At 41.3% G+C, this 108207-nt stretch overlaps 2 protein-coding genes across 3 annotated transcripts; both read right to left on the bottom strand.

The window, feature by feature from the left end:
- Window positions 1–32920: 32920 nt before the first annotated feature.
- COLCA2 (colorectal cancer associated 2) lies at window positions 32921–42365 on the bottom strand. Its single transcript, XM_045839574.1, has 5 exons — window positions 42304–42365; window positions 40291–40385; window positions 36338–36392; window positions 34722–34948; window positions 32921–33531 (listed from the first exon to the last, which is right to left on the bottom strand). The coding sequence occupies exons 1-5, from the start codon at window positions 42308–42310 to the stop codon at window positions 33157–33159; spliced, it is 759 nt and encodes a 252-aa protein (XP_045695530.1). The 5' UTR covers window positions 42311–42365; the 3' UTR covers window positions 32921–33156.
- Window positions 42366–51603: 9238 nt separating this feature from the next.
- CUNH11orf53 (chromosome unknown C11orf53 homolog) lies at window positions 51604–88517 on the bottom strand. Of its 2 annotated transcripts, none has more exons than XM_045840489.1 (5): window positions 88388–88517; window positions 76476–76585; window positions 55417–55459; window positions 53015–53316; window positions 51604–52005 (listed from the first exon to the last, which is right to left on the bottom strand). In XM_045840489.1, the coding sequence occupies exons 1-5, from the start codon at window positions 88395–88397 to the stop codon at window positions 51604–51606; spliced, it is 867 nt and encodes a 288-aa protein (XP_045696445.1). In that variant the 5' UTR covers window positions 88398–88517. The 2 variants fall into 2 exon arrangements, with proteins under 2 accessions (XP_045696445.1, XP_045696452.1); XM_045840496.1 differs by having other exon boundaries at window positions 53015–53313.
- Window positions 88518–108207: the final 19690 nt, after the last annotated feature.

Here is a 108207-nt window from a genome sequence, read left to right as displayed (position 1 = left end):
CACAAAATTATTGATGTTACTCTTCACCTTTTCACCCCTCACCCCTCATATATTCTTATTTAATTTTAAGGGGTACAATGTGTTGATTTGATACTTTATATATTACAAAATGATTTACTGCCATTCCTAGCTAACACCTCCATCACATCACATAATTATCATTTATTTTTTTGTGTGTGGAGAATATTTAAGATCTACTCATTTGGCAATTATGAAGTATGTAATACAGCATTATTAACTATAATCACCATGCTGTACATTAGATTTTCCAGAACTCACTTGTTTCATAACTGGAAGTTTGTATGCTTTGTCTACCCTGCTAACCACCATTCTGGTCTCTGTTTCTATGAGTTTGGCTTTTTTTAGATTTCACACATAAATGATAGCACACAGTACTCAAACTCTTTTCATAAGGTCAAGGTGCCTTCTTCTCTCCCCCAATTCAATTAGATGAGAAACTGTAACAGCAGTTGTGAACCTTGACTCCACATTAAAACCACTTGGGGAGCTTTAAGTATCCCTGTGTCCAGATCACACTTTAGACCAATTAACAATGAATTGCTGGGAGTGGGAACCAGGCATTAGGAGCCTTTAAAGCTCTCCAGATGACTTAAAAGTGCAACCAAAGCTGAGAATCAGGGCTCATCTACCCTCTCCTCTCCAGTGGTATTGGGATTGTTGTCCCATCTGAATGCTGAAAGAGATCTCAGATGCAACTTGTTTGTGCCACATAAAATTGATGCTCTTCCATTTAATTATAGTTGTTTTCCTATCAAACCCAAGTTACAGTATTGGCATAATCTCATCATTAGAAAGTGAAAGCCCAGTGACCTTAGCAGTCACTAGAGGCAGCCTCTAAAGTGGATACCCTCAATTGAGAGATAGCAGGTAAAGTTATTTTAAATGCTCATTATCTGACAGCATGAGGATTTTCTTTTAATGTGTGCACACCCATAAGGAAATGCAAGAATAAAACATAAAGGAAATAGCAGAACGTTGGAGCTTTTCCCCCCTTATTTCATCTGAATACTTTCAAACCTTAGTAATGAACTGATGTACTCAAATATGGATCGGGTTGGGACAGCTGAAAAGATAATGGAGACAGAAGCTATGGTGGGCTCCTTTTATATCTTTGCTGTGGTCAGCTCAAGGGCCTCCATGGGCAGTGGGCTTTGTGACATTGAAGCCAAATCAAACTGTAAAGAATGAAGAACGTAGAACTGAGAAATCTGCTTATTGCAATAATAGGGATTAACAAAGTCATTACTGATATCCTTATTTGGTGTCCATATTTCAGTGGATGAAGATTTTGATGTCTGGAAGGCCTGAGAGAGCTGAAGGGCTTGGCTCCCAAGAGCCTAAGGAAGGTTGTCACCAATGTCTGGTAAATAAGACCAGAGATCCATACTTCATTTACCATGTGCAATAGCGTTCAGTGTTGGGTGCTGTCAGGGAATTCGAAGAAAAGTCAGGCAAAGCCCTGGCCAAAAGAAACTAAGAATTAGTAGGGAAAATGGAGGGTTATAATACAGTAAAATAAGTAGAGTGGTAGATATAAACACAGGTGCTTTACCTAGCTCACATTTGCTAATGAAGGTGTTACCGCTATCTCAGCTAATCCTCTCAAAAGGCAAATAAAGAATGCATCATTTAAATTCCCATTTATAAGGGGAAGACATAGTTAATAGCCATGCTGGTGTTCACATTTCATTTTCAAGTACAGTTAACATTCAATATTATATTAGTTTCAGGTGTACAGCGTAGTGGTTAGACATTTATATAACTTATGTAAGTCTAGTACCCACCTGACACCATACACAGTTATTACAATAATATTGACTGCATATCCTGTTCTGTACTATGCTGTACGGAACAGTCACTGCATCCATGACTGTTCTGTAACCGTCTAACTGCCAGTGTACTTAACCCCTTCACATTTTTCACCTTTGGCAACCATCAGTTTGTTCTCCATTATCTACGAGTTTGTCCTGTTTTGTTTGCTTGTTTACTTTGCTCTTTAGATTCCTCATATAAGTGAAATCATATGGCATTTGTCTTTCTCTGTCTGACTTATTTCACTTAGCATAATACCTTCTAGGATTATCCAAGTTTAAAATTTTACTCTTTTTTATGCCTGAAAAATATTTCACTGTATATATATACACCACATCTTCTTTATCCATTTGTGTTTTGATTGTAGCATTTAATCTATTTACATTTAATTATTGAACACCACTCTGGCCACCTCAGAATAATTTAGATTGTTCTTTTAACAAGCAAGGCTTTCTCTCTGGATTGAGTCACTTTCTGGGCTGGTGGAGCTGAGTGACGCTGAGAGCCATCTTTCATCCTGGAGGTAGAAGATGGCTGAGTTGCAACCTCTTCCATCATGTTTATAGCTGATATTGAAATTATATTAATTTTAAACATGTACAAATGTAAAACATGTAAACATGTAAAATACATGTACATGTATTTTAATTTTAAAATAGCTTCTCATTCCTTTCTTTATATTGAGTTTTCTCTTTTATTCTATTTGGGAGGAACAGCTTAGATCAAGTGCACACTCAAAATCTTTGCTGACTTTACTCCTTAGCAGTGAGCACAGAGGGTTAGTTGAGAAAAATACTTTATTCTCAGGAAAAGACTTGAATGATTACGTGACCCTATCCTGTTTCAGTGTTGTGACAGCTGTGTGATTAGGGGAGCGACAATATTGTGTCATACATAAGATGCTTGGTTTGTTTCCTGTCGTGAGAAGTAGAGACTTCCCACATATGTGTTTTAATACATACATTTCTCTAATTGAGTTGTTTAGAGGAATAACTAATGTCTCATATGATATATTTACTTATTTTAAAAAGAACAGGAGTGAGATGTCCCTGAACTGTAGTTTTCTACCATTATAGGGTGTTTAGGCATCACTACATCTGAGTTATTAACATTGTCTCAAATGTTTTTACTGTAATTTATGTTCTTATATTTATGTATATATGTTAAAACTAAAAAAATATTTACAGAATTTTCCTCAATATCTGTGCCAGATATATGTATAGCTCAAAACTACTTGTGGCCTGAGGTTTGCATGTATGAGACTAGGGTATGTAACTCATATTTTAAGTGTATAATATTTTGTGTATAATATATAAACAGTTTATTATTAAAAACAGTTTATTGCAAAAAATTAGAGTAATTACTGATAGGTATGTAGTCATTGTCATTTTATTCATTGTTTTATTTTTTCTTAAAATTCTTTTGTTTTACTTATTTTTTATGGTTGTTCAAGTACAGTTGTCTTCATTTTCTGCCACCACATTCCCCCACCTCACCCATCCTCATCTCCCACCCTCAATCCTACCCCACTTTGGCTTTATCCATGGGTCCTTTATATTATGTTCCTTGACTACCCTTTCCCTTCTTTCCTATTATCCCCCTCCTGCCTCCCCTGTGGTTACTGTCAGTTTGTTCTTTATTTCAGTGTCTCTGCTTATATTCTGCTTGCTTATTTGTTTTGTTGATTAGGTTCCACTTATAGGTGAGATCATATGGTATTTGTCTTTCACTGCCTGGCTTATTTCACTTAGCATAATGATCTCCAGATTCATCCATGCTGTCACAAAGGGTAGGGGCTCCTACTTTTTTTCCACTGAGTAGTATTCCATTGTGTAAATGTACCACAGTTTACTGATCCACTCATTTACTGATGGGCACGTAGGTTGCTTCTAGCACTTGGCTTTTATAAATTGTGCTGCTATGAGCATTGGGGTGCATAGGTTCTTTTGAATTAGAGTTTCAGGATTCTTAGGGTATAATCCCAGCAGTGGAATTGCTGGGTCAAAAGCAGTTCCATTTTTTTGCTTTCTGAGGAAATTTCATACTGTTTTCCATACTGGCTGCACCAGTCTACAGTCCCACCAACAATGTATTAGGGTTACCTTTTCTCCACAACTTCACCAGTTCTTATTGTTTGTTGATTCATTTATGATATGATGCAGACCCCGGCTCATGGGGTCCATGTCATTATGGATGAATATGAGATATTCACACGGATTACCAAATCCAGTGGAGGAAAAGGGACGGCATGGCTTTTCTCTCAAGGGGAGAAAAGCCTTGGCCCTTGCTCTAATGAGCTTTTATTGTCTTACTGGGCACATTACAAGAAGGTCCTCATTAACTATACACAGGCTCGCTTTAGGTGGTTATCTTATACAGAAAACAAAGGAGAGGATGTTGGTAATCACATCACAGAAGAGGAACATTTGCAAATGAAAAGGCAAAAGTAGTTGGATTGATTACACTCATCCTTAGAAGGTTTAGCATGGTTTTTAGGAAGTTGCTTTGCAGTAAATGTCCTCAATTCAGGGTGAGGGAGTTTTAGCAAAAAGCAAGACTCATAGCAGCAGCCTAGGTACATTGCAGGCCTGATTCCCCATGGGAAAACCTATCCGTGGGTGTGGGTCCTGTGCATTTCCCATTGGGAGCTGGGCCCACTCCACGCAGAGCAGCCTCCCTCAATGATGGCCATTCTGATCTGCGTGAAATGGTATCTCACTGTGGTTTTCATTTGTATCTCTCTGATGGCTAGTGATGCTGAGCATCCTTTTATATGTCTCTGGGCCATCTGTATGTCCTTGGAGAGTGTCTATTCAGGTCCTTTGCCCATTTTTTAATTGGGTGGTTTGTCTTCCTGGAGTGGAGTCCTGTGAGTTCTTTATATAATTTGGAGATCAAACCCTTGTCTGAGATATCATTTGCAAATGTATTTTCTCATACAGCTGGTTCCCTTTTCACCATGAGATCTAGAATCCAGATAGTGGTGTTTCTTCTCAAAATCATAATGTGTTCTCTAGTAGCCCCATGGTATCTCAAACTTTCATTTCATCTCATGGTACTGATTAGTTATGTACTAATTTCCAAACTCCGTGGTTGTTACTACTAGTTGAGGTAATATAATTTTGAACCAATAACATACACAAAAAATAGATGAATGGATGTAGATATCCACAATTAGATATATTAAATGGGGTACATAGATCGTAGCTGGAATTCTCACCATTTTGTACTTTTGTAGTGTCTATGCAGCTTTGACCTCAGGTGACCTACAGCCAATGGGTGGGTTGGGAGAGGCAGTGGCATGTGTGCTGAGGCTGTTCTTCAAGTGTGTGGATTCTGAAAGTTGCCATTAAGATTCTGAACCTGTCTCACCACCTGTGGGCTCAGATTTTTTATTTTCTCTATCAGTCAAAGGGAGTATCATTTGACCATTTTTTAGGGTAAGGCATTCTGAGGATTAGTAGATTGTGGCTGCAAAGAATTCAATGCAAGCTGGTGTGCTTTTCAAAATCAAGGGACATGATGGTGGTAGTGTAACAGGGTGCAGCCAAGAGGGGGACCCCAAATAGGGATTTGAAATGGGGTCCAGAACTCAAGGTGTTCAGGAAATATTAGGATGTCCCCACTCCGCCCCCGCCACCCCTCCCCTGCCACGGCAGGTATGGATTGGGGGAAGGGACAGATGGAAAAGGGCCTTTGAGAGCTGTTTTGTATAGCAACAGCTTTGCAGCTAACCTCTGGTGTAGTCATTTAACATATCTATAACCTTTAACTGGTTGCATAGATATGTTAAATAGCTGTGGCCATGCTCTGAGCCAGGGGAATGGAAGTAACTTGCCCCCAAGATGTAACTGGGGGGCAGGTGCCCTGAGTTATAGTGCCTGCATGGGAGCTTGGAGTTATAGTGCCTTCATGGGAGCTTGGAGAAGATTGGCTCCATGACATGGGGTCATACCTGCCTGGACTCATGATGGCAGCCCAGTAAACCTGGAAGGATATGAGTTCTGGCATGTGTAGCTGATTGTAGGAGGAGTCAGAAATGGGGCTGCAGAGGAAGATTGGTGCAGGGATTTAAACCTAGACATGGTAGTCATTGAGGGGAGAACCATGCATCTTTAGCAGAGTGGGGACTCCGCAGCCCTGCGAGAGAGAAGCACCATGTGACTTTAGCAGAAAACTTCCACTCAGCTTTGGCAGAGTGGCGACTCCCTCCTTGCAGCCATTGAGAGGGGAGAACCACACAGCTTTGGCAGAGTGGAGATTCCCACGGCCACTGTGCAGAGAGGACCTTGGCTAGGGCAGTGGAAGGAGAACCACGTGGTTTTTGCCAGAGTGGGGACTCCCTCAGTTTTAGAAGGGGGAACCACCAACTGGCTTTAGCAGAGATCCTGGCGACACAGCTGGTGGTGCCAGGAACTGAGGGAAACCTACCAGCTGAAACAGATTATTGGGAAGAACTGGGGGCTGCCTGAACTGTGGACTTCTGTTTCTTTTCCTGAGACATGGTACCCCAGACTGGGCAAAGGGGGGAAGGAAGGACTGTGTGTGTTTGTGGGTGTTTTAAGGGACTTTGGGATTTAGATGAAGAAATTAGGTCACTACTTTAAGTTTGTATAGCTTTAAATAAACATTTCCTTTCCTTTTCACAAATCTCTGGCATTGAGAGACGTCTTTCCTCTGGCAGCAGACATAACGAACCTGGGGGGTTCCTTTTGGTAATAGTATTTCATCCCAGCCCCCTCCCTTGTTGTTCTGTAACAGTGGCTTTATTTCCGTCATGCTTTTTTTGGCATTCCTTTGATATTTCATTCACCCATTTGACAAATGCTTTATGAGTTAAATTCTGCAACTCTTTCCTGACACTGTCTACCTGGTGATAGCATCAGATCCCATAGATTAAGGTTCAGTCCCAGGAGACAACCCTTACCTTCTCTTCAGATGCCAATTGCAAGTTTAGGTTGTCACCTGTGATTCTGACTGACTGGCTGTCAGTCAGTAACATCCTCCTTGGATTTAATTTGTTTGCACAGCTCACAGAACTCAGAGAAACAGTATACTTAACAGCCAGATGGAAGAGAAGGATAGGGCAAAGGTATGGGGAAAGGCATTGGAGCTTCCATGCTTTATCCTAATGATTCTGCTGCCGCTCCCCAAATCTGTGTTCACTAACCATGAAGTTCTCTGAAATGTGTCCCCACCTTCCTTTTGGGTTTTTATAGCGGCTTCATGACATCTGCACAAATGATTAAATCGTGTCCAGTGGTGATAGATTCAACTGCCAGCCCCTCCCCCCTTCCCCAGAGGTTGGGGGGTGGGGTGAGTGAAAGGTGGGACTGACAGCTCCAATCCTCTAACCACAGTTGACTCCCCTGGCAACCAGCCTCTATCTTCTGGTTACTTTGGGGCTTTCCGAAGTCACCTCATTAACATAACAAAAGATACCTTTCCACCCTCAGCTCTTCACTTGGGAAATTCCAAGGTTTTTAGGAGCTCCTTGATGGTAACTGGAGGAAGACCAAATATATATTTTTCTTATTATTAATCCCAGTAACAGAGTGGGAAGCTAGCACCAGCCCTGGTGCTGGAACACTTTCCAAATAAAGAATTTGTTGCCTTACTTATCCTGACATATTTAATACAAATCAGAATATTTGAGGGGTTAAAATGAAATACATTAAAGATTTTGGTCAATTTCAGCCCAAGATTTTGTTCTGGTAAATCACTTATTAAAGTCTCCAAATCTGTATTCTTGTTTAGAAATGCCTTTCAGAAGAAGAAAAAATGGGATCAATCTAAAGTGTTTACAGAGATAATTTGAAATAGATATTTCTCTCTATTGTGAAAGGGATTCTTTTTTGTTTTTCAAATGACTTAGACTTACATGTCCATGTTCCCCCTTTAAACAGAGATCTGAAAGCCATTTTACTAAAAAGAATCCCTTCTGCATAAGCCCATAGAGTCCAAGGGGGAAAACGTGCAAAAAAAAATGTGTAAATGCTATAGCCAACCTGGATTTCTAGAGATGTGCCTTTCTTCTGCCTTGGGAAATAAGTCAGGATTTTTCAGAGTTGCAGCATTTGGTCCTATTCATCTCTGGGGAATAGGGACTCTGGTCATATTCCTGAAGACAAGGAGGCAGACAGATGACATTTGTGATGCTGAAGGGGCTTTTGAAGGGACCAGCTCACTGCCAAGTCCCAGGGACAAGTTCAGACTGCTGTGCATTTTCTGCTGTGCTCCATGTCCAAGTGTTGACTAGATGCACGTTTGCAATGGAGTGTCACGAGCAAGGGAGCATCCCTGAAAGGAATCACTCATTCACGTTTGCTTCTTTCCATGATGCCAGGTTTATTAGGGGAGACCTCCTCAATAAACCAATAGAGTCACACACAGGTTACACAGGGGAGGGGAGCTGACACCATAGAGGCAAGTTGAGCAAACATCCTCCTGGAAGGTGGGTCACTGGTGGCATCCACAGATGGAGAGGAAGGAAATGGTCTCAAGCCAGGCGGCTGCAGTGGCAGCCCATGTCTGGTGGAGTGGAAGTCCTGCAGGGTTCTGAGCATGATCCATGGTACAGTCAAGCTTGACAGCTCCAGCATGGAACGGTCAGAGCTCTGAGTTCTTGGAGCCCACAATGGGCAGAGGTCTCACTAATATCCATGTCCAGATGCAGTCCTAATCCTGATGTCAGACTCGTGGTTTTGGGCATTCCAGGCCCCTCCCCAGGGCTTTCCCATTACAACCCATTACCTCAGTCTTGACAGAGCACTCTACATAACTGTCATGGCTGACAGTGACTCTGTATTGGATTACCAAAAGTGTTCAAAAAGTCTGCTCTGCTCTTGCTCTATATCTCAAGTAATAGGCTCTTCCACATGTCAAAATCCTTGGTACCTCATCTAAGGCCCTGAAGCATGGTGGAAAGAGGAACAGTTTGGTGCAGACAAAACTAGGTTCGAATGGGGATAATATATGTGATAATATAATTAAACTGTCCACTGTAATATTTTACATGTCTTCCATAAGTGTTAGTTCCTCTTAAGTAGACAGAAGTTCTTCTTACATGTTAAAGTTTTAAAATTTAAAAACAGCTCACTGGTATGTTACCAATACTTTATAAACAAGATTTAAAGACAAATTAGTTTTCTTATAGCCGATATTAAAATAGAATGTCCTGGCTAGAAAATAATTTACCTTCCTGTTTACAGCAGTCAGTTTTCACCAGTTTTAGGTTTGAATAAGAGTAACTTTTATATGCTAAAATAATGTAGTTGTCATAGACTTTATCATACCAGTAACCACAGTTATTAAAGTTGGAATGTACACACAGACTTACTGAAAGCACTGCATGTTCTTCTGGGAAAATTCAGTGCAATGATATGGGTTCATCAGAAGCCTGTCTGTGGTGCAAATGGGCTGGCAGGCTGGTAAACTCTATTACTTTGTTAATCTCTCTTATGTTTAGATATATTTCAAAGTGAGTTGCAGACATCAGTGTACTTACTCCTAAATACTTTAGGATGCTTATATTAAACTGATAACAATTAGGGTTCTTGTTTTTTATTGTGAGACCCAATTTACATGTAATGAAACATATAAATCCAATGAGTACACCTGTGTAACTTAAATCTCTAGTAAGATACAAAAAATTACCATCATCTCCAAAATTGCCTCATGCGGCTTATTAGTCAGTCTCCAATTGTACCTCCTTAGAGGCAATCATCAGTTTCTTCTTGTGACATAGATTAGTGTTACCTGTTGTAGAATTAACAGGAACGGAATCACACAATGTCTTGTGTAACTTTTCATTCACTCAACATAATGTTTTACATTCTTTCATGTTGTTGCATATATGTGTAATTTGTTCTTTTTATTGCTAAGTAGTATTCCACTGCATGAACATACCAGTTTGTTTATCCAATTTCTTATTGTTTTCAATTTTTGGCTATTATTAATACATTTGCTAAGAACATTCTTGCACAGATTGGTTTACTTTGTGTGTATGTATGTGTATGTACCTGTGTTTTTATTTTTCTTGTATAAATACCAAAGAATGAACTTACTGGATCATATCATAGGTATGTGTTTAGTTGCATAAGAAAGCTGCCAGATCATTTTTCAAAGTGGTTGTGCCATTGTACACTCCTACCTACAACATACGAGAGTTCTTGTTAGTCTGCATCCTTGACAGCATTTGGTTTATTTCGCTTTGGTTTTAATATGTATTTCTTTGAAGACTAATGATATTGGATACTTTGTTCTGAACTTATTTATTGTTTGTTTATGGTCCTTTGTGAAATGCCCAAATCTTTTGCTAATTTTAAAAAATAGGGTAATTTGTCTTTTTTTTGTTGTGTTATGGAAGTTCTTTATATATTCTGAAGATGATTTCTTTCTCAGGTATACATTTTGTAAATATTTTTCTCTAGGCTGGAGCTTAACTATTCATTTTTCTTTTTCTTTCCTTTTTAAAAAAAAATTTAATTTATTTATTTTTAGAGAGAGGGGAAGGGAAGGAGAAAAAGAGGGAGAGAAACATCAATGTGTGGTTGCTTCTTTTGTGCCCCCTACTGGGGACCTGGCCCCTAACCCAGGCACGTGCCCTAGACTGGGAATTGAACTGGCAACCATTTGGCTTGTAGGCAAGTGCTCAATCCACTGAGCCACACCAGCCAGAACTATTTTTCTAATAGTGTCTTTTAATGAGAATAAGCTTTTAAAGTTGATGCTGTACAATTTATTAATTTTTCTTTTATGGGTGTTATTTCAGTGTTTTATTTAAGAACTGTATCTTATTTTCTTCTAGAAGCTTGGTAGTTATTTGTTATCTTAAGAACTAAGGTCCAATTTTTTTGTTGTTGTTGAAATAAAATGACTATGTAAGTGTAATTCTGTTTCTAGACTTTCTTTCTTATTTATTAATAGATTTATTCTTATGCCAGTATCATACATATTGTGTTAATTAATGTAGCTAACTTTGTTTTCTCCTTTTCAAGATTGCTTTGAATATTTTAGGTCCTTTTTATTTTTATGCAAATTTTAGAATCAGCTCATCAATTTCCACCAAAAAACACTAGTGAGATTATGATAAGGATTGCACTAAACTTGTAGATCAATTTGTAGATAACTGATATCTTGAAACATTGCATCTTCTAATCCATGAACATGGTATTTCTCCAAACATTTGGATCTCTTAAGTTTTTTCTTAGTGAGGTTTTTTTAGTTTTCAATGTACAAATTCTACAAATATTTTTAAAATAAGAATTTTAATGTTATTATATAAGAAATTGTATTTTTAAATTTTATTTTCTAATTGCAGCTAATATATGCAAATACAATTAATATTTGTGGGTTGACTTCATATTCTGAAATCTTGCTAAACGTATTTATTGTTTCTGGTAGCTGTTTTCTTTTACATTCCTTAGGATCTTATATGCAATCATTCATATTTGAGCAGAGGTTTTACTTCTTTTTTTCCAATTTGTTTAGATTTTTTTTTCTTGTTTTATTGCATGGGTTAGAACCTTTAATAAAAAGTTGAATAGAAGCAGAGAGAGGTAACTTGCTTTACTCCCAATCTTAGAAACTGTTCAATATTTCACTATTGTGTATGATGTTAGTTGAAGGATTTCAATGGATGCCTTTTATCAGATTGAGGAAATACCCTTTTATTTCTCATTTGCTGACTTAAACAAAAGTCAGTGTTACTTAACTTGTAATATGACTTCTTTCTTGATTCATTGAGATAATCATGCAGTTTTCCACCTTCATTCTGTTAATATGGTGAATTACATTGGCAGGGTTTTTTTGAAAGTTAAGTTAACCTGTATTCTTAGGGTAAGTCTCACTTGGCTACAATGTAACTTTTGGGATAATTTTTTGTCTATATTCATGAGGGCTATTGGTCTGTAATTTTCTTTTCCTGTAATGTCTTTAGCAGGTTTTGTTATCAGATTATGCTAGCCTTACAAAATGGTTTGGGAAGTGTTCTTTCTCCATTTTATGTAATAATTCATATAAAATTGATGTTAATTTTCCTCTGAAATGTTTGATATAATTTACCAGTGAAATTATCTGGGCCTATAGTTTTTCTGTGGGAATGTTTTTAATGACATATTTAATTAGGGTCTGAATCTTCACTACTGATATTTTTGACTGGAGGATTCTTTGTTGTGGGAAGCTATCCTATGCATCGTAGAACACTTAAGATCAAACTTGGCCTCAACCCACCAGGTGCTGAATGCTCTCCCTCACGCAGCTATGACATCAAAAATATCTCTAAACCTTGTCAAAGGTCTTCTGAGGAGCAAGATCACTCCTGGTTGAGAATTACATTTGATCTATATTTAAAGATTTATCTTAAGGTCATCGATTTTTGTTTTAATACCTTTTGTAAACATATATATATAAATAGACATATATACATATATAAAGAAATATTTACATTTAATATAGATATACATTTGTATTTATACATTTATGTATACATTTATATGTATATAAAAAAAGGTCTGTCATGAAGAAGTCCAGTCATTGTTAACATAATGACAATGGTTTGCATGACATCGATGTAACCTACTAGCCAAAGAGAGTGGACTGGAATGTGCATGTGTGAACAAAAACGACTTTATTGTACTAGTCAGTGGGGGTGGTAGACTCCATTGCATGAGCATGTGTACTGTGTGGCCATCGCATTCAAAATGACTGGGTGAGTAGAGAGCAACTAATCTGCATCAAATTTTGTATTAAGCTTGAACATTCCTTTGCAGAAACTATTTGGATGATTCAGAAGACTGCAGTTGTAGGCAACTTGTGACTGGCAGCTTCATCACAACAGTGCTCCCACTCATGTATCACATCTCATGCAGAGTTTTTTTGGGAAACATCAAATCACCCATGTGCTTCAGCCCCCCTACAGCCCAGATTTGGTGCCCTGTGACTTGCAGATTTTCCCAAAACTAAAATCACATTCGAAAGGGAAGAAATTTCAGACCATGATAAAATTCAGGAAAATACAATGGGGTAGGTGATGGTGATTGGGAGAACTGTGTGAGGTCCTAAGGTATTTTGATGGAGAACAAGGTGTCATTGTCCTATGTATAATGTTTCTTGTATCTTCTATCTTCTTCAATAAATGTCTACTTTTCATAGTACATGGCTGGATATTTTCTGGACATATTACACACACACACACACACACACACACACACACACACATTCATAGACACAGTCGATATTTAGTTAGGAACATTTTTTAATTTCCCTTGTAATCTCTTTTTTGGTCCATGGGTTAGTTAGATGTGTTTTGTTTAATTTCCAAATATTTTGCTGTTTTCTAGATGTCATAATATTACAGGTTTGCCATTTAATTTCATTGTGAGACAATATACTCTATAAGATAGCAGTCCTTCTAAATGTATTAAGATTTGTTTTATGGACCAATATTTTATTTTTTAATGAGCATATGTTCTCTTTAAAAAGAGCAAATTCTTTGTTGGATAAAGTATACTGTAAGCATTAATTCAGTTAAGATTGTTGATAGTGTTGTATTTATTGATTGTTTTTGCCTACCTATTCTATTAATTACTGATAGAAGGGCGTCAAAATCTTTAATTATGATTATGAGTTTATTTCTTCATTTAATTCTGTTAACTTTGACACACATATGTTGAATTTCTCTTACTAGGTAAATACACATTTATGATTGTTAGGCCCTTCTTATAAGTAAATTCTTTTACCTTTATGCAATGTACATCTTTATCTGTGGTCATATTGTTTGTTTAGAAGTCTACTTTATTTGGTGTTAATATAGTCACTTTAGCTTCATTATGCTTACTATTTGCTCAATGGTATTGGTGTTCCTTTGTAAGTAAAATAATACCATAATATTTTATATTTATAGGTATTATTTATGAAGAGATTTAGCTTCTATGTTCTTTGATCTTCACATCAATCTATAGAAAAATGATGCTGTTATCTCCATTTTATAGAGATAAAACTGAGTCTGCAGGAATGCAGTGACTTTGCCAAGAGCATAGTGGTTAGTGAGTGCCAGCTCCTGGTTTCTGTCTTACCCTAATGTTTGGGCTTTTGGCCATTATGGTATGCTTTTCTTCACAGATTATGTGGAAGGAGAATTTGAGAAATCCAATTTGACATGTTAAATGATAAGTGGTTCATTTTGTATCATCTAAAGACATGAATGTTCACAGTTCTACTCCAGTGCTCAAGGTTAACTTTAAAGAAAAAGTTTTTTTTGTTATAAAGGTGATGAGACATTCACCAGAGGATGAATGAACTCATAAGAGCTCTATCAAAGGAAGGACTGGTCTGTGAACATCGGCACAAAATACATCTAATGAGCATCAGCAATTTATCTTCATTAGGCTGTATGTTCTATAGTTTGGCCTAGAGGTAGAGGGGATGGTAAGATGATCACTAGTGGTTGGCTGCCTTCCTTAAGATTCCATAATTCCTTCTTATGGAGGCTACAAGAAAAACTGATACCTCAAGCTGCCACTCACCTGGAGAAACTGACCTTCTTTGCTTCTTACCTGGTAGTCTAAGCCCCAGGTGACCATGCTGTTGGTCTTCCTGGGGCATGGCAGTTATAGCTGGACACAGGACCTCAACTGTGTAAATATCAATTGCAAGTTTGTATTTGTGCAGATCTTACCTTCTGGTTTTAAACCTCTGGTGCCCAGCAGAAGGGAATCTGTCTAGGGAGGTTTTTTTTCTTCTTTGTTATCCAAGTGGTGACATGAACCACTTGGATGAACTTATGATTCTATTAAATCTAGACATGAACTTATGATTTTATTAAATATTCTTAGCTTTGTTAGAGTGATTTTTCTAACAAAAAATGAACTTTGCCTTTATTTACCATCTAGTCCACTTCATTTCAATCACTTGCTGTTCCTCAGATAAGCTGTGGACTTTCCTGCCTCTGTGTCCTTGACCTGCCCTTTCTTTCCTTGACTCACCTCCCGTGCTCCAGTCCAATACCACCTTCTATGAGAAACCCTCACGACCTGGTCAGTCAGAGTAAAAGTCCGAGCCCCCAAGGCCCACTGAAGGCCCTCTTGCCTCTAGTGAGCCACAGGGTTTCCCTGGAAGGAATTTATTCTCCCTCAAGAGGTATAGGCGGGTAGGTCTGGGGCTTTAGACCCACTTTAAGGACAACCCCACCAGATGAGTTGTGTGCCTGTCACCCCAGCCTCGAGCGTCTCACACTCTGTTTATCAGGTTGTTGTGTCCTGGAAACCCCTTTGTATTGATCAGCAGTGTCTAACTTTGCTCTATAGCTGGGTAGAAAGGGTTAAGCAGTCAGGCAATTCCCCTGTGGCTTGGCAATTTCTGGAAAATCCTGGCATAAGTGCTTTGCATAATGCATGCTTATCTCCTGCAACCCCAATGCCAACAAACTACAGCTGTATTACCTCTTAGGCTTAGGGGACTGATTGGCTTCTTCCTGGGAGCCTTTGCAGAATATCAGCCTTCGTCTCTCTGGCCCTAAGGAAAGCAAAAGTACAGACAGAACTCCTTATGTCTGGGGTGAGAATTATGTGGGAGGTGACTCTCCCTGCTTTCTCACCACATGGAATGAGGAGTAAGGTCAGGAGTTTGAAAGGGACAGGGAGAGCTGAGAGACTTTTCAGGCTAACCCTACTCTACTCCTTCATTTGTAGGTGTCATCATGGACACACAGATGTTCAAGGTCATCTTCTCCTATGGTCCCACAAGGCTTTTTATTATTTAATAAACACTCACATAGTACTTACTATGTGCCAGGCACTGCTCTAAGTACTTCATAGTATTAATGTATTTCACCCTACAGGAACCTCAGCAGTTCAGCTCTGGATTCTGTGACAGGCTGAGAGCATGACCTGTGAGGTCAAACAGTAGTTTCAGATCCTGATTTTATCACTCAGTTGTCAAGTGACTAGGGGCAAGTGGCTTGGTGCCCCTCTGCTCTAGTTTCTCCATCTACTCAATATAAAACAGGTCTTCAAAGGACTGAGATGAAGATTCAATGAGATAATGCAAGTAAAGCACTTAGACTAGAGCCTGGCATTTTTAGTGATTGTGGTTGGGATGACAAGGAAGAAGAAAGCCTATCTTCTCAGAGGCTCCAGAGGGAACCTCTGAGACCCAATGCCTAAATGTCCTCACCTAAAGAAGACCATCTTCAGTGTTCTGCAGACATGTGGCCCCCTCTCCCTGAACTCTGGGACTCCATCAGGGGATGACTGGGGTCCCACCTACATGGCGATCCCCATCCCCTTAGACAATCTGCTGACAGTTGAGGGGCAGAAGGGAACAAAGGATGACATTGAATCAGAGATTCTACCAGAAAAGTCTAAGACATTGTGCAAATAGACACACATGCCTTTGTGTTGTGATCGGGTTCACTTCTCTGCCAGGGAAACAGAAATCTCTCATGGCTGCAGAGCAGGCCTCCCCTACCCTCTCCTCAAGGGAAATATAGGAGCCTCAGATCCCTACCTTCCTTATCTGCAGTGAACCCTGCCATCAGCAGCTCTCCTTGGGAGGAAGACCCTGATGGCTTCTGTCCACAAGGAGACCTAGAATGTGAGACCACCCCCTCCTCATTTCCAGGGAGATAATTGTATGCTAATCCCGACCATTTTAGCAGATGATTGTGGCTAGGACAAAACTCTTGATCAGAGACCTGGGATATCCACAAAGAAGACACTACAAGCAGCTGTGGCACATGGTCTGACGGCCAGTGTGGTGATAATTGGGCAAGCTGGGCTGAGGACAATCTTTGTCCCTTTGAAATTTCACTCCAGGCTGGCTCTTTCCTTTAGGCCAGGTACTCTTAGACTCCCTCTAGCCAGCTGTCCCCACTGACCTCTGGGTTGTAAGGATCTGAATGTGGAGAGCAGCCTCAGGCATAGGCATCAGTTCCTAGCCCTTCACTCCTTCCCAGTCCCCACTCCTCTGCACCTGCAAGGTAGAAAGTTAATGAGTGAATTATTAAGTCCCATAGGTGATATTGCTGTTCTTTGCCCCCCAAACACAGGTGGCTGAAAGAGACTCTTACTTTAGGGTTTAAGAATTCAGAAAATTTATTTTGCTGAGAAGTTTGGCTTGGATTACATGTATCTTAGAGCAGTTTCTTTGCAGTGATGGCTCATGAGGGGACTTTGGGGGCATGCACAGCTCCACAGGGAAGGCGTTTGCAGCAAATCAAGATAAGACTGGTAGAGCTCTGGTCAATATTTAATCAGGATACATGGGATTTGGGTCTATAAAGGCAGCACTCAGGAGCTGTGTTTGCAGACTCTGGCTAAGAACCAAGGGAAGTACTTGTCTCTCCCACATTTTAAGGTCAAGATTACAGAGTTATTTTCCCCAAAATTCAGCCACAGGAATTCAGATAAATACTCCATGCCACAGACCCCTCGAGACCACCAGAGCTCTACGAGTCAAGCTCGGGTTTTGTGTCTGGGCTGGGCTGAGATGGGCAGGGCCTGAGGCTTCAACTCTTGCTCTCTGTCCCCTGTCCTAACCGGACCTTGCCCCCATTTGCTCTGTCCACTTTGTCTGCTCAGCCAGGACTAAGCAGGGTCAACTGAGTGGTGGCCTTATAGAAAGGAAGAATGTTTTGTTTAAGTTCTTGTATTTGCATCTTTATATTTCTAAATGACTCTTTTTTTGGATTTGGTAAGGCGTTCTGCACACTGGGGATAAAACATTAGATGCTCTGAGGTGGAGTCCTGGGTCCTGGCCCTGCTTCCATAAACATCCTCTGAGCTCAGCAGACAAGTGCTGTCTCCCTTGCTCTCCACCCAGCTCTCCTCCTGGGTATCATGGCCCTCTCATTTCTTCTCCTACGGTATGTGTCTGTGTGTGTGTGTGTGTAGGGGTGTCAGGGCACAAGTTCTCAGTATTTTCCAGATAGAAATCCTGGAGTTGTGATGGATATTTTACATATCTGCCAGCTTCACAGATCACAGTTCCTCAGAGGTTTTCAGGAGCAATAAAAGTTGCCAACAATTACTGATTATTATTTATGCTATAGGCACAGGGTTAAGAACTTTATCCATTACCTTATATTTAATTACTCACTACACTCTCTGTGCTAAGTGTTATTATCAAGTTCATTTTATAGATGGGGCTAAAAAGACACAGAGAAATTAAGCAATTTATTTAAGGTCACACAGCTGGTGAGTGGCCAAGCTAGGATGAAAGCCAAAATCTGAGTCTACACTATATCCTTTATGACTACCTGCTACCATTTCTCTAGTGGAAATAATTAAACAACTTTATTTAAAATTCATTATGATTGTACAAGTAGTACATGGATACGTTATTCTTGTGAAAAAATCGAAACTGCTTAGACAAGACTTGAATTCCCTTTGATGAAGGTCCCCTATTTCCTGTCACTTCCCCCACTCACTGGGTAAGAGTTTAGCTAATATAATTTCAGAACTTTTCTTACATACTTACATACATGTAAATGCATGCACAGAAAACATCAGCGTCATGTGCTGTTCACTAACACACAGAACCATGCTGTCACATTATCCTGAGCTGCTGCCATCACTTCGTGATGTGTCTTGACCCCCATTCCATGTAAGCATAAGCAGATTCACTCATTCCTTTGCACTGCTGGCTAAAATTTCATATTATATGTATATACTGTAGTTTTATTTTTTCTATTTTTTTTGTCATTCCCTAACTGGTAAATATTTCAGTTGTTATCAAATTTTCATTATCATGATGTTTCAACCAAGATCTTTGAACATGGCTGCTGTGCACTTTTATGACTCTTTTCTAAGGCAGAGGGAGTGGTATCGCTGTGTGATAGAGTATGCGAATTTAAAATTTTAACAGATACTGACAAATGATCCCCGTAAGTGGCTGCACCAATAAGTATATAACTTTTTAACAATTGATCCACACATGTTGTGGAAAAGCACGCTCTCTGCAGGGAGGATGGAACCTAAGAAAGTGGGCTTACATGGCAAAAGGACACACACGCAGGCCACAGACAGCGAGCGATGTGCACTGTGGCTTCACAGCCTTCCACTTGGCCATGGGACGACTTCTCTGAGCCTCAGTGTCCACATCTGCAAAACGGAGACAAGAATATCACTAACTCAGGTCATTGTGAGGATCAATTAAGATGCTACATGAAAAGCTTACAGCATATGGCCATGTGTTTGCATACATAGCACTTGCTGACAGTTATCATCGGCTGCGTGGGAAGGCAAGGAGACAGGGGAGGTTCAGCGATGTCTGTCCTAGAAAATGTTTAGGTGCAGTAAGCCCAAACCTAGACTGGACTCAAGTGCCATCTCCTGGAGGCAGGAGACTGGATAATACTGTCATCCAGCCAGTATAAAAGTGCAGCTATAAGCCAGAAAAGCCATGACCTTGAGCTTGACAGGCCAGCCTAGGAGAGGTATGGACATCACCTTTATATGAAAATTACAAATTCACAAGAAATACTCTTGATGTTTTTGCCTTTAAAATAACCTAGCTTTTAAACCCAAACCTCTTTAACATTCTGTGTGGCAAATGTGCAGGATTCTAGACCATCAAGACAGTGTGGTGAAGTAGTAATGCTCTCATTTTGTGGGTTTAATTTTCCTATTAGCATGGCATAGTTCTCATGGCATAGTGAAGGCTCTGACCTTCACCTGGTGTGAGTAATCTTGAGAAAACTGTGGAATCCCTTCCCATCCTTTGTAAAAGCTAGATATTATTATCTGGAAGAAAAGCTAATGCTTATAAGACGCTTAAAATGTACCAGATGTTGTGCTAATTAATCACTTCATGTGTGTTATTGGGTTATTATCTCACAATAAGTAGAAGTAGGTGGTGGTCCTAAGGGGCGAATGTGGGTTCAAATCCTCTAGCAGAATGATCTTGGGTAAGCGACCTAGTGTCTCTGTGGCACAGGAAGTTTTGTTGGGAAGGATAATGGATTGATATACAAGACTCCAGAAATATCCCATGGGCTTTCAAGGAGAGAGCCCCTTCCTGACCATGATGGGGGAGAGGAGGGGAAGAGGTACAGGACTCACCAGTGTAGGATGCTGCTCACTGGGTCCACTCTGGTTGTGGGACTGAGGTGGGCTTGGAAGCCAAGAGGCCAAGGGTCTTGTGACAACCGAGGTAAATATAACCATGAAAGTGATAACTGAACCCAAATGCCAGGTTGGGCCCAGCTATCCTGAGAAGTGGCCTTCTCTTGGGCCTGGTGGGTAAGACCAGTGTTGGCAGTCCTTGGTTCAAGAGAAACAAAGGGGTCATGCATTGCAGACCTGCTTCTTGGAGACCTTCGTGGTGATCTGATACTTGGGCATGGCAGGTTGGGACTGGAACCAGAGCTCCTGAATCCTTATGAGCTTTTTAAAAACTCTCATTTCCTCCTTCTATCCTGCCCTATGCCCAACTCCATTGTGCTAAAGGATTGCCCAAAGCTTAGTCCCCCTTTGTCCAGCTTCTAAACTCCACTGAAACCTATGGTAGAAATTCCACAGGAGGAGCAGCACATTAGCATCTTAGCACCTTGGAGCTCATTAGAGCTGGCTTTCTGTCATATGGGAATGTGAGGATAGGGCAGTGAGAGAATGGGACACCACAGAGCTCAGCTTCAGTGGTGAAGTTTGGGTGCTTGCCCTGGGGCTCTGGGAGGTCAGGCCTAAGTATGGTATAAGAAGGAAAGATGGGGAGGAGGGCAGAGAGAGAGAGAGAGAGAGAGAGAGAGAGAGAGAGAGAGAGAGAGAGAGATATGGGAAGAAAGAAGGAGCTTTTGAAGAAAATCTTTATGCTTGTGAGCATCCCTGTCTCAGTGACTCCACTGTCTTCCCTTTAACCCCAGGACTATGAAGTTAGCTCTCACTTCTCCAGAAGTGACAACAGTCACACTGGGCAGCCTGGGAAGTCAGATAGGAGTTCTGCCATCTCAAGTGCCTCTTGGAAACTTCTCTTTCCTGAGAGAGCAGGAAATGGGGGCATCTGGCCCAAGGTTACCAGAGGCTTTTTATCTGTAGGAACCTGCATACCCTGGGACCTTCGACAGTCATGCTCAGCAGCACCGGCTCATCACCACCCTTAAAGGAAAAGCATTTCATGTGGGTTTGCCTGTGCCTGAGCTGCCCTCTCCAAAACCAACATAAATAGTGATCTAGCACAGGTGTGCCTGATGGAGCACAGGACTGGGAGCCCTGAGACCAGGATTAAGTGGTTGGGAGGTTTGGGGGATGTAGGAATTTGAGTGCTAACATTGGGAGAGTCTAGAGCAAACCAGGACAAGTTGATTTGTATCCCAAACTCTCTTCTTCAAGGCCTAGGGCAAGACCTAGGACAATTGGCAATCTCATCCCTATCATCCACTCTGAGAGACAGACAGTCCTGGATTTCAACCCTTGAGTGTGTTATTTCACCAGTTCTCACCTGGATAGCACAAAATGACACACACTGTCATTCTATCAGGCGCCAGGCCACATGCTAAGAACTGTATATATCTTAGTTTGTTATTTCTCACAAGAATCCAATGAGGTATTATTAGTATCTGTTTTAGTCAGAGTTCTCCAGGGAAACCAGACCAATAGGATCTATCTATCTATCTATCTATCTATCTATCTATCTATCTCTATCTGAGATGAATGTATTTTAAGGAATTGGCTTACGAGATTAAGGAAGCTGGCAAATGCAGTGTCGCAGTGCAGGACAGCAGGCCAGAAACCAGGAAAGAATGGAGAACACGTTATGTGCACCGTAACTGGCAAAAAGGAGACACTTTACACTTGTTAATTCCCTTCTCCCAGTTCTCTTCTGTCATTGAATATGACACACATGGCCACAGTCTGATTACCATTACTATTAGACGTGCACCCCCTAAGCAGTCCTGATAAATGAATTTTTAGACCGAGGAGCATGTGCTCCATATGTGTCTGTGATGTTGGATGGCTGGAGGCAGAGGAGATGCTGGGCGGGACACCTGCATTCCTCTACATGTTCCTAAATCAGATTGGGGCCAAGCCCACCTCAAGTCTGGAGCCTGGAGAAAGATAACAGGACCTGACGGAGGGGGCTGACCTGTAAAGTGTGGGGCCCTGAAGCCAGTAAGGAGATGGGAGCTCAGTGGCTTCAGGGGCTTTATGAGCCTACCCTTTGTCCTGGACTGTGGCCCTGGCATGCGCCGAGCCCCTATCTCTGCCGCCAGAGGCCAGGTACTGATGCAAGGACACAGAACCGGTTGGATGATGATCCCCGAGGCCACTTCAGCTGAGCCTCTGCCCCAGTTATCGGTCCATCTGACCTGAGGCCCAGGATGAAACAATTGAGCTGCCTGGCTGTGGTATGCTCAGGCCCCCAGGCTCCTTGTGCTGGCCCCTGTTGGCTTTTAGGGGAAAGAACCAAAGTGACCATGTGCAACAAGGTGAGCTCTGGAGACTGCAGGCCTGGGCTCAAATCCTGACTCCATTACTAACTTTACATCTCTAAACTTCAGTGTCTTCATCTATAAAATGGGGGTAATTTTACTGATCTCTGAGCTGTGGTTGTTTCAGTTAAAGGTGCTTACACATTTCAAAGGGCTTGGCATAAAGCAGGAGCTCCATTCTTCTTGTCTCCCCTTAGAATCACTCCTCATCTGATTAAGACATTGGTCCTGACAATTTGCTCTGTCTCCCATGAATCCAGAAGCATCAATAAAGGCCCACAACAACCTGGGGTAGGCCCCATACTTGCAGTAACAAGGCAAAGCCAGACCCGGCTCCCTGTGTAGCACCAGGATAGGGGAGGCCAGACTCGGCTGAGACCCAGACAGCCGGCCGTGACAGTCTCCTGGCAGGGAGAGTACCTCAAACCACTGGGGTGGATTCTTGTACATTTCAGTTATATCTCCTGGGAACGGGCCATGGCTGGCTCTGATTGACTTTTTTTTTTTTTTGGCTTTCAAGTTATAGCACATAAATTTCTAAATTTCAAAATCCGCTAGCTAATATGCAAATAGTTTTAATTTGAGTTATAACTGGCAGGTAGAATTAATACTCATCAAAAGCTAGCACTTCTTGGTATATCCTTCCATAAAGCTAATTGCTAAAAAGCAAGATTATTATTTTCTGTAGAATTGTTTGTGTCTCTTCCACCCTGGGGTCCTTTTAGGCTATGGTATTGAAGAGGAAAACATTTAAGGAGAAATATCTAAACAGAAGACATTTTTTTCCATGTCTTTGCTTATGATACATTGTTTTCTGTGTGGGTTTGGCGGGAGTGGGTTGGAGGCTGTTGTTTAGACAATGACAGTTGGGTCAATCTTGGACCAGAGAGGAAGGCACTAGCCAGTTCTGGGCACCTGCTCTCCCAGGTCTTGTTTTGGTCCTTCCTTGCCTATTTTTTCCTGTTTTCATTAAGTCCTGGTGGACTTGTATGTGTGTGAGACAGTATGGCCCAAAAGAAAATAGCCCTTAAGTAACCGGGATTAAGATAATGGTTAAATGCATGAGCCTTGAAGTTGGACAGATGTGGATACAAATCCTGACTTTCCCCACTTTCTGTCCTTGTGACTATGGACTTCTTTTAACTACTCTCAGACTGATTACTTAAGAAATGGAAATAAAACAGAACCTACTTTATTTTGCCAGGATGAAATATACAATTATATAAATTACACAGTATAGCACATGATACTTAAAGACTCTCACAGAATGTTTTATTCTGTTTAATGTATTATCAACAAACTTAGGCACCCCAATCCACCAACAACTGATGGGCCATACTGTGGTCTCAAACTGCGCCCAGCACTCCATGGGGAGACAAGAGAAAAATGGGCCTTATTCTTGGCTGTAAGGAGCTCTGAGACCAACAAGACTTACACATGACTAGAAAACTATGAGCTGAACAGATCTAAGCCAGTGTTTAATAAAATGGTAAGTTGGATGAGTAGGGTGGTAAGAATTGAAATGCAAGGATACAGAAGCCACTATGAGGAGGTGCCTAGTATTTACTGAGCACTTACCATGTGCCAGGCTTCACAGGGTTGGGTCTCTTAATTCTTGCCATAGATCTGGGAGGTGGACTTTTTACCCTCATTTTATTTACAGAAGGGCACCGAGGCTTAGAGACATGATATAACCTGTCTATGGTCATATAGCTAGTGTCGGCATTGGAGTCTGTATAATGAGGGCAGCTTGAACTGACCTTGAAAGAGGGGTAGGGCAGGGAAAGGCAGAGGTCAAAGGGGAGTTTTGTTTCTTGGTTTCTTGCCTCATGGGATTGTGGAATTGTGGCCCATCAGGAAGACATTAGGAGTGATATTTGGGGCAAGAAGAGACCCTCTGGGGGAACAGCACTGGACTTGTCATGTCTAGTAAGCTGCAGGCATCAGTACCCAGTCAGTCTTGGCAGGTGGAGACCATGTACAGTTTCTGCCTGGCAACAGCCCAACAGTGAAACTGAATCATGTCCTGGCTGCACAAGGTGGCAGGCATTTGCCTTCTTATCGGCTAAACACATTCCATGGCCAAATGGTACCTGGGTTGCTTCTGTCAGGGTAGATCCACTTCTGGCTGTGTACACATTTGCATGGTTGCCTGTTATGTGCATTTTGCACTTTTAAGTGTCTGGCCTGGCTGCAGGGGGGCAGGTGTGTTGGGTGTGCTGCTCTCACTGCCACAGAACCTTCAGCAGCGAGAGAGAGGCGGGGGGCCCTGGGACAAGCATGGTGCTGGGGGAAGAGGACCTGGATTCAATCCTGCCCACCTTTCTTGGTTGTATGGCCTAGGGCAGGTCACCTCAGCCCTCTACCCCTCAGCGTCCTTTATCATAAAGTGGGAATGGTAAAAAAAATGCTTACCTTAAGTGTCATTTTGAATATCAACTATTACCAAGACCTAGACCTACTTTGATAGTCACTGTTTAAAATTACTAATCATTATTTTAATGGTATTAACTGCTTCTGAAATATTGATAGTTCTGAGTTCTAGAATAGTGCTCAGAGGGGAGGGGGCTGGGATGAGTCAAGAATGTGTTGTGAGGCTGCCTGATATCTTGTTTATTTGGCTTCGAAGGAGTCCCAGATCCTCAGCTGCTAGAGGGAATTTGTGCTGAGTATGAGTGGGTAGAAATCCTGTGTTTCACCAGTTTGCTCAGAAAGGGATATATGATTGTGATAAAACTTCACCCCTAAGAAGTCTCTGCTGGGCTGAAACTGGACTCAAAGAAAGTTTAACTCAGCTATATCCCCAGCTGCAGTGGTCACCACGTGCAAACGCATGGAGATGTTTCTCATCCATGGCATCCAGTGCTTTGTGGAAAGAACACACTTGGGTTTAAACCATAGTTTGCCACTGTGTGAACTTGGGCAAGTTTCTTCACTTCTCTCTGTCCTTTTCTCACCTCAGGACAGCCGTATTCCTTTAACCCTTTCTTCCTGTTCGCATTTACAAGAGCCCTGAGAGGTTGACATTATTATGATTGTTATTGTGGTGAGCTGACCAAGCCTTGATCACTTAATTGACTTTCCCAAGATCACTTGCCTATGAAACCCAGAGTGAGAATGAGGTGTCGCACCAGGATGTAATGTCCCGTGTTGAAAACCTCAGCCAGGTCCTCCTGGGCCCTCTTGAAGAAGTTCTGGGCCGGTGGTCCAGTTTGGGACTGCAGTCTGGCCTCCCAGTCACTGTGTTTTTCCAAACTAAATTCTTGTTCTCTGGTGATACCAACTGGATATTTGCATAGTGTATCTCTGAGAACAATCTCAGGGCAAAACTCTGATGCTTTATGAGAAGTTGGCTAATTTTATGAGGTACCATTGGTCTGCTGCCATGGAGCAGATAGGGCACACTGACTATTTCTGGGGCTTGTAAAAATCCTCTGCACAGCCTTTGCTAAAAACACTCTAAAATGTACTGCAAGCTATTTCTACAGAGACATTATTTGGGGAAGGTAGGTCTAGCTTTATGGAGAGTCATAAAAGAATTGTCTGGATTGATGTGAGGTTTTGATTTTGATGAACTCTTCCTGAAATAAACTTTATTCTCAACAGCCTGGTTGATCAGCCTGCAACTCTGAAGCCTTGTTCAGGTGAACACAATGCAGATTTGGGTGAGAGGGTGGAGGGCAGTTCTGGTTCACTCAGGGTTCTCTGAGTTTCAAAAAAGTGGAGGGACCCCTTAGAGATGGAAGACCAGTGGATCAAACAAGAGAATTTCATTTTCCGCCAGCAAATGAAGGAGAAATTCACAGTGGCCAGAGGGGAAGCTGACTTTCTGGGGTGATCCCTGGTATGAGCTTTTTGTGATCAATAATAAAAAAAAGTAGCATTCTGCAAGTTGTTACCAGGACAAAACCAATTTTGAAGAGTTTTTTGAATGAGTAGGTTTTACGCCATTGATTTGCCCACTTTTGTCACTAAATTGTAGCCTAGAGGTTAAGGCACTTGTCCAATATCACAGGGAAGATCAGTGATAGAATCAAGAATCAAACCCAGGTCTGTCTGGCTGCAGAGCACTTACGTACAGGCAGTACCACTTTGTGTGGAAATGATGGAGTCCATATCTGGGAAGCTGGATCCCACTCTTCCTGCTGTAGGAAGAAGTATAGAAGTGAATTCACCTTGCTCCCAAAGGACTGGGAGGGAATATCAAGCCTCAGGCTCTGCATGACTAACCAGATCATAAGGCACAGCTATGTCCTCCACACATGGCCTCCTCCAGTTAATCATTGAGCTGTTTCTCTCCAGCCAGGGAGAAGCAGTGTGTCAGCACAAGGTGGGGGTCACCAAGCAGCAGGTCCCTCTGTAGCCATTCTCACAGCAGAGGACGTGAAGACTTAGGAAGGGGATGCCAAGCCCACTGTAGCTGTGATGACTCCTTACCCACTGCGGAATATTGGGGACAGATTGAAAACCTCAGCTTTTCATTTTCTTATTTACTGGCTATGAGTGAGTGCTTAAAATTCTTAAAAGAGACATTTGAAAAAGGTGCAGGGAGATTCTCCAGCATCTACATCTAGTTCTGCTTACTAAGCCCATGGCTGAGAGACTAGCTGTTCAGGAATAGTCTGGCTCCTCCAACCCCATTCAGGTTGGCTGTAGCTGGTGGACTGTTGCGCAGGTCCCAGGACTGCTGTCAGAGGACAGGCCTCAGGCTCAGGAGCTCCAGGGTTCCATCTGCCACAGTCACTTCCAGAGACCTTCAGTCCGCTGCAGCTTTCTTGGGTCCAGACTCCAGTGAGAGTGTAGATGGATGTCCTGGCTGTATTTTTCTGTTTCAGTTAAAGGGTGGTGTGCAAAAAGATTTACTAAGACAGGTGAGATGCTCAGGCTAACAAGGGCTTAGACTGGAGCCATATCACCTACACAGGGTCCATCTTCCACGCACATCCCTTGATGTGCCGTGTTTGATAAGAAGAAAGCAGTTTGAGGCTCATCATGAAGGAGCAGGCTATTGTAGAAGGAGGAAACATTTCTGTGGCATACTCAGAGTAAAATCATGAAAAATGAACACACTGAGCGCTGTAGAGTCAGTGAGCTCTCCCACCAGCCTGGCTCAATGCCTCTAGTGGAGATGGGAAGAATGTTCTGAGGAGAGCATAGCAGGAGGTCATCTTACCAAGTCTGATTGTGTGTTCCAAGCCACTGAATGGGCAGCAAGCAAAAGGAGCCACACAGAGACAGAGCCCAAGACTGTGAGGATGTCCATGTGCTGCCAGACATGTGGTCCTTGAATTCTCTGATAATAATACTGGACTTGGGGGTAGATTTATTATTGTCCAGGCCCCATGTTTTTCATGAATCTTTAAAAAATTATGTTTTGTGCTTGTCCCTTAAGATAACCTCAAAAATTAGACCTATACTCCTCTACCTCTTGCTCTAACTCTCAGATTTTTTCAATAGCACATTTTTGGCCTGTTACAACTTCATGCTCAGTAAAGAGCCCTGCACTAGGAAAGTCCACTGCCTTCCCTGCTGAAGCATGGTGGTGTCCTTGGACAAGTCACTTTGCCACTCTGAACTCAATTTCCTCACCTGTGGAATGCAGGCTGGTTGGATAGAACCATTAGTGTTAATCTCTGAGATGAGAACACCTGGATCTTCAGGAGATTAAAAAAAATCAATGTTTCTTTCATCAAAACCCACACCCACCAATAACACATAAATGCATGCATGTAAAATGGTGAAACCTGAATAAAATCTGTGATCTAGCTAATAGCATTGTACCAGTGTCAACTTCTGATTCTGATGTTGTAGTAGAGTTATTTAAGATGTCAATCACCATAGAGGGGAGTTGGATGAAGAATGCATATGACTTTATGTATTAATTTTGAAACTTCCTATAATTTCAAAACAAAGAGTTAACAAAAATTCCAATGCATAAACCCACCCCAGAGATTGTGATTCACTGGTCTGAGGCTTGAATGTCAATGTTTTAAAAAATCTCCTCAGGTGATTTTAATATGTAGCCAAAGTTGAGGACCAGTGAAATGGATGATCTCTGGGTCCCTAAAATGTTATCAGTCAAATTAATCTCAATGCCTATAAAACTATTTAAATGTTCAACTCGTATGGGTAATATGGTTTTTAAAGTTTACTACCTTATGTGTAAAAACTTTCTTCTATTTGTCTTAAAGTATTGGCATGACCTGAATTCTAGCCTCTTTCATGTTCAAGCATTGTGATTCTCTACCTGTACCTTGGAGCTGCTGCTTCTCAATCCATGTTCTTCCCCATGAGTCTCGTCTCCACCATGGCCACCACTCACTGGCCACAGACTTCTTCCTGGTTGCTCTGCACCATAGGTCCCTACAATAAATGCTACCAGCTCCACACAAGTCTCAGCATTGCAGGTTGATTTGGGCAGGCCACATAACCCTGTAAAGTTCCTTCACTTTATTCTCTGTGCTTATACCCAACTATCTACCTGGAGCCAGGCTTCCTGAACGGCAACTGCAGTTAACCAGCAGGAATTATAGTGTGGGAGGGGAGAAATTCAAACATGGTGCTGAATGGAGCTGTGATCACAGTTCAAAAGAAAAGCCCCCCAGAACTGAACCTCTCACAGGGAGCCTGTTTGAGGAGTAACCGAATTCTTAGCCTAGATCCTTTGTTCCGTTATGAGACCTCCTTTCAGAGAATGCCTTTCTCTTTGCACAGCCATGATTCTTACACTACCCCCTCTAGGGAAAGTGATCTACCCCCAAATTGGTCTTTTCCTAGGATCCACCACATCCTCCCATAAAGGCAACTTGACTACTGACAGCAGGGCTCTCCTCAAAATCTGGCTTAGTCAATGAAGAATTTCATAATGGCGGTAAGAGGTGGTGACTTTGGAGCTTTGGCATTCAGGTGCAATCCAGGTTAAAGGGCAGATGTCTCTTCTTTCTTCCTGATTATCCAGGTGGCAAAGGATGGATCACAGACAAATCCGCACACGCCTGCACTTCCACATTTGCCCAGGACCAACGGCATGTTCTCTGTCCATATTAAGGAAGACAAACTATTTTCTAAGTGGACACATATTCCTGCCCTCAATGAGTTTGATGCTTTATTACTAGGTAGAGCTGAGTCCTCTCAGATTTGTCCATCCTCCAGACCCTATATTTTACCCTGAGGCCTCTTGGAACATATGCAGTGAGGCAAATCTCCCTACCTGTGAAAGCAGAGTCCCCTAGGCCCAAATGGGCCCTCCCTGCCACACTCAAATCTAGCCTCCTCGGACAGAACCTGTTTTCCAGGCAGGACATCCTCCCCCCTTATCTGTAAAAGGAAGGGAGGTAGTGTACGGGTTCATCACTTTCCTGGGCAGCCCTGCCAGGGCTTGTACTGGGGGTTACATGGGGTTTGAGGATTTAGAAATGATGGTAAGTCATGCTTAAGTTACAGTACTCACAATTTTATTAGCTTCAATTCTCACTCTTTTTAGCCTTCATCTCTCTTGACTGAATATGACTTTTAAAGATTTTCTTTAAGCAAAAGGTAGCACCCTACCTGCACCTTCTCCTTGACCTGCCCCCCCCCCCCCCCAACACACACACACACTGCTAGGCTCCTGGTCTCAGCTATGCTTATCTAGACCTACTTCCTGCTGTCCACCTGCAGGCTCAGGAGGCTGCCAGGATGTCGCCACTCCGGGCCATTGCCGGAGGTAATAGTTTCCAAATGCTGACTACCTTCAATTTTGTCTCATCTTATCTATCTCAGGCTTGAAAGGCTGACCCCTAAGTTAAGTTTCTTAAGAATTTGAAAATCACTTCATACCCATTCTAACCTGTATAATTTTGCTTACCAGTTTCACTCCAATAAATTCAATAAGAAAGGAAAGAAATAAAATTTTTAAATTATGTCCCCTCACCTGAAAACTATATAATTTTACTAACCAATGTCACCCAAAATAAATTCAATAAAAGAGAAAAAAAATTATATACCCTTTAAACCTTTGGCTACATTTTGAAGACATCTGATCAATCCCACACATGGTAAGCATTTAATTAATATTTTATTTTATTAATCTCTAATGGTTCTGAATAATAAAATCATTTGAACTTCCATAATAATCTTATAAATGTCTCTGTGGTATGAGAAACTGGCTACAGATATACATGTGACTTTTAAGACAAAAGGTCAGATTCCTCCAAGTGTAATTAATGTTTGGAAACTTTACTGAGGCTTTTGGAAGTTCAGACCGTGGCATCAGACAACCTGATTTATAGGTTGTGTGACCTTGGGCATGTTCTTTTATCTCTCCAAACTTCAGTTTCACCATCAATAAAAATGAGGACAATAGTATCTGTCTTGTGTGGTTGTTAGAGCATTCACTAAGGTAAGGCCCACAGCACAGGCCCATAGAAAGAGCTTAGTTCTTGTAACTTATTTTTATTGTACTGAAAGGTCCTATAAGTGAACAATCAGACATTGAATATGTCAGTGTTTTTCAGGTGTAGATAGAAGACGATTTATATCAGAGTCAACTTAGGTACATTAAAAAATGCTGATGGCTGGGCCCCACCACAGACTTACCGAATCATGCTTTCTTACACTGGGCACAGGCATCCATATTTTATACAGCTTCCAAGGCCTATGTTGAGGAGGGGCATTCTAGATTGCCTCAGTGCTGCTAGCAGTGTTTGACTTGCACTGTAGTTCTGTGTGTGCTGGGGTGATTAACAGACTGGGTGAGCAGCATCCAGCCACTTCATTGTGTGCCATGTGACCTGTTATTCCAAATGTAAGGAAGATCTTAAAGATCAGTTTAAGGTGGACTTACTCATTGTGATGCATAGTAGCCATATTAGCCCTTGTCTCACATTCCTTTACGAACCTTTTCTCACACTAGATTCAGGCAAAAAGTTAGAGGCATGTGAAGAAAGAACAAGAAACAGGGAGGTAGAAATGTTATGTTAGAGCTGCAAGATAATTGACTCAGAAGGCAGAGGACACAAGTAGGGGATAAAAAAAATGAATGATGTCCAAGAAAGGGATATTTTGATGCCAGTCACTAGGCATCTTTCAGTTCTCTGCTTTCTGTCTCTTTGGGGTAGGGTGGAGGGTGTGCAGGGGCTTTGGTCTAGGTGAACAGATATTTGTTGACAACAGGCCAGTTTCAATTTAGTTTGAAGCTATTAAAAATTTAGTTTCGTTGGCATCTTAGAAAGGCAGTAATTGTTCTGTTTCCCTGGCACATTTATCCCAGGAGGCAGGTTGCAACTTGTCCTGTTTGCCTAAGCCTTCACCTTCGGGGAGTCTCAAGGGAGGAGGCAATCAGTGTCATTTTGAAAGCATGTCTACCTCCTGATAGAAAGAGGCCCACTGAGGTGGCAGTTGGTTAGCTTCTTCCCTGGTCCCTAAACTGAAAGCTCTTGTGCTTCCCATCTTTGTATCCTATGGACAGGCTGGCCTTTCTGGGGAGCTTTGGTTAGTTATGATGGGGTCACACCTGTGCACGCATGAGGACGTTGGGGTTTAATGGGGTATGATTCCACAGGTTCCTGAACAGTCTTCTACAAATGGTGGATCAAACTTTACACCATCCCTGAAGAGTGAGTAAGAAGCACGTGTTTGATGTCCTTCAGACTCAAGTTCGGGTACGTATTGGCTGGGTGACCTGGGGCAGGTGACTGAACTTCTCTGAGTCTCAGACCCCTCATTTTGCTACAAATGTTGTTGTAAAGATTAAAAGAGATGATTTGTGACAAAACCCTTAGACAATTATGGCACACAGGAAGCACTCAGAAAATGACAGCTGTGGCCTGTGCCAATGGTACCAGTATTGCTGTAATTGTGCTAAACCCAGGGACATGGAAAATGCCTCCCAGACCCCAGTGCAGGGATTGTGTCCTGTGCCTTAGTGCCTTCAGCAAACAGGTTTTAACAATATGGTCTAGCCTAGGTAGCTTAAATAACTCTCTTCACCTTGACAGATGGTTGGGCTTGTTCAAATGACTAGTCAAAAAATAAATTCTGAAATTCAGTTGTAAACAACATGGCCAATCCCATAAATCAATCTATACATATAAGTGATGCATATTTTAGGACCTGAAGCAGAAATTCAGAAATATAAGATAGCAACAAATTCTAAACTTCGTGATGCATCAACTGCAAGGCACCCTCAGGAGAAAGAAGATCAAGTATTTGCCCAGAACATTTACAAAACAATACTGTGGAAATAAAAAAGAATTATCTGCAAGTTAACATTCCTGTAGGTAACATGCTGTAGGTAAGATGTGCTTAATATTGGTCATATTAATATTTCATTGGCTAATGTTACATACAAGAAATTAATGATTCTTAAATGTCTTTTTCTGATGTTGCTCCAAGATGTACATATACCCTCACTTAAAGGTGAGGCTGACTTTCACTTTTCTGCCATCACAGCTGTGTCTACTCTGTATCCCCCCTGGGAGCCCAGGCACTTTACCAAATCAAAATAATTTTTGGTTCATGAATAAGTGAGATTATAATCTACTGAAGAGTAATTAGTGATTTCCAGAAGTAATTGATATTATTCAAACCAGCTGGAAACTATTATTCAAAAACTTAACAAGTAAGCCAACATTTAGTAATACAAAATTATTTATTAGTAGAAAATTAGAATTTGTTCATTATACAGAAAAGTAAAACAACTGAATGTTCCTAACAAAACTTTTAACTTTAAGCATACAAAGTAGGCACAAACACAGGGTCTGGTTCATCTTAACGCCTAAGTTAGTGTCAGAAAACTGAAAATGGCATGTAAACTGTGCCTGTGATATTTTGTTAACAAGTTACCTATTTCAAGTTGTCATTTGGTGCGGCAGAACAATAGACATATGCACGCCATATTCCAAATTAATGAAACTCTATGAACTATAGCAGATATCACAGTTTGTTTCCCTGGTATAGAAATCACTGGATGCTGTTGGCGAGGTATCAAAGTTCACATAGTCTGTGCTGGGACAGGAAAAATACTCAGATGTTCTTACGGTGGCCAAGTGTTCTGCCTCACAGGACACACAGTAGCAGCCTGAGGTGGGGGCTGGGAAGAAGCAGTCGTCCTGGGCATGGGAGGGCAAGGGAGGGTAGGAGTAGTCTTCTGATGGATAGCCGCAGTTTCTGGTATCCAGAGAAGGAGGAGAATTGTAATTCTCCACAGCATATGAAGGTAGATGTGCTGGCGAGTAATTGTAGTCTAAAGAGCCAGAGAGAGTGGAGGAATCTGAAGGTGATCCTGGGGTCTGGAGAAATGAAAAACCAAGGAAAAAAGAGCATGATAACTTAGACAGGATTAAAAGGACTGAATAGAGTGGATTTAAGAACTTAGAGTAAGAACATTATGGGTAAAGACACAAAACACTCAACCCAATCCAAGTCTGCAGAAGTAATTTTGTTTGCTGATTGCATGATTTCATAACACCACATTCTATATTTACCTGTTTCTTTCCCAACAATAAATTGCCTTGCTTCACTGGCTTCCTTTGTTATAACCATACTTTAGAGGATGCTTTGTCCTTAAACCACAAAATCCCACTGTGCTTCAAGTCACCTGCTCATCAAATCCTACCATGTGCCACAATATAAGCGTTAGGCACAATATAAGCTGCAGGTGGCACCTTGGATGTTTCTCCACACCCTTGGCTGTGGAGAAAAGGTGAACATACTCAGGTAGAACTGGGGCTGAAAGATTGGGGGCCCTGTATGCATATTCTGTGGAGTTCATTTCCTAGCCCCTTAAAATTTAGTCTGATGCCTACACAGACTTTTGACAAATTCAAATAAAAAAGGATTTACATTAAAAAACTTACTTTTTAAGGTTTAAAATATCTATGAGTCATCTAAAATGCATCTTAAATGACTGGTATCCTCCTACTAATGCAAACCTTTCTGTATTTTTTTCAAACATTTGAGGTCCATCAAGAACAGACCATGCAAATTCTTTCAAGTGTTAGGGCTTCATTTTTACTAACTATCTCAGACTCAAATGAGTTCTTGTGCCTAAACCAGACCAAAACAACCAGTTAGTAGAGCAAATTAAGTGGCAAAATAAAACAAAGCCCATTTATCAAAATGATAGTTTGGTATTGTGTAGATAGAGACTTAAGCCCATTTTCAAGAACCCCCAAATCCAAAGGCCAGGTTTAAATCAGTGACAACTAATTAGTAGATGTCTTAACTTTATAGTTTAAAACCATTAAATGTATATTGACAGGAAACCTTTTCATTGCCACACACCAACCTGGCACAGGAACTTGGGCAATGTGTGGCTATTTCCACCTCCACTGACTTGTAAATGGTTCTGTTTGCTTCCTGGATGCTTTCCTTGTTGATACGGTTTGTATGCTTTCTCATGAGATGATGCATTCTCACAAAGCATTATTGCCCCACAGCCAACAACAAACAGAGTTTGTTAAGAACAGAGATAAATTACCAGGCTCTGGTTAAAGCAGAAAGGGGCCACCTGGAAGCTGTCCTGGAAATAGTGGGGAGTACTTTGCATGGAATTGAGCAAAGGGTCGGGGTGTGTCTCCGTCTGAAGGTAGGAATCCAAGATCTGGTCAAGGCAGCTTGGGTTTTCTTCACAAGAAACATGACTGGAAAATTCTCGGGGTTGAAAATAATTAGGTGTGGAAGAATTCGATTCAGTTTCAAAGTAGACTATAAGAGAAAGGAAAAAAGATATTTTTTGTTTAAAAATTTCAGTTATCGATTTGAATAAAGTTCTAGTCTATATTCTGAATATTTACTATGTATAAGGGAAAAGAAGGCTTAAGAAGTTCCAGAAAAGTAAACAGTCAGGCACTTGGGATTTTTTAGTTGCCTTAGCTAATTGAAGTTCCAGTGAAATGAATGTGGTCAATAATGTGAGGATTGGCTGTGAATGCGGCTGGGGCTAAAATAAAACGATGGCGATCCAACCTGTGTCTGACTCTCATAGTCAAATAATGGCCCAAGCCACCACTTTCTTGGACATAAAAAGCATCCACATTCAGCTCCTATCTGAAGTTCAAGTAAACCTCTCAGAAAGGGCTTACAGAGTTGTTTGAGGCTTTAGGAAAACTTCTGGTGTCATGGGAAATAATTCTCTTGAGTTAGGGTTATTACTTTCCTAAACTTTTCACACTCGCTCAGTAACTTAAATTTTGAGGAGTGAAGTGATATAAGTGGCAAGGCAAATTAGAAATAGAAACCAGGAACATAAAGGTCAAATTAGTACTATTCGTTCTAAATTACAAAAGGCAAAAATGTTTTCTTAGTGAACTTGTTAATATGATTAATGGAATTAAAATATGTTGTTAAATACCAAACAAGAATATTTCTGAAACCATGACTCCTTTTCCATTTTGGTAATAATAGGCCCAATCTGTGGTTATTATCCTTAAATATTCAAAGATGATAGATTTAGAGTGTGTCCATCAGAGGAATTTTTTGAAGTCTTAAGGTTCTTTTGAAGTTAAGTGTAAGTGGCAAATTCAGTGGTGAGCTACCTACCATAAGCAGGTTTCCTTATATTTGAACTCTTAGCTGTTGAGTGGCACAGGCAGGAATGTTTATGTAATAGAGTTATTCGTATTGGGCTGAGAAAACTTCCAGTTGTTTGAACTGCTTTCTGGGAAGAGAGAAAAGGAAGGGGAGGGAAGTCCCTGTTGGCTAGACACTGATTGAACAAGAGCAAAGGCACGATTCTAGGACCTCAGGAGTTCTGTATTCCAACTAAGGTACAATAAAAAAGACAAGTTTCTAAAAATAATTCTGCTCTTTTAGTCTAGTTTAGTTACTTAGAGATGAGGAACTGGAATAAATGAGAAGAACAAACTGGGGACAAAGTAGACAGCAAAGAATAGACAGTTCAGAAAGAAGGAAACATTTGCTCTAGTTTCCTTGCAGGGCTTCCACCTGGAGTCGCTATGCTTTTTCACCTTCTGATTGGTTGGACTGCAGTTAAATGGTGGTGCCTATCTTAACCCCTGAATCAAGCATTGAAAGACTTTCAAGATGTGCTTTTGCAAGAGTTTTTGAGTAAACTATAATGCTGGCTGTACTGACCTGAAGAAGGTGGTGTGACTGGATCTGAAAGGTGGACACTGTTCCCTCCGGAGAGCTGCCAAAGCAAGACCATAAAGCAAAGTGAAATGAAAGTTCTATTCAGGGAAAGCTAAGACATTTTGGTGTGAACTATGTTGCCTTCTGCTCTAAGGTAAGCCAGAATCTTTCTTCTAAAAACAATTAAATACCACTGATATTATATTTTATTTAGATTCAATTTTTAGGTTTGCTTAGGGATTTTTTCCCTAATATCAGATTCTCCCACTTAAATTTTAAAGCTATTAATTTTGGTAAAAAATTAATTTAAATGATTTTGATATTACAGAAATGTAACAGCTCAAGAAAACAGTAAATAGCCTTTCTATAAAACTATTCAACTTAAAATGAATGAGAACTTACATTTATTTAATCCCAATTTTCATGACTTAGTCAATTATTTTCTTCAAGACTTTCATATTCTATCTGGCTACTTAGCCTTAGGAATTTGTTTTCCCCAAAGGACACAATTCCTAACTCTTTAAATCCTGATAGCTCAAAATATTCACATGTTCTTACTAGCTATGAAATACTAAAAAATATATATTTTTTTTTCTTAAAGCTCCTCAAGTTGGAGCTTATCTATATTCTACTTAATAGTCACGCAATATTTCAACTCCTTGTATGTTTTTAACTAATTTTTGTACAAGGTGCTTTTTTCACTACTATAATACTTGAAGTTTATAAGAGTGTTCCTTTTAACTATTTAAAGTAAAGCAGCCTGTATTTTTTAGTTGAATTCATAGTTATACTAACTGAGTAATTTAGGATTTATTATTATTATTTTTTAAGTTTCAGGTGGTGGCTTTAAAGTTTAAAGGGACCAGCATTGCTCTGTGACTCTGTGCTGGAAGCTGAGCTCACCACACCTCTCTCTTGGGTTACAGGGTATACTTACTACCATACCCAGAGCAACTAGGAGATTGTCCAGTCAGCCACTGCTGAAAATGGAGGTGGTGTTAATTTTGAAAACGATCCATGCTGTAATGTCATGAACCAGGAAGCTGGAATCCTTCACCAGCTCTTCATGCAAATATTTGGCTGCAGCTTGAGCTGAAGGACTTGGAAGGAGTGAGTTTTAAAAACTCATTGTAGAGTTTTCATTAACCCCACTTCTCCCTGAGAATGGTCTGTTTGTCTGCCTCCTGTCTTATCTCCCTAAGGTATATTTACAATATCCCATTTGATATTATCTTTCTAGTTAGGGTTCATGTTCTACTGTGGTCCAAGAATACAAAGAAAGGTACCTCTCTCTTAGATTTCAAGCAGCACAAAAATCCACATACTACAATTTAAAAAAATGCATCAAGGCTGTTAAAAAATTAATGGTTAAAAAAGGATAAATTATATCTTTTGATAAGTACTAACTCAAGTTTCCCTTTATACCAAAGGTAAGAGGGGTGGGTGTGTGTGTATGGCTCTTTGCAAATTCATCTGGCCTGGCCGAAGTAAGTTTGGTGAATCAAATTTACAAATCCTGCATGCACTCATTTCTCCTGGCCCTGATATTTGTCTCAGTCAATAACTTACATTCACAATTGCCTTCTTAAAATTTTGAATCGTGGATACTACTCTGATTTTATAACAAATTAAGATAAATTTCTTCCCGCTTTGTGGATTTTATAAAATTAACTCTCTCCTTGGCTGAAAACTTCCTAGAGGTATCCTTTAACCACTGAACAACTTAGAGATCATCTCTGTTGGACCAGAGGAGTCTACACCAAGAAGCAGGCAGACATTATGCCCTGGTATCTGCCATCCTTGCCAAATGACCATACCTTCACAGCTTTCCTGGAATCCCAGATCCTTCTGCTGGGTCCCACAGAAGAACTGTACAGCTAGCTCTCATAATTAAATCATCTGTGTGCTACTCCTCCTGCCTTCGAGGACACAGGCAGATATACTATACAAGGAACCTGTCTGCAAGGCACTGGTTCAGAAGTATTGCCTAATAATTTCTCAAGGGGGAGATTCAGACACACTTAGATAAGCCAAACCTCTCCAGGGAACAGATACTGATCAGATACACAAGTGAAATATTTAACCCTTTCTGCAGTTAGCTAGCAGGGGAATAGTAGCCAAATCAACCTGTAAGAGGCCAACAGCAATAAAATCACTATGCCCAGTGGGACTTCTCCAGGGGCAGCTGAAGCAGAATTGTACCTTGTACTAAATCTCCGTAATGAAAGATTACATTTTGTTATGAACATCTTGATGATTTTTCTTTGCTCCAGAAGCATTTCCCAGTTCCCTTGTTCCTGGTTTTATTAATTTTGTAATTATCTGTGAATTGAAGGGGTTAACAGACTCTTGCTCAGCACAGCTGGATTGGCAGAAAGATGCATTTAGGGAGCTGATAGGTGGGAAGTTTTTTTTTAATTAAGAATAATAAGACCTTGATTCTACTTTAAGCTTGACCATCAGTAACTGCAAGACTTTGAACTTCAGCTGTAATAGAGGCATACAGATCCCTGATCTACTTACCTCCCCTGCTTATTATAAGAACTAAATGAAAAAAATGAGTGTGCAAAAAATGCTTTTAAAGAACCACTGTAGAACACTTTACAAGTAGAAGTAAGTTTTATTGTGTTAGCTGAAGTTCTGCAATAAAGGTACTAAATTTGCCACCAAATTTAAAATTTGCACAGTATAGGCCATATCATAGCAAGTTCACACCTGAACCTCTAAACTCTGAGCAAAGGGTGCAGATGAACATTACTGAAAAGCTGGCTTTCAAGCCTTGGTTGCAATTTTATTGTAGCTGCTTTTCACAAATAATAATGATAGCTAGCATTAATTGAGCACTTACTATGTGGAAAGCATTCTTCTAATTGCTTTATATGCAATAACTCATATAGCCCTCTCACAGTCTTACCTCCAGTTTAAAGATGAGAAAACTGAGGCAAGAGAGGCAAAATAACTTGCTCAGAGGATACACACCCCATTGAGGTGCTGAGGTCTGAATCTAGTCCACTGGTTCTAGGAGCTGTGCTCACCACCCCTAAATCATTTGTTTCTTCTCACAAAGACATTTCATGAATGTCTTGCAATGCACACAAACAGCACCAGGCACAAAACCCATTGCTGGGACATGCGCCAATAAGCTTGAGAGAGTACCAATGCTGATATTGGCAATATGGGCCCTAGCTGTCAGATCCTTGTCTGTGCACACCTAAACCAACCCACAAGCAATTGTACAATCAAGGGCTTTCAGTAATGAATTTCCCTCTCCTGGAAGATAACCCGACCTACTTTATTTGGTTCTGCTGGTGCCCTGAGAGCTCTTGGCAGTACTGTCTGTTTAGAATATACATAAATGGCAGGGTACTCTTATGACTATCCAGACCTATCTCATGATGGTCTGTAACAGCAAAAGGCTTCATTACATCTTAAGGAGGTGGTTTTATATTCCAAGCTGTCTCCTCTGCAGAGACATGGCCCCTTCCCATTGGGAACTTTCAGTTTGGTGATTTCCAGATAAACGACCTCAGAGGCTGAGTTCTAGAAGAATGAGGAGAGAAGGGGTCTGTTCCACAGAGATTCTATCCTTGAAGGGGCTTCCTAAAATGAAGTTTCTGGGAGAGATTTTCTTTGGATATGTGAGAGCACACACACTACCTTCCTAACAGAATAACAATCTACTTACCTACTGGCTGCCCCTCTTCCTACACAGGATCAACAAGCTCTTCTTACTCAACTAGGATCAGGGATGGATGGGCTCCCCCAAATCCCATGAGCCCCAAACATGCCTCAGCTGTTCTTTGTGGCTTCCTGTGGTGAACTGGGATGAAGCTGGGCACCAAATTTATAAGAACAGCTGAGAAAGGCCAGGTCTGGGTGGCAACTGAGGCCCAGGATGTCTAACAGCTGCCTGATGCCTAACAGGAGTTGGGAGTAAGTGAAGGGTTTATGCTTACTGTTCCCCCTGAGGCTGCCTGGTGAGCCCTTCTCTGCTGCAGCAGCTCCTTCACTGTGATCTTCACCCGGACACCTTGATACACCTTTGGCTTTTCTGGGGAAAGACAGCTGGGTCAGTGGTCAAGCGTGAGGTTTGAGCATCAGTCTGGGGTGAGGGTGTCCTCTTTATAGACCATGGAACCTGAGGCCAGCTTTCTAGGTTCGGAAAACACAAAGAGGATGCCTAAAGGCAAGTGGGAAAGAAACACAAAGTTCTCAAATTTGGAGGGGTGAGGAGAAGCTGGGCAGATTGCAGGGCCTCAGTGGGGACCAGAACATACGGAAATCTGTGGGGCCACCCACCTCAGGTTGGGTCCTATCCCTAGACCAGTAGCATACAGGTTTTTCTGCTCAGGAATGTGGAGGTCAGTCCAGGGGAGTTCACCATCTTGGCTAAGTTGGAGGTACCTGGGCCCCGCCTGCTGGCGCGGCGGAGGGTATTATGGGCCAGGGGAGGGGCCGGGCACAGGTGCAGGGGCTCTCTCTGATCTGTAGTTGCTGACCTGATCCACTCCCTCGTGATGCTCCCACTGGTACACAATCACTGATTCCCTTCCTTCTCCACCAAGCCAGATGTGGCTTCTGGGGAGACTTCGGCCTCTACATGTCCTTGGTCTGGGGCAGACTGTGAGGTTGGGCGAGACTTGTCCTTGGGCAGGTGAGGGACCTGCCAGACTGACGCCAGTAAAGGGCCCAGACCCTGGGAACCCTGTCCCTCTCTTCTAGCGATTTTTGTCTTCTGCCTTCCCTCCATAGCCCCCTTCCTCTGCCTTTCCTGTTCTCCATCTTTCCCTCCTCCCTCTTTAGGCCCCGCTCCTGCTCTCCCCTTCCTCCAGTCTCTCCCCACCCCCTCCTGTTCTGGTGCTGGCATTTCTCCGCCACGCTGGGAGGCTCCGAGTCGAGTCCGCGCAGAGCGAGTTCTAGGAAAGCCGTGCGGGGAGGGGATCCCGAGGATTGCGCATTCGGCCGGGAGGCTGCTCTGTGGAAAGGGCTGCCCTCGGGGGCCGGCGGGGCCAGCGGGGCCAGCGGGGCCAGGCAGGACAGCTCCGGCCGGCTGGGCCAGCCGTGCGGGCGCCGGACGGTCGGCGGGGAGCGAGCCTCAGCACGCCGGGAGCTGGGCAGCCCTGGGGCCTCGCTGAGCCGCAGTGAGTAGCGCCGGCCGGCTGTTAGGTTCTGCCGGGCCGGGAGAATTTTCCGAGTCGGGAGTGGCCGCTGGAGCCTAGGGCGACTCAGACTCTGATAAGGATTTGGGAGTGAGCGCCACCGAGGTGCCGTCGCGGGGAGGGGTCGGGCTCAGCGCCTCTGCGCTGCCGCGACTGACCTCGGAGCCTGGCGACAGCGCCTCGCCTGGTCTTAGCGGAGACACACTGCGGGAAGCCCCCTGGCCTAGCCTTAGGAGCTAGGGGGTCTCCTCAGGAAAGGAGGTTGCTCTATTTGTCGCCCAAACCCAGGGAATCCCATGCCTGTCCCACAGAAAATGGGGGTCGCGTCTTCTCTGCGGTCTGGTCTCTTCCCGCGATTTTCTCGCCGGGTCCGCGGCTCCGCGGGCTGCGGGCTCGGCTAGGGGTCCGAACGGGACCGCCACAGTTCAGCGGCGTGCAACCCGAGAGCCCCGCTTGCGTCCTTGGCTCGCCGCGAGCCTCTAGCTCCCCCCTGCCGCTGCTTTTAGGCGCGCAGAATCCGCGCCGCGAAATTCCCGGGTCACAACTGTGGCAAAGTGGGAGGGTGGGTGGGGGGCCGGGGTAGGCGACGACCTTAGCGTTCAACTCAGCACCTGGGCCTCTGCTCTCAGGAGCAGGCGCCGAGTGGGAGCGGCCACAGTGTGGCCTGTGCCTACTCCGGATCCCCGGCACACCCTTGTATGCTCTGACTTTGTGCCTCTCTGTTCTATGCAGGAAAAGCTGTGGAAATACACCCATATCAAAATGCCCCTGGCCCGTGTGACCCTGCCCCAGGAGAAGCAGCCGAGTTACCCGACATGGTGGTCAGCAGAAGCTGGGTTCGTGGCTGGATGCTGCAGCTGCAAGGACTCAGCACTTCGGAGGGCTCCTGTACAAGGAGAGAAGCAGAGATGCAACATTTTTAAAGTTTCACAAAGCATCCAGCTGCATCCAGGTTCCTGGAGCAGGAGACAAACAGAATTAATGTTTTATACCTTCGGGTATAGGTTTGAGTTTTTTCCCCCTCATGCCAAGTATTTAAAACCTCTAGAAACCCATGATTTGACAATCAATGATTGCGCGGTACTTTCAATTTGAATATTCAAAGGCTTAACAAAATGGACTATCTTCTGCAGAAATCCTGCACACAGACACCCCATAGAGGGTCCAGAGAAACAGGGAGTGAGACCCCTTTAGGTCCTGACCCTTGCTTTTATTTTATTTTGAGCATTTTGCCCACCTTCCCACAAACAGAGCAGGAGTGCTCAAAGATGCTCTGTATTTCTGCCTCAAAGGCAGCTTCAGGAGCCCTGAATGACTTAGGCTGCCCTTCATGACCACCTGAGCCAGCCTGGCTGGCCAGACTGATCCCCACATCCCCTATTTGTATTTTAGAGGGGTAAATCTTACTTTTTAAGCAGTAAACATGGCAGCCAGTAGGTGTGACATGGCAAGTAGTCACTCTGGGCTCAGGTTGCAAGCCAGAGGCCTAGCAGAGGCCTTAGCTCTGCACCTCATCTCCTTCTGGCCCTGCCTGGCTACCAGCAGGCTTCCCTCCCTTTTCACCTGCTCTCTGTCTGGGCCCCAGACACGGGGGTTTCAGGAGAATGCCTGCTTGTTAAGATCCTTTGCTCTTCTGCAAGGTGCTGGGGACTGTCCATGGGGTCTTGCAGTTTGGAGATTTTCAGAGACTAGTGGTTTCTTCACTGTGAAGTTTCCTCTTTTCTCCCTTTTCTCCCTCTAGAGCATCCCTGCTAGTTTGCTGCAGGAGCTTTTGTTGAGAAATAATAATACAATTGGCTCCTGCTCATTTGAGCTGAAAGGACATGGATACACTCAAGCCTTCAGGCTTTGGCAAGAGGTGGTGGGGGAGGTGTTCTAGGCCTGAGCCCCTCACCAATGACCTGGGGCTGTGTACGGTCACAGCCCCGAAAATGGAATTCCAAAAGTGGAATTGAGCCCCACAGAGCATGAGAAAAAACCTGAGTGACTTCAAATGTGTCTGATGCAGGGTGGAGCCTGAGACAATGAGGGAACAGGGCTGTCTGGAAATGACAAGATACCAGCGTCTGTGATGGATAGGAATTGCTTGGCAGCTGAAGCCTTGTCTCTGGTGGAGGTGACCAGGGCTGGGAACCACCAAGGTGGCACCTGACTGTGGAGGGCAGGCCAGGGTGTGCTTGTCTCCAGCCTAGTTGGAATCTGTAACAGCTTCTGGAGCCTCTTTCTCCAAAGGCCCCTGAGCCTGTGCCCTGAGTTTCCCTGCTGGAAGTTAGACTGCAGACCAGACTCAGGAAGAGGGGAAGAACACCAGGTCAGAGGGTTCCAATTTCCTTTCTCCCTGCTGTACCCTGCCTGGGCACTGACTGCTCCTTCTGCAGGAACAGTGAACAAAGCAGCATGGATTTGGATGGTGTCTTGTCCTACTAGCTTTTTCCACTGTTTCTTTTTTCTTTTGTCATTTTTCTTTTTGTTTCACAATTATTTTTTTGTTTTGCTTTTAAAAATCGTCCTCTTTTTTTATTTGGCCTCTTTGATTATTTTTTCTGAGTTTCTTTTGGTCTGCTTTTCACTGCTTTCCTCCATTTCTTGTCTGCTTTGAGGTTTTTTTCCCTTCCTTCCTGGCTCCCTGTGTGTGTGTCTGTTTGCCCCTGTTCTGAGGTGCTGTCTCACATTTTCAGGCTTAGTCTCCTTCCTAGCCTTTCCTTTCACATGGAGATGGACAGGGATGGCAGGAAGCCATAGTGTTCCCTTGGCAACATCACTGAAGTTGATGCTGATGTTGGCTGCCCTGTGGAGATGGCAGGTAGCGCTGGGTGAGAGGTGAACTCCTTGGAAATCACGGGGTCTGTAGGGACAGTGAAGACCTCCCTGTCCTGCCAGAAAACCTCTGCTTGAATCATGGCAGCAGTTTTGGGGGCTTGTGTATTGGCACCTGCTGCTGGGACAGGTATTCCAGTGCAATTGCTGGCCTGCAACTTCAGACAACCGGGTTTCCTTAGACCTGAGCCCTATTTTGAGAAAGAAGTCCCATTTTTAGCCCAACATTAAGGACTTTTAGTTTCTGCTTTTCTATAACTGCAAGGCCCCAGCTCAGGTATTCAGGAGCCAAACACCATGCTTTGGGGCGTAAGGGAGAATCCTTTCTAAGTATATTCTGTGAATCCTCTTATTGATCTGCATGTGTCGTGAGGTCTGGAGCAGCCATGTCTGCCCTGGGACCCCATACATGTGGATGTTTCAAACAAGGGGCTTTTTAAAAGTTGTCATTTATTGAGTGTTGATTGGATGCCAGGCACCATATGGTATAGTCTTCTCATTTCACAAAAGGGGGAACAGGCACAGAGGGGTAAGCAACATGCCCAAGATTATTGACCCCTAAATGGTAAGACTGGGAACCAAACTTTGATACATCCTATGCTAAAGCCTTTCCTCTTAACTATCATTGCTGTCTTCCTGATCTTTTATAGCACAGGCTTTCAAGCTTTTTCAATTTCGACCCACATAAGGAATCCACTTTGCATGTTCATGTACTATATCTATAATAATATCTACATATTTATAAAACAAACTTTTCATAAGACAGTGTACACCTGTGCATTTGAAGCACTCTGAAATTTTATATTGTATTCCATTTTTTCCATTTTATTCTATGAAAAATCTATGTTGGCTGGGAGTGACTAAGATAATTTAATGGCTCACTGATGCGCTGTGACTAGCAGTGGGGAAATACTGCCTATAGGATGTGCTGACGCACACGTCTCTGTTGTGCATGTGGGAGTGTTTAGGTTCACTGTTTTACTCTTCGGTTGTGTGAGGAGACTCAGGTGGTGCAGCATACTGACTTGAGAGTATTCTGTAAACACAAGACATCAGAACCCAAAGAATAGGCTGACAGAAGGAGGGTGAGCTGTTAATTGTGGTAAGTGCAGTTTGTGCTTTGAAGACTGGGAACTTCTTCCCTCTTGCTGAGGGCATTGCTACCTCTAGGGTGTCCTGATAAGCATTTTTGGGTCTTAATAAAGGGCTGCAAAATACTGTGGGGTTTCAACAGCTTCAACAGGTTCACTTGCTTAAGAATGTAACATAAGGTCCTGATGTTTGCATGTTGGAAGGGATCTTTAAGGTGCTGAGAAACTTGTCAACATCCCTGCTGGTGGTTGTCCAGCCTCAGGTTCTCTCCATTGCTTGCTGGGCTGCTGACCCACCATAGCTGAGGAAATGGGAGCTCACTATTGATCAGGCAGCCTGTTCTATGATTAGACTGCCTTAAATATAATCATTGATCAAGCAAAAAGCCAGTAAGGTGTTAATTGAGCACCACCTATGTACCAGGCATGGTATCAAGTACCAGGAATGCAAAGATAAGTAAGTCCTGCTTTCTGTCATCAACTACTCTGTGAGTAACATGGAAAACTGATTCCTACTTCCACGCTACTGATTCTCCACTAGGGCCATTCACTCACTCACTCATTCATTCATTCATTCAGAAAGCATATGCTCATTATCTACTTTGAACAGGCTGTGCTAAAGCTGAAGAAGTTATCATGCCCACCCTCCACCCAAAGCTTTTCTTTTTGAGGCTCCCCATCTTGAGTTTCTCTAGTTCTTCATATGTTACAGTTCTGCAGATATCTGGGCCACTGAGCTAAGAAACCCTTTAGTTTGTCATTGACCTTCATAAAGTCACTCAACATGCAGAATAATGAGAATAGAATACATTTCTTTTTAAAGTTTCAAATTAACTTTTTTAACTCAATTTTTGTCAGTCTTTTGTATGTAAATGATACTGCAGAGCACTATATTTTCCTCACAAAGGAGGAGATTTTATTAAACTTAGACATGATGAAAAGGCTTTCAGTGTAAGGAAAAGGGGGAGTTTATTCTCTTCAAATTTGACTACAGCTCTAACCTCTATTAATGCAAACTTCTTTTGTCATTTTGACTTTGGGATACTGTTGCCCAACCTTGTGGGAAATGTCAAGTTCCAAAAACATGGAGGAAATAAGTAGTTACTGGGCCCAGAGTGAATGTTTGGTCCATATGAAAATGGCCAGGGAGACCTTTAGGTAGAGATTACTTAATGATTTGTGGTAAATCAGTCTCTTCCCATAAAACATATTCCAAGTCTTAACTTTCCCTTCAGAGGCTGCCATAGAGAATGGACCTTTGATAATTTTTCATTTCATTAAGGGAAATACCATCACACAAGATGAATACCATCACAGATGAAAAGTTCATTTTCTACTCAAAACAGTTTTATTATGCAATATATGTCATAGAAAACATACCTAAAGATTACCATGATAAAAGCCTATGAATATTAAGATATAACACAGTTGATACACAGTTGAGTTTCCTTTATGGCTAAGTTAATTTATTAAGCATTAAACTTTTGGTTTATTCCACTCAAGACCTTTGGTTAGGGCAAAGGTCAGTAGGGACATCTATCCATTTTCCTAATGCAATAGAGATAATTCTTAGGTATTATTTGTCAACATTTTTTTTTCCTTTTGGAACTTATAAAATTTTTGCAGTTGTCTCCTCTTAGCTTGCAGTGTACCGACAATGACACTGCATACTGCAAACCACACATCTTGTTTGCCAGGGATTGTGATTAGAGGACACTTCCACATCAAATGTCAAAGATAACATTGTATCATCCTTTACAGAAGGATGTAATTATAGATTTTTTTCACTATTTAGTCTGATCTTCAGGGATTCTGTTTACTACTCTATTTTTGTATTTGTTTTAATCACACTGCAGATGATACCAAACATTGGATAACCTTTATTTATAACCCTTCTTTACTTTATAACACACATGGATGCAGAATGAATATATAAACATTTTTCTGTTCTGCTTCAAATATTCAGTAATTTTTATTTTTAGAGACATTTAAAAATACTTAATTAACTTTTTAAAATACATTACCACCAAAGCCTGATACCCAATAGCGTTGGTGTGTGCAAGGTGTGGCTAATGTTAACCCCTCAATGTGGTGAGGAGGAGATGCCTTGGGGATCTCTCATCACCCACAAAGCCAGGGTCTCAGTAGTTATCAATCTTCGTAGTTTAATTTTAGTTCAATCTAACAAAGATTTTCCTGAGCTTCTATGATATGCTGGGCACTGAGCCAGCTACTGGGGACACACCACGGAGCCATTCCCGACTCCTCCCCTTGATGAGTCATTGAAAGGATCACTCTCCATCCCTTAGCTCTCTGAGTCAATGGTTACTGAGTTTGGTGTATAAGAGGAATGGTGTCATGTTGAATAGAGAGGATACTTCATAAAAAACCCAGTAATAGAAACTAAAGAAAATATAATTTGGGTGTGCGATTGGTAGAATCACTATAATGTAAAGTGACTTGAACCTGGGACATCAGTTGTTTTTTCAGTTATTTTTTCAGTTTACTTTTTATTAAAATATAGTTGGCATACAATATTATATTAGTGTCAGGTGTACAACACAGTGATTCAACATTTATATATCTTACAATGTGATCACCATGAGTCTAGTGCCCATCTGTCACTGTGCAAAGTTATTACAGTACTATCAACTGTTTTCTCCGGGCTGTACATTATATCCCCGAAGCTAATTTGTTTTATAACTGGAAGTTTATACCTCCTATTCTCCTTCACCTTTTTTTTTCCATCTGCTCCCAGCCCCCACTCTGGTAACCATCAGTTTATTCCCTGTATGTATGAATCTGTTTCTGTTTTATTTTAGTTCCTTAAATATAACTAGTGCCTCACTTCTTATGAATGTATCATTTAGATTTACATATTGAATAGTGGGTCACAGAGCTACTAGTAAAACTTTTATATCTATTATGTATGTATGTTTGTAAATATGTATTTTACTATTGGGGCTAATAACTCTTTTTCCTTTGTGGAATTTCTTGTACTGTGCTCTAGTGCCAAAGTAACAGAGTATTTCTTCCCCACTCCTTCCCCTGCCACTGCAGTGTCCTCGTATTGTTATTGACTGTAGCAAGTCGTAATGCTCATTTAGGAGGATTTGTTAAATAGCAAGGCACAGATGTGGTTTTCTTCTCTCATTTCTAGGGTTTGTATAACATATAAAGAGACACACACACTTTCAACTACTGCTGTAATGTCTGTTTCCAGTGATTTAGGGGAGGATTGTTTATATTGCAGCTTTTGCATAGGCAAACTTTGCTTTCAAATTCTTTTTGATATTATCATGTAATAAGCTTTTGTAAGTAGCTTGAACTTGACATCACTACCTCTGCTTAATCTTCCAGGACCTGAAAGAGATGGTGTTTTGAACACGAACTCTCTAATTTTCTCCGGTTTTCCCAGAAAAGCTGTGAGTGGGAGCAGAGCAGGTTCTGGAAGGTGAGGGAGGGAGAATGCTCACTGTTCCTCAGGCTGGCATTGTGCACTGCTACAGACAGATGCAGTTAGCCCCTGGCATGCAGCAGGAAACAGAGAGCAGTCCGTTGGGAAATGGGATAGGGAAATATGATTAACTTCCATGTCATAATTTTATGCTTGGTTTCACTTTTTAACAAAGTATTGTAAATTCCTAGAACAATAAAACAGAACTAAAGTAGTGTATGCAATATAAAAACACACTGTCAAACTAAATATAATTCTTAAAAATCATTTACATGTGGAACCTCCCACTCCCCATCCCCATCCCCTTTAGGCTAGCTAACTTAAGTGGATTCTAGATAGAATATAGGCCCGTATAGGTCTCCCTTTTTATAAATTTATTTTGTCAAATATGATGAAAGGGCTTGGGTGCTCTAAGAAGAATGCAGATACTACTGGTTGCTGGGCACTACTTACCTGGCAGCCAATACATCCTCCAGTTGTGACGGGATGAACATGATACATGAGAAGATAACAGAGAACTAAGAGAAGTGAGCTTGCCTAGCATTTGGCATTATAATCAAACAAAGGTTAAAATGATGTGGAGATATACCTATGATTTACACAGCCATTCTTGTGTATGTTGCTTAGTAACAGGGGGATGAACAGATGACTAAAATTATAAATCTTATACAACCAATCTAGAAAAATGACTTCAAGACCCTGATGAAGATCCCTAAATCTATAGAGAGGTCCAGGGCTCGCCTTTCTGATGAAGAAATTGCTGTCCAGGTGTGAGTGACACTGGCTGACAGGTGGCTCTGCCAAGGATGCTGGGAACCAGGACTGAGGTCTCAGTGGACTAAAAGGGCAGCTCTCTCTCCCACAGTAGAATTTGCCCCCAATCCATTGAAGGGCAAATACTGAGCAAAGTAAGGATCAGGGAGTTGAAAGGAGGGCAGGAGGGAAGGAGCAGGGCAGGGCAGGGGCCCGGGAAAGCACGGCCCTGCAGCCCAGGACCACAGATGCCCCTAGATCTGCTCCTGCAGGCATGCTCCCCCAGGACAGCACTGAGAGGTGTGAGGTAGAGACAGTTGCTATATCCAGGCATTTTGGTGGTACTCCACACATCAGGGGGCGTGTTTGCTTAACCAGAAAATACTCTTGAAGACCTGGAGAAGGAGTAAGATCAATTATTCACTTCTAAGTGTTAATTAATGTCTTCCTTTGATTTTCTGGATGCCTGCCTCACTGAGATAGAGCATGGGATGCTGTCACAAGGGATGTGATGAGGGCTCTTGAGAGGCTTTGGGCAACCAAGTGGAAAATGAGAGGATTGGACTCCTAGGAGATGGAGGGAAAAGGCATTGGGTCAGGAGGGACCAGAGGGGTCAGAAAAATTCGTAAGGGAGTAAAGGAAGGTGATAAGAAGATAATAGGAAGAGTGTGGGTGTAACCTGTGGGCCATGAACCACGCATTGCAAAGTCAAAGTGTGTGCGAGGCATTCAGATTGCCTACTGGCGGGCATGCTGCTTGGTGGAAATTTCGCTGGGAACTTAATTGACAAAGGAATCCACATCAAACTTGCATAAGAGAGATGACTGCCTCAGGTGTCAGTTTCTTCATTCAAACACAGGAAGAGCTGTGCAGTTCTGACCTATGAGCCATTACCAAGATCTCCCTTTAAATGGGAGCGGTTGTGTGTGATGCTACTGGCCCACACCTGACAATATATGCTCCTCAAAGTCCCTTTGCTTCTTGGTGTTCTGTGTTTTATTGTTCCTTGCCGACAGCTCAGTCCTGCTCTCTGTATTTTCTTTGTGATGCATTTTTCTTGTTTGATCACAGAATACCCATCTCACTAACCCACTCTGATCCCTGTAGGTGTATTCCATCAGAGAGACAACATGCAGCTAAATTGTGGCAACCATCGATCAACATAAGTTTTGGCCTTTACTGTGTTTTGGTCTGTATTGTTTTTTGCCTTAGCCTAATTTTTGGACATTCTGGGCTTTAGAGAAGAGTCAAAACCATATGTTTATGAAGCCATAGTGTCCTGACCTCATCCTATTTTAATGACAAGAAAGCACTCATATATGGTGACATATTTGTTACTGGGCCTTTACTAAACTGCTGTAAGGAGAGAAATGTACACAAAGAACGCTTAATGCTTTACAGTCCTAGGGTATATAATGGAGTAGTTTTAGTGCCCTAAACTACATTGTATCCTATGCATTCTCTTTACTAAAGAACATCCATAGTGACATCTGGGTGGGAGAGTGGGTGGGGGGTGCCTTTGCTCAGGGACTGAGCAAAGAAGGAAAAGGACTCACGGACACGGACAACAGCGGGGTCATTGTTGGGGGGAGGGGCATGTAAGGGGACTAAATGGTAATGGAAAATAATATAATAACGATTAAATAAAAAATTAAACAGAAAATCAGTATGTTTTATGAATCTGCATAAACTTTTAATGTAATTTAAGAAAAAAATTAGTGCCAAAAATGATACTTCAAAGATTGCTGAAGATTCAGAATGCATTGGGTTACTAAATTTCCAAAAAGACCACATTGTCAGGTTTTCTCGTTAGTATATGGTCCCTGACAACTTCGGGAATATTACAAATAAATTCCATTGTCCATTAACAAAGGGATGGCTTATCTTGACAACCTAGTTCTGAGTGAGATGCCACACCAAAACCCATCTGTGGCACATAGAACCCAAGTTAAGAAATAAAATAAAAGTGTGGAAGTTCTTTGGCTTGCCCCTCAGTAAGCTCTGCGGCATTCGTATGACCCCCACACCATGTTCCCATCTTCTTTGGTCCATGGTGAAGGGTCCTGAGGGGCAGAGGCATCTGCCCCCTCGTCTGGGGCGAGGGGCACTGCCTTGGGTGGTAGGTCATTGGACATTGCTGTGAAAGGGGTGAAGGGGTATGGGGGCGGGGTGGGGTACCCTGGTGTGTGATACAGATCCTCTAGTGCATGCAACGAGTAGGACTGAGCCCCAGCCACGGGGCCCCCCCAGCTTGAGTTCCTGTGTTGGGTGGTGCTGCCCGACTCCAGCTGGGAGAGGCAACTCATGCTGGGTGGCAAGGTCTGCAGGGCATCAGTGGGCACAGGGTCCAGCTGGCTGAGGCTATCCGGCACTGTCTGCTCCCACGAGTCTCTCTGAGGAGAATGGAAAGGTTACTGGGGTTAGTCAAGAGATGACACTCTGATGTGGACAGATTTTCTCCCTCACATGGGGTGCTGCTGGACTGAGGCCTCTGCCGTCTGAGGCCTCCGTACCAGGCAGCTTTTCCCTCTGGCGATTGACACCAGCAGTGAAGGTGTTAGCTCCCTTCTTACTCCAGAATTAGGTTCTCTGTATGTATTAGGATTCCTTTCCCCAGAAAACAACATTAAATGAGTGAAATGTGACAATAATAAAACAAACATTTATATAGCATTTTGACATTTACAATGCACTGTGTCTTGTATTCTTTTTGAACTTCACAATACTAGGTGTCCTGGAATGCCCTTTTCACAGTGGGGAATAGGCCAGTGGCCCCTGGAGGGAATGGGCCTTGGAGTGGGCTGGGAAGACTGTCTGATCTGGAGATCAAAGCTGTGGGAATCTCATTGGCTTGGAGCTGGCAAGATTTGGGGTTCTACTTATGGCTGTGATACCTACTAGCTTCCTGATTGAGCACTTCACTTGGTTTACAGTAAAATGAGACTTTAGTAATGACATCCTGGGAAGTTGCAAGTAGTAAATTACCAAAGACACATAGAAGCTCCTGACTGGAATAGATACTCAGTAATGTTAATCCCACCTTTGTCTGAGATTCAACTTCACGGCTCTTCCCTGTGCTGGAAGAATGGTGGGAGACCATCTGGTCAAACCAGCAGGGCATTAACCCAATGGATATAAATCCTGCCTTTTTAGTCATCCTGGCCCAAACCCCTGGATCAACCTTCCTGCTGGTGTGAGGGGCACGGATCTCTGCAGAAGGCAGGCTCCTCCGGAGCGTATCCTGGCTGTCCTGGTGTCTCCAGGGCAGATGTAGAGCAGCCTCAGGGGTGTCCAGGGCCAGCCAGGCCTGGCTTCAGCCTGGTTGCCAAGTGCTTGGACTGGTGGGACTGCCTGAGCCCTCGTCTTAGTGACTCCCTAACTGTGGAGTATATACACACTCACCAGCACAAAGTGTGTGGGGTCGCTGGGGAATGGGGGCGGCAGGAGTGGCGGCAGGGGTGAGGCTCCCAACAGAGGGCCTGTGTTGTGCGTCAGGGCCGGTGGGCGGTGATCCCCATAGGGCTCTGTGAAGTAGGAATCCAGGAGGGCGGCGTGGCTCTGCCCCGCAGAGGATTCACAGGGGAAGGGCTTCGCTATGCTGGAGGTGCAGAGGTCGTTTGCAAATTGTTTGGTGTTGTGGAAGTCGGAATCAGACAGGAAAGATCTTCTGACACCATAGTAACCTGACATGACTGGTGAACCTGCTGCCAAATGAAAAACAAACAAGCACATTTTTCCTCTTGGGAAAGTCAAGGCATCTCTGTTGCAACCCAATCCCTCCATCTATGGAATGATGTTCCTAACACATGCCTCACATCGAGGTTAACATTTAAGTAGATAAATGCCTTGAAAGTGTTGAATACTGCTGCATTACTGCTTTATGTTTCAAGTTCACTCTGCCTTTGGGGGTGATTTCACTTTAGGTGGTGCAATAACTTCAATCGTTCATTCACTCAGCATACATTCACTGCGCACCTTCTCTGTGTCTGGCACCAGTGCTAGGGTGGGGTTGGGCTTAAAGAGATAAGTAAGCTGGTATTGACATTTTATCTGATGGAGCATCTTTCCCACTGCTTCTGAGCTCTGTCCTCATATACACAAGACCATTAACAAGAGGTTGCTTCTGGGCTTATTATCTGAGATTCAGTATCTCTAGATAAGGTGATACTATAACCTTACCCCAATTCTAGAGTCAGATTGTATTCTTCTAATCCTCTGGATACTGACTGACTTCTAACATCGCGTCTGGCACCTAGCCTGCATGGCTTACTTGCTTTGGAATGATAGGGCTTCTGTGCAGCCAAGTTAGGGGAAGGACCGCGAAAAATATTTCCTGGCTGAAGGGTCTCGTGTTATTTGCTGCCCTCTTGTGGCCATAGCCTGGGCACTACAAGTTTGGGAAGAGAAGGCCTGGTACAGAAAGTTTCCCTTGCGCAAAACAGAAGAAGCTGAAATTGAGAAAAGTCGTATTTAAGGTAAGGCGGGTGAAATGGATTCAGAAGGGAAAAGATGTGTTTGCTAAAAACTTTCTGAGCCTGTAGTTCAGCTGTAGCAGGAAAGACATTATCATCTAGAACACGTTCAGGGGCATGGAGTCAAAGCCAGTAAAACAGTTTCCAGCTGGTGGTGGGTGTGGTCTCATTAGCTAAGACCCACACCTCCAGGCCCAAAAGGGCTAAACTGGGAGGAAGATGCAGATGCTTGACTTTCTTACCTCTCCCGACCACAGTGGACCATGCATCCAGAAGAAATCAAAAGCCCTTGTCAAAACTCACAGCACAATTTACTTACTCTACTTTCATTTTAAAAGTGATAGACCCAAACTTCTAATCTGCTCATGAATTTGAAAGCTGCTGTTAGCGGTTTTATCATAAGCATATTTCCCTAGAAAAAATTGGAGCAAATGAAAATTAATATCAATACATATTGTTCTGTTTCACACCACAAATCTATATCCACAGGAGTGGTTAAGACTAAGAACAGAATTAAGACTACATAAACAAAGCTCCCAGGTCTTATGTCTGTGTTTCCAATTTCCAAATAAAAATAAGCACACAGAAAAATGCTCTGCTCTTTTAAGTATATAATTTCTTTCTCCTTAAAGACAAAAAGAATCATTGTAGATGGTGAGAGAAGCTACAGAAATGTTTCCCCTGTAAAAGGGAGCAGAATCCAGTGACAGTAAATGTGATCAGGAAACAAGGTAGAGACATCCAAGCATGCAGATCTTTTCCTGCTCTTATTCCTTTCCCTGATTCCTCTCTGAAGGTTGCTAAAATTACTGAGAAAGACTATGACACTTCTGAGTTTGGGATCTGGAAGGGATGTGTGTGTGCACATATGAGAGTGTCTACCTCTATTATCAAGAATGCCCCCATTTTGTCCCTATAGGACTGTTTAGTAAGACATACGTATTGAAATGAATAAAACACACTTAACTCAGTGCCTGGCACTTTGAGAGGGCACTCATTAAATGACAGTTTCCTCATCTGTCCACAGGTGTCTCTGTTTGTGTGCTAAAGCAGGTGCATAATCCATCAGACTGTGGTCCCAGAATTATAGATATTTTGAAATGGTATCAAGGGCCTAAATGCCATTCATTGCTTTTGCCCAATAAACTTCTGCTTGTCAAGTGATCAAAAGGCTGTCTTCAAAACAGAAGGGATTCTAAATTCGAGAATGACTGAATTAAAGGAGCAACATTTTCAATGTGCTGTAAGACAGTTACAGGAGAATGGAAGCCCAAATGCCCTGTTTACACCCCACAGGGCATGAGCAAAGGCCTGTGGAGCTGAAGTGCTCACCTGGCATCTGGAGGAGCGGAGACGGAGGGGAGCTGGCGCCGCCCTGGAAGGCAAAGACAGTGAGTGTTTCCTTTGTTAGCTGCACATTTGGATTAAAAATAGATCAGGAATATATTTTACAAGATTTATTTCCTGATACTTAAAAAAAGGTTATTTGGATGGTTAGAGTGGTGGGGGTCAGTTGAGAGTAGGAATGCAAGTACCGGAGAACAAAGTTTCACAAAGGACAAAGAGAAACCACAGTTTTGGATTCCACTAAACATGTCATAGAGCACTGGCTAGATGAAATGGAGTAATTAATTCTTTGTTTTTCACTATTTGCATTAATGTCCTTCATCATATATATATTAAGTATCTGTCTATCTGTCTATATTTCTTGGCATTTGGCTTCAACATTGAATGGCCATTTTTTTACTACCTGCTTCCATGTAGAACTGAAATGCCACTAAGGGTTGGAACCTTATCTGTGACTTGTGTTCAGTGACCATATCAGAGTGTGGTTAATAGTAAACACAATAAAAATATGTGGAATAAACATATAATCCTCAAAGCTACAGTCTGGTGAGAATGGGAGGTTGGGGATGTTGTCAGTTGAATTCACTGTCCCAAAGATATGCCAAAGTCTTTCTTAACCTTCAGTACCTATGAACATGACCTGATTTGGAAATAGAAACTTTGAAGATATGCTAGTTAAATTAAGATGAAGTCATGCTGGATTAGGGTGGGCCCTTAAGTGCAACATGACTGGTGTCCATAGAAGAAGAGGAGAGAGACAGAGGCACAGAGAGGAGAAGGCCATGGTAAGACAGAGGCAGAAATGTGAGTGATGCAACCTCAAGCTCAGGAACACCAAGGACTGCCAGCAACCACCAGAAGTAAGGAAGAGGCAAGGAAGGAGGCCACTCCCAGAGCCCTCAGAGGGAGCCTGGCCCTGTTGACACCTTGATTTTGGATTTCCAGTCTCCAGAACTGTGAGACAGTAAATTCCTGTTGTTTCAAGCCATCCCATCTGTAGATTTGTTACTTCAGCCCTAGGAAGCTAGTACAGGGAGTGACTGACAATGAAATAGACAGTTGACTACAGGGTGAGAAGTGGAATGGTCTGGGGCAGTTGTGGGGAGGAAGGCACTTAAGCAGGTATTGGGGTGGGGTGAGGAAGTGATACCCAAGCTAACCTTTGAAGGGAAGCGTATCCAGGTGTGTAGAGTCTTAAAATATACAAATGCAAATCTGGTTTCAAGATGCTTAGGAACAAAGTTAAGTGGAAAATGTAGCTGTTCAAAAAGTTATCCAGTTCCTCAATATCCAGTTCCAGTTCTCAATATCCAGTTCCTCAATATCCAGTTCCAGGTCTGTGGATCTGAGCTCTTAGCTCTGACCCTCACAGTTCTATAGACTCTCCAGTGCAGAACGGATTCTTACAGAGGGTCTCACCCAACCACCCACTCTGTGCTGGGTGCTCTTAGCCTCTAGTGATAGAGAAACCAGCACTCCCTGAGAAAGCCGGTTTCTTCTTTGGAGACCTCTGACTCTTACAAAGTAGGCTGACAAGAGTTACATTATTAATTCTAATCTCCTTGTCCATACAGAATAAGATGAACACCACATGGCCCTTCAAATATTTGAAGACAACCCATCACTATCCAGCTGTCTTAATCAGTTTGGATGGTTATAGAAAGCTGTGGACTGGGTAGCCTAACACTTCTCAACAACAGCAATCATTTCTCTCACTTCTGGAGGCTGGAAGTTGGAGATTTATCAGTGAGAAGTTTAAGATATTGTTTGTAGTCTTTGTTAAATATACAAGGTGAAATTTTATGGGTAACTGTAAAGAATGGACACAGAGGCTGGAAGTCTGTGGCCAGGATGCCAGGATGGTTGGATTCTTGGTGAGGGCTGTCTTCCTGAGATGGTGGGCTGTTCCCTGTGTCTTCTTGTTTCAGAAGGGAGATCATCTTTCTCATGTTTCTCTTCTGATAAGCACACTCGTCCCATTCACAAGGGCTCCACCTTTACAATCTAATTACCTCCTGAAGGCCCCACCTCCAGACACCATCACATTGGCTGTTAGATCTTTAACACAGGAATCCTAGAGGGACACAAGCATTCTGTTCACAGCACCAGCCTGGAATTGTATCTTCTCCAGGCAAGATGGCCACTAACCACTCAGAAGCAGTGTAATATTTAAGAGTGGAGACATTGGAACCGGGGTGTCTGTGTTGGAATCCCAACTCTTATTAACTGTGTGATCTGGGGCACATGAAGATCAAATGACATCACATATGTCAAGCACTTAGAATAGCATAAGCAGGATGTTTTAGCTATTATCATTCAAATGCATTTTTATGTTCCTTCAAATATATGGTATATTTCTCTAAATGAATTTTAATTTATGTGTTTTCGTGCTTAATAAGTTAACACTTTTCAGTGGCAGAAGGGAACTCTATGGGGTCAGAGATGAGTGTAGGTCAGGTGCTTTGTATGGGGAGGAAAAGAGGCAGAGATTAATTCTGGAAGCACATTTCCCCACCTTGCCCAGCACTCCCTTACAATTTCTGTCCCTGCCTGGCTGGGTCTTTCGTTGAAGGCCTGTGCCAAGGCCTATATGCTCTGGCTTCTTCTGTCTCAGCCTCCTTCTGCAGGTAAGTAAGGTGTGGCAAGCTGGCCGCTGTCCTGGTGTTGCCTGGGGTGATGTCCCATTGCCCTTCTCCCACCTTCCCTCCCTGCCTGCTCATGGTAAGTTGCTCTGGCCAAGGCTGGGGCTAGGGGCCAGGCCTCTGTGAGACCCCCTATCCATGCCTAATTAGGTGGACGTAAGTGCCTATTGTCCCCTCAGCATCTTCAGCCATTCTTTTACCAGCGGCATGGCCTTGCCCCTGGCCTTTGCCCAAAGCCTGGGTGAAGCTCAGTCTATGCTGCCATAGCCCCTTCAGTTCAGATGTCTCTGCTGTAAAAGCTTTCCTCGCTTTCTCTCCCACCACCGGTGACCCCCAGAATCTTCTTACATGCCTTTTTCTTTTTTTTCAAAATATGCCCAATTTAACTACTACTGTGAAATTTCCAGCACTGTATCCTTCCCAACCCAATTTTAAAACCTTAAGCGTCTATACAGGTTTCACAGTCACATGTGTGGTTGATTTTACTCACTACATGATCAAAAGAAACATCTTGTGTTCATTTCTCCTACCTAACTTTGCCTTCCACCTCCTGTGAAAATTTCCATTCCCATTACAGTTGCCCATAAAATTTTACCTTGTGTACTAAACAAAGACTGCAAAGACTCTCTCAGACCTCTCACCGATGGACACGGTTCTTAGAGCACTCACTCTTGTTAGTGCTCCTCTCATTCATATGTGCACGTTCTCTTCCATGTCAGCTAGTTTCTTTCTATTAACTTACACAGATTAGACCTTATAGTTATCATCATTTTACTAAGTAAACCTGCATTAGCTTTACTTACATATTCATAATTTTCTTTGCTTGCTCCTCTTCTAGACTTTCCCCATAGATTCACTTTTCCATTCTTCTAAAACAGCAGTTTTCAGCCTTATTCATCTTATGGCACACATAAAGTAATTACTAAAATTCTGCGACAAATATATATATATATATATTGCTGATCTGACAAAAATAGGTACAATTTTGATTTATTCACAACAAACAACTATTGTTGTGTTGGCTGTTGTCATTTTTTTATTTGACAATCTAGGGGAAGAGTGGTCAGTGCCCTGACTAAATAGGTAGGTGTAACATATTTTAAAAATGCTTGTGGCACACCAGTTGAAAATTGCTGTTCTAAAGTAAAATTTTAAAACATTCCTTTTATGAAGGTAGTATTGGTGGTGAACTGTTTCAGTTTTATTTATCTGCAAATATCATCTTTTGCCCTTGTATTTGAAACATAATATTGCTGGGTTTATAATGGTAACTTTGTAGTTATTCTGCTATTGGCACCTTCAAGATATCATTCCATGATTGCCTTCCATGATTGGAAGCTATTGAGAAGTTTGCTACCAACCTCACATTCATTCTTTGTGACAATCTTTCTTTTCTTTTGTAGTGCATTTCAGTATACTCCCTTTGTCTTTAAGATTTTTCAAGTTGACTTCATTTTATCCAGAGGTAGATTTAAAAAATTTATTCTGCTTGTTATAGGATGTCCTTCATGTGTCTGAGGACTTAGGACTACATGTGTCCTAAGTTTTGGAAAAGTTTCATCTGTCCTCTCTTTAAAGTTTGCCTCGTCTGTATTATCCCTGTTCTCTCCTTCTGGGACTCTGTTTAGATGAGTGTTAACCCTTTTACTTTTATCCTCCATATCCCTTAACCTCTCCTTTGTTTTCCTACATTCATGATTCTCTGTTTATATTTTGATATAGATTAATACAGATTTCTTCAAATCTATATCCATTTCAGTTATTCTTTATTCAACTGTAGCTTGCTGTTTAACTCATACATTGAGTTTTTTAAAGTATTAATGGAGTATGCAAATATTTTTCCCATATCTACAAATTCCATTTGATTTAAAAAAATACGCTTGGTAATTTTTGAGTCTTTTTTGAGCTTTCATTATTAAGTTATTGGAAATTCTAATATATGAAAGTTCTTGGAATTTAAATGTATTGTTTCTGTTCATGCTGACTCTCATTCTTAATGGTATATTTCTTTGAGCATCTGGTAATCTTTGATTGAAACTCATATCTGGTCAACCTTAACCTGGGGAAAATCTGGGGTCCTACATTGACGCTACTGCTCTCCAAAAGGTTTATGTTTACATTCCTTGGGAGCCAGCTTCCTTCCAGGCTTCCCAAATTAATCCTGGACTCCCAGGTTCAGCTCTTCAAACTTGGCAGCAGCTCAAAGACCAGTCTTCACATGTAAAGCTAATTTGGATACCTGTCCTCAGGGGCACCTACCTTTTGATGTGATCACTTTCTCGTCATTCAGTGTCTTAATTTCTGCTCAAATCTTTCCCCAACTTCTCATGTCAAACCTATCCACCTGGAGACCCAGCTTTGGAGAACTTCCTTAATTCCTGCCAGCTCAGCAACTCAGTAAGTGTGTTTTCACACAGGAACCAGTTTGTCATGGGTGAGGTCTCCCCACCCCAGACCTTCTAGTCTGCCTGACACAGAATGAAATCCCTAAATACTGAAACCAGATATAAATAGCTTTCTGATTTTTACATAGAACAAAAGCTTTTATTTTTTTTCATGATTTCCAAGATTTTCCACCAGAGATTTAAATTATAATACAAGTAATCAGAAGCACATACTTATAGTAATTTTGTAAACACACTATTAAACACATGGCCACAAACATTACACACATTATTTCACTGAATAATCACAACAACCCCAGAAGGGAGTGACCCAAGCTCCCCTGCAGGTGGTGGTGGTGGCAGGATCCAGTAAGGGCCTTTTGCCTTCTAAGCATTTTAGTAACTCAAAACTTAAAATAGAAAAGCATCTTAGTTATTTTTTCAGTTCGAAGGAGACTTAGGGACACCCAAGAAGGATCGCATAATTATCGAAAAGCTCACAAAAATGACTGAGTAAGATTTGTACATCCTTGTGTGATATCTATCTGTCAATCAGTTTCTTAGTCTTTTGATGAATGAATGAATGAATATTCTATTTTTGGAGGATCATCTTTAGTGAGGTATAATTTACATATAATCAAATGCACAAATTTTAAGTATACAGTTTGATGGGTGAGAAATTTTACAAATTCCTGTGACAACCACATTTCCATAAAATTAGTTATTTTATAGCTATAATTAGTGCTGCCCTCTCTGTGGTGGTCTGGGAAATATTTAGAGGGACAAATGTAAAAAGCAGTGAAAACGTATCATCACTTCAGTTCATCTCACAGAGCACAGAAGAGTTTTGAAGGACCTACGCTGGGACTGGGAAGGATTTCACTGCGCAGGTTTCAGAGCTGACTCTTACTCCCCTCTCTCCCCAGGTGTTATAGCTGAGAGAGAGCAGCCTCAAATGTGAGGCTTCAGCATGAACACTAGCTGTTGTTCATGCAGAGGGAAAGCTCACACTCTTTTCTTCCTTGTTCAAGACTGAACACTCCCACAGATGCCTCTCACCCTATGAATCCTCCAGAAATAATGTTAATATTGAAGAGCCCATAACTTTTGACTAAGCGAGATGGTATATAATTTTTGTTTTGCATACTCCAAACAACAGGATCCTGCCTTGCCAGGTACCCAAATTAGGAGGTTTATATTTGAATGAAATTTGCCAGTCTGCAACTTCCTGTAGCTACCCCAGCAGCCTCACAGCTGCCCCCAAAGCTCTTCCGTGGAAATGAGTTAATTTGAACTAATAGGTCACCAAGGTAGTAAAGTGATAAGAGGTCCCTTTGAGACCATTTATAGTCACTTTTATAACCCTATAATAATTTTAGGTGCCAACCTAGTTGAAGGAACATATTGAAATGTACCAAGGAAAAGATCTCTGATTAGCATAAGACTTTTCACACTGCTGAATAATATATTTTAAAAATTCTGATAATATAGTTTAGAAAGTATCTGTTTAAAGATATTGTTATTATTGCTTAGATAGTAATAATCATAGCCACTTGTGAATACCTGGGGTCTCTTTTCAAGGAATTCACAGTATTTTTTATATTCAATTTCTTGTTGCCATTAGATCCATGGTTGGGAGAGAGGTGGGACTGATGTTATTACTCTGAACATTCTAAAACCACATTTTAATACCTGGATTTAGAGCTACCCTAGGTCATATGATTTTCCTCCAACTTTGAAATGAGTGGAAAGTTAACGCTGGGTTCAAGACAACCTTTACATAGGTACCCATGTTAGGATGAAATGCCTTCTCCCTCCAGAAGAAAATGGGCAGAGAGAACTCCTTATTGTAACTAGTATGTAGTAGAACCAGGGCCATTCTACTTGGTGTGAAATCTTATACAGTGACTAAACTGTACCAAAGCTGTTCTAATAAATCTTACTGTTTTGTAAAGTCTGAAACAGGTTTTGATTTTTGGATCACTTATCTGAGTTATGTAGTAATTTAATTATGAATCAGGAAAATATAATGCATAGAAACTACAGTTGTAAGTATCTATCATTCACCAAATTTTTTATATAATATTATCTCATTATAAAGTAGTTATTATCATCTCATGTTTACAAAGTATGGAAGCACAGAGAAGTTAAGTAATGTGTCTCAAATCATCCATATAGTAAACTATAAAATTAGGACTTAAACCTGACTTCTCTGACTGGTCCCTCAGACTCTCACTGACGTAACACACAGGTTCTCTGCACTAGCCTTTCCATCAAACCACAGATGCATACTGGGCGCCCCCAATGTACAAGACATAGTGCTGAGTGTTGCAGCCTCTAGGAAAAACTTCAACCAAACAGCTTTGACTGGGATGTGCTCAGGGACACAGGCCATTTATAATAGATTAAATATGACCACAGTTCTTTGTAGCTCCTCCCATCAAGCCGTGGAGTCTATCCCTCCACCCCTTTGAATGTGGGTTGGTTGTAAGACTTGGTCTGACTAATAGAATGTGACCGAGGTGATGTTGAGTAGGTTTTAGAGTCTATGCTTCAAGAGGATTTGTAGCTTTTACCTTTCCTTTCGTTGAATGTTGCCTTACAACTTCCTTTTAATAAAGTCCTGGATGATGAGTGACAACGTGGAAGTGAATCCAGGGACTCCTGCTGGCAACCGGCACCGATCGACAGGCATGTGAAGCTCCCTTGGACTTTAGCTAAGTGCAAGTGCATGGGTGAGCTCTGGGGAAACCTTCAGAGAAACTTCCAGCCGCCCCGCAGAGTTGTAAGAAATCATAACCATTATTATTAATTACTAAAGTTCCAGTGAATTCTTAAATAACTGACACAGATATACTCAGGAAAAAGTAGATCATGGAACAGAACAGCATGTTTCTAGTTTCCAGGTGCATGGTCCATGCTCTACATACTCCAGAAGTAAAACAAGGGAGCAATTGATTTGCTAAGGATTTGGGCACTGAAGGATGAGAGGATGCAGAAAAGAGAAAGAAAGCTCTCAGGTGCAAGTTTTGTGAATGAAGCACAGAGAGGGGAAAGCATACCCACCTCTTATTCTTTAAGGAATCATAGCAAGTTGGTTTGTCAGGAGCAGCTTTACTTAATTGATTAAATAAAAATGTATTATGTGCCCACTATGTATCAAGGTTGTGGTAATTTCCAGAAATACAATGAGGGTAAGGCATGGATCCTGTTCTGAGAGAGCACACAGACACAGCACCACAGTTTTATGTATGACTATGTGTATAATGTATATAACTGTATATACAACTATATAGATACATAACTGCTATAAAAGTAAGGGTTGAAAGGACTAGCATTTCATGAATAATTACTTCATGGCAGACTCTGTGTCAAGTACTTTACATATATTAGTGTGTGTTTCATCATTTTTAGTAACAACTAACATTCCTTTATATCCTTTGCACTATGCTAGATGATTTACATGCATTCTCATTAAATTTTACCATTAATCAATGAAACAGATTGTTATAAGTTATTATCTCTAGGTTTATATTGGAAAACTAATACATATTATAAAGGACTTGTCCAAGGTCACAAAACTAGTAAATGACATTGGCTGGGTCCCACTCTACATCTATTATAACCATGGTTTAGCAAGGATATGGATTGGGGGCTGGAGGGGAGGTAAGAATAAGGGTAGGGAGGGTGGTGGGTTACTGTATTAAGGGAGGGTGACTGAACACATCATACTGTAGATGATATTTGAGTCTAGTTTTGAAGGATGAAAGGAAATGAGTAAGCAGCTAGGATAAGTGGTGTTATAGTTGGGGTCCAAAGCAAGGCTGGAATGTGCAGATAGCATGTCGCAGACATGGAATATGTGCAGGAAGGGCAGACAGAGAAGCTGAAGAGAAGCAGGAGGAGGTTGTAGGAGGCAGGCCAGAGAGCATTTTCTGGAGGCATGCTAAGGAACTTGGTCTTTGGTAGTAGGCAACGATCCTTTGGATGTTTTTAGCAATACAGATGTGGTAAAAGTGGCATTCTAAGTAATTTAATCTGGTGCTGAAAATGGTAGGTCAGGAATGGTTGGTGGGGTGGGTGGTCGGTGATTTGCTTAAGGATTTCAAATGTACAGAAGCAAAATGAAGACTAAAAGACAAATTTAAATTCTATTTTGGGGAAGGGAATTTACTGTGAAACATTAATTTATGCATTTTGTAAGTGCATGTAAACATCTAACATTGATTTTGATCTTCATTAACTTGATGGTACAGCAACTTAATTTCTTCACAATATAATAACAGCAAAATTCTAGAAAACTGTACATGAAACTCAGTGTGGTAAGCCCTGGAATGTAGAAGGGGTAGGTGGGGAGTGTGGGTGTCAGTAGACTTCTGTTTTTCACTTCATACTCTTTGTTCTGTTTGAAATTTTAACATGCATTACTTTTGTAGTTACAACAACTAGCTAATAAAAACTAAAGCAGTAAAATTTAGGTCTTATATCTTCATTGTAAATCTAAAATTTTCTCTTTTTCCTTTTTATTTTATTTATTAGGGTGACACTGGTGAACAAAATCACCCAGGTTTCAGATGCACAATTCTGTTACTGCACATCTGTGCACTGTGTTGTGTGTTCACCACCCCAAGTCAGGTCTCCTTCCATCACATTTATTTCTCTATACCCTCCTCTAATTCTTAATAAAATTATGATTCAAAGTGTCTTACATTTCTGCTATATGAACTATTTTACTTATTTATTTAATAGTTGTTGTAAATATGACACTTATTGTTACTTATTTTTACTTTATTTTTATTGTTGACATTGTTAGAGATGTCCCCATTCTCCCCAGCCCCACTTTTCTTTCCTCCACACAGTTCCCATTCACCCTTCCCTCTGGCCAGCACCACATTGTTGTCCATGTCCATGGGTCATGCATATATGTTCTTTGGCCAATCCCTTCACCTTCTTTCATCAGTTTCCCTCTCCCCTCTCCCCTCTGACAGATGACAGTCTGTTCTGTGTCCACGTCTGCTTCTATTTTGTCAGTTTATTTTTGGTATATGGACTGCCTAATATCCTTCAGAAAGCTAACACAGTTATGGAATTCCAACTCTGACAGCTTCTTGAAATTTTACTGTTAAAATTCTCCTGCTTGGCATAAAATTATGCCCCAGCTGTCTCTGTAAGGAAGTGATTTCTGTTGCCTAAGTTACAAACGGAAACACTTTTTTTTTTACCCCCGGGTGTTCCTGTGCCTTTGGAATGCTTTTTGCATTTATGCAGCTAAGTTAGAACACAAGAGCCACGGGGATGCACATTGATAAGTGGTCTGGCATGCTTGGGCCAGGGCAGAATCTGCAGGAACCCATCCCTGCCAGACAGGCTTGCCATGGCTCTGGTGCTGCAAACCTGATCATTTCTGCAAGCTGTGTGAAAGAATTCACCACCAGGAAATATTTTAAATTTCATAACATTAAAAATGGCAGAACCAATAGAACAGCTGAAAAAATAAGATGTTTGCAAAAAGCTCACTTTTATTATTATTATTTTAAAAAATTTCTGCAATTGTGAAGGAGCAGGTGGTTGGGTGGGGAACACAAAAGCCCTGGAAATGTGGTTCAGTTATCTAAACAGGGCAGGACAGTGGGCTAATTAAAGTCAGACAATGGGTCATTTTGAAAGCCTTAGATAAAACATTCATTCAAATGTTATAATGTGTATGTCTGCATTCAAACATTCACATTTTGAGTTTACAAGGCATTGCCTGCTCAGAAAAAGTTTTTTGTTTGGGGGTTGTTTTTTTTTTAGATTCTTGCTAGGCTCATGAAGGGGGTTAGTTGGCAATGTTAACAAGCAATATGCAAAGCACTGTGCTATGAGAGTGAGCAAAAGAGTGCACCAGGGTAGACACTGATTCCCTTTATCAACAACCTTGCAAACCTGACAGACAAAGGGATCATTCTGCTGGCAATTCAGAAAAAAGCAGGAAGGGCAAATGAGATGTACATATTAAAGAAAAAATATAGTTTTCATAAGAGAACACAAAGAGAAAAGGCACTGCTGAAAAATAAGAAAAAGAAAAACAGTATAAGAGAAATAATGCACGAGCCAATAACATGCTGGCCATGTGGTGACCGTTTGCCTTGCCCAGACAAGTGTGAAAATCTTATGAAAGCTGGAACGCATGGTAGGATAGGTTCAATTTATGAGACTTGAAGAGATGACAAATAATTTTTATGGTGAATTTTAAGAATTCAGAGGAGAACATGAATATTCCTTGTGATGGCAGTGGTACATACTGTGGTGCACTCACAGGTCTTCAGCGCTTGGGATGCCTGTGAACCACGAACTCAATATCACGTCCATGTGCTCTGTTCTTAGATTTGATAATGTGGTGATGGCGGCAATGGCTGTGATTTCTTCCTTGAATTTATGCATGGCCAACTTCCTAAGTTTAAGGCATGGATAATCAGCTTTTTTATTTACATCAGTTTCTTTCCAGTCTGCTTCTTTCTTCTTTTGGCCTTTTTATTGTTGTATAGACCTACTATTAGAATACTACAATATATAAATTGTCCAAGTTTTAGCAGGGTTTGGAGATTATATCTTGATTAAAATTAAATTTTATATTAGTCAAGGCTTTCATATATCTTTTGTATGGATTACTAAAAATCAGCTTTATACTTAATAATTGAGTCCATTGGTGGTCCCTCCCTTCCTATCTCTTCTCATACCTTCACAAGGGAAGAGAATAAGAAAATTACCCTTTCCTTTCCTTAGTGGCTGTTATATTTATTAAGAATGTGCATATGACTCTTTAGTGTGTAAGACTATGAGAGGATGCTGGGTACCATGGAGGCTGGGGAAGCATCTAAGAGGTGGATCACTGGAGATAGCAGGTAAAGCTGGTAAGCTCTATGCTTTCTTGGGCTCAGATATCCCTTCCAGCCCTCAAAAGGGAGCTGATACTGTGTCTGCCTTCTAAGTGGGAGAAGTAGCATTTGACATACAATCCCAGGTATGAGCCATGGATTACCCACCTCTCAGGTCACCTAGGCAATATTCAGAAAAGAAATCACACCTCATAAAAAGGCATAGCCAACTAAGAGTAAACTTCAGGCAAGAAGAAAAGGTAAGCACCAAAGGGGTTTGGTGAGGTAAGCCCTAGAGGTCTCTAGGAGAACAGCAAAGAGCTTTGTGTAAGATCAGTGTGGAGAACCTAAGAGATCAGGGGTCCAGGAGAGGTGGGGAATGATTGAGAGGAGCGGTATTTTGGAAGCAGGCTCTGGGATGGAAATAGACATAGGTTCTAGAAAGAAATTAAGGACTTCTTGCACCTAGATATCGGAGTATTATAGGAAAGAAAGACTTTGGTTCTCATTTGATCTGAGCAGTCTACAGAATCACTGCAGGATGGGCAGGGAGACAGACATGAGGTGAAGAAGGAGCAAGAGTCACGACTGGAGCTCAGCCTCATGTGAGGAATGTGAAGGATGAGGTGAGCACTGAGCAGAGGAGCTAAGCAAAGTGGGTACTCCAAAGCTAGTCCTTCCTTGGACCAGAAATGTCCATTTAAGAAGGCAGTACAATAAGTAAAATAAAGACCTTGGAGTCCAAAAACCTGAGTCCAAATTTAAGCTTCACTGCTTTCTATGAGTCTCAGTTTCTACATCTGAAAAATAGATGAGTGCCACCCTCTTGACATTGTAGGGCTTCTTGTTGATAAATGGTATATATTTAGAAGTGGATACCTGAAAATATTATAAAGTTTCTATTTAGGAGCCTAGCAGTAAATAATAACTATTATTATTATTTTTTTATTATTATTAAGAATTCTTATTTTTCCAGAGGTAACTGAGATGATAGAAGGGAACTCAGGCCTAGAAATCACCTCAACTGTGCCCCCCGTGCCGACCTTTGACCAGATATGAAAGTGAGTGTCAGGACATTTGCACTCTACATAATCGTTCCTGTGCTGTATGTGATTTTTCTGTTCCCTATTTTCCTGGAAAACTCAATTTGCAAAACTTTAGTGGAATTAGTGGAAAGGGGACTTATCTTTCTTAGAAGAATGAGACTGTTCAGCTTCATCTTGGAAGTTGGGGCTTGGGGCGCCAATGGATGGATTGTGTTCTGAGGTCAGGAAAAACTATTGAGTCAGGATGCAAAAGAGCCGTATTCAGTGGGGAGAAGGGGAAATGTGAAAACACTCTGAATACCAATCCCCTGCCATTTTTACCATTCATAATATTATACAATTCTTTGTAATTGAGGAAACGTAGGTTTAAAAAAGTAACGTTACTTCTTAAGTCAACAAACTGATTAAAATGTTAAGACTTTTATTTTCCTCTTCCTACTATTTGAAGTTGGAGTTTTCATAAAGCAGTTGCCCATGATTGGGAAGCATAATACTTGGTTTGTTATCCAAGACTGGTTAAGTCTTTGGATGTTATGACTGCATAGTGAGAGCAGTTGAATTTATATCAATGAAATGCACCAAGTTGGAGCTTCAGCTCTAGCCATCTTCAGAATAGAGGAGGGTAGCACTGCTGAGTCAGAATAAAAAGTAAGGCTGCTAACTATGGCTTCTGCTGCTTTATTGTTCCGCTCTTCACAGTGAGTCAATTCCAACTTATAAAAGGCACCCAGTGGCCTTTTAATAGTTTGATTTCTTTATATTATGTTAGAATCTATAGTAATGAAAACAGGGGGTATCTAACTGCCAAGGCTGCTATTCAGAGCTGTCCACAGTCTTGTGAATATCTACTTTTGCACAGCATACTTTCACCATAATGTTATGAAGTGATGCCATGTTGCAGGTACTATAAACACTGTAAGAGCTGCCATTTCTTGACCACTTACAACATGCTATGTACCAGCTGTACCAGGGGCTTTATATACATTATATAATTTCATTTTCATGACCACTTTATGGTGGTATCACTATCCCCATTTACATGGGCAGAAACTGAGGCCTAGAGAAGTTAGATCACTTTCACATATTGGAGTCAGATTGTCAGTCTGTCTAACTCCTAAACACAAGCTCTTAACCATTCTATCACTGCCATTCCTCCTGGGCTTGAGACTCCATGAGGAACAAATGGGAATAGAAAGACATTAGCCAGTTGGAGAAGAGATTTAAGAAAACAAACAGTCATAATGCAATGTCATAAATATTTTAGCAGATACATATGCTGGAGTCTTGGGGAGTTAGGGGGGTGTGTCTGGAAGGCCTTAGCAGGCAAGGCTAGCCCTGGATTTTGAAGGGTCATGTACCTGGTCAGGCCTCTCAACCTTCTCTTTCACTGCACCCTGCACACCAGATTGTCCACCTGCTGTGCATCACAGACAGATGCCCCTCTCCACTAGACCACTCTGTGTTCTGTTGGGACTTTCACTCTGCCTCACCGCTCACTTGAGTTATCTTGTGCCTTCAAGGTTTATCTCAAGGCTCATCTTCTTTGAAGAAGTCTTTTGCCACCTACCCTGACCATGCTTTGCTCACCCCCTTCTAACCCCCCATATATTCAGCAATGGCCATTATCACATGTTTGGCACTTGAAGCAAAGCCATTATTTTATTTTTAATCACTTATTTCATATAGAATTCCTTTTCCCACAGCTGGACCATACATTTCTTCAGGTCAATCAGTTTCTCACATCACTTCGAATTCTAATGTTCCTTGTGTGCAGTCAGTGATTAATAACAGTAGCATTGATTGAGGATATACTGTGTGATAAACCCTTAACAAATATTAAATCTAACCCTTATGACACTGTCCAAGGCAGGCATTATCTTCCTTTGATAGCAAGATTAAGTCATCACACAGCTGCCAAATAGAAGAGCTGAGATTTTAATTCAGGTCACCTGGATCCAGAGCCCAAACTCTTCACCATGCCATGCTATCCGTGTCGTGGGTGATGAACTCCAGACAACCTAAGTGCTGTGGGTTCCCAGATAATAGCAGTCTCAAACATCAGCTCAAAGGTGCTTCAGCTTGGCTCTGAGCTAGTTTTCAGAGACTTGGATCTATTTTAAATCCTAAACAATGACATGGGAATATGTGAAACATAAGTAACGGTAAGAAAGAAGATAAAGAAATGGTATAAACTATTAAAAATTTGAGTACTAAAATTGAGTACTGAAATGGGAGGGATCTAACTCTTATCTTTTAGAGAGGAGCTCAAAGAATAGAAAGGAATTGCTCAAGACCACTGAGAGCCACAAGGAGGGGTTCAAACAGACCTAGGAAGGGGCAATTTCTCCTTTGATATGAAGAGATGTCTTGGATGCTTTTTCCAAACTTCAAAGAAATCAAAGAAACTTTGAGATCCTATAATATACAGTCCCCAATTGTGTATTATTTTAAAATATTTCACAAGAAATTCAAATGCAAACCATAGATATGGACATCACAATATTTACATGCAGTGGTGACTGAAGTGGGCCTGTGTTTGGTGCCACGAAACAACAGCTGGACATTGAACTAAACAAACCCCTAGGCCTGATAGCAAAGCAGACAGGCATCGGGCATGGAGCTAGACAGTGCACATCTGCTCCATAGTTAGACTTTATCCACTTCCCAAGCAAGATCAAACACTTCCAATTACTCTATGGCCATAAGTGCAGTATATGGCACCCACTGACCATCTGTTCCTCCCAATTTCCCCATCAGTATGTATTATTGTCATACTTCTTTCTGTGCATACAATGGTTTTCATCCAAAAATATTTAGGGAAGATTTTAATCATGATTCCCAGCTAACAATATGGTCTTATCTTATGTGTCCTTGATGTGGAGATTTTAGTAGCTAATTTAAATGTTGACATTTGGGAAAATATAGAAAAAAGAAAATAATTGTTAGTAATTGTGATTTGAAAAGCAAATACTCAAGGTTGGTATAAAAGAAGCATGCAAAGTGAAAATACTTAAATTTTGGTCTGCATATGTGTAAAATGTATAATTCAAGGCTGATATAATCCAAATATATTTCCTACTTGGGATGCATCCCTTCAATATTTTCTTCAGTTCAAACTTTTCAAAGAACCAGAAATCTTCACTTATTTTCCTTCATGTTTATATAAAATATTAACTTAAAGTAACTTTCACAGCTATTTCCTTATTGGTCATCACCATCCCATTTTGATGGCTGAGCACAGCAGGACAATTATTAGCATGTCCATACCACCCCCTCTCCCTAAAAAATACCCCCCAAGCTCCCCAAATAGATTGAACATCAAGATCCTGATTCCCAGGCTCATTCCAATCTCCTCCAAACTGCACTGTGTTCCCCTTTTCTACGACACAATTTTAATTCCAAACGGACTTTCATTTTCTACTCAGCAGGTTTAAAAGTATTTTCCTCTCATGCCAACTGTTGTATATTCAATGATTTTAAGTGAACCTTTATGATAGCTTGAAAAATTAATTAGAAAGCTCAATAACCTGCAAATTGTTTATTGAATTTCAAACCAAAATGAAAAATTATCGTTATTAGGCTTAGTATTTATTTTTCTTGTTATTCTTCTCCCCTCTGCTATATATAACTGAGAGTTCACTGAATTTTGTGACATTATTAAAATTTTTCAGTGATTAGCCTTTATGGAACTCAATTAAAATAGTGTAACTGAAAAAAAACACAACCTACACCTACATCAAAAGTTTAATTATATATATACTCTTTGGTACTAGATGTTGATGAATGGCTCATATTTTAAATATCCTGGTAGAAGATTTGGTAGAGTAGTAAGGAATAACAGAAAAGTTTTAGAAAGAATGAGAAAAGCCATTATTTAAAAGCAGATATCCACAATAACAGCGTGAAACCACAGGATTATGGCTACAATCTACAGAAGTGGTTTCAAATGCAGTCTTTGGTGAAAGTCTTTTTTGATGGGAGGGGTTGTTTTTCCTTTTGATTCCTGCTGCAAAGACATGAAAAACATTTCATGGTGTCACAAACAGATGCTCTTAGAGAAACTACGTAAAGCTGGATCAGTGCAACCTGTGGAAACTTATCATAGTGCTGCTGCAAAGAGCAGAGCAGCAATTTGGACATTAGATAGGAACTTCCTAAAGCCCACTGATTCACGGTGACATAGTGTCATTAATATATGTGCATTAGCTTCCTAGGGCTGCTGGTAAAAAACTACCAGAAACTGAGTGGTTTAAAAAGACAGAAATTTATTCTTCTACAGGCTAGAAGTCCAAGTCAAGGTGCTGGCAGGGCTGCGCTGCCTTTGGGACTCAGGGGAGAACTCGTTCTTTGCGTCTTTCGGATTTCAATGGCTGCCCTCATTCCTTGACTTGTGGCAGGTGGCATGACTCTGGCCTCTGCCTCCACCATCACATTGCCTCTTCCTCTTTTGTGTGTCTCCCTCTGTGTGTGTGTGTGTGTGTCTCTTTCAAACTCATCCTTACAAGGATACATGTGTTTGCTAATCCGGGGAGGCTCCTTCAAGATCCTTAGCTTAACCACTCATTTTGCCATACAAGGCAACATGCACAGGCTCCACGAATTTGACCTGGGATATCTGCGGTCCATTTTTGGCCTAGCACAATATGTATGGTGAAACTGCATGGTAGGACCTCCCATCTGCTCCAGTTAGCCTTTGACTAGGTATAATCTATCTTGTCAATAGTAAATTTTGAACTTGTGTAAGGTTGGCTCCCCTGTCTGAAATTATCCAAGAATCATTGACTCATTATCTCCTCATGTACTGGTATGAAAAATAAGAGGTACTCTTATTATTACCCATGCAGTTAGAGCCCCCAAATGCCTGCCAATGATGTGATTCTCCATAATTCCTGCTCTTTGGTCATCAAGAGTGGATGATTACTGAATACAATATCCTTCTTGGGATGTAAATATTCTAGAATGGTGGTTGAGAAGATGAAACATGAGTAGGTAGACAGTAAAGTCATTTTATTTAGATACCTAAAGTCCAAATAACCACATTTCAACTTTATATGCATTTAATTACTCACATTTAAAAGGCTATTGATGTGACATATGAGTAAGATACTAGCACTGAGATGTTGGGTTATGTATGTAAACGAGGTTAAGGCCAGGTTCATATGACTTATGTATTTGATATGTAAGAGTAAGTGTCACAATTAGAACTGGTTTCCACTTTCCTAGTCTGAGAAGTTCTTTCTACATAAATGTTTCTTACGTTTTGATTTCTTTCTTGGCATGTGCTGTGGTCTGAATATTTGTGTCCTCTTCAAATTCATATGCTGAAATCCTAATGCCCAATGAAATGGGATTAGGAGGTGGGGGCTTTGGGGGTGATTAGATCATGAAGGCAGAGCCCTCACGAATGGAGTAGTGCCTTTATAAAACAGACCCTAGACAGCTCCGTAGGCCCTATGTGACAATACGGCGAGAAGTGTACAACCCAGAGCAGGACCTCACGAGAACAAGACCATGCTGGCAGCCTGGTCTTAGATTTCCAGCCTCCAGAACTGTGAGGGATGTTTGCTGTTTATAAGCTACCCAGTCTGTGGTGTAGTAGCTCAAATGGACAAAGACAGCATGAATGAGAGACTTTTCTACTCTAGCCCACATCGATCTTTCCCTTTAAAAGGAACATGGAATTAGGAGTCAGAAAACCTGCCACTTGCTAACTGCAACTTGAAAACAATTCCCTTTTCTTGTTCTCAACTTTTTAATCCATAAGATGGGAAACCATGTAAATATCAATGTCACAGAATTGGTGTGTCTATCAAATGAGATAACACATAAGGAAGTGCACTTTAAATTGTCCTTATGTAAATAGTATTACAGTCTTCATATCACATGGCCATGTGACCTGATCTTCCATCTTTGGCATTCAGTCTAGTGCATGGCTATATGGTCTTGTATGTTTTTAGTGTATAAGTATTTTTCTTTTCTACCAGGTTATTTGGTGTTTAGTGGCCCAGGCTATGTATTACACATTTCTTGTAGCCACTTGCACTATAACACTTTCAATGTCCCTGGGCCAGCAAGCTTTTATTTGGGTAAAGGTAAGAACTGTGGCTGTGCAGTGTGAGGCTTGGATGCTTGCTCTTTGCTTGATGGCAAAGTTCTCAAAGTGTGATGTATAAAGGATCATACAACGAGCTTGGTAAAAATGACCATTCCTTGGCTTTAACCCCATAACTCTATGTTAGTAGATGTGAGACAGGGACCAGGAATCTGCATTTTAAATGGAATAATGTGGCTTATTATCATGTTTATATTGGTATATCTTTTAAAAAGTGAAAACATCAAAAAATAAAGAAAACACATTATTTGATAGTTACATATATTGGACAAGAAGTCATGTTAAGTAATTTTTAAAGAAAAATATATTTATATCCACCATTTTGACATGTACCTTCTGGTCTTTTTGTGTAACTCTGTCTGGTATAGGTATTGATAACAATGCCAAGAACTAAATTACATCCTCACTCACATTGGAAAGATACAGCGTTTGCTCCTTGATTAGGGTGTTATCCTTATTGTGACTTTTGTCTTCCCAATTGACAGTTTGCCTGGAACTTTCATTTAGTTGCACAATTTTAGCTACAATTGTGGCCCAGTGATTCACATGACTTCTGTGAAGCTGTGGTTCATTTACAGTAGACTCTGAATCTCTCCCCCCAGCCCCTCCCCCTCTGTCTCATAGATTAGTATGGATACATATTTTTTATCTTCACCAAAGGACAATTTTTCATTGCTTCCTTTAGATTTCTCTTTATCAGTTAAGCTCCCTCTGTTGAACTAGAAGAGAGGAGGTGGTTTAAAAGGAAAGCAGGCAGACAATATGCAGCCAAAGGTGTTCTTGGATGGGAGGAAATTGAATCCGGGGTTGTTGATTTAAAACATCTCCTAGAAGTTTGATTTTGCAGCAGTGTGGGACGTGATGCTGGCATTCGGAGCAGACACACTGGAAGAACCAGTACCTACTGTGTACCAGCTCTTGTGCTGATTGCTGTGCTCTACTTGTTCCTGGTCGCCTGTTCTCATGTCCCACACCCAGCAATGCCTGACAGATGCCCGGCATTCCTGTTGTTATATTTTACCCAATAGGGTAATGATTATACATCCATCTTGACAGTCAAATGCTTCCATTCTAGAATCATTTTTATTTTGGAGAATTGGGTGCCATTACTTAGAAATTTTAGGCACAGAATGGAGCTATTTATGAGGACATATCTGGTAGATAAGGGCTTTAGACTTAAGACATCTCTTGCTAAGACTCATCCTTTGTTTTTGAATTTTTATTAAATTTATTGGCATGACAATGGTTAATTAAATTATATAGGTTTTAAGTGTACATTCTATAATACATCATCTGTATATTACATTGTGTGTTTATCACCTAACATCAGATCTTCTTCCATTACCATATATTTGACCTCCCTTTCCCTCTGGTAACCACCACACCATTGTCTTTGTCTACAAAGACAAAGTTTCATTTTGTCTTGAGTTTCATTTTTATACCCTACATATGAGTGCAATCACAGGGTTCTTGACTTTCTCTGTGTGACTTATTTTGCTTAACAGGATATTCTCAATGTCCATTCATGTTGTTGCAAATGGCAGTATTTTATCTATTCTTGTGGATGAGCCCTACTTGGATTTTAAAATAGGACTTTGCATGTTACCGAGAGGACTCTTCTAAGTTGTCTCTATCAAGTTTAGAGTAAGATGTGATAAAAGTCAGCTTTATTTTCACCACTGAGCCTTTGTTAATTCATGACTGAGAGGAAGTGAAAAGTCAAGACATATTTTTCTTTCATTGCCACTAGCTGTAGTAGTCAGCCAATAAGTTCATTGTACTCTTGAAATGCTTACATGTTGCTTGACAGATGGGCCATAGTGTTAATAATGGTAATTATACATTAAGTGCTGTTGAGGGGAGGCTTTTTGATTCAGATATCAGACTCAAGAGGTGAGAGGCTGGTGTGTAAATAAAGTGAGAGGGGAGATAACTAACCTTAATAGAAGACTTAAACCCCTGCCCCCACCAAAGACTTCAGAATATATTAAATTAAGACTTACATTAAATCTTGAATTACTCGTTTGCCTGGATCGTTTTTCTGCCAGTAGATCTTTGACTGTGTGCTTCACTCTCACGCCTTGATACACTCGTTTGCTGTAGTCTCCTGGGACTTAAGAAAATAGAATAGTAACAATCAAATGTGGATGGACTAATTAGGTTAACCTCTGGAGGGAGGTATTCAGAGTTGACAATTATGATGCTATTTTCTCATTAGAGTAATAGATTTTTTTATCCTTACTTGAAGATATATTTTTTATTGGCTTTATGGAGGGGAGAGAGAGAGAGAGAGAGAGAGAGAGAGAGAGAGAGAAACAGAGACAGAAAGAGAGAAATATGGGTGTTAGAAAGAAACATTGATTGGTTGCCTCTATACATGCCCTGATGGGGATCAAACCTGTAATCTAGGTATGTACCCTGACTGGGAATTGAACCTGCAACCTTTTGGTATATGGGACAATGCTCCAGCCAACTGAGTGGCCAGGGCAATGGATCTGAATTTGAAGAGGCTTCAAAAAAGGTCATTTATTCTTATCTCCTGGTCCTTAATGGAAACTCATCCAAGCTTTGATTAAGAAACACTACTCTATCTCCTACACAACAACTGTTCTAAGTATCCTCTTTTTTGTACTCTGGTTTGTCAAGATTTACTCAAGGAAGACTTAAAATTTATGTTTTCATTGCATGATCATGGATTGGATACAAGTGGAAATAATGCTCCTTAACACATGATGCAAAAGTTAGATTTGCATGATTTAGGTTACAGCGTTATGGTATTCCTGCTGCATCCTGCTGCTACCTGATGTGGGTGACCATGTCAACTGGACTGTTTTAGGAAGATTATGTTCTTAAGGAGACAGTTATTTGTTTCTGTATGTATTTTTTTTTTATTTTGGAAAATATACTGATTCAACATGAAGAGTTGCTATTTTAAAACTAGGCCAAGGATAAGGGAAGAGTCATTCACTCATTTAACAAATATTTATTGAGCACTTTCCACATGTAGTTATTGAATATAGTATGATATTTGACAATTTACATGTATTACTTCATTTGATCCATTTTACAGATGAAGAAACTGAGGTTGGGGACTAAGTTTTTTGCCAAGGTCTCATACTTACTAATAACCAGACTTAGTCACTGCGATCCAGGCATAGGTCAAGTTGTAGCTCTAACAACCTGAGAGTTTCCTGCTTTTATTCTGATGAAATTACAGAGACATAACAGATGATAAGAGAAAATATTTCCCCAACATTCTGAAATTGTCAACACTGCTTTTGGGAATAGTGAGTTATTGTCACTAAGGATGATCAAAGAAAGACAGGAGACCCTTTTTTTTGGATTATTACAGAAAACATTTAAGCACTGAATTAGTAGTTAACTAGAAGGATTATAAGACATTTTCTAACTCTGATAATGTTGTTCTATAGAAGGTTGGGTGGGTTTGATTCATTGAGGTGTTGCTGGCTTATCAGCAATTTCATCAGCACAGACTTCAGCATCGTGAGTCTGGCAGACCCTACTATCATATGTATATATTGGGTATCTAACCAAACTATTATCCAATCTGGCTGAGTTTGTAGGTAGTCTGGCATGTATCTGATTTATAAGCCAAAGCTCATTACAAAGATAGTGAAAGGAGGGAGGAAAGGAAGAAACCAAACCCAAACCAGAGGCAGAGTGATGTGCTGGAACAAAAGGCTGCTGGCCCAGGAGTCTGTGCTACACAGCCACGTGCTAGTCACTGACTTGGGACAATCCTCATGGTTTGGCCTCATTGTCGTCATCTGTAAAAGGGGTATAATCACTCCATAGTTGACTTCAGAGTTTTATAATGTATGTATATGAAAATGCTCTGAAAACTACCAAATTTCATATGAAGCACCTGTATAAAATGGAGAAAAAAATCTAGGTTCCAAGACAATGTATTATTTGATACAAATAATGCACACATAGCCTAATTTTAGCAAAACAAAGTTATTTGAATGGTCCTTTGGGTCTAATTTTGACAGGATTTGGACTATATATCTTTTTAAAATTCTTTATTTATTTTTAAAATATATTTTATTGATTATGGATTACAATTGTCCCATTTTACCCCTTCACTCCCCTCCACCCTGCACACCCCCTCCCACCCACATTCCCCCCTTTAGTTCATGTCCATGTGTCATACTTATAAGTTCTTTAGCTTCTACATTTCCCATACTATTCTTGCCCTCCCCCGTCTATTTTCTACCTACAGTCTATGCTACTTATTCTCTGTACATTTTTCCCCTCTCACACCCTCCCACTCCGTTGCTGCTAACCCTCCATGTGATCTCCATTTCTGTGGTTCTGTTCCTGTTCTAGTCGTTTGCTTAGGTTGTTTTTGTTTTTGTTTTAGGTGTGGTTGTTAATAATTGTGAGTTTACTGTCATTTTACTGTACATATTTTTTATCTCCTTTTTTTAAGATGAGTCCCTTTGACATTTCATATAATAAGGGCTTGGTGATGCTGAACTCCCTTAACTTGACCTTATCTGAGAAGCACTTTATCTCCCCTTCCATTCTAAATGAAAGCTTTGCTGGATAGAGCAGTCTTGGATGTAAGTCCTTGCCTTTCATGACTTGGAATACTTCTTTCCAGCCCCTTTTTGCCAGCAAGGTCTCTTTTGAGAAATCAGCTGACAGTCTGATGGGAACTCGTTGTAGGTAACTGCCTCCTTATCTCTTGCTGCTTCTAAGATTCTCTTTTTAATTTTAATCTTGGGTAATGTAATTATGATGTGCCTTGGTGTGTTCCTCCTTGGGTCCAACTTCTTTGGGACTCTCTGAGCTTGCTGGACTTCCTGGAAGTCTATTTCCTTTGCCATATTGGGGAAGTTCTCCTTCATTATTTGTTCAAATAACTTTTATACTTGTTGTTCTTCCTCTTCCTCTTCTGGTACCCATATAATTCAAATGTTGGAATGTTTAAAGATGTCCTGGAGCTTCCTAAGCCTCTCTTCACTTTTTGTGAATTCTTATGTCTTCATTCTTTTCTGGTTAGATGTTTCTTCCTTCCTTCTGGTCCACTCCATTGATTTGAGTCCCATTTCCTTCCCACCACTATTGGTTCTCTATACATTTTCCTTTATTTCACTTAGTGTAGCCTTCATTCTTTCATCTAATTTGCAACCAGATTCAACCAATTCTGTGATCATCCTGATTACCAGTGTTTTGAACTCTGCATCTGATAGGTTGGCTATCTCTTGGTCACTTAGTTGTATTTTTGGGGGGGCTTTGATCTGTTCTTTCATTTGGGCCATTTTTTTTGTCTTGTTGCGCCTGTTACATAGTGATGGGTGGAGTCTTAGGTATTCACCAGGGAGGGACAACCCTGTCACCGGGTTTTGATGCTATATGTGGGGGAGGGGTCCGAGAGGGAACAATGGTGCTTGCGCCTCTCTCTGTCAGATTTCAGTCACTTCTGCCACTTCCCCCAAGCAAATTGGGCCCTTCTAGTGCTGATTCCTGTGTGGTTGGGTTTGTGTACATTCTAGGACCCTGTGGGTCTCTCCCATGAACTCTTCTGTGAGGCTGGGAGTTTCTCCTGCCACCTCAACCCTTGCAGGTGTTTTCAATTGGTGTTTTGAGGCTTTATTTCCCTGCACTGGGACCCTGGGTTGTGAGATCTGTCTTGCTCCCCAGTTTCACCTGGTTTATCTGTGCGCAAATGTGGGACCTCCTGGTCTGCCAGTCACCTTGTCACCGCACCCTTCCACCCTTGTCTGCTGCTTCTCTGGGTCCACCAGCTGCTGCCTAGCACACTTGGGTCTGCCAGTCACAGCTTTGCTGAGACCCCTCTCCACTCGGCCACCTACCAGTTTGGATGAATGTGTCTACTTTAATTTCTTGGTTGTGGGACTTCCATACAGTTCAATTTTTTCTCAGTACTGTTTTTTTTTATTCACTTTTAGAGAGGGAAGGGAGGGAGGGAGGGAAGGAGGGAGGGAGAGAGAGAAAGAGAGAGAGCGAGCGCGCAAGAGAAACATCAATGTGCCGTTGCTGGGGGTTATGGCCTGCAACCCAAGCATGTACCCTGTCTGGGAATCGAACCTGCGACACTTCGGTTCACAGCCCATGCTCAATCCACTGAGCTACACCACCCAGGGCAGTACTGTTTGTTTTTTGTTTCTAAATTATTGTTGTCCTTATTTTGGTTGTGTGAGGAGGCACAGTGTGTCTACCTATGCCTCCATCTTGGCCAGAAGTCCTTGGACTATATATCTTTTAATTAAAGTAGTTCGAAGTACACCTTTCAAATCAGCCTCAAATTTAAAGCTTAATGACCTTACGGATTTTCCAAAGGAATTTAAGTGTTGCTCCTAGAATTATGTGTGATATCTTATCTTTTAGAAAAGCTTAAAGCTGTATTTATTCATCAATTATTTATTGAATGTTTTCTGTGTCAGGCATTGTGTCAGAACTGAGGTATGAAAGAACATGCTCTCAAGTGGGAGGAGAGAAATACTTAGAAAATAATTATAATACAATGTGCTAAGTACAATAAGAGAAATATGCCCCGGATTGTCAGAAAAACAGGCTGTGTCCATTCCTCTGCATGTGGGCGGGAGTTAGGGAAGGCAGGGTGACACCCGAGCTGAGGCCAGGGTTATGTGGAGATGGCAAAGTGTGCAGGGATGCTCAGGCATAGAGGGCAGCATGGGCGACAGCTGCAGGCAAGGACAGAAAGGAGGGTGAGGGATGATGTGGCAGGCAGTGCATCTGGGGAAATAAAATGAGTGGGGCTCTGTCATGAAGTTCCTTGTGTGACGGAGTTTGGACTTCATCCTGTTGACACGGAGGTCACAGAGGCACTGGAGGCTGTTGAGCGTGGGGGTGTTGTGGTTAGATTTACATTTTAGATAGACATATCTGGCAGCTCTGTGAAGGGTGGACTTAAAGATCCCCAAACCACAGGGAGATCAGGCAGGAAGATTCTAGAATATTTCAAGCCAGAGATAATGGGGTCTGAGTAGCAGTAGTATAGGAGAACAAGGAGCAGATGGATTTGGAAGTTATGTATATGTGGGAGGGAAAAAAGAGGGAAAATTCAAGGATGATTCTCAAGCTTCCTCCATGGGTTTTCTGTGAATATACAAGGTCAGAGCCATCAAGAGTCATCATGCTGTTGATGGTGATGAAACCAGGAAAGAGGATGAAATCTCTTGGGGAGCATTTGAGAGGTAGAGTCACAGGATGGCACACATAGACACAGCACACATCAGGCACACTGGAATAAACAGGCCAGGACATCCCCAAGGGCTGAGAGGATTAATGTCCTGGAAACTCCTAGAACACCAGTTCCTGAAACACTGGTTGTAAAGCTCTGGACTAAGTGGTCAAAGACGAAAACCTGGGAAACACCCTTGTTTGGAGAGTTGTCAGAGGAGGAGAGAACCCTGTGAAGGTGAAATGGTTGAAGAAAAACCAGGGGCATAGAATACCACAGAATTCAGGGGAGGAGATTTTAAGAAAGAAGGAAAAAACATGAGATGTAGCAGAATGATCCAGGAAGATAAAGACAGCAAAGCAGCCATTGCTTTCCATTGCTTTCAATTTAGTGGTTGGTGTTAGACTTTATTAGTGGAAACTGTGGACACATAGAGTAACTAGAGTCTTGTTTTGTGATACCTCTTACCTAATCTCCTAATACTCTTTCCTTTACAGATAATAATGTCAAGGCAAGAGGTGGAGACAGGGAAGGAAACAACTTTTTGAAGTTTGGATGACAAAGGGCAGCAAGACATTAGATCATAACTAGAGAGAACTACAGTGTCAAGGAGAGGTTTGCTTATGGTTTTCTACCCATTTATGTACTTATGGGTGGCAGAGATTTGAGGATATTTAAACAGGACAGATGAAGGAACTAAAGATTTAGGAAAGAGGGAGAAAATGATGGAATGATGTTTTGAAAAGGAAGAAAGAAATTGGGGTCAAGGGCACAAGGTGGTTCTCAACCTCTGAGGCTGGAATAAAGAAGGGTGAAGGGGAGGTGGCTGGGTGATACACACAGTGACCAAGACCCCTCTAGTGACCCTAGAAGCAGCCTGGAATAGGAGAATGACTCAAATACTCAATGTCAGAGCAAGGTAGAGTTCAAAGTCAGGCAGATGAGCCACAGCAAGAATACACACTAGTGACTCTAGAAGTGTGATCTGCAGACCAACAGCAACAACATCAGCTAGGAATAGAGACATGCATGTTCTCAGGCCCTCCTCCAAATGTACTGAATCAGAGGCTTTAGAAGTGGGGGCCCAGAAATCCATGTTTTAATAAGCCCTTCTGGTAATTCTGATGAGAACCAGAGGTAAACAGGACTAAGGACTTCAGATAAGGTTCCTGTGGAGGAGGGGCCAACTCTAACACAGGCATTCCTGGCTAAGCAAAAAGGGGAACACCTGACTGGTTGCTGGCAGGTGTGCACTGGGATCTGAGAAGGAAGAGAACGTGGAAGTTGAAGAGGTTCAGGTTGGATCCTTTGTGTGTTTGCAGAGAGTCTTGGCTTCACTTTTTTTCCAAAGGGCTTTTTAATTGATGTTTTCAATCTGAATGATTGGTTTATACTTTATGTATATGCCAAAAAGCCTAGAGGAAATACACCTATTCTAAATAAGTTTAATAAATAAGCACACAGTCATGAATAGAGGGATAAAGTTCATGAGATAGCAAATAACCAGATCAACACTTCTGAAATTTTGTCATAAAACAATCAGTCTTATGTACCAGTTGTCATTGATTTGGTGCAAAGTATGGGGCTATATGCCACAGGGGATGCAAAGTAACTTTAGATCACATAACAGATGTCCTCAAAGAGATCCTATTTTAGTGAGAGAAATCAGACATTTACATGTGAAAGAGTAGAGGAGGGGAAGGAGAAGTTTTTGATTGTTGATGAATGTTTTGTGGGAAAGGATAGGACTTCAGTTGGATTTAGAAGGGTGTGGATGGGTTAGGAGGAGGGAGAAAGGTATTTGAGACATCAGCCATGGCATGAGCAAAGGCAGAGGCAGGAAGGAGCAAGGCATGTGTAGAAAGTGTTAAGACGTCTAATTGTGGTGGCTTAATCAAATAAAATACCTTATATATGGGATAGGAACTTTGACTAGGATTAGAACCACACATCTAAGGATCATCATTAAAACCGCAGTAACTAAGGTTATGAAAATGAAGTTCTCCAAGAAAGTCTTTGTAGTCGTTGGAAGTCACTCCAAAGAAGAATAGAAATCCAAGCATGGAGTATCAGGAAAAGGCTAGATGTTTTGCTCATGGAAAGGCAGAGGACAGGGAAGTGAGGTGAGGGAGCCAAGGGGTAGGAGAGGTCAGAAATGTAAGTATGCAATGTTCCATCAGGGTAGTGCCAGAGAAATGAAGGAAAGGGGGAGTGTGGTGAAATAGAAATCACCAGTGGTGTCAAGTGTCTGGAACCTACTAGGTACTCAATAAATATTTGTGGAGTAAATAAAATGCCTTGGAGAAGTGGAAGAAAATGAAGACCCAGAAAGACCACAAAGTTTGGAGAGGCACAGATCTTTTCCAGAGTGTGGGAGAGCAGTTCCATAAGAGGTGGCAATGAAAACCCTTCTCTGGTTGTGAGAAAATAGGGGCAGTGAGGATAAACCATGTTCTGACGCAGTGGTACCAAAAAGCAAATACCAAAATTTTATATAGCACTTGAGGTGAATTAAAATAGATTTTAAGAAATGGGACCTAGTACAAATTCTTTAAACTATCATCTGAATATTCCTCATGTTTTTGAGAATTCTGAAAGTGCCTTAACTCACCCTACCCTCCTTTTTTGGAGTGCCCTGATATTTAGAGTCTAAAAATGTTACCAGTATCCCTACTCCCAAACATCAGTTTCTCTATGCACTGTGTCTATTTAAAGACTCCACACCTGCATAAACCAGGAGAGGCTTGAGTTTTTATTCAAATACTCTAGATACAAACCTGCATTCAGATCGGTTGTTGAGAAAACAAAGACACGTTTCCGGAGAAAATCCCAAACAAATTTATTAATAAGGATCAATTTATCCTTTAGAATTTGGAAAAAACTATACTACAGTGTTGTGATGGGGTGTGGTGTAGCACTGCATAGCACTGCATATCAAGGTGTATGCAACAGATCATGTCCATCACATCCTCTGTCTGTTCCTGTTTACTTTGCTGAAGAAGTTGGCCCCTAGTAAATTTAATGGTGTTTTTACTTTAATATTGTTTTGAAAATTAAACATTTTCTGCATCAAGTCAGATTCAGATATTTTGAAATTGAATATTTAAAAATGTAGGTAACTCCTAAACTGTTTTTAGTTATTAAATATCAAATACACTTATGGTGTTTGAAGCACATTCTTATTTTATTATTTTTGATGACATTCTCTGGAATACATTTCCTTGCTTTAAAATTTTTAGAGTCTCAAAGCAGGTTCTTGTTACATAGGTAAGGGAATAAAGAGAGAGTTATAAAACAAAACAAAAATAGAATAAAACAAGTTCCGGCCAAGATGGAGGCATAAGTAGAAACTCTTTGCTTTCTCAAACAACCAAAAGAAGAAAAACAACCAGTAGTGCCAGAAAATCAAACTGTATGGAACTCTGACAACCAGAGGATTAAAGAAAAAATCAACCAGAACAACAAGACTGGTAAGGCAGCAGACGGAGAGAAACCTTGGTGAGGCAACAGACCATAGGGGTGGGACTGGGTGTGGCCAGGCAGCAGGCTGCAAGGGAAGGCCTAACTTAAGGGGAAACTGAGACTCAGAGCTGACTGTGGACTATGGCTGGGGTTGCCTCAGTGGGAGAAACTGCCAGTCTCACACAAGAGTTCATTGAAAAGTGCGCTAGAGACCAGCAAGTGAGCTGCATTTTTCCCTCTCTGGCCCCTCCCCCACAGGCAGTGCTGCAGTGCAGCAAGGAGGGTTGTTGCCCTGCCTGGGTGAATACCTATGGCCCTTCCCCCTTACAACTTATCAGGGGCCTGGAGGAAAGAAATAGGGCCCAAATGAAAGAGCAGTGTGAAACCTCAGAAAGAGAGCTAAGTGAGGAGGACATAGCTAACCTGTCTGATGGAGAATTTAAAGACCTGGTAATCAAAATGCTCACAGAACTAATTGAGCTTCATTGAAAAATGAAAGAACAAATGAAAGATACCCGAAATGAAATAAAGCAAAATATTCAGGGAACTAACAGTGGCAGGAAGGAAACCAGCACTCAAAGCAACAATTTGAAACAAAAGGAAGAAATAGACATCCAACCAGAACAGAAGAAGAAACAAGAATCCAAAGAAATGAACAGAGGCTGAGGAATCTCTGGAACAACGTGAAATGTTCCAATATCTGAATTATAGGGGTGCCAGAAGGAGAAGAGCAACAGCAAGAAATTGAAAACTTATTTGAACAAATAGTGAAGGAGAACTTCCCCAATCTGGTGAAAGAAACAGACTTTCAGGAAGTCCAGGAAGCCCAGAGAGTCCCAAAGAAGTTGCACCCAAGGAGGAACACGCCAAGGCACATCATCATTAAGTTATCCAAGATTAAAGACAGACAATCTTAAAAGCAGCAAGAGGGAAGGAAAGAGTTACCTACAAAGGAGTGCCCATAGGCTACCAGGTTTCTCAAAAGAAACCTTGCAGGCAAGAAGGGGCTGGAAGGAAGTATTTGAAGTCATGAAAGGCAAGGACCTACATCCAAGATTACTCTATCCAGCAAAACTATCATTTAGAATGGAAGGGCAGATAAAGTGCTTTCCAGATAAGCTCAAGTTCAAGGAGTCCATCATCACCAAGCCATTATTATATGAAATGTTAAAGGGACTTATCTAAGAAAAAGAAGATAAAAAATATGAACAGTAAAATGACAACAGACTCACAACTACCAACAAATGAACCTAAAAAAATAAAAGAAAGAAAAACAATGAAAACAGAAACTAAGCAAACAACTAGAAACAGGGACAGAATCAGAGAAATGGACATCACATGGAGGGTTTTCAGTGGGAAGGGGGAGGGGAGAAATGGGAAGAAAGGTACTGGGAAGAAGCATAATTGGTAGGCATTAAATAGATGGGGAGAGGTAAAAAATGGTACAGGAAACAGAGAACTCAAACAACTTATATGCACAACCCATGGACATGAATAAAGAGGGGATGCTGGAGGGTTGGGGGATGCAGGGTGGAGGAGGGTAAAGGGGAGAAAATTGGGAAAACTCTAATAGCATAATCAATAAAATATAATTAAAAAGAATAAAACAACCCCACCATCTCATAATTTTAGAAAAGAACAATTTATACTTTGAGTTATATTATTAGACAATGCCAGAATTGAGATAGTAGATGATGTCTCCTTCCATTGTAGACCCTCAAGGTATGGAATATAGTCACAATCTCACTTAAGACAGAACAGAATGAAAATCCTAAATGATGAGTTATTGGTGGACAGCATCCATGTTGGTGCTATTTCTCTGCCTGTCCGGAAAGTGCCAAGAATGAGGTCTGGACAGGCCAGTGACAATAGTGTGCTGTTGCACCACCTGGTTCAGGTGCCAGCCCGGGCACTGTGGGCGTCCCTCTCCTCATGCTGCTAACCAGCTCGGCCTGCCTTGCTGGGGAACAGAGCCCCCTCATGGGAGGAGGCAGATACCCACCTAAGAATAACAGTGCTAAGTCTACCTCGCAAGAGGCTCAACATTGGTGGTTCCACTCCTGACCTGGGAAATTATGTCATAGTCATTATACCATGGGAAACCTCCAGGAGAACACAGGGAAAGGCACACTCAGCAAGTTATGTTGAAATGTTCAAAATATTAACTATTAAATAGAAAATAATATATACTGTTTATGAAATCTTAAACTGGAAATAAAGTCCAAAACTTTTAAAGAACTGAAGCCAAATTAGTTAACCTGTTAGGATTTTGTTGAAGTTTGGTTTGCCCACACAGCAGGCATCTGTTCATAGGCCTTCCCAGGAGCTGCCTCTGTTTCCCAGCTTTTAAGCCTCATAGCAGCTGGATCCAAAAACTTAACACTTTCATGCTGAGGAACATAGATGCCTTGCTGTGTTATCGTTTGAGACCAGATCTTGAAGAGCTGTGGCACTTTTAAAAATATTAGTTTTTCTTGCAAGGTGCTTTAAAAAGCACTTTTGAATGGTTCTTGTCATTATTTATTGATATTTAAAATGCTAACTTTTTAATCTAAAGTTTGGGTTTTACTCTATGCTGACACTAATATTTGTATCTTCAGAGTGAACACACAGAGAAAGACTCCACATAGTTTGACTTCATGCAATAACGGCTCAGGTTCTTCCTCATCTGTGTGTGGGAAGTCCTTCATCCTTAGCCTAAGACCCCAAAGCAAGCTGCGTGAATAAAGGATAGTTCAAGTTCTCTATATGTATGGATTCTCCTTTTGCACTTTCCTTATAACAAAGCACTTGTGGGAAGTCATTTCATTTACCATAAAATTTTAGTAGACTGGAAAAGAATGCTTTAATATCCAAGTCCTCATTTTATAAAAATAATTTTCAATAGATTTCATCTTTTAGAATAAATACCAATCTAAATTATATGCAGCAAAAATAAATCAGCAGCTAGTAATTAAATGTGACTAGAATTATAAAAATGTTACTAAGAGTTTTAAATAGTTGGTCTCTGGCATATGTTTTTATATTTTGTATCTTCTAGCCAGAGTTAAGGATATTTCTCCTTGTTCTTTGCTTCAGTTATGACTTTGTGATGTCAAAAATAAACATTAGGATTATTGAAAGGTTGTCTTTTTTAAATCGTTGTTCAATTCCAGTTGTCCCAGTTTTTCCCTGTTGTTCTTCCCTGGCCCCCCAATCCCTCAGTAAGTCCCCACCCTGAAAGTTTCTTTCAAAATTTAATAATTGACACTGACTCACCACTTTCCATTCTTGCTGATTCTGGTGAATTTCCTTCTTAGCAGCAATGTAGGGTTTCTAGTGAATGGAGTATTTTCCTTGATCAAGAGTCCAGTCTCCTGGAAAGGTCAGGCTGGTCTTGATGGGAAAGGCTTCTGTACACAGTAGTGATGCTTCTGAATGACTTGCTCTAGATTTTATTAAATGCAAATCCTCTGGTGTCTGTTTCTCTACAATTTGCATCCCCAATGTAGATTATATATGAAGGTACTGTTTTCCTCCCCAAGAAGATTTTTATTCAGTAACAATGAGTTTCCAGTAGGAACAGACTCTTTCAAAAGTTTATTATGGAAACAAGGAATCCATTATTTGTCTATGAATAGAAGTGACATTTTCTATCCCTTTAATTTAGATTTGGGTTTTGAAAAACAGTATGTGTGAAAAAGAACTGTAGGAAATATAGGTACTATGCTTATAATACATAGATTATAAGTACGTATTATAGCTTTTTAAAAAGCTAGGTATCTTTCAGAATCCTAGGAAGATATTTTTGCATAGGAATAAAAATAAAAATGAATGTCATTTTCATACAATTGATTAGCCTTTTCTTTATGTACAAAACATAAATATAGGATCTCTGGCAGAGTCCCTAGCCCAGGCAGCACACCAAGTCCCCGGTGGAACTGGTTAAAAAGACCTGCACCCTGTCCCGCCCCACTCTCCTTCAGAGTCTTCCGAAGGGAGGCCCAGGATAGTTGTGTTTTTAAACCAAACTTTCTGTTGTTTTTACAACAGGGTCTTTTTTGGTCAAAAATATGAACAATAAAATGAAAATAAATACATATACATTAACAATTGAATGTATAGAAAACAAAATAACTGAATAAGCAGAACAGAAACAGATTCAGAGATACAAAGAACATTTTGATGGTTGCCAGATGGGAGGGGCTAGGGATAATGGGTGAAAAAGGTGAAGGGATTGAGAAGTGCAGATTGGTGGTTTCAGAATAGTTTGGGGATGTTAAGTACAGTGTTAGGAAAATAGCCAATAATGTTCTAAAAACTATGTGTGGTATCACATGGGTGCAAGATTTTTCGGGATGATCACTAAGTAAGTTATTAATGTCTAATCACTGAGGTGTACACCTGAAACTAATATAATAATTTGTGTCAACTGAAATTGAAAAATAAAAATGATGTAAAATGGGAAAGGGTGTCTTCTGATGTGCAGTCATCATTGTGAACTCCTCTAGAGAAACAATAAAATGAAAATAATTTTCATTTAGAGAAAATTTTCCTCTAGAGAAAATTTTAAAGAAATGCAATTTTAGGTATTTTCTGACATTTCTCTATTCATCTTTACCCACAGTTGCTACTTAACTTAATTTTTGGTTCTGTCTCATGACCTTAAACAGAGTTAGTTCCTGGACACCTTTCTTGTCTCCCTGGATCTGTGTAACACTTGGTATTTCAGCGCTTCACATGGGTGTCATGCAGTGGTCCTCCAACCGGGCTCGGAATCTCACGTGCTAACCACCTTTCAGACCAATGGACTCAGAGAACAGTGGCTCTCAAAGTGAGTCCAGGAGGTCCCCAGGGGTCCCAGAGACTGGTTCAGGAGATCTGAAAACTCCAAATTAATTTAGTAACAAATTAGTTTACCTTTTACTCTCTCATCTTCTCATGAATGTACAGAGGAGTTTTTTAGAGGCTGACTTGTGATATGCTAATAGATTAAATGGAGAACCAGATATGAGAATCCAGCTGTTTTCTATGAAGCCAGATATACCAGGACATTTACAAAATTATAAAACAGTGCCACCTTTTCAATAATTTTTTTTAGTTTGGAAAACATTGTTATTTTTTATTATAAGGTTATCTGTCAATATGTAGTGACTCATTATTATTTTAAATGAATAATAAGTGCTTAAAAATTTTAGTATATAATATATATTAAGAATGTTATATTAATGCATATTAATAAATATGTTGTATATTTATTAATATAATAAAGATATCTTAATCAATTATTTAAAATTTTTATTTATATTTTAATAAGTCATATTAGCACAAAGCTCTTTGGGGTCCTCAGTAATTTATGAGAGAGTAATGGTGTTCTGAGACCAAAATGTTTGAAACCTGCTTTTCTGGAAAAAAAGCTGCAGTTTAAGTGAGCTTGTAGGGTGTATAAATGCAGTCAAAGCAGAGAACTTTTTGTCTGTGCTTCTCTTACTGATAGAATTCATCTCTCTCATGGTTGCTGCATTTCTAAAGGAAATCCCTGCCCTTCCCACTGATGTGTTTCTTTTTTATAATTGAACTTATTGGGGTGATATTGGTTAATAAAATTATATAGGTTTCAAGGGTATAATTCTATAACACATCATCTCTCCATTGTATTGTGTTCACCACCCCAAGTCAAGTCTCCTTCCATCACCATTTATCCCCCCATTTACTCTTTTCTACCTCTCTCCACTCCCTTTTTCCTCTGGCAATCACCATATTGTTGTCTATATCTATGAGGGGCTTTTTTTCTTTTTTTGCTTAATCCCTTCACCTTTTTCACCTAGCCCCCTTCTCCTCTGACAGCTGTCAGTCTGTTCTCTATATCTACGAGTCTCTATCTATTTTGTTTGTTAGTTTATTTTGTTCATTAGATTCCACATATAAGTGAAATCATATGGTACTTGTCTTTCTCTGACTGGCTTATTTCACTTGCCATAATGTTCTCCAGGTCCATCCATGCTGTCACAAAAGGTAATATTTCCTTTTTTATGGCAAAGTAGTATTCCATTGTGCAAATGTTCCACAGCTTTGTATCCACTCATCTACTGGTGGACAGTTGGGCTGCTGCCAAGTCTTGTCTACTATAAATAATGCTGCAATGAATATAGGGATGCATGTATTCTTTTGAATTAGTGTTTCAGGTCTCTTCAGATATATTTCCAGAAGTCGAATCTCTGTCAACCATGTGATTCTTAATAAATACTGTAGGTTGAGGGCTCCTGCTGTAGCTATAACTGACAACCCAGTGGTTTTCAATATTCAGTACCAATGCTACTTTCTCCACGTAGTTTGCTTGTACACTCACCAGGATGGATTCAATGACCCCTTTCATGGTGTGTCTTACTTGACTCTTTAATGACACTGATTTCATGCTGCTTTCCATTCTGGTAAGTGGTTTGTGTATCCATCCTCCCAGCCAGAGAGTCTCTTTCTTCTTCTCTGTATTCCTATAGCACTTAACTGTGTTTATGGGGCTCTGCACATAGTAGGTCCTCATGAGTGCTGGCCATGCTGAAGCCTGCCATTGGATCCATCAGAAATGATGGTCTCTGGGTATGAGCAATAGCACATAAAATATAAAGCAGAGCAGAGGGGATTCCTTAATTTTTCATGGTAAAGAAACATTATGAGTATGACTCCTTTCTCTTTCCACAAACTGAATACAACACTGAAGAGTTTGTGACCTTCACCTTGTAGCTGGTTCTGTACCCCAGACTCAGAGACATGCTGATTTCCTAGGGGAAGTTTGATGAAGAAATGCCCAGTACCTTGCAGAAGCATTGCAGATGTTAAATGTCATGGGGACAGAGCTCAAATGTGTTGAAGCTGAGTAACTGATTTGCAAAAGATACATTCCTGTGCTTTAAATGACCCTCTATACACTTGCTTCATTTGCATAGAACTCCAGAATTATTTACATAGAACTGAACACATTTTTAAAATTCCTCAAAAAAGTTGTTTTCATACAGTAAGGAAACAAATCTTCTGTGGATCTGAGTGGATGGTTGCTGCTGGAAGGATGTGCGTTGGTGATGGGTGTTGTCTATTTTGCTTCAGTGGCTGGTGGGCTCAGAAACAGGGCACACATGCAGCCAGGTGGGTTGTGGGGTTGTGGTGAGGTGTGGGGATGGTTTGGGCAGCCTGTTGGGAAAGCAAGGGTAGGTTTGGGCACAGCAAACAAATCTGCAGAGCGCGGGCATGATTAGTATTGGTCCCCTTTCTCTTGTATGGGGAACACCCTGAGATACTTCCAATGACAGGTTTGTGTATCAGCTTCCCTATTCGTTCCATGTCTGGGCACCTGCTGCATGGGTGGGCTAGCTCCTGATAGCTTGGCAGACACGAGGGAGGTGAGGGTGTGGAGAGCAGGTGTGAGGGACCCTGGAGTAGGCACCCTCTGTGTCCCCCACCCTGCCTTTGTTCCAAGGCTTTCTCTTTCGGAGTCCTCTCTCTCTGGGGGAGAGTTGAAGGGAGCAGTAAGGCTGCTGAGTGGCTTGGATGATGTCTCTCCCCACTTGCACAGTGCACAGAGGCCCAGAGACACCCTTACTGTAGGGCACAGGGAAGGGGAGAGGGTTCTTTTGGGAGGTAGAGGAGAAATGTGCTATTGATGGTAACCCATGAGATACCTCCTTAATGGAGAAAAGAATGAAACTATGACCAAATTAGAAATGTATATTTGGTTTCTGCCCTTGACACAGAACTCCTCAAACCCTTGTAATTTCCTGAGCTATTTTAGTGCTAGGAGCATCTTTTCCCCCTGATATTTGGTCTTTGTTTCCAGTTACTTCCATAGAGCTCCAAAATCCCTTAGAATTTCCTGGGTGTTAGGAGTGTGTTTGTTTTAATGAGGCAACACTGGGTGGCTTCTGTATGGGGCTATTCACCGGGAAGAACAAGCCATGATTAGAAACTTGGAACTCTCAGCCCTGTCTCCCATCCTCCAGGAAGGGGAGAGGGGCTGGAGACTGAGTTAATAATTGATCACACCTGTATGGTGAGGCTTCCACAAGAATCCCTGAACTACAGGGTCCAGGGAGCTTAAAGGTTGGTGAACACACCGAGGTATGGGGAAGGTGATGCCCCCAGAGAGGGCATGACATCTCTGTCCCTTCTGCCCCACTCATCTTGCCCATTTGCCTATTCCTGAGTGGAATCCTTTATAATGAATCAGTTACTAGTAAGTAAACTCTTCCTCTGGGTTTTGTGAACAGATCTAGCAAATTCCCAGACCTGAGGAGGGTATCATGGAAAATCCTCAATTGCAGCCAAGTGCTCAGAAATACACGCATGTGCTGGCTTGGGACTTGTGGCTGGCATCTGAAGTGGGGAGGCAGTCTGATGGGACTGAGCCCTTAACCTGAGGAGGTCTGCATTAACTCTGGGTGGTTAGGGTCCTAGTCGAGTTGACTGTAGGACACCTAGTCAGGCTCTGCCAAGAATTGGAGAGTTGCTAGGTGTGTGAAAACACACACATTCACTGTCAAAAGTGTTTTGAGTAGAGAACTTTCTCACATTTTTGCTCTTTCAGGGATGAACAAGCACATGCTCAGTGGGCCAGTGGAATTCTCACTTGCAGACAGAGGTTTCTTTCCTCCCTACACTTAAGTGTGAAGGTTGGTGTGAAGGTGGCAAGTTTCTGGGTCTGCTCCAACAGCTCCATGCTTTGTTGGGGTGGGCATAGTCATCCTGATGAAGACTGAGCAGGGAGAAGGGGCTTGACCCCCTGAGTTTGCCATGTAAGGGTGAAGATGTTTTGAGAACAGAGCCAATGGCAGGGCTGAGGTACAGTGAAGGGAGGGGAAGATGCTGGACGTGGCCACCCAGAACCACCTGAACTGTCACGTAAAGGGACTTGTCAGACATTGGGAGTAGGGTGTGCTGGCCACTTATCATGACCCTTCTGCATGTGGCCAGCTTCATGGCCACAAACTTTCCGTCGAATCCAAAAATAGCTGTTTTGCAAATACTCTGGCATTGGGCATGTGGACAGTCAGTAGAAGAATAAAATGTGGATAATAGAGTGTTTCTACTGGAAAGAACATTGATTAGGCAGCCTATATTCCTTAATTTGCATGGGAAAGATTGCTATCCTAGACCTAGATTCTGGATCACCACCCCTGGAAAATTGATTAAACCCATCCTGGCATTTATTTTGGTATCAGAGTCACATTGGAGCTATAGGTGAGAGGCATCTGGGGCTGCTTTTGGCAGGGCAGGCTTTGGAGGCAGGCTGACCCCTAGCCCTAGGAGAGGATGAATGAGGTAGCCTAAAGAAGCCTTTGGAGGTTTTATTTTATTTCTCACACCATTCTGTGACACCCACTGGCTCCTGCAGGAAGCAATGAAATTGCTCAAAGTATTGCTTCAGGCCAGGGGAGGGAGATGTGTTTATTTGCTGAGGAGTACTCTTGGACCCTGAGACTTACACTTAAAGACACCAGCCAATTTCTTCAGCCTATTCCCAAAATCCATCAGGGGATTTTAGGGATAGGGGAAACATCTGAGTGAGCTGCTATGGTGGTGCAGAAGGTGGATGCCTACCCTCTCCCACCGCTGTCTCCCATGCCTTTTTCTTTAGTGGAAGAGCCTGCCCTTGAATCCCTTAACTCTGGTGTAGTGAGGGGAAGAAGCCCCGATGATGGGGGAGTTGAAAAGAAACTTTCCCTCTAACCATAATCCTTGATTAACAAAAATGCCAGGATTTTAGGATCATAGATTCCCATGTCTTAAGTATCCTGGATGGGACTGTTGAAGTGGAGGACTTCACTATGCACATCAAAAAGTAGACAGTAGGTTTTATTTGAATAGGGGTTCCACCTCACATTGCTTAGGTACAACAGGTAGGTAAGTCCACTCAGAGATTCTTGCTTTGAGGCAGAAGCTGGGCCTGAAGTTGGACTAGGCACACCTCTCTCTGGTAGGCGTTGAAGGCATTTGAAAAATCTCCCTGACAGACAGCTTCCAGTCAGAGACAGCATGGTCTGCAGGGATGAGGATGGCCTTTGCATTTGTGTGGGTAAAGTAGTGCATGTTGTGAAGTTATAGTGCCATGGACTGTAAAGCACACCATGATTTTGTGTGTCCCAGACAGAAAGCAAAGCTGGCATTTCAGTTGTCACTGACAGTAGTCCTGATGCAGGAATTTGTCGCAGAGCCTCTTCTTGCTTTGAAAGATCTGTCTTCGATTTTGAGGGATGTGATAATTTTTCCTGCCTTTAATCACATTGTTTGGCATTTAAGTATATTTATTAAAAATATGCTCTCCCTGGCCAGGTGGTTCAGTTGGTTGGAGCGTCATTCTGTACATCGAAAAGTTACCGGTCCGACCCCCAGTCAGGGCACATACTTAGGATGCAGGTTTGGTCCCCATTTGGGGCTTGTATGGGTGGTGACCACTTAATGTTCCTCACATAGATGTTCCTCTTTCTCTCTCTCTCTCTCCCCACTTCTCCCTCTCTCTCTCCCTTCCTCTCACTCTAAAATCAATAAACATATCCGCAGGTGAAGATTGAAAATATTAATAAATATGTTTTAAATATATTTCCCACCCCAAAATATAACACACTTCTGTAGGCTTGAAGTATCTACTTTACTTAGTTATTGCTTTGTAAGAAAATATGGATTTGTAGTCATTTCTCCAAAAGTGAATATTTGTTTTACTAATATCAAATTTATGCCACACTGTTGTTTTCTGTGCTTCTTGTGGACATGGCATTTTTAACCTCAATGCTTATCACTGTGTCCTCTCTTTGAAGACATTTTTGAATGACATTTAAGTCCAGCATACGTGGTACCAACAAGGTGCATCACCAGGGTGACCCTCTGTCCGCATCTGCATGGCACGCTCCCTGTTCACACTCGTCATGGCATCCCGTCTGCTTAGTGTTCCTCTCACTCAAAAAAGATTATTGGTTTGAGCATCACAGTCTGTGGTCACCTTCCACTTACCTCAACTGAGGTGCAGCATGAATAGCTAGGACCAAGTCACAGTGACACCACAGTGACAGCTGGCCATGACCACTGCTTGGCAGGTACCACTCAGTTTCAGAGATGCTGAAATGTGAAAACATTTGTATCTTAGAATCCATAAAATAAGAAAGAACTACTAAGATCTGTGTGTCTTAGTATTCATTTTCCACACTGCCAACCTTTTCCTCTAGTAAAGAATATAAATTCATTCTTATTCAGTTCTTCATGGATTCCCTACTGTGTGTGAGGAAAATGCAAAAGCCTGTAAGGCTTCATTCCTGTAAGGGGCTTGTGGTTCAGTGGGAAAGACTGGAGTAAGTGAATGATGAGCAAGCATGCTGTGTTCCAGGTGCTGTTTTGAGGTGATTATCCCTGCCCTCAAAATGTTTATGGTACAATGCAGTATTTCTCAACCATTTAAAAATTCATGTTTCTTTTTGTTAAACATTAAAAATCTTCCTCTCCTAAAGATTTAGAAGGTGACTTTTTCTCCCTATTTTTGTTCTCTTCCTCCTCCTTCTCCTCTTCCTTCTCTGTGGACAAAATAATTTAACTCAAATTCAGGAATTTAAAGAAGAGCATAGATTCCCTAACATTGCCAGAATGTCTAATGTTGGAACAAAGTGCCTATGAGTGGCCTCAAGGAAGCATTCAGAATGCAGGAAGGGCTCCTGGAGAAGGAGGCATTTGAGCTGAGTCTTAAAAATATGTGCGTTGGTATATAATTAAAAGTTTCCTATAACCCATCCCTTTGACCTGGTAGATTATCATTATTATTCATTTCTTGTGTATTTTTCTAGGAGTTCTATATGTATTTACTAGTAAATATGAATAAAAATTCTTATTGGGCTTCCAGTTTCTACAAAAATGTTAGCACACTGTACAAACTATTCTTCCATATTCCACTTTTGGCTTCCTAACTTTATTGTCTTGGAGCCTTCTTTTTTAAAGTTTCTGCATAGTATTGTTTTCTATGAATGTACCATCATTAGTTCAATCAGTTTTCTACTAATAAACATTTGCGTTATTTCCAATCTTCTATTACAGACTTTGCTACAACAGGAAATCGTGTGTACCCATCATTTCATCTATATGAAAGTATATCTGTAGAATTGACTCACGAAGCAGAATTGCTGGATTGAAAGCTATGTGCGTTTAATTTATTTAAAAATTTTTAATTTTTATTTTTTTCAGTTTTATTGAGATAGAATTGACATCTAACATCCTACAGCTTTAACTTAGTCAGTATAGTGATCTGGTACTTGTATGTATTCTGAAGGTTATATACATTCTAAATCTCGAGAGGTATTGCCAAATTGTTCTGCACAGTCCTTGAAGAATGTTCCCTCCCCCCAGCCATCATGGGGTGCCTGTTTCTGACAACCTTGCTGGTAGGGTATGTGGTCAGGAGAATTATGCCTCCCCCTAAAGTTGCCCAGGTCCTAATCCCTTGAACCTATGGATAAGTTAACTAACATGGCAAAGAGGAATTTAGGTTGCTAGCCAGCAGAACTTAAAATAGGGCAATGTTTTGGGATTATCTAGATGGGTTCAAGGTAATCATAAAGGTCCTTAAAAGCAGAAAAGAGAGAGGTATGAGTTCTGTATATATCTTGGATATTAACTCCTTGTTGGGGCTGTTGTTTGCAACTATCTTCTCCCATTCAGTTTGTTGCCATTTTTGTTTTGTTGGCGGTTTCTTTTACTGTGCAACAGATCTTTAGCTTGATATAGTCTCATTCATTTATTCTTGCTTTCACTTTCCTTGCCTTTGGGGTCAAATTCATAAAATCCTCTCTAAGACCAAGGTCCATAATTATACACTTGAAGCCTATATAATTTTATAAAACAATGTCATTCCAATAGATTTAATAAATTTTTAAAATACATTTAATATTTTTTTAAGTAGAAAAGGGAAGTAGAAGAAAAGTCTGTCAGAGGAAGATGTGACAACAGAAGAAAACCTCAGAGTGACGCTGTGTTACGGTGGAGGAATGCGGGTGGCTCTCAAAGCTGGAAAGAGCAAAGGCACAGATTCCCTCCTAGAACCTCCACAAGGCACGTAGCCCTGCCAACCCCTTGATTTGAGCTCAGAAGACCCATATTGGACTCTAACCTATAAAACTGTAAAGTAATTAATTTGTGTTGTTTAAACCTTTAATTCTGTGGTAATTTGACACAGTAATGATAGAAAACTAACACTGTTACCAGATTTATAGGTAATTGCCAATCTAAGGTGATGAATGTTATCTCAGTATAGTTTTAATTTCCATTCCCCTTACTACAAGTAAGATCAAGCATATCTTTACAGATTTATTTCCTTTTCTGTGACTTGTCTACTTTTCTATTGGGTTGATTGTTTTTCATTTTATCAAATTCTAGGAGTATTTCATAAATTCAGAACAGCTCTTTCTGTGATATGAGTGATAAGTATTCTCCAGTTTGTTATTTATCTCTTAATTGCCATGGCTTTAACTTTTGTAGGGTTTTTTTTGCATAGTTTTTATTTAGCAGGATTTATAATTTTTTTCTCTAAGGCTTTTAGTTTTTTATTTGAGTGAGAAAGGCCTTTTCATGTCAATCTTATAAGGGAATTCTCCCATGTTTTCCTTTAGTATTTTTATTATTTATTTCTTTTAAAATATTCAACTCTTGGATCCTGTTGGAGTTCTGGTGGCAAAACTATTTTTTGAAAGTTAATCTTCCTGCACTGATTTGAGATGACTCTTTTATCATAATATAATTTCCTGTATATACTTTAGTGTATTTCTTGACTTTATATTGTATTCCATTAGTTTACTTATGTACCAAAACACCATTTGAATTATTGAAAGTTTATGTTTTAATATCTGATAGGAGTAGTCACTCTTCTTGGTTCCTTTCCCCTTAGGTTTTCCTAGTTATTCTAATTTGCTTTTTTCTTTAGTGAAAGAGGGAGGGGGAGAGAGAGAGAGAGTGAGAGAGAGAGAGAGGAGAAAAGGAAGACATAAAAGGAGAAAATTCTTCTAGTATTTTTATTTATTGGGTCCATGTTACATTTACAAATTAATGCTTTTTTATTTGTTCAGTAAAAAATATCTTCTTGGTATTTTTCTCTAGTGTTTAAATTTTATTTGTATATCTTGCCCATTTTCTATTAATATTATTCCAATAACTTTATCTATTTTGTTGATATTGAAAATGGAGTCTTTTCTTCCATTATATTCCAACTTACAACTGTTTGTATATATGAAAAGTTGATTTCTATTTATTAATTTAGCACTTCCCTGTATTGCCAAATTTCTTATTGTTTCTAATAGTTTTAAAGTTATTTTTTGCAAAAATACAAATATCATACAGGGATGTTATGGTAAGTTATATATACATAGAAAATCATCCTTTTAATCTGGATTTTCAAATTTATTTGTTAGAGTTGAGCAAAGTAGACTATTACGGTTTTTTAATATTTTCTTTATGTGTGGTGGTTTCTCATTTATTTATTTTTATGTATATTTATGCTTTATCTTTTTGTTAACTAGTCTAGCTAGTAGTTAATTGTTTAAAGTTACATCTTTTCATCCATGTATTAGTTCTATTTTCTAACTCATTAATTTATGCTTTATTAATTTTTCTACTTGCCCTTGGTTTATTTTGTTGGCCCTTTTCTTTCTTTTTTTCTTTTTTCTTTTCTTTTCTTTTCTTTTCTTTTCTTTTCTTCTCTTCTCTTCTCTTTTCTTTTCTTTTCTTTTCTTTTCTTTTCTTTTCTTTTCTTTTCTTTTCTTTTCTTTGCTTTTCTGACTTTCTATGTTCTTTTCCTAACTTCCCCAACTGGCTGATTAATACATTTGTTTTTATCTTTCCCAATTTACTCAAATACTCTTCAAAGTTGTGACTTACACACTGAGTAGCAGATTGAATGTTTTCTCCTCCACCTGCATTGTTCTGGAGTTCCCTCTGTGTTTGGTGTGGTTGGCCGTGTGGAGGACCTTTCCTTCTTTCCCAGGACATGACACATTCAGGACTTTTTTTTTAAGGTTTTATTTTTATTTATTTATTTTTAGAGAGGTGAAGGGAGGAAGAAAGAGAGATAGAGAAACGTCAATGTGTGGTTACCTCTTACATGGCCCCCACTGGGGACCTGGCCCACAACTCAGGCATGTGCCCTGACTGGGAAAGGACTTTTTAATTTAGCATTTCAGATGTCTTCCTTTTCGTATTCCCCCCGGAGATTCTTCCTTGTAGTATTGCTGTGTGTGGGTTTTCTAGCCCCTCTCCTCTGCAACCTGTGTTCTCTTATCCTTTTGGATATCTCTCCCAACAGCCTACTTTTAGATCCAGGTCTTACACTTGGAAATAACTTTATCTTCTCAGCTATAGACTTAACATTTTGAACTGCTTTTAGAAACCACTGCCCAAGTTGGCCAGAAATTTAAACTTAACATTTGGAACCACAGTGGTCACCCTTCCACCTGCTGGCTTTCAGAGCTCAGCAGCAGCACCATTTTTGGTAGCTAAACCTTGACCACTCTGAGTTGCTTTATTTCTCCTTTTCATGTCCAACATTCAACCAGTTGTCAAATCTCATCAGTCCTGCCTCCATTGTGGTTTTCCCTCTGGCTCCTTTGTCTGCTCTATAACCTGATTCCAGCCACTGTTGTCTCTCTGACTATTGTGGCACTTTTCTATTAGTTTATTTCCAGGCTCCCCCTTCAGTCCACCTGTCTCGGTCAGCATCAGAGTTCTCACCATTCATTCTTCAACTTGAAATGCTAAAGGACACCCCATGGCCCACCCACATGAAGGGTTGGTTCATCATTCACCCTCTGCAGTGAGGGTCTCTTCTCCCCTCCGAGCCTGGTTCTTCCAACACACCATGTGCTTAGGCTCCTTGCTTCCTGGATTGTCTACATTTTATTGTCTTCAAGCTTTTGTTCATACTGTTTCCTCTACCGGTAACACTTTATTCTCCTTTTCTTTATCTACTGTCATTTAACTCATCCTTCACATTCCTTCTCACCCACGACTTCCTTGGTGCAGGCTTTTCTGTTGCCCCTGAGTTGAAGGTGAGTCCTCCCCCACTTCATCCTTACAGACTTCCTACTGTGCTTGTTTTACTTCCTTTAACATACTTACTCATCTGCTTGTGAGGAGGCTGAGACTGTACCTCCTGGGGAATGTTACACAGCACCTTTTAAATAGTACGTGCTTGCATAGGAGAATTGTCTAAAACATGTTGAAGAAATAAAATAGATGAGACCTTGAATGACTGTGCCCAGAAAACAGCTTGTAGCTTTTCTGAACTGAATGTAACATGAGAGAGAAAGAAACTTCATTCCTAAGCCACTGTAATTCAAGGTCTCTTTGTTATAGCAGTTTAGCCTTTCAAACAACTACAGTGGGGAAAACACATAAGCAGGGGATGCCATTAACATCTACAGAGGACAGCTTGTTCATTTATTGATCTCAGGGGGTGCTAATAGCTCTGTCTGACAAGTAGATGAAGACCCAGGACTGACCCTTCCACCCTGAAGGAGTGTGGGGAGCTCAGTGGTCTGAGCCTTTGCAATAGCCAGAAACAGTGGTCTGGCAGCCTGCAGGGATCTGACACGGGATGGAGGGGCTCCTGACATCTTCAGACCATGTGACCACTGGTGAGCCTGAGCCCTGAGCTCAGCTTAGAACAATAGGTGAAAAAGTCACACTTGGTCAAGGACAGAACCAACCTTAAAAAAGGAAAACAAAGATGAGCTAAAATACACAAGAGAGAAATGGAGCTTTAGGGACTTGACATACAGACTAATCACAAAGGTGAAGGAGTAGACTGCAAAGCCAGTTCAGGATGTGTCTGAGGGTAAGGATTTTGAGGCTAAAATAGGAGAAATACCATCCCTGCCTTGATCTGAATGCTGGGGTTTTGCCAGGGCTGGAGTGCCTGCAGTATAGTTGTAATAAAGTCCAGGGACAGTGAGACACATCTGGAGACTCATTCTTAGAAAATATACCAGAATCCTGGTTATTTTAGGGTAAAGGGTCTATCACTACATCTGGCCACTTCCTGAATCTACTGTCTGTTTAGACCTTTCCCATCTGATCCTTTAAATGCCTGGGATTTCTCCATCTCCCCTGGTTTCTAGAGGGGAGGGAGGCTGCTGCCCAGTTTCCTGGGGCTAAGTCCTACACAAAGCCTCCCACCAACCACCCTGAATTCACTTTACCAGTTACCTGTCTCATGTGCACCTGACACTGGAGCATGGGACACTACTCAGAATCCCAGAAGCTGTGCTTACATCTGGGTCCTCCAGATTGCGCCTCTTAGCTGCCCCCCTTTCTTGTAACTCTCCATTGTCACATGCCTGACCTAGGCCAGGGTTCTGTTAGGGGAGTGGACTTTACCTGCCTGTCTCTCTGCTATAGAATTGTGTGATGCTTCAGTCTCAGGTGAACTGCCTTTCTCCTGCTTGATCAGGTTCCCTCTGGCTGCTCCTTAACATGTGCCAAGTAAGGGACTGGGGATTTCCATCCACTAATAACCCCCAAAACCACAAAGAAGAAGGGGCACACCCTGTGACAGTACATTCTATGGCCCTTCCCTTTATTACTCTGAGGTTTTTGCATAGCATCCTTGGAAACTGTTCTTTGAGAGAAAAAAAACCTCTTTCCTATGTCTCCTTTGTTTTCCTGCTCCTTCATTGTCACTAACAACTCTGTTGAGTTTCCCGCAGATGTTGAGTGAGGCCCACAGATATCCAGGATGGTTTTCAGTTCTGGGAGGATATTTAGGAGACACAATTTTTCAGTATACTGGGTAGTATGTGACTGGGGTCTGGAGTTAAGGTCATCTGGATTCTAACTCTTGCTTTGTTCCTGACACATTGGGTAAACCTTTGAACAGGATAGCATAAATAAAGACATCTTTTAATGGTGTGCAGCTAGAAGCTACAGGAGACTACAGTATGGCTTCGGGCGTGGGTAGCTTTAGCTTTCAAATTTCTTTTCTTGCCTTGGACAGATCTCCATTTACCTCCTTGTCTGATTCTCCAGGGACATCCTTTGGGAGTATTGTCAGTTCAAGTCACTAGGTGGCGCCTCAAGCCCATCAGTCGCTCACCAAAGGGCTCTCAATCAGAGGGCAGGGTTAAGAGCCAAGGGTTTTGGAGGAACTGCAGTGATATGAAAGGAATGTACTCCTTTCTTCCTGAAAATCCTGAGAGTCAATCAACCTAATGTTCTTTTCATGCCTGCCTGCAGAGGAAGAGGTCATTTCCCCAAATTCTTTGCCCATTCCTCTGACTCTTTCCCCTGCCCTTTGCTGCCACTTGGAGTAGGTAATAAATAGCACACAGAGTAGGAGCCTCTGTTTTGTGGGCAGATCCTAGGGTGGGAACTCCTCTCTTGTTAATGTGAGGCAACAAAGCCAACAGAGCTGTTAAAAGCACAGGCTCTGGATCTGTTGGGTTAGGTCCGAACTTGGTTCTACTTATAAACTATGTAAACACAAGCAAGACACAGGATTCAGTTTTCTCATTTATAAACTGGGGATAAGGGAAGTGACCTGCCTCAGGATTGCTACACTGTGGTGGCATAGATATTATTTATTAGACCTGTCCAGGTTAGATACTAAATCAAACCAAGCAAAATTTTGTCCTTTTGGATTAATCTGCCACCTCACTGGCCCTCATGAGAGAATCAGTTTATGTTTTCTAGTCTTTTCTCTTGGTATGCCTCCTGCTCCTAGGACTGGGAGAGCGCCACCTCTGACCACAAAGCTGGGAGAAGACTGTTAGGCCGCTCTTTCAGTCTTGAGCTTCTTCTGGTTGACAGTGTCCTTGCATGCAGAGCCTCCAGATATATACCAGTGTTTCAACTCAAGGCTGGCTGCCTCCCTTCGTTTCCCCCTTCCCCCTCTTCCTCTGCTCCCATCAGCCTGCTTTTGGCATTTCCTCCCTTTGTAACCATCATGTATCTAACTTGGCATTTTCTCCTTTACCTTTTGGATACTCTGCTAGATGTAATGCCTTTGAAATCAGTTTGGTTTAAGAGACTTAGCTCCTGGCTTTCATGTTTAGTGTCTGCTGGGCTGTGGTGACTGGAGTGTTCCTCTGCCTGGCAGCAGTCTAGGGGTAGGTGGTGGCTCTCTGTTCATAGGGACAGGAGGGACTGCAGAGTTATCAGTGCATTGAGTAGCTACAGGGGATGCAGAAAGGTGAAGGGAGAGAGCAGGGTCTCCTGGATACTCTAATCCTCTGTTCTCCATATCAAGTTATAAAATAAAATCCCCATCTTCTCAGGGGCCCACCCTGAAAATCAGAGGGGATAGCCTAACAACTCTCTTCACTTCTTAAATTCTTCTAGTTATCCGTGTTTTATGGACTTCAGTTTTGTCCTCTAGTTAGTCGCTTTTTGACTGACTTTGGGGTTAAGTGGGAACCTGAGAACGAGGGTAAGTTGAATCCCCCTGGGCTCCTGTATCTGAGGGGGCACTGGAGGGTGCTGAAGCTTTGAGGGTCTGTTCCCCATGAAGCTCTATTCTCCATTTCAAAACAGCTGTTTGGTTTACTTGACTGGAGAATAATCCTCCCTGACTGGCTCACAAGAGAGATGGAACTTCTGGGTGGGAGAGGATTTCTGTGCCTACACAAAAAGACACTGTCTCACTCATCCTTGATAAACAGATTGGTGCTTTGGATTCTCTGCTGAAAATATTGTATTTTTTAAAAAACTTGTGCATTTTTCTGTTGAAGCCTGCAACAGGGTGTAGAGTGATCTTTCTCCTGATATCTCAACATGGGCACTAGGGCCCAGAGCAGACAACAACAAGCCAGAACTGCCTGCTGGTGTGTCAAGAGCCACCAACTCATGGAGGCCCCTGCAAGTCCCCTCCTTCAGGCTCGTTACAAAACAATCTGGCACTTGCCACCCCACCTGCCCAAAGACTATAGAAGACTAAAGAGGGTGTGAAGGGGGAGTGGGGAACAAAAAGCTGTGGGTGTGCAGTATTCCTGTGGAGAAGTTATTTCTTCTCCATCCCCTGGGACAGGAGTGAGTTACATGTGATCCTTTCCTCTCCCCAAAGCCAAGATGGATGAGGCTTCAAAGGATGACTCGTAGAGACTGGAGAAGGGGAGATGGGAATCTTGGTCTCTAATTGGATGACTTGCTCATCTGCCCTGGGCAGATCCCGTCCGATGCCAATTGGGCAGGGGAAAGAGGATTAGGAGTTGGTGGGGCCGAGAGAGGGGTGGCCATGGTGAGGATACACATGTCTCCCATGGGGCCAGAGCCCACAGTGAGGCTGGGCATCCCTTAGGCTGTCCACTTTCCATGGACAGGGCACCTGGGAATGAAGGTGGAAGTGGTGGCAAGGGTCACATCTGTTTTGACTGATTGAGTTCAAATACTTGACCTCCAGGAGCTCCAGTTTATTCTCTTAGGACTAATGGAAAACAAATGGAAAGATGCACCTACCTGGTGCAGGTCACCACTTTTGCCTGGACACCAGGCTTGGCCTCTCTCAACCTATGGTTACTTTTCTTGCCTGGCCACTGGCCATCAGCTGTGACCTAACATTCCCTTCTTATTGCCCCTGACCATGACCTCAATTTAGCCTAACTGATTAATTCTCTTGTTGGGCCATGACCTTTGCTCTGCCTATTAAGCTCTGCTGTCTATCTTGGTTAAACATTTTCAAATTGTATCACTTTTTGTTCTCAAGCCATTTTGTTTTTAAAAAGCGCCACATGGTAGGTGAATAAGGAGAGCAGTTTTCACAAAGAAGGGAGGGTACTGGTTGGAAAACATTTATGGCAGGGCTATGTCTCATAGTATTAAATCGGTGTGTTTTCTGACATATGTTCAGTACATCTATACCCCCTGCTCTCTCGCTGGTGCCCTGGGGGCTGTTTCCCCTCCCCAGACCACACAGAAGCAGAAGCAAAGTGTTGAAGGAGCCCTGGCCTAACACAGAAGAGAAGACTCTGACTCATGCTTATATTTGGCTAGAGTTTTCCATCCCCAAGAGTAAGGTGAGCTGGATGTATGGGGAAGGAGGAGGGAATGGAAGGACAAAGCAGACTGGAAGTGGGAAGAAACCCAGGCTTGGTGAGGATTACGGATGGAGCGAGGGGTTGGTCCCAGGACCCACCAATTCATCTACTCTCATGCACACCTGCTGTCTTACAGCCCTGGATCCCTGCAAGCCCCTGAACAGAGCAGCAGGGATTTGAAACATCTTATGTGAGGAAGGAGTTACAACAGGAGAACTTCATCCCCGGCCAAGGAGGAACTATTCAGAACATTTCCCCTCTGACCCAAGGAAACCATAGGCATGTCTCCATTGCAGCATGCCTCAGGGTAAACTGAGCTGGTTTGCTGCTACCTTGTCAGTAAAAATGCATTTTACCTGAATTTTAAGTTCTGTGTCTGTGAATTCTAGAGGGGCTAAAGCTCCAATTGAAAGTGTTGGTATTTACAGATTCGAATGAATTGTCAGGGAGGAAATGATATTTTACCTGAGCGATGCATTTTGTTAGTGATTTGGGTGTTCAGTTTGCTCTGGGTGCAACACTGGTCATTCCATTGATCTTCAGGGTTGACAGGCTCATCTGCTTCTTTCTTTAGCTGAGGACGGTTGAACGAACCAGCGTTAGCCTTGCAAGTGGCCAGCTATTGATTTAGCTGGAAACTCTGCAATCTAAGCTCTGGCTCCAAATTATGTTTTGACCTTGTACTTGATTGCTTTTGTAGGATTAAGTATACACTGATAAATCATCAACAAGTCAGCTACCAGTATTTGTTGAGTCAGTGTTGGAACAGAAGGTATGTTTCTGTGTATGTGCAGGTGTTGCAAAGACATAGAAGATATGGTTACAGCACTTGAGGAATTTATAATCTAGAGAAACAACATAAAATTAGTAGGTTTATATTTGGGATTGTGTTTTATGGCTAAACATTTCTTAATATCTGAACATGTACTTATATATATTTGAAATAGAACATTAAAATTGAAGTCTCCATTGAGGCATTGAGATGAAAGATGCTGTGTACCAAAATGGGATGAGAGGGAAAAAATCATTGGAATCATACAGTGTGTATGGCCTTTTCAGACTGGCTTCTTTCACTTAGCAATTTAAGATTCACCAATGTCTTTTTGTGTCTTCCTAGTTCACTTTTTTAATCATTGAATAGTATTCTCCTGTATGGATGTTCTAGAGGTTGTTTATCCATTTTCATCTTGGTTGCTTCCAGTTTTTGGCAATTACAAATAAAACTGTTACAAACACTTGTGTGCACATTTTTGTGTAGACATAAATTTCAGATCAGTTGAGTAAATACTTAAAAGTATATGATAAAACTATATTTAGTTTTCTAAGAAACTGCCAAAGTGTCTTCCAATGTGACTATGGTTTTGCATCCTCATCAACAATGAATGAGAGTTCTTACTGTTTTGCATACTTGCCAGCAATTGGTATTGCTGTTTTTTTTTTAATTTTAGCTGTTCTAATAGGTGTATGATGGTACCTTATTGTTTTAGTTTGAAATATTCTGATGACAAATGATGTTGAGCATTTTTCATATGTTTATTTGTTATCCACATGTCTTCCTTGGTGAGATATTTGTTCAGGTACTTTGCTCACTTAAAAAAATTGGGATGTTTGTTTTTTTATTGTTGAATTTTACAAGGATTTCTCCATCCCCAGTTTAGATAAAATTTCTTTATTAGACAAATGTCTTGAAAAGATTTTTGCCTGGTCTGTGATGTAGGTTTTTATTGTCTTCACAGTGCCTTTCATAAAGCAGAAGTCTTTAATTTTAGTAGATTCCAACTTACCAATTTTTTCCTTCATGGATTTTGCTTTTTTGTTGTATTTAACAATTCATTTCCAAATCCCAGGTTACCTACACTTTCAACTGTACTTTTTTTCTAGAAATTCTAGGTGTTGCCTTTTACATTTAGGTCTATCCTCAACTTAATTTTTTAAAGGTGCCAGGCTTGTGTCTAGGTTTATTTTTTTTCTGTAGTCTTCTGCTTTTTCCAGATCCATTTTTAAAGAGGATATTCTTTTTACATGGAATTGCTTCTCCTCCTTTCAAAGTTCATTTAACTA

This window comes from Phyllostomus hastatus, unplaced genomic scaffold, assembly GCF_019186645.2.
Source record: "Phyllostomus hastatus isolate PE091 unplaced genomic scaffold, TTU_PhHast_1.1 phas_contig_113, whole genome shotgun sequence".
Classification (NCBI taxonomy): Eukaryota; Metazoa; Chordata; class Mammalia; order Chiroptera; family Phyllostomidae; genus Phyllostomus; species Phyllostomus hastatus.
This window is presented reverse-complemented; position numbering and strand designations above follow the sequence as displayed.

Coding starts and splice junctions, on each gene's coding strand:
- COLCA2 (XM_045839574.1), bottom strand. Junction 36,393..40,290: donor AGGCAGCCTCAGGGGGAACA/GTAAGCATAAAC, acceptor TTGCTTTGGCAG/CTCTCCGGAGGGAACAGTGT. Junction 33,532..34,721: donor TCTGCTTTAACCAGAGCCTG/GTAATTTATCTC, acceptor TCATTTCTCCAG/ACCCCAGGATCACCTTCAGA.
- CUNH11orf53 (XM_045840489.1), bottom strand. Junction 55,460..76,475: donor CGAGTAATTCAAGATTTAAT/GTAAGTCTTAAT, acceptor TTTGCCTTCCAG/GGCGGCGCCAGCTCCCCTCC. Junction 52,006..53,014: donor ACCCCACACACTTTGTGCTG/GTGAGTGTGTAT, acceptor CATTCTCCTCAG/AGAGACTCGTGGGAGCAGAC.